We start from the raw sequence: 140,719 nt of genomic DNA, 5'->3' as shown, positions 1-140,719 counted from the left end.
AGGTAAAATTGTCATTATATGCAGATGATATGTTACTACATATAGAAAACCCTAAACAGTCCACACATAAACTACTAGAACAGATAAACGAATTTGGCAAGGTAGCAAGATACAACATTAATGTACAGAAATCAGTTGCATTTCTTTACACCAACAATGAAATATGAGAAGGGAATGTAAAAAAAAATATTTTAAAATTGCAACTCAAAACATAAATTACTTTGGAATAAACCTCACCAAGCAGATGAAACTTATACACTGAGAACTATAAAACACTGATGAAGGAAACTGAGATGATTCAAAGAAATGGAAAGATATCCCATGCTTTTGGATTGGAAGAATTAATGTTGTTAAAATGGTCATACTACCCAAAGCAATCTACAGATTTAATGTGATCCCTATCAAATTACCCATGACATTTTTCACAGAACTAGAAAAAATAATCCTAAAATTCATGTGGAACCATAAAAGACCCAGAATTGCCAAAGCAATCCTGAAGAAAAAGAACAAAGTAGAAGGCAAAACCCTCCCAGAGTTCAGACAATATTAGAAAGCTAGAGTAATCAAAACAGTGTGGTACTGGCAGTAAAACAGACATATGGATGAATGGAATGGAAGAGAGCCCAGAAATAAACCCACACACCTATGGTCAATTAATCTTTGTCAGAGGAGGCAAGAATATACAATGGGAAAAAGACATTCTCTTCAACAAGTGGTGTTGGGAAATCTGGACAGCTGCATGTAAATCAATGAACTTAGAACACACCCTCCCATCACACACAAAAATAAACTCAAAATGGCTTAAAGACTTAAACATAAGACATGACACCATAAAACTCTTAGAAGATAACACAGGCAAAACAATCGCTGACATAAATTGTACCAATGTTTTCTTAGGTCAGTGTCCCATGGCAATAGAAATAAAAACAAAAATAAACAAATGGGATCTAATCAAACCTACAGGCTTTTACACAGCAAAGGAAACCATAAAACGGAAAGACAACCTACAGGATAGGAGAAAATATTTGCAAATGATGTGAGCAACAAGGGCTTGATTTCCAAATTATACACACAGCTCATACAACCCCAAAAAACAAACAATCCAACAGAAGAATGGGCAGAAGACCTAGACATTTCTCCAAAGAAGAAATACAGATGGCTAGTAGGCACATGAAAAGATGCTTAACATCGCTAATTATTAGAGAAATGCAAATCAAAACTACAATGAGGTACCACCTCACACCAGTCAGGATAGCCATCATTAAAATGTCTACAAAACAAATGCTGGAGAGGGTGTGGAGAAAGGGGAACCTTCCTACACTGTTGGTGGGAAGGTAAGTTGGTGCAGCCACTATGGAGAACAGTATGGAGGTTCCTCAGAAAAATAAAAATAGAATTACCATATGATCCAGCAGTCCCACTACTGGGCATATATCTAGACAAAACTATTATTCAAAAAGATACATGCACCCCTGTGTTCACAGCAGCAGTATTCACAATAGCCAAGACATGGAATCAACCTAAATGTCCATCGACAGATGAATGGATAAAGATGTGGTACATATATACACTGAAATACTACTCAGCCATGAAAAAGAATGAAATAATGCCATTTGCAGCAACATGGATGCAAGCAGAGATTATCATACTAAGTAACTCAGAAAGAAAAAGACAGATACCATATGATATCACTTATATGTGAAATCTAAAATATGACACAAATGAACCTACCTATGAAATAGAAACAGAATCACAGACATAGAGAACAGACTGAGGGTTGCCAAGGGGGAGGAAGTTGGGGGAGGGATGAAGTGGGAGGTTGGGCTTAGCAGATCTAAGCTTTTATATATAGAATGGATAAACAACAAAGTCTTACTGTATAGCACAGAGAACTATATTCAATATCCTGTGATAAACCATAATGGAAAAGAAGATTAAAAAAAGAATGTATATATGTATAACTCATCACTCTGCTGTACAGCAGTAATTAACATTGTAAATCAATGTCAATAAAAATATGTCAATTTTTATGTCAATAAAAAGTAATAAATACAATTTATAAAATATGGTGATGGCTTAAGAGAACAAAAACAAAAAAGTCTGGTATTTCTACCCTCAGTGAATTTTTTTCCCTTTCTAAGGTAAAAAACTGGAAGTCCTCAACCCTCAGCACCTACCTACCATGGCACCCGACCTAGAAACAATCAAAATTTAGTTAGTATATATTTGTTCAAATGTTTCCTTATACAGACATGTCTATGATTATCTATACATATTCATTTTCTTATAACATCACTTGTTAGATAATATTACATGATGTAAATATGTGATATCTTATTTACTATCCCCTTGCTTATTTTCAGTTATATGAATCTTACTTTCTCACTATGATGCTATAAAGGTCTCTATTATTTTCTTAAAATATATTCCTAAAAGTTTTTCTCTCCATTGAGACTAGGATCTCCCAAAGTTACTTAACATCAGAAAACAGTTTACACTATTTTGACCCAGTCAGAATAGGACCTAATGAAAAAATAATTCAGGCTGGGAGTAAAGTGTTGACCGGTAGTCAAAGAAATATTAATAAAGGTTCTTCACATAGAAAGAAAATGGAAGGAAATGGAAATAAAAGGAAAATGGAAGCATCAAAACACAGGAAGAAACTAAGAGCCCCCAAACTAATTATAAACTCAATAAGGTAAGTCCCCCAAAATATTATATCTACTAATAATAGGGGACTTACCTTATTCAGAAAGTGGCAAGAATACTAATTATTTAGAAGGAAGATTACAGAAAGAAGAAAGAAGATCATTACGTAAGAAGCAATAGTACATATCCTAGAGTGGCCACTAAAAGAATAATAAAAGTAATGTATAATTAAGATAACTAGGGAAAAACCTGATTTATCCAAAAGAAGGCAAAAAAGGAGAAATAAAGGAAGAAAGAACAGATGGGATAAGTAGAAAATAAATTGCAGCATGGTATACTTAAACACAAATATATTAATAATACATTAAATGAAAATGTACTAAACGCTTATTTAAAAAGACCAAGATTATCAGACTGGATTTTTAAAAACCAGCCAACCTTTTTTGCGGGGAGGCACAAGGGATCATGAGAGGCATAGGGGATTGGGAGGCACACTGGGCCGAGTGCCTGGCTGTGAGCGCAGGGGAGAAAAAAAAAAAAAAGAAAGGCTATATACTGTTTATAAGAGGCATACTTTAAATATAATCTTTAGAGCACCACAAGAGACTGTGATTCAGGAGGTCTGGGGTGGCATCCCAGAAAGAGCATTTGGGCTGATGGGCTTTGTCTGTTCTACACATCATATCCTCTGCCTTCTCCTTCTTCCATTACCAATTCAGTGGCAGGAAAAAAGAGGTTGCCTGCTGGCTCTTGCTGCCCTGGTCTCACAAATTCATTCCTTTGTTGATTCATATATTAATTTGGCAAATATTTACTGAATGACTACTACCTATTTTGTTCTAAGAGTTGGGAATACAAAGGTGAACAGAATACAGCCCCTCCCTTTGTGGAGTTAATATTCTAACAGAGGAGAAAGACACTAAACATAAGGTCATACACATATATACACTAATATGTATAAAATAGATAACTAATGAGAACCTGCTGTATAGCACAGGGACCTCTACTCAGTGCTCTGTGGCTACCTAAATGGGAAGGAAATCCAAAAAAGAGGGGATATATGTATACGTATAGCTGATTCACTTCTCTGTATAGGAGAAACTAACACAACATTGTAAAGCAACTATACCCCAATTAAAAAAAAAAAACAAAAACCATATGGTCATACAGTGTCATGTACTATTAAATACTATGACAAAAAACAAGGTAAGGTAACTGAAAGTTACAGGAGCGTTTGTGTAAGATAAAGTAAGATAAAGTAATGTAGGGCTTCCCTGGTGGCGCAGTGGTTAAGAGTCCGCCTGCCAATGCAGGGGACATGGGTTCAAGCCCTGGTTCAGGAAGATCCCACATGCCGTGGAGCAACTCAGCCCGTGTGCCACAACTACTCAGCCTGCGTTCTAGAGCCCACAAGCCACAACTACTGAAGCCCACACACCTAGAGCCCATGCTCCCAACAAGAGAAGCCACCACAATGAGAAGCCCGTGCACTGCAACGAAGAGTAGCCCCCACTCGCCACAACTAGAGAAAGCCCGCACGCAGCAATGAAGACCCAACACAGCCAAAAATAAATAAATAAAAATAAATTTATTTTTTAAAAAAATAATGTAAAACTTAACAAAGAGGTGATTTTTGAACAAAAATCTGTCAATACATAAAGTGGGAGAGCCAGCCATGTCATCATCTAGGGGAGAATTACAGAAGAGGGAGGAGCAAACGCAAAGGTTCAGAAATAGAAGGTAGCTTGGAACATTTGAGGAACAGCAAGTTGACCAGTGTGACTGGAACAGAGAGCAGTAAAGACTTGTAGAAAATGAGGTGTGGGGTAGCCAGGAGCTGGATCATGTAGGGCCTTAGAGGCCCAGGTAAGGAAACTGGATTTCATTCCAAGTAAAATGGGAAGCGAACAAAGTTTCTGGGCCAAGGAGTGAAATGATGTGTTCCATCACACTGAGCACACTGCTCCCTAGAGTCCTTCATTATTTTCTACCACCCTCTTTAAATCTCTCACCATCATCTGTGTTACTGACCCTCAATATAGAGTACAACTTCCTACATCTGACAGTCACTAACTAGTGATGTGTATACATCACTTTCCTTCCTTGGCTTTTTCCTCATTTGTAAAACAAGTGTCTTAGACAAGATCACCCGTAATTTTCTTCCTGGCTTTATCATTTTATGAACCTACATCTTTGCTGTCTAATACACTAGTTACTAGCCACATGTGGTTATTTAAATCTAAATCAATGAACATTTAAAAATTCAGTTCTTCAGTCACACTAGTACATACAAGTGCTCCACAGCCACATGTGGCTAGTTGCTACTGTATTGGGCAGTGCAAACATAGAGCACTTTTATCATCAATCATCACAGTGCTTCTCTAGGTGATTTCTGCTTCTGAGTCATCTTAAGATGTAAGAAAATAAAAAGATGTAGTAGTTTGTATGGTTTTATTTTTTATGTTTAACCTACAAAATGTATTTAACCTCAAAGTATGAGGAAGAAAATTTTTTTCTAAATGAATACTCCAGCTCTTCTCCACTGATTTAAAATAACATCATTACGTTATTATGTAATAAACAAACTAGTAGACATTGAATTCCATGAAGACAGTATTTTTTTCACCACAGTACTGCCAGCAGTTAATATACAGTAAGTCTTTAATAACTATATGTTCAGTGAATGAATAAATATTTTCTATTCTTATTCATATTTGCATTTGTTTCTGGATATTATATGCTGATTTTTTTCATTTATTTCTTCTGGCTCTCATTCTATACTATTTTTGTTATTTACTATTTACGATTTGTTATTACAGATGTATTTAGCCATTTTTTTATGTAGATTCAATACTCCCTACTATTCTCCTTTTTCAAAAAATTCCCTGCTATTTTTCCATATTAACTCCTCTAATCTTTACTGCATGATCTAGAATATTTTAGCTGTAACCAGCTACTAAGTCAGGATATCCCTAGAACAGGACCTCATTACCCCCATGGAATCCTACTCTTCAGTGCCTGCAGAATGCCTGAAAAACACTCCTGCCCTAGCTGACCCACACTTTAATACTCAAGACACAACAAATCCCACTCCTCAAAATCACCTTGAGCAAGCAACCCTGTCATGTATCAATACTACAGCTAAGACTTCCCCAAGTAGTCCCTGTCTACTTTTCAAACCCAGGTCTGTGGAAAAGCTCTAAACTGTTGGTCACATCTGAACACCACCTTGACCTCAGTGAATCACTTCACTTCCCTACAGGGAAGACTTTCAGATTCCACCAAGGAGTGTATTTTTGCCTCTTGAGACCTCCCAACAGAACACCTAACCCGCAGGAAGTGCTAAACTGTTTCTTGAATGAAGATGAAAATTCTGGCTGAGAAAAAAAAAGGAGGCTCAGTGGGTTTTGGGGGACCTCCTTTTACTAGACTGGAGAACATGAGGACCAGGTCACTGAATGAATGGAATTTTAGAATGGGAAATTTCAGAAGAAAAGCAAAATGTTCATATAAAATCTGAAAAACAAGGCATTTCAGAGAAGAGAGTAGAAAAGCTTCCTTACCTCAGACATGGCTTTAAGAATTTAGGACAGCCCTTCTGTCCTCCACCTTCTGGCTTCTCTTTGGGAGAAGGGCAGTGTCCAGAGAAAACAGAGCTGGAGAGGGAGAAAGAAAACATGAAATGCTGGGCCTGCCCTCATCTCCCAGCATCACCAGCCTAGATACTCTCCTTTCCTTCTCTGTGCAGTTCTCCCCAACCACAGAAGTAGATACGAGGTGTCACTGCATTGGTCATTCCTATCTAAATTTATAATTCTTTCACCTATGTGCTTTATTTTTTGAAGTATAGTTGATTTATAGTGTTATATTAGTTTCAGGTGTTCAACATAGTGATTCAATATTTTTATAGATTATACTCCACTTAAATCTCCCACGTGCTTTAGATCTCAATATGCAACATAAACTTTCTGTGCTTAAGATACCTCGTTTATATTTATAAGAAGTAACAGTATTTATGCTTCAGAATGGCACTGCCAAATAAGGATAATTTCCCCCTTCACACATGCAGGCTATTCGTCAGTGATATCATCCAATGCCTCATGGTAATTAAGTAATTGAGCCCAACTGGAATCCAGGTCTGACTCGTTAGTCTTTCCACCAGATGATGACGTTGAAAGGAAATGTGTCCCCACCCTTTCTACAAAGATGAGAGATAAAACTACAAAGTGAATGCCTCAGAGAAAGCATCTTTACACAGAGTAGGCATCAGAGGGATCACGTGGTCTGGAAGACACTGGACCAAAAAGAACATCCTGCTTCTGGTCCTGGCTTATAATAAAATGCACCTGAAAACCAACCTCTCAACTTTTCTAAGAAATTTCCTCAGAAGGGTCTGGGGGGAGGGATATGCAGAAACAGTCACTGCAACCCCTTAATCATTAATTATTTTCCACTAAACTTCACTGCCTTGGAGAGTAAAGAAACGATCTCAGAAGCAGTATAACTTAGTGGTAAGAACAACTAGGTTCGTGGATCAGAATGCTCAAACATCTGATCCACCACTTAACTGGCTCTGCAGCCTCTATTCCAAACCTCAATTTCCTCATCAACAGAGTAGTACCTACTCTCTATCAACGGTTGGGAGGGTCATAAGATGATCCACATCAAGCATTTAGCACAGTACCTGGTCATCCTTTGTGTGCAATAAATATCATTCAATCATTTATTTTCATAAGTAGCACACAGTAGGTCTCCCCGTCCTTTTTTCTCTTCGATTCCTCACTAAGAGAGGGACGGAAAGACCTTCTGTGCCAGAGAGGACTAAGGTCCAGCAGCTCGGTCTTCTGCTCTCCAGGCCCGAGCCTTTCTCCTCCTCTCCAGCTCTCTTCCCCTCTCCCACTCTCCTCTCCGTAAACGCCCTCTCTTCCCCTTCATCTCAATCTCGGTCTTCCCGCTACAAGAGTCTCCCAAATCCTGGAGCACACTGGCCTCCCAAAGCATCCACACAGCCTCCCAGCCACCACACAAACCACACAATCCCTCATGCTGGCAGCTCCCCTGGCAGACTGTGGACATGCTCCCGAGCTGTAGCTTGCCCACCCCTCGCAGTGAGTCACACAGTCACTGACATGATGACACACGGTGCCATATACTGTCACACACTCCTAGGGTCACACAATCTCAAGCAGTCTCAGGTGAACACACAGCTGCACGTCCACTGTTACAGAAACTGTCACACACATTCTCAAATTCTGTTCACACACCGTCGCACAGAGCCCCATACACAAGGTCACACACACAGTGACACTGTAACACACGGTCCCGTACACGGTCACACTGTTCATACACAGTGACACGGTTTCCCTGTCACATTCTCAGACACTGTCACACATTCTCCCTCGGTCCCACACAGCCTCACACACTGTCACACGGTTTCACTCTGTTCAAACACGGTCACACACACCGGACCCAGGCTCCCACCGTCACAGGCCCCCTCACATGCCCGCTCCCGCCCGACAGGCCTGCCCAGGCGCGCGCACCCACCCCGGGCTCCTCACCGCCTTCTCCCCGAGAGTCCGCACTTCGTTCCGCACCGTTCGCGGAGGCTGGGAGCTGAGCGCTCTGCGGCCGGGGCGTGGACTCGATCTCGGGCCCGACGGGCGGACTCACAAAGGGGCCAAAGCGCTCGGGCAGGCTGTCGGCGCCAGCCGCAGTGGCTGCTGGGAAATGGAGTCCGGGGCCAGGCGCGGCGCGGCGCGGAGCATCCTGGGGCTGCTCGCCGCAGGGGGCCGGGCAGACAGCCGCTTCCTGCCTCGTCCGTTCGCGTCGTCTCTGCCACGCTCCTTAACACCCCGACCTTGCGACCCAGAACTCGCACTCGCCCCGCCCTCTCAGGCCGTCCAACCCACCGCTCCCGCCACCGAATCCAGCCCGGACCTGGATTGGCCGGCTCGAACTGCGCAGGTGCAGCTTGCTCGCGTCGCGGAGGCGTCCAGGCTCGGTGCACGCGTCGGCCGCGAGTAGCGGACGCGGCTGTGTTGCGCATGCGCGGTGGTCGGGCCCGCGCCCGGGCGCAGCAGGTGGGGCTCCTGGCCCGGTGCTGGAAAAACGCAGCTGGCGAGGCTGGGTGTGAGGGCTGGGGCCCGCCGGAGGGGGACATCCCGGGAGGATGCGGGCGTAGTTAAGAGATAAGGTGCTCTGGATTTCTTTCTTTGCTCTATTTTTCTGTTTCTTCTGTCCTCCCTATCCTTTCATTCTCCACTTATTGAGCGCCTACTGTGTGCCAAGCACTGTTGTAGATGCTGGGGACGCAACTGTGAACGTGCAAAAATCCCCACCCGTGGAGCTGACATTTTATTATGGGAGAAATTTAATAGGAAAAAAAAGGTACTAATATATACTGGGAATTGATACGCGTTATAAAGAAAAGCAAAACAGAGTATAAACATCATTCTTTCAGTTCTTAGTTCTTTGTTACACCCTCTGGTTCATATTCAACCTATGTCTGAAAATACTTCATAAACTTCTATCTCTAGTACTAACACACATTCATGCCTCACCTCTTTAGAAATTTTGTTATAAGACGCAGAGCTTCAATGTAACTTGTCTCACCAAAGTACCCAATGACAAAAAGCAAATAAGCTGGTAATTTTTATATTGAGGAAATGTAAAAATGCAAATGTTATATTCACAAAGTTATTGAAACACTGTACATAGTAATAAAATGTTGAATATAAACAATATGGCTAAAAATAGAGAAGTAAATAAATAACTACATCTGTTTGAAACTATACAACATAAAAATAATCGTGTGATGATGAAGCAACCTGTAGAAATATTTCTTAAGTTTTGTTCTGAGGAGGAACAGAGCTGTTACAATTACACTAAGATTGCAAAATTGGAAAACTGTTCCTGTGTATAAAAAAGTAAAAGGAGGGGCTTCCCCGGTGGCGCAGTGGTTGAGAGTCCGCATGCTGTTGCAGGGGACACGGGTTCGTGCCCTGGTCCGGGAAGATCCCACATGCCGCGGAGCGGCTGGGTCCGTGAGCCATGGCCGCTGAGCCTGCGCGTCCAGAGTCTGTGCTCCGCAACGGGAGAGGCCACAGCAGTGAGAGGCCCGCGTACCGCAAAAAAAAAAAAAAAAAAATTCAGTTCTGACAAGGACTTGTATCCAGAATACGTAAAGAATACTTAACAAGTAACTAATAAAAATACAATTAACACAATTTAAAAATGGGCAAAGGATTTGAATAGACATTTCTCCAAAGAAGATAAACAAAAGGTCCAAAAGCACATAAAAAGATGCTCAGCATCATCAGTCCTTGGGGAAATGCAAATCAAAACCAAAATGACTTACCACTTCACACCTATTAAGATGGCTAGAATCAAAAAGTCAGATAACAAGTGCTGGTGAGGATGTGGAGAAACTGAACCCCTCATACGTTGTTAATGGGAATTTAAAATGAAGCAGCCGCCTTGGAAAAACATTCCAGAAGTTCCTTAAAAAGATAAAGATATAGAGTTACTATATGAACCAGCAATTTCAGTCCTAGGTGTATACCTAAGAAAAATGAAAACATACATGCATGCAAAAACTAGTACACAAATTGTTCATAGCAGCACTATTCATAATAGCCAGAGTGGAAACAACCCAAATGCCCATATTATTCAGCCATCGAAAGTAATAAAAGTAATGAAGTACTGATACACACACTACATGGATGAACCTTGAACATCACACTATGTGAAAGAAGCCAGTCACAAAAGACTACATATTGTATGAGTCTATTTATCTGAAATATCCAGAATAGGCAAATTTCAGAAAGTAAATTGGTGGTTGCTTTGGGCTGACGGAGGAGATGAAGAATGAGCGCTAATAGATAGAGGGTTTCTTTTTTGTGGTGATGAAAATGTTTTAAATTTAATTGTGATAGTTACATAACCCTGTGAACATACTGAAATACCATTGAATTGTATACTTTGAATAGGTGAACTTCATGGTATGTGAATTATATTTTCAATGAAGTTGTTACAATAAGTTCAGCATACAGGGAGGGATTACTTCTGGTTTCTCTGTTCTGTTCCACTGACCTATGTGTGTATTGATTACTGTAGCAATACAATTAAGCACTGATATTGGGTTGAGTTCTCCCACTATTCTTTGTCAATATTGTTTAGCTATTTTAGAGCCTGTGCCTTTCCATGTAAGTTTTAGGAAAAGTTTATCTTATATCTACAAAAAAAAACCCCTTTCTTTTCTTTCTTTCTTTCTGCTTGGTTTGGGTTTATTTTTGCCCTTCTAGTTTCTTGATGTAGGAACTTGGAATATTAATTAAGACCTTTCCTTATTTCTAATGTAAGCATTTCGTGCTCTAAATTTCCCTCTTAGCCCTGCTTTAAATACATCTTATATGGTTTGTTAGGTTGTTGAAAAGAAAACCTACACTCCTGTGTGTCTCCTTTCTTCTTACAAAGAACACTTCACTTCTGACAACAGATGTGTGAGGGTGCCCCCCCCCACACACACACCAAGCAATTCTGCAACACCAGCTGGGTGTCCTAGAAACTTAATTCTGACACTATCTACCTGGAGATAGCATCAAATCCCAGAGATTAAGGGTTCAGTCCCATGAGACTGCCAATCACAAACCCCAGTTGTCACCTGTGTTTCTGACCAATCAGCTATAAATTGGAGGTTCCATGACTCTCCTCCTCAAGTTTGATTAATTTCCTACAGTGGCTCACAGAACTCAGGAAAACAGTTTACTTACCGTTTACCCATTTATTATAAAAGGGTAATGACAAAGGGTACAGATGAACATCCAGATGAAAGAGGCTCATTGGGTAGGTGGTAAGGGCCAGCTTCCTGGTTCACAGACGGCCATCTTCTCACAGTAACCTCACATGATGGAAGGGGTGGGGGAGCTTTAGGGGCCTCCTTTTTAAGGGTGCTAATCGCATTCATGAGGGTTCCACCCTCGTTACCTAATCACCTCCCAAAGGCCCCACCTCCAAATACCATAACATTGAGGACTGGCTTTCAACTTATGAATTTGGGAAAGGGTGAGGGAGCATTCAATCTATAAGACTGAGCAAATAAAATACTCACTAGGAAAAAAAAAAACCCACTATCTAGAAGGTAGACTCAGTAGGCTTTGGCATCTGATTGGATGAAGGGAGGGTAATGAGGTAAGAGTCAAGGATACCACCTAGGTTTCTAGTATAAGTGGACAGAGGTGCCAGGTGGTTTAGTTGCACAACTCCATAAGTCTGCTTAAACACAAACACAGTCCTCTGAAATAAGGTCATATCATCATAGACTGAATAGACATATGTGAAGATAACAACAGAAGCTATGAAGACAATAGCCAAAGGTGAAAAGAGATCTAGGTAAAATACTTGACAATTTGAGGGAAATTAAAGACCTTCTCAAATAATTAGAGGACACAAATTTGTATTACCTATAAAACTTTCTTTACAAATAAATATATATTTAAAATATTAAAATACTGAAATACTGAAACTATATTTGAATTTTCTACCAGCGAGAGAGATGCAATCTGAGAACCATATATAGTGTGTCAGTAATAACAGCAAAACACAGGGTTCTGAATAACTGCTATTAATGAAAAAGAAAAACACAACAAAAGTATACAAACCAAAAACCCACAGAGTTTCCTTTCCTTCTTTATAGAGATTGTATGTCAGAAAAGTTATGGGAGGTGTCCATGGTCATGGTCATACAGGGAGGGAGTAGCTAAGATAGGGTTAGAATCCACTCTGTTGTTTCTTCCATTCCTTGTTCCAGAAACATACCCTGGAAGATATGGCCTCCCCACAGCTGATTTCATTCATGTGATAATGGCAGGTCCCATCATGGAGAGAAAGAATATAGCAAAACCACGAATGTAGCTGAGGGTTTATAGAAGAGGAGAGCTAGAGTTACTATGTATGTATTTTGGCACAAGAGAGTGTACAGGGTAATCTCTTGGGAAGTGGTTGACAAGGCAGCTGTGGATCTGATAGAATGGAGAGGCATCAAGACATTCGTGTACTCTTGTGTGAACAAAAAAGGAACAAAGAGTATCACTCATCATCCAGTTATACAAGGGTTAAGTCTCAACCCATTGCAGTCACCCACCAACAGTGCACCCCGAGGAGAAATGAGGATGAAAAACCAGTATGAGACACTCAGTGCTTTGGCAAAACAGGCCCTTACGACAGTTAAGATGTGTATCTCAGGAAGCATTTCAATGACCCCAGACTCTTGCATCTTCCCATACACAGAAAAGCACTGAAATCATTTATGTGAGATATCTGTTCTTTGTGATCAGCAGTAATCTTTTACCAGGATGTATGCTTGATTGCATGTATATCCTAGCCCCTCAAAATCATACATATACCGGGGCTCCTCCTCTACACCTCTTGGGAGCTCTGAGTTCACTCAGAGCTACTGAATGTGTCTCTCGGGCTATCCAGTTAAGACTGAATAAAATTTAAACTCACAACTCTCATGTTGTACATTTTTAGGTGAACACTTGAAAGAAACTGTGGTAGTCAGCCTCCCAAATGGCCCTCAATGATACTTGCCTCCTGGTACTCATACCCTTGTGTAGTCTCTGCCCATACTGACTCAGTTAGAACTGGTCTACGTGACCAACAAAGTATGGTGGTGTATGACTTCTTTGCCCTTTCGGGCTTCCTCCCTCCCCTTTATTGTGAACTGTGCACCTGCATTAACCAGACCTCCCTAGGAGATAACCTTCCTTCTTATAAAGGGTCAAAACTCCTTAGGAGAGAGCCTTCCTTCTCAATCTTATAAGGGGCATGATGACTCATGACTGATGACTTGCTTGGTACGTGTAGATCTGGATTGTGTAAGCAGTCAATGTCATCTGATATAATGACACGTATAATACATACAACCTTTTGTCTCAAAAAAATTACATAACTGTGCTTTGACCTCTAACGGGTGGAACAGTCCTCAGAGCTTTCTGAAAGAGTGTCTCCCCAATTATAATCCTCAGGTTGGCTTGAATAAAAATTTCCATTTCTTTCTTAGATCAACCGTTAATTTTTTCATCAACACTTGGTCATAAAAGTCATTGCAGCTCCTGAATCACTCATTCTAGGGGTGATCTAGCCACCATGTCATAAAGACACTTAGTGCTATGGAGAGACCCACATGGAGTAGAACTGGGGCCTCTTTTTGACAAGGGATTGAACCTGAATCCTTGGCAGTGAAAGTGTACAGTCCTAACCACTGGACTGCCAGGCAATTCCCGGAACTAGGGCCTTTTGCCCAAAGCCAGCACCAACTTACCAGCCACATGAGTGAGACACCTGGAAGCAGATATTCTGGTCCCAGTTCAGCCTTTAGTTGTCTGAAGCCCTAAATGACATCTTGACTACAGCCAGCTAAGCTGCTCCCAAATTACTGACTCACAGACACTGTGGGAGATCATAAATGTTGACTGTTGTTTAAGCCATTAAGTTCTGGGGTAATTTGCTATACAACAATAGGTAACTAATGCAGAAATCAAATAAATTAAAACTATGAAAGACCACATCAGAGAATAAAAAACAAATCCAAATGACCCAAAATATAACAGGAGTATTAAAATTAAGAAAAAGAGATGAAGAACTATAGTCATCCTTTTAAAATAACCATGTAATATTTACATCATTGATAATTAGTCATGAAGAAAACTTTAATAAATCTTCAAAGTACAGATTTTACAGATAGTATTTGATTCATCACACTTTACAGCATAACAAATTCCAAACAGATGGAAATAAATGCATTGTAAATATTCCCATAAAGTTCTACAGAAAAATAAAGATAGACGTTTATAATTTAGGAGTAAGGAAACAACTTTTGAGCAAAATAACAGGTAGAAAGGGAAAAACTGATATGCTTCAGTATGTAAAAGAATACAAAACAGCTACCCGATAAAAATATTTCTCAATTTAAGATTTCAGTCCAGATATCTCCCCTGAAGTCATGGTTAATATTTCTACTTATATACCTAACAGACATTTCAAACTATCACATTCCAAACCAAACGCCCAATCTTACCTCCACAGAGGTTAAGACTCTGGTCTGTTATACTGGCCGGCCACAAACAACCTGTCCCCGCTTGGGTACCTGAGGCTCCTCACCTTCAGCCTTATGGCTTTGTGGTTCCATTCAAATTTGTTCCCAGTTGGGTCATCCAGCTGCCTGACACTCACAGCCTCAGGAATCCTAGCTGACCTACCCTACAGCCCTGACCAGAAACCTATCCTTTGTGGCTATTTCTTGGAATAACCAGCACAAGCCTGAATGGCCCAGTGACTTTCTCTTCTGGGCACCTTCACACTCTGTCTCCCTCAGGTCCCAGCCCAGAGTCCAGGGCTCCCGTCTCTTTGGTTCTGTTTCCGAGAGGCCTCATGGCTTCTGTGACATCATGAAGCAAATGTCTTCTGTCTCTGAAGATGCTTTCTCCAAGGTTCCACCACACTGGCTCACTCATCACTCAGAAGGCAGAGGCAGCATCTCCTCCACCCACAGGTACTAAGGTCTGGTTTGGTGGAAATACCAGCTCCTCCACTCCACCAGCTCTGTGTCCTTTAGCAAGTCATTTAACCTTTGTCCATCTCCATTTACTTCATAGTCAAAATGAGGAAAATAGTACCTGTTTTACACTGTCAGTGTATGTGAAGCAAAAAGCGCAGCTGTTAGAATGATTAGTTTGGGATTGTTGTAATCAGACAGCTTTTCAAAGGCCAAGGAGTTTTTCAAAGAGGTGAGAAGAAAACAACTTTTCTCGAAGAACAGAAGGGACAGGAACCTGAGAATAGGGTAGAGTTTAGATGCCGCAGCGCATCTGTTCTTCCATCCTTCCTTTCCTCAACCTCTCCCAAACATGCTTAAGCCAAGGCCACAACTAGAGTGAGGTGAGTGAAGCACTCCTTCAAGCACAACGTTTAATGGGGCACCAAAAAATAAAAAACCCAGAAATCACAAAACGTGATAGATCAATGAAATATTTTTTAAAATAAAGATCAATGTAAAAAGTTCGGGCTTCCCTGGTGGCGCAGTGGTTGAGAGTCTGCCTGCCGATGCAGGGGACACGGGTTTGTGCCCCGGTCCGGGAGGATCCCACATGCCGCGGAGCGGCTGGGCCCGTGAGCCATGGCCGCTGAGCCTGCGCGTCCGGAGCCTGTGCTCCGCAGCGGGAGAGGCCGCAACAGTGAGAGGCCCGCGTACCGCAAAAATAAATAAATAAATAAATAAAAGTTCATGATAGGGACTTCCCTGGTGGCGCAGTGGTTAAGAATCCGCCTGCCAATGCAGGGGACACGGGTTCAAGCCCTGGTCCGGGAGGATCCCACATGCGGCGGAGCAACTAAGCCCGTGCGCCACAACTACTGAGCCTGCACTCTAGAGCCCACAAGCCACAACAACTGAGCCCACATGCTGCAACTACTGAAGCCCGCACGCCTAGAGCCCATGCTCCGCGACAAGAGAAGCCCGCGCACCGTGACGAAGAGTAGCCCCTCTCTCTGAAACTAGAGAAAGCCTGCGCGCAGCAACGAAGACCCAACTCAGCCAAAAATAAATAAATAAATAAAATGTGGGGGCGGGGGGGAAAAGACCCATTGGTGGTCTCAATTAAAAAAAAAGTTCATGATAAACAAAACATGAACATCTTAGAGACAAGATCTGGTTACTATATTAAATCAAGAAGTGACTGAGCACAGCAAGTTTGAATTTCACACCTTGAGAACCTACAGTCCAGAAGACAGTTGCAAATTCAAATCATTTGATTAACTGTGATCACGCTAAAGTATTTTTGTTTTTGTAGCAAGTTATCTGTGGGGAGATAATTTGAGACTACAAAAATATCCTGTTCATCATCAATCTTTAGCAACAGATTTATAATCAATGAGATTTCTGCCTGAATCAATTACTACCATGATGGTTGAAAGATATTTTCTAACTCTATCATTCCTTCTACATTTACTAGTTGGAATTCTGTAAGTTCTTTCTCATCTCATTAATTCATCATTTATTTTAGTATGGACATATGAAATATCTTGAGTAATACTGCTACTCTAATTATATTGATGCTTCAATTGTCCTGGTTTTGCCCACAGAAGCCCCCTTCAAGCTGAATCCTGAAGAATATACATCAAAGAGCTTTGACAAACATATACATCCATGCAATCATCACCTCAATAAAGATATGGGAGGTTTCCATCATCCCCCAAATTCCCCTTCTATTCCTTTTCTGACTTTCCCTGGACCCCTGGACCAAAGCAACCAGTGATCTACTTTCTGTCCCTACAGTTTTGCATGTTCTAGAATTTCACTTTAAATAGATCTATGTACAGCTTAGCTTTCAGCCAAAACTCAGGGAGACTCATGCATATTTCTGGAGCTCTTTGTCAGAGTATCTCCCTCCTTCCTCTTCCTTGCTCTTCCACGCTCTGCTCGGCAAATTCCAGTTACTTCAGCTTCCCCAAGTTCTGTTGTCTCACTTTAGTAAATCTGTTGCGCCGTGCTTGCGCTCCTCCTTCCTGCATTGTCTGGAATATGTCTCCAGGGAGAAAGCCATTGCAGCTGTAGGGACTCATTTATTCTTCCCTCTCTTGGGGATCAAAGTCTTGCACTACCAGTTGTCCAATATCTGAAAAAACTTGTTTCCTACATGTTACCTAGTTTAGTACTATCACACCATCACAGTTGTGAGCAGGGAATCCTCTGTGATATTTTTTGAGCATCTCCCTACTTTTTGGCACAAGAAGATATTCCATACTCATCTTGTACTTTCCCTGCCATCGTCCTGGAATCAGACATTACCCCAAGAAGCTTTGGTTCCTTTTATTAGAGAATTGTATTTAAAGACCAAGATCTGGGCTTCCCTGGTGGCGCAGTGGTTGAGAGTCTGCCTGCCGATGCAGGGGACACATGTTCGTGCCCCGGTCTGGGAGGATCCCACGTGCCGCGGAGCGGCTGGGCCCGTGAGCCATGGCCGCTGAGCCTGTGCGTCCGGAGCCTGTGCTCCGCAACGGGGGGGGCCGCAAGAGTGAGAGGCCTGCGTACTGCAAAAAAAAAAAAAAAAAAAAAAAAAGACCAAGATCTGCTTATTGCTACTGAGGCATCATTGCTTCCAGGCCCATTCACCAAATAGAAACATAGAAAATACATAAGTACATAAATGCTTTTTTTTAAGTAATAGTAAGACTAATTAATTTAAATAAACTTTATTTTAGAAGTTTTTGATTTACAGAAAAACTTCAGAGATAGTACAGAAGATTCCCACATACTCTGCACCCAGTTTCCCCTATCATTAGTCTGTTTTTTGTTTAACAATGAGCCAACATCGATACATTATTATTAACTAAAGTCCACACTTTATTTTTTCTTAGTTTTTATCTAATGTCCTTTTTCTGTTTCAGGATACATTATTTTTAGTGTAGTTGTGTCCTCTTAGGCTTCTTTTAGTTGTGATGGTTTCTAAGACTTTCCTCATTTTCAATGACCTTCACAGTTTTGAGGAGTTTGAGTCAGATATTTTGTCTAATGTCCCTGAACTGGCATTTGTCTGATGTTCTCTCATCAAAGTGGGGTTATGCGTTTTGGGGAGGAAGACCATAGAGGTAAACTGTCATTTCCACCACATCTTAGCAAAAGTAAATGATATCAGCATGCCCTCACTATGGGTGTTAACACTGATCTGGGTGAGGTATACAGACACACTTTTAATCATGAGTTCACACCAACCCAACATCACAGCGTTCTTCCTTACCTTCCATTATCCTTTATTTATGTCTCTCTTTTCCCACAGTAAAACACTGGCTCCCAAAAAATCTATATATTTATTCATTTGCTCAATCCTATGATGCACACAAAACAGTTTCGAAACCACTACACTAAAGCTATTAGGAAAAGCAATCTACTAAGTTGAGTTCAGAGATTGCTTGCATTTTCTGGCTTTTTGTCTTTATATATTAGGAATATTAGCTCCTTATCTGAGATTTATAAAGTTGTAAAGATTTTGCCATCTGTCTTTTGCCTTTGTTCGTTTTGCCTTACATAAGTGCTTTAATTTTATGTTTTAAGTGCAGCAGTCTTTTAAGTCTGGATTTTTAAGTCGAAATTAGAAAGTCTTTCCACACATCCAGGTTATAGTAGAATTCACCTCTGTACATGTCTGCTATTTGCATGGTTTAGTTTAGAACTCTGATCAATTTGGAGTTTATTCTTTTGCATGATGTGAGGTATGTATAAAATTGTAGAGTAATTGTATAATAATTATACAATAATACAATAATAACTATATTTTACAAATATAATTATTATAATAGTTGTATAAAATACAATTCTACTTTTTTCCAACTGACTGTCCAATTATTCCACAAGGTTATTTATTAAAAAGTTCATTTTTATCCCAATGATTTGCCACCTTTACTACAGAGTAGATTTCCCTCTGTATCTGATATTTCTGGACTTTCTAGTCTCTTCCACCTGACAATTCATGAGCCAATACCACACAGCAGGTATAATTATAGAAGTTTTTAGAATGCTTTAATATCTGATCAGGTTAGCATACACCATAGCTTTCTTTTCTCAGAGTATTCTTAGCTATTTTTGTATGTTTAGTTTTTCATTTGAACTTTAGCATCAACTTGTCTATTTCCAATGAAGAAACAGTACTGGTATTCTTACTGGGTTTAAATTACATTTCTAAATTAATTTAGAGAAAAAGACATCCTCCAGATATGCAGCAACATGGATGTGCACAAACCTCAAAATATGTGTCAAGAAGTGAGACACAAGAGTACATGTTCGAAGAGAAATCAAGAGAAAAGGTCTCTGGACTGTGGGCCTGGGTCAAGGACAAATGTACCACCTTGGATAAGGATGCTTTCCTCATTCACAGACCAGGTATAACAGGGTCTGACCGGCAACCAGGACATTGGACTTCCGACCATACTGGAACACGCTGTCCCGGGATGGGTGAAGTTCAGAGCTTCTCATGCTTTCACAAACCAAAGTTGTAGCACTAGAGGCCTTAGCCGGAAAATGTCATCTCATAACAGGAAACTCCTTGACAACTCCTTTAAAACATTTTTGCTGATTCTGCATTCTCCTTCATAATCTACAAGTATTTCGACATAATGTTTTAAAATTAGTTACCAAATCAACTCTCGGGCTTTTTCCTCTCTCCAAATCTTTCAATAAAATGGCTGTTCCACGACAAAGATGATTTAACAATAGACGAGAAAAATTCTGTCATATACCACTTTTACACAGCCACACGCAAACGTGTACCTGGCGTTTAACGGTCCCAGTCACACACTGAACGACCGGGTGAGAACCGAACACGGCGCGCCCAGTCACAGTCACACACACTCACCTGCAATCAGCGAGCCACTCACCTGCAATCAGCGAGACAGTCACACGCAGACAACGGGCCCAACAGACCTACCCTCACCCTGCGACTCAGGGAACCCAACACGCTCTGCCGTAACCCCGACAGCCTCCCACGCACACAAGCACCCCGCCCACCCGAAGCATCGCGAGACGCGGCCTTGCGGTTTGGTTCAGCCTTTAGGCCTGGAGACTACGTTTCCCAGAAGAGACTGCGGCGCTGGCCCAATCGCGACACATCAGCCAAGGGGCTTTGTGCGTCTGCGCTGTCTTCCGGCTCCCGAGTCCGCCGGTACGGAGGGGGAAGCGCACCTGGGGCTGCGCGGGGCGCGACCACGGGGGCAACTGGACCCGAGGAGGCGGCAGGTGAGGGGCTTCGGAGCTTGCCAAGCGCTCCGGAGTCCACGCAGGACTGAGCGCCGCGGCCGGGCGGGTCGCGGGCCTGGGAAGAACCCGAACGTCTCGCTTCATCGTTGGTCAGCGGCTTTCCCGGCTCTGGACTACACTTCCCATCGTCCCCCGCGGCGCGCGCCCTGCTTGCGCCCCCTGTCGGCATCAGGGCTCATAGCCCGGGTCCATAGACCCCTTAGGTGGGTGTGTCTGTTGGGGGAGTCCCCACCTCCAGAAAATACTTACGGATGTTTTGCGTTTATTCTTACGCGTGCTTTTTAAAAGATCTGGGGCGAAGTCTTGTTTCATGAGACTGTCAACGAATTGCAAGACCCCAGAAGATTTGGAACCACTAGTTTAGAAGGAGCAACTTGGAGACAATTTAGAGGATCTTGTTGAAAATTTGTCCAACCGTGGGGAAGTGGTTGAGTAAATCACTAGCCACCGCTGTAATAGACTATTTATAGATAATACAAATAATGCTTAAAAAAAAGTGGTCTTAAGGAAAAAGTCCTACTACATGATATTAAGGAACACTTATCATTATTTCATTTACACATTACATTACTTAGAATTAAATATTTGTAACATGCCAGGCACTGTCCTAAGCTCTTTTATAAAATACTGCGGTTTTACTGATGAACTCAGGAAGTGGTTAAATGGCATCATTGTTAACACTGGGTTGTTTTCCATTCCAGTTGTGGGTGTTTTTTTTGTGGGGGGGTGGTTAACCTGTGTGTCAGTAGGTGGGTGGGTTTGACTTCTTTTGCTGAATGTTCTCTTGTTGTACAAAGGGTCCAGTTGTGAATATATTTGTCAGTTGATGTTGTTCTACATCATTTTTGATAGTTGCTTGGCATCCATAATACGGCTGTGCCAAAAATGATGCAACTACTTGTGAACTGTTAGGTACTAATCTTTGGTTCTGTTTTTTCAGCAAATATTGTGCACACAGTTTTGCTCACTGTTATATCTCTGTGCAGGGGCACGTTTATGTGATAATAATGGAGTACGGGACCTGCTCCATCTAATTTGCCCACTGCAAACATTTGTTGACTCAAGCAGGGTCCACAAAATGGTGTCTGCCAGGCCTTAGGTATGGCTGTAAGGTTCTTTGTGAGTTAGGAAGTTAGGGTAAGAGCCAGGGAGACTTCCAAAGGTGTTACATTGTGGGAATGAGACAGTTAAATGCTTTGGTTCTGGGAATGTTTCACTGTGGGCTGGGCTGATGCAGATCAGGCAGGCTTTGCTCCCTGGCCTAAGGATGGCCTTCCTTGTCCTTGGGACACCATCCTTAGTCACTGGACCAGGTCTGAGCATCCCCACCTCAGATTTGCATCAGTAACAGGGTGGAGCTGGGTAAAGGCCACAGTTTGTCCCAGCTCCCTCTAATTTGGGGGGATGGGGAGTAAAGGAGGTGGGCATTTGTCACCGTGGCATTCTGGGGGCTGTGAAGCAAGCCTAGCCTCTCATGTTTGCTCTTTCCTCCCTCAGCTCTGCCATCTCAGGACTCTGCCCTTCCCTAAGAGAGAAACCAGGAGGAGGACCCATCAACCCATGAAATTTTGACAGTCATGTCCCTTGTGAGTTTTAAAATCATATAAGTATTTGCTTTCCTTATCCTGAAGCTTCCCACCTGGGTTGCATCCAAGAATCTGGTTCTCAGAGGTTCCCATTTTAGGGAATAAAAAGACCAGGCAGGGCTTCCCTGGTGGCACAGTGGTTAAGAATCTGCCTGCCAATGCAGGGGAACGGGTTCGAGCCCTGGTCTCCAGAAAGATCCCACATGCTGCGGAGCAGCTAAGCCCGTGTGCCACAACTACTGAGCCTGCACTCTAGAGCCCGCTAGCCACAACTACTGAGCCCATGTGCCACAACTACTGAAGCCCACGCACCTAGAGCCTGTGCTCCTCAACCAGAGAAGCCACTGCAATGAGAAGCCCTCGCACCACAATGAAGAGTAGCCCCCACTTGCCACAACTAGAGAAAGCCCGCACGCAGCAACAAAGACCCAACACAGCCAAAAATTAAAAAAAAAAAAAAAAAGCCCAGGCAGCTAGTACCCTCTCCCATAGCCCCATCCACTCTGATCAGTGCCCGCCCGGATTCATTCTATATAGCATTCCACATCTTCTGTTTGCTTGGTATTTTGCTGGGAGGCCAGAGGGAGAAGAAATCCATTTCCTTACACAAAATGAAAGCATCCCTAATAGGAACTGAGGTTTGATGAAATGGTGATGGTTACTTATGAGGGATCACACACAAAAAAGCAGGGAAGCTGGTATTGGTTGGTCTCAATTTCAGTGTGGGGGGTGACATCTCCTGTATTGACAACTGGGTGTGTAACTGAAGTTTAGCTGGGAATCTAGGAGAGATTAAGATGCCAGAATTAAGGTCCAGTTTGGAGTTGAACAGAGCATTGGAATCTTGGTTATTCTCCATCAGCTTCTTGAGTTTAAAAGCAAGCAAAGTGCAGAGCTGAGGACTGAAAGATAGATAGATGGACAGATGTTCAGAATCTGGGTAGTCATAATTTTGGAACAGCCTTAAGAGATCTGACCTTGGAGACCTCTGCATCCAAAGGAAGAGAATGGTTGAGTCAGTTATTTCACTTGACAGAAAATTGTACAGCTAATAAAGTAATCTTCGTTGAAGATTTTCCTCATAAGGAAAAATGTTTGTGATACGCTTTCACACAATCATGAGCCTGCATCTTGAAGCAATTCCTGACTTAAATGAAAGTTCTGTTTGCTAAGATAGAAAATATTTTTTAATAAAACATTTTGGGGAAAGTCTACCAAAAATTGTTGGGTTTTGTTGTTGTCACTCCATAAAAGTACAAATGATAGGTTTCACATTGAGAATTTATCATATACCAGGGACAGAGCAGGCAGTGTTCTTGATTATATTGTCACAACTGAGAAACTCCATTTGGCTGGATTTTAATTTTCATCCCAGAACTGAGTACAAGAGCTTTGGTTTGTAGTAAAAAGGGAAGTTCAAGAATATTTGAACATCTCTTTTACCTGTGCTCATCTTTTCCTGTCACTTGTTCACATCTAAGGCCTCCAGCCCCAGCCTTCTTTTTCACCAGAACACCCCGTTCTTGCAGAGACCTCCTCCATCTCCTCTCACCCCAGTGAAAAACATTTCCTTGAAATACACACATAACATACCTGCCTGTTGTTCCAGGGTTCAGACTTGTTCAGGGATGTGGCCGTAGTCTTCTCCCAAGAAGAATGGGAACAGCTGGCGCCTGCTCAGAGGGATTTGTACAGAGATGTGATGTTGGAGATCTATAGCAACCTGGTCTCACTGGGTAAGGCAATGTGGTCAGTTTGGGGGTTACCCCTGGGCACATCTCTTCCTTCTTACCAATTTTGGGGTGTCTTTTGATTGGTTAAAGGGTAGCTCTATGGCCTGAAGCTACATCTTCCTCAGCTTTCAGGTGGCTCACATATTCCCCTGGCCCATCCTGCAACTGCCTCTCGTGCTCGATAACCAGGCCCTAGGTCTGAATTCTGGGGCCCCACACCGTAACTGCATGGCATGTTTTTTTCTCACATCCAGGTCTTGCCATTTCCAAACCTGATGTGATCTCCTTCCTGGAACAAGGCAGAGAGCCCTGGATGGTGGAGAAAGTAGCGACAGGAGGCCACTGCCCAGGTGAGTGAGGCATGTGTGGGGAGAGAGAACCCACTGCAGATAACTGTCTAGCTGGCTGGTGAGGAGGCAGTCCTTTTGAGTTAGAAAAATTTCCTTCCAAGTTGCCAAACTCAGAGGTCTGGTCTCAGTCATCATCTTCCTTAGCTTATCATCAGCATTTGACAAAAGTGGTTGTTCCTTCCTTCCTGAAACATTTATGTATATCTGGGTCATCACTACCTCTTGTTCTCACCTACCTCATTAACCATCCTCAACCTCCTTTGTTGGATCTTCTCATTTTCTGTAAAAGCTGGAGCACCCCAGGGCTCAGACTTGGGCCTCTTCTGTTTATTTCCATTCCCCAGGACCTTCTCCATGACCATGCTATACGTACCACTCACACCTGTGCTGTCTAATGTGAAGCCACTGGCCACATGTGGCCATCGAAATTTAAATTCATTACAATTAAATACTTTTGGGGTGCGGGGCATGACGCGTGGCTTGTGGGATCTTAGTTCCTGGACCAGGGATCAAACCTGGGCCCCTGGCAGTGAAAGCATGGAGTCCTAAGTACTGGACCGCCAGGGAATTCCCTACAATTAAATACACTTTAAAATTCAGTACCTCAGTTGCACTTGCCACATTTCAAATGTTCCCTAGCAATTTTGTGGCTTGTGGCTACAGTATTGGACAATGCAGATACAGAATATTTCCATCACTGGAGAAAGTTCTTTTGGACAACACAAATGATTACCTTCACGTTCAGCTTCTCCCTTAAAACTTCAGATACCTCTATCCTACAGCCTTCTTATCAACTCCACTTGGATGTTCACCAGACACTTTGAGCTTAAGTCCAAAAGGGAGTCCTTGATCCTTCCTAACAAATATACTCTTCCCCCTTTCTTCTGCACTTCAGTAACAGGGGACTGGACTCTATTCTAATTGCTCAAGTCAAAAACTGCTGAAGCACCCTTGACTTTTCTGTCTCACACATGTATTCAGTCTGTCAGGAAATCCTGTTCACTCTGCCTTGAAATATATCCAGAATTAAACCACTTCTTACCAACAAACAACACTGCTACCACCCATGTCCCCAGCACCACTTGGACTACTGCAGTAGCCTCCTCCCCGTGCCTCTGCCCGCACTGTTGTCCACTACAGTGCATTCTCCACACAGCAGCCGGACCGTCTCAAAACTTCAGTGAGGGTGTATCACATTTCTGCTCAAAACCTGCCCACAGGGCTTCCCCTGGTGGCACAGTGGTTGAGAGTCCGCCTGCTGATGCAGGGGACACGGGTTCGTGCCCTGGTCTGGGAAGATCCCACATGCCGCGGAGCGGCTGGGCCCGTGAGCCATGGCTGCTGAGCCTGCACGTCCGGAGCCTGTGCTCCGCAACAGGAGAGACCACAACAGTGATAAGCCCGCGTACCACAAAAAAATACACACAAAAAACAAAAAACAAACCTGCCCACAACTTCCCATCACTCAAGAGGAAACCTAAAACCCATACCATGGCCTAGAAGGCTCTGTGTCTGTACTGTAGCCATCAGCCACACATGCTGTTTAAACTTTAACTAAAATGAAACATAGAATTCCATTTCACAGTCGCCCTAGCCACAGTGCCAATGCTGAGTGGCCATGTGTAGCTAGTAGCTGCCGTACTGGAATAGAATAGAACATTTTCAGTATCACAGAAACTTGTGTTGGACTAAGTTGCTCTAGAAAATCTGCCCTGCAGCCTCCACTCTGATTTGATTTCCTACCACCCTCCATGTTGCTGACTCGGTTATAGCCACACAAGCCTCTTTGCTGTTATATTAACAGAGGTTGGCAAATGTCTTGTTTAAAGGTCTAGACAGTTAAGTGTTTCAGGCTTTGCCCGCTCTGTGGTCTCTGTCGCAAGTACTCAGCTCTGCCATGGGAGCACGAAAGCAGACAATACAAGTATATGCATCCTGGCTTTGAAACATCAAGCGTATTCCTGTTTCGAGGCTTCTTCCCTTGCTGTCCCTTCTGCCTGGGGTGCTCCTGTTCTGGATGGGGGATTTCTGAACCTCAGTGGTATTGACATTTTGAGTGGGATAATTCTTTGTTGGGGCCAGGGTGGAGGGGGTGTCATTCTATGCATTGCAGGATGTTTAGCAGCTTCCCTGGCCTCCCTTTACTTGTGAAGCCAAAAATGTCTCCAGACATTGCCAAGTGTCCCCTGGGGGGACAAAATCTTCCCTGATTAGACCCAAAGTTACAGTGTGACACGAGACCAAAATCATGTCCATAAACAGTTTCTGCAGCATTCAAGAGAATTTCAAATGGGAAGCTAAGAACTAAGCGTTACTGATGTGGTAGATTCATCCACGTTGAAGTGGTAGTTAACCCCTTGGAGTGAGTGAGATCAGGGGTGGAGTGAACATGGGGAGAGAAGCTGTGTGCTGCCGTGTAACCTAACATATTCGTGGTTCCGAGAATTAGGACATGGGCATCTCTGGGAGGCCATTATTCTGCCTACCACACCTGAAATGTCACAGAACAGATTTTTTTGCTTTTGTCGTTTGAGTTTTGACAGCATGTGTTTGTTTGAGGTGCTCAATTTGTTTACTCCTTAGATATGTGGGTATGTGTCATATTTAAAGAGAACTTCACCCTCTGAGGTTATGAGTCTCCTGTGATATTTTTCTAGGTTATTTATGATGAAATTTATGACCCATATGGAATTTTTCCCAGTGTAAGATGTGATTTCATGTTATTTTCCAGATTATTATCCACTTATTGAAACAGCATTTATCTCTTCACCACTAATGTATAAAGCCACCTTTGTTGTCTGCTTTATCACCTCTGTATTTGGATCTATTTTTGAACTTTCTGTTCTAGCCCCTCTCTAACCATGTGTCTATACCATTATGGTTTTAATTTATTAAGAGTTTAAATGTTTTAAATATCTGGTACAATTAGTACCTCTTCATTCTTATCTTTCAGAGTTTTCCTGGCTAGTCTCATTTACTTTTCTATCCAAACCCTAGAATCAGAATATTTGCTTTCAAAAAAAATAAAATCATGCAATTTTTCTTACTGCGATCACTGTAAATTTATAGATTAATTTAGGAGAAAACTGATTTTATTATGCGGAATCTTCTATTGAAGAACACGACAGGATTTTCCTTTCATTTATGTCCATCCCTGATTAAAGTTTTAACATTTTCTTCATATAGATCTTATATGTGTCTTATTACATTTATTCCTAGGTAGTTTATATTTATTGCTGTTACTGGCATAATCTATAATATAGACTAATATGGCATTCATTTTATACTCCAACTGGTTGTTTTTTTATATATGACAGAAGCCATTCACATCTTCAGATGAATTTTGTAGCTAACCCAACTTACTGAATTTTCTCATTGTTTATGACAGTTTTTTATGTAACTCTCCTGAGCTTTCCAAGTATTCAGTTATATCATCTGCAAATGGTGATAATGTTTTTACATTTTTATACCTTGCAGGTTGTTTTCTCTTGCCTGATTAGGATGCTGATTATGTAGTACCCGCAGAACACTGTTAAGAGGGGTTTTACGTACTAATCTTGTTCTTGGCCTTAATAGGAATATTTTTAGTGTCTTTCATTAAGCATAATATCAGCCATAGGAATGAGATAGGGGTATTTTCTTAGGTTAAAGGAGATCCACCTTTTCATATTTTATTGTTTTTTTCTTTCCATCTATAAAATCTGCATTATATGAATAGGTTTCCTAATACTGAACTCCTGATACTGAATACTGAATCTAACATTCAAATGTTGCATTTCTTGAGCCAGTTGTGGTCATTTATAGTTTTTATGGAAAATGTTTAAAAAATTTTTTTAACTTATGGTAAAACATACATAACAAAATTCGCCTTATTAAAGTGTATAGTTCATTGGCATTTAGTACATTCACCATTATCTAGTTTCAGAATATTTTTATCACCCTGTGATATTGTGATTTATAATAAGAAATATATATTTGTTCTTCATCCCTGTTTTTTGGCACACAAGTCTTAAAACCCTTGGAATCTCCAGAGTCATAAGTGTCTTCTTATATGCTAATTAGATGACTGGTGGCTGGGGTCTCCTGGATAGCTTCAGGATGGGGGCTGGTTGAGAGGGGAACCAAGTATGTGATTAAAGGGTTGGAACTCTCAGCTCCACGCCCAACCCCAGGAAAGGGGGTGCTGGAGGTTGAGTTAATCACTAATGGCCAATGATTTGATCAATCATGCCTACATAGTGAGGTTTCCATAAAAGTCCCTGAAGTATGGGGTTCAGAGAGCTTCCAGTTTGCCGAACACGTGGAGGTGCTGGGAGGGTGGTGTGCCCAGAGGTGGTATGGAAGCTCCACAGCCTTTCCCCACATCTTGCCCGATGCATCTCTTCTGTCTGGCTAGTCGTAAGTTACATCCTTTGTAATAAACTGGTAATACAGTAAGTAAACTGTTTTCCTAAATTCTGCAAGCCATTCTAGCAAATGATTAAAACCCATGGAGGGGGTTGTGGGAACTTCCATTTATGGGGGGTGGGGCGCTGGTAGGGGCAGTCTTGTGAGACTGAGCCCTTAATCTGTGAGATCTGCAGCAAGATAGTGTCAGAATTGAATTTGTAGGTTGCCCAATCAGTATCTACCAGAGAGATGGAGGGCTGCTTGGTGTAAGCGAAAAACCCACACACATTTGGTGACCAGAAGTGTCAGAAGTGAAGTATGGAGAGTAGAATGGTGTTGAGAAGTGTGTTTTTCCTAGACATACCCCAGAAGGAAACCCATACCCATTAAGCAGTCATTCCGCATTCCCCCTCCCCGCCAGGGCTTGGCAACCACTAATCTGCTTTCTGTCTCTATGGATTTGCTTATTGTGGATATTTCGCATAAATCATACAATATGTGGCATTTTGTGTCTGGTTTCTTTCACTTAGCGTGATGTCCTTAAGGGTGACCCATAATGTAGCATGTGACAGGATTTCCTTCCATTTTAAGGCTGTATGTATATGCCACAATTTTTTAATCCATTCATCTGTCAGTGGACATTTGGGTTGCTCCTACCTCTTGGCTATTGTGAATAAAGTTGCAGTGAACATGGGTGTGCAGGTATCTCTTTCAGATTCTGCTTTCAATTCTTTTGGATATATACCCAAAAGTAGAATTTCTGGATCATATGGTAATTCTGTTTTTAACTTTTTAAAGAGGCACTATACTATTTTCCATAGTGACGGCACCATTTTCCACTCCCACCAACAGTGCACAAGGGCTCCAATTTCTCCACACCCTATCAACACTTTTTTTTTTTAATAGTGGCCATCCTAATGGCTGTGAGGCAGTATCTCATTATAGTTTTGATTTGCATTTCTCAAATGATTAGTGATGTTGAGCATCTTTTCATACGCCTGTTGGCCACCTATATGTCTTCTTTGGAGAAATGTCTATTCAAGTCCTTTGCCCATTTTAAAACCAGGTTATTTGTGTTTTTTGTTGAGTTTTAGGAGTTCTTTATATTGTCTATTAACCTCTTACCAGTTATATGGTTTGCAGATATTTTCTCCCATTCTGTAGGTTGCCTTTTCACTGTGTTGATTTTTTTCCTTTGATGCACAGAGGTTTTTAAGTTTGATATAGTCCCATTTGTCTATTTTTGCTTTTGGTGCCTGTGCTTTTGTTACCATATCCAAGAAACCATTGCCAGATACAGTGTCATGAAGCTTTTCCCCTATGTTTTCTTCTAGTTTATAGTTTTAAGTCTTAGGTTTAGGTCTTTAATCCATTTTGAGTTATTTTTTTAAATGTGGTATAAAGTAAGGGTCCTGCTTCTTTCTTTTGCATGTGGATATCCAATTTCCTCAACCCCATTTGTTGAAGAGCCTGTCCTTTCCTCATTGTGTGGTCTTGGCATCCTTGTTGAAGATCATTTGACAATATGTATATGGGTTTACTTCTGTGCTCTCTATTCTGTTCCACTGGTCTTTATGTTTTCCTTTATGCCAGTACCACACTGTTTTGATTACTGTAGCTCTTTAATATGCTTTGAAATCAGGAAGTGAGAGGCCTCCAACTTTGTTCTTCCTTTTCAAGATTGTTTTGGCCATATGGGATCCTTTGAGTTTCCATATGAGGAAACCAAAACATTTTAATGCTAAGGCTATACATAAGATTTTTAGACATTATTTCATTTGTTGTTAAAAACAGTAACTACTAATGCTAAATAATCAGCTTCTAAAAAACTGCAGCAGATCCTATCAGGAAAATATAAAAAATAATACAGAGGACCTCATTATTATTGTTGCTATTTTGCAACTTTACAAGAAGTAGAACAGAAGCCAGAAATTAGAAAATTAGTACTATCTTTGTATAGTTATAGCACAATATATGATTAGAGATGGCTTAATCCAGATGAGTGCAAAGTGCTCATGGAATAAACACTGTACTCTGACCACCATAAATCAGCAAAACTCATCTGTGTCTGATGTCTGTGACAGAAAATATGGCATTTTGGAGAGAGGAGTGCTTTTAATGTCATGTCCTTAGAGGCAGCAGTTTTTTTCACATTGCCAAAAAGACCAAGTAATGTGTTATCACTTTAGTTCCTAAAACCAGATTTCCATTAGGGCATAGTTACATTCCCAAACTAATTTTCTTCTGTCCACCAGGCTGGCTTTAATATTCCCTGGTCCACTGCAATCTTTTGGTCCCTTCTTTATAGGATGGCAGCCAGATGTTGCTAACCATTGAGTAGATGGACCACCAGTTCACAGGTAGCCATTATAATGGATGTGTTTGGAATCTGTCTTAGCACAGTTGTTAGAGCACAATAAAGAGACCCGTAAAGAGAGTTTCCCTCTTCAACAACCAAACATGGTGTCTGAAAAAATACCTCTACTTTTTGCTCTTTTCACTCTTTTTGTTCTTACAGCTTCACGTGGTGCAAATTTTTGAGGTGACAGCAGCATCACTCCCAGAAAACTGATACTTCTTTCACAGACTTTTCATCATCTTGCATTGTCAAAGTAATCTTTTATTCCAGTAGTTTTTGCTTAATAATTTCACAAAAAAAGCAATAGTGGTCTCTGATATGCTACCACAGGAAGCAGACGTGCCCCTATAAAGTCCCCTTTGGCCTTCTGTCTATAACTTATGAATACATTCAAAAGCACCCATTCACTTTTCCCCATAGTTCCTTGCATGAAGCTGAAACCAATTCTTTATTAACCAAATGGGACTGATTTCTGTGACTGCAGTAAAACAGGCCACTGTACGGAAATCATGTACCAGGTAGAATCAAGATCAAATACACCATTCAGCCTTTCCTCGCAGTTTGAATAACCAGCAAAGAATATTGCTCTGGAAGAGGCCACCCCTATTAAATTTGGGCCTAATCTTCTAAACAAGGAACAAGGCCCTCCTTTTTCCAAGGACACTTTTAGGCAGTGGAAAAGTCCAGGAGAGACTGGTCCAGCTGACATTAGCTCTAGCTACGGTGTTCAGCTAAACTTCAGAGACAGAAAGCATTACAGCAGAAGGCCACAGCTGTGTTATTACACCTTCCAGTGGACATGTGAAATAGCCCTCCTATACCACCACATCCCCTGTCAAGCAGATGCACCGTCGTGTTCTTCTGGCCAGAGAAGTATCCAGTCACCCCTCTCCATCATTTTTAAAAATCTACTTTATTGAGGTATAATTTATATTAAATTAAATGCATGCATCTTAAGTACAATATTTTAATGGCTACTGACAAATGTATACACTTACATGACCACTGCCACAGACAAGATAGAGAACATATTTATCACCCTGGAAAGTTCCCTATGCTCTTTCCCACACAATTGCTCATACCCCCCAGCCCCTGGCAACAAATGATTTGCTTTCTGTTACTCATATGTGTCTTTTCTAGGGTTTCATAGAAACATTCATTTTTTAAAACCATGGTTCAGTGGTGATTCTGATCCACACTAATATTTTAGAACTACTCTTATAATCTCTCTGATTACCTCATTCATCTTTATTTATGGTATTTCCTCTTTCTCTGTTCTACTCCATTTTCTAATTTCTTAGTCACATTCAAGAGCTTACAGATATTATCCTGAACTTTCCAGTTTTTACTATAGAAGTTACTTTTTCTGGAAAAGGAAAAAACAAATACATACTTGTTTTGTTCTTTTTCAGTATTGGAGTCCAGGTATGATACTAAGGTATTATCTCCAAAGCAGCACAGTTATGAAGTACAGTCACCCCGGTGGCAGATAATGGAAAGCCTTACAAGTTATGGTTTTGAGTGCTCAAGTTTCCAAGATGATTGGGAATGCAGAAGTCAGTTTGACAGGCAAGAGGGAAATCCAGATGGACATTTGAGTCAAATGATAATCGATAATGAAGAAATGTCCACTTTTGACCAGCAAGCATCTCTTACTTTTTATCAGAAAATTCATATTGGAGAAAAACCCTATGGATATAATGAATGTAGAAAAGACTTCTGGCAAGAGGACTTCCTTATTAATCATCAAGGGATTCATACTAATGAGAAACCCTACAAATGTAAGGAATGTGGGAAGGCCTTTAAATATGGCTCACGACTAATTCAACACGAGAATATTCATTCTGGCAAGAAACCGTATGAATGTAAGGAATGTGGAAAGGCCTTCAATTCTGGTTCAAATTTCATACAACATCAGCGAGTTCATACTGGTGAGAAACCTTATGAATGTAAGGATTGTGCAAAGGCCTTTAGTCGAAGCTCACAGTTGATTGAACATCAACGAATTCATACTGGTGAGAAACCCTATCAGTGTAAGGAATGTGGCAAGGCCTTCAATCGGATCTCACATCTTAAAGTACATTATAGAATTCATACTGGTGAAAAACCCTATGCATGCAAGGAATGTGGGAAGACCTTTAGTCATCGTTCTCAGTTGATTCAACATCACACTATTCACACAGGCAAGAAACTCTATGAATGTAAAGAATGTGGGAAGGCCTTTAATCAAGGCTCAACTCTTATTCGACATCAGAGAATTCATACTGGTGAAAAACCCTATGAATGTAAGGCATGTGGGAAGGCCTTTAGGGTGAACTCACAACTTAAGCAACATCAGAGAATTCACACAGGAGAGAAACCCTACCAATGTAAGGTATGTGGTAGGGCTTTCAAACGGGTCTCACATCTTACTGTACATTATAGAATTCATACGGGTGAGAAACCATATGAATGTAAGGAATGTGGGAAAGCCTTCAGCCATTGCTCACAACTGATTCAACATCAGGTAATTCATACTGAGGAAAAGCCCTATGAATATAAGGAATGTGGGAGGACTTTAAATCATGACTCAACTACCATTCAACATCAGAGAATGCATAATAGAGAAACACAAGTGAATTTAATAAATGTAGAAAAACCTTCCATCAGCACTTATCCCTTATTAATCATCAGAGAATTTATGTTAGCAAGCAACCATATGAATGGAAATAATGGGAAGAGTCCATTAGCTTAGGCTAATCACAACTTACTCTTTTTATCTTGGAGAAAGACATGAAGAATGTAATGCAAGTGAGAATTCCTTTATTCAGAGTTGTCCTTTATCCTGAGTAATAAAATTCATATTGAAGAAAAATTATACAGATGCAAATTTTTTAGACCATGATTGTCAAAGATGAAAAGGTTGGAAAAAATTTTGTCTCTAACACACACCAGAATCACATTTTCTCACCACAGTGTAATAATTTTAACAATAGCCAAGTGTGAGTTTTATTGGAAATTAAAAAGAAAAAAAAAACAACAACAGCCTAATTACTCTTGGGTTAACAAGAAACTAAGTCACGCAGTTACCATCAGTGGTAATGAACAGAATGACAATGAGAGTTTTTACATGTCAAGAAATGTGTGATGTGGCTGAAGTTACTCAGAGGAACTTTTATGGCCTTTAAGTATACGCAAAACATGAAAACCTGAAAGATAGTACTCAAATATACTAAATGTACTATTTAAGAAGCCCGAAAAGAGAATACCAAACACCCTGATGATGAATAAATGAACAGAAAATGATGAAATAGAAAGTGTTATCCTACAATAATCTCATATTTTATTTCTTTCTGATCCAAGAGTAAACTAAATTTAGGAGACTGTTCCTTAGTTTCCAGGTTGTTGTAGATTATCTTTTATAATATCACAGACAGAAGGGGTTGGTTGCCTACCTAGCAGCCATACCCAATTCCCATTCCTGTTGGCAGCATCTGTGTCTTGTCTTAGAAGCTGCAGATGTCACATGCTAATTTTCAGCCCGCTTTGCAGCTCAAGATGGCCCAGATGTTCCAATGTATGGCCAGTATGTTCTAGGAATCTACAGGGCCTTCTGGGAAAGATCTTCCTCATTCAGAAGAGACAAATACATTAGGAAGACTCCCTCCTCTTTCATCTCTTTGCTTTTAAACATTTTCCTCTGAGAACTTGATGCCTGGAGCTGCTGCAGCCATCTTGGAACCAAGAGCAGAAAAGAGAGGACATCAAAGAAGCTGACCCAGCACCCTAACACTGAGCTACGAGGCCAATTTGGAACTGTCTCTTAGATGCCTTGTTATCTAAGAAAAATAAACCTTTATTGCTGAAGTTACTTTTAGTTGGACATTTTGTAAACTTGAGCTGAAAGCATCCTAAGTGATGTAACTTCAAATTTTATTTTATCATGATTGGTAAATGTGGCCTGAAAGTATCTACTTTTTTGTATTTAGCATTTTTCTTTGTGGCTAAGTACAGGATTGATTTTTGTATATGTTCCATAACACTGAAAGATAATGTATATTATTTTTTGGATACTAGATTCTATTTAAGCAGTAAATTATAATGATAAAATTCTCCACATTCTTATATAATTTGGTATACTGGATCAGAATTTCCTAAAATTGAATTTTTTAACCACAATCTTGAATATCCAGAGATTTTTTACTTTATGTTGTTTGACCTATAAAGACATATAACTTAACCCCTATTTAAGAATCATACTTTTATCACTAAACAATATCCTACTCTGCTGAGTGTAGGGGTCAACAAACCAAATCTGGCCTGCTGCCTGTTTTATAAATAAAGTTTTATTGGAACACAGTCATGTTCATTTATTTACATATTGTCTACAACAGTAGAGCTGAGTGGTTGCAACAAGGACTGTGGCCACAATGCCTATTTATTTCCTATCTGGTCCTCTAGATAAGAAGTTTGCCAACTTTGGCCTAGTATAATGCTTTTGGTATTTTATTTCCATACTGTGTAACACTAATAATAATGATTTATCCTTGTTTACTTGGCATGTTTTTGCCCATCCATTTATTTTCAACCTCTGTCATTTTAGTTATTTCTTATTAAAAAATATAGCTAATTTTTTAATAACTCAAAATACAAATTTCTTTTTCTGTAGGGAAATTCAATTTTTTTTTTTTTTTTTTGCGGTACGTGAGCCTCTCACTGTTGTGGCCTCTCACGTTGCGGAGCACAGGCTCTGGACGCGCAGGCTCAGCGGCCATGGCTCACGGGCCCAGCCGCTCCATGGCATGTGGGATCTTCCCAGACCAGGGCGCGAACCCGTGTCCCCTGCATCAGCAGGCAGACTCTCAACCACTGCGCCACCAGGGAAGCCCCACATTTTTATTTAGTGTAATAACTTCACCTTATTCCTTTCATTTTACTTTGTACTATTTATGTTTTCTTGGTCTTTTCCTTTCCTTTTCTCTTGCTAAATTGGAACTTCCCACTGTGCTTAGGGTAGTGGTTATCTCCCCATTCTTAATCATTATTGGGCAGAATGAGAGTACTATTATACTTTCTAGCCCATCATTAGTTTTCTTTGTTACTGTCCTCTGAGAAGAGACCATCCTTGCTTTCTCTTTCCCTTCCTTCACAGCCTGTTCTTTAACATTTCCTCCGTTTTACTAACCTAATGAAAACTCATAGTTTTACTAGTTTTACTCTTATTTACAGTAAGTCCCCTACATACGAACGAGTTCTGTTCCGAGAGCATGTTCGTAAGTCCAATTTGTTCATAAGTCCAACAAAGTTAGCCTAGGTACCCAACTAACACAATCGGCTATATAGTACCTACTGTAATAGATTTATAATACTTTTCACACAAATAATACATAAAAAACAAACACAAAAATAAAACAGTTTTAATCTTCCAGTTCAGTACCTTGAAAAGTATTGTAGTACAACAGCTGGCGCTTCTTACCAGTTTCATCACCACTGCTTTTACGCTTCCAGACATCCTGGGCTTAAAATAAAGATACTGTACTACTGTACTCTACACAGTACTGCATAGTAAAGTACACAAAAGCACAACCACTTGGAGAGGATGCATACACATGACAATGTACGCCAGACACATGAACTAACGTGATTGGATATGCAAATGCATGTTTGCATCTTTGAAAGTTTGCAACTTGAAGGTTCGTATGTAGGGGACTCACTGTATTTGATGCTTATATTACTTACTGCCAGACCCATTCATGATTTCCATTTAAACTTAAATATAGTATTCAGAGTAACATTCATTGCTGGCCACTGTTTTTTTTTACTGTTTTCCCGTCTTGAGGTAACAGATTTATTTCAAATGCAATTTGGTTAGACTATTTTACTGAGTATTTATATTTATCTCAATAAATGTTACATAGTTGGTATTCTCTGAATCCTTATATGTCCAAAAGAGTTTCTTGGACCTTCACAAGTTATATTTTTGGTTAGTGGAATGTTCTTGGATTACAGTTTTTTTCTCAGTAATCCAGAGATGTCACTTCACTGAATTCTGGCTTCTGATCTTCTAGAAGAGGAACCCAATGCTAGTCTGTTTCTCTTAGCTTATGGGGATGTATTCATTTCCTGTTGCTGCTGTAACAAATTATCAAAACTTAGCATCTTAAAACAACACACATTTATTATCTGGAGGTCAGAGTCTGAAACAGGTCTCAATGGGCCAAAATCAAGGTCTTGACAGGGCTGTGTTCTCTTCTAGAGGCTTTATGGGAGAATCTATTTCCTAGCCTTTTCAGCTTCTGGAGGCTACCCACCACCTTTCTTGGTGTGGCCCGTTTCCACCTTCAAAGCCAGCAGTAGCCAGCTGAGTCTTTCACACATTGCATCATTCTGACACTGACTCTTCTGCCTCCTCCTTTCTTTTCACCTTTAAGGACCCTTGTGATTATACTGGGCTCATCTGGACAACCCAGGATAATCTTGTCCTAAGGTCAGCTGATTAACAAGCTTAATTTTATTTGCAACTTAATTCCCTCCTGCCATGTAAAAACATACCCACAGGTTCCTGGGATTAGGACATAGACATCTTTGGAGGGCCATAATTCTGCCTACCACAGTAACTGCTTCCATCCCAGCATTTGGCAAGAGTTTCTTTCTATCCTTAGAATTCGGAAACTTAGCAGGATACGTTTAAATATCTCATGTCTTTTTTTTAGCCCAAGGTAATTTTCTTCTAAATATTGTTTATTACTTCCCAATTCTATTTCTGCTTAAAAATGTTTAGTATTTTGAATAAGCAGTATATCTTCATGATTCAAAAACTTGAAGATGTAAAAGGGATGCAGTAACAAAGTGTGAGATTCAACCTCTTTATGCTAACATCACTTTTAATATCAGTAATCGTAATTCCTCAAAATAACCTTGCAGTCAGATTTTCTTTGTAGGAGAAAAAATAAGACAGATGTAGAAAAGTGACTTGCTGAAAACCACAAACTACAAGTGACTTGTAGAATGTGAGTGGTTGAGTTGGTATTTACAGTCAGGTCTCTGTGACTCTAAAATTTCCTTCCATGAAATACAAGGCCTACAGGGAAATGTTCCTCTATTTATTCCAGCCCCATATGGGTGGAATCAAGGTGGTAAACTCTTTAGAGAAAGCAATATCAGAGATAGCAGACATTTGCTTCATGACATCACAGAAGCCATGAGGCCAGATGAAAACAAAACTATATTAAGGGATAGAAACTCTGAGTTCTGGGTCTGGCTCAGGGAGAAACTGCTGCCTTGGGCAAGCTTCGAGACCTTCTGAGGGAAAGCATCCTTCCTCAGAGAGTGGGCAGACCAGGCCATGCATATTGTAGATGAGCGCTTCAGGATGGGTAACGCTAATTCTGCAGTCCAAGGCTTCCTGAATTTCTGCAGGTACATTACAATCAGCAAAAGGAAATGAGTAACTGTGGTGTTTGGGGCAGAGCCAAGACAGGCCGTACCATACTATTGATAAGAAATTGTTTTGAACAAACCCATCTTCATGTGTTAACATTTTAGGCTGTTTTTGAATTTTTCTCTATAATAATTTTGAGTTTATTTAATGTAAAAGTCATGTTTTTATCATGTTTTATGTTGTTTGCGCTTTGCTGCAGAACTTAAGGGTAATAAGAAATTTGGAGTTATTACCCTATTTGTAAAGGGGGAAAACAAACCTGGAAGCAGATATCACAATCCCACAGGCAACCAAACAGAAACCCACATTCATGTTTTCTTAAACCTACAGTTTCTGAACAACTCCGGTCACACTGATAGACTGAAGGAAGGTTGAGAGTCACACCAACTTTTCACACATAACCAAGGCCACACATTCTAAGACCTGCGGTCACACACAAAGACACGTCACATACAAAGCCCTCCTCGCACGGTCACGCTCCACGTCGCAGAATCCCATCCGCCACCCACGCAGAGGCAGGTGTATCCACTCACCTGCCTCTCCCCACCCTCAGTCACAGGCACGGTCTTGGGCCAAACTCGACCTCTCACGTCACAGACCCACAGCCTCCCCTCTGTCACAATCAGGCTGCCCAACAGCTCATACCCGGAGAAGTACGCAGGACAGGTCATGGCCTACAGGCACAACTCACGGAGAAAGATTCGGTTCTGGGCGGTCATACGAGGCCAAGGTTGAGGAGATGGAAGACCGGGCTCCAGCTTGACCAGAGCGACACGCCGAACTACACTCCCAAAAGCCAACTGCGGCCAGGGCCCAATCACGGTCCGGGTTTGTCTTCCCAGCATTCTTCGGGCGACCGGCCCTCCGGCTTTGGACTACATTTCCCAGAAGGCACTGCGGCGGGGCCGCTCTCGGGTGCCTTCTTGTTGTCGAACTGAGGAGCCCAAGCTCCTTGGAAATTATAAGCGGGTTCATCCGCGGAGCCTTCGCGCGTTTTAATTCCGGGCGATTGTTTCCGCGTTAGAGCGGGTCGACGTTCGGCTCCGCCCGGGGCCGGGTCCGAGCTCTTTATGGGTGGCGGGGAAGGTACTTTGGGAGTTCGGGGTTGGTGATGGGATGACCAAGTTCTGGCTATCCTGCCTCTGGACTACGTTTCTCAGAGACCATGGCGGCAGGAAATGTGTCCAGCCACAAATGGATCCCAGCGTCTTTTCCTTAAAGATACTTAATCTGGGATTCGTAGACCCCACAAACCACTTAAGGTTTTGTGCAGTTTTGCTTTTTTTTTTTTGCGTTTTCTCTTAGGAATAGGACTATAGTTGTATGGATTCCCAAAGTTATGAGCCTTCCTCAGTATATTGTCAAAAAATACCAGAGCCGGACAGAATCGAAAGCTTCTCAAGGCAAACTTTATTCAGGAATTATTGCCATAGGGCGAGAGACCTTTGTCCATAACTGGGCTCCATTCCAAATACAAGAACAAGTGGGGATTTATAGTGAACGGGGGCGGTGTCACTGGATATACGGTTACTAAAAAACCATCAAGGGTAAGAGGGAGAATCTGGCTAAAAGGACTTAATAGGATTCTTGCTGAGGGCTGGCGAGAGTGATGAGATGTTAAGGATGAGGGCGGGTGGTGGTGTTCTTGATAAACTGACCTAGGGGAATTCTTCCTAAAACTGGACTAAATGGGTGAAGGACAGAGCCCAAGACTGGGGCCTAGAGGAGCCTGACTAGAGTTAGTTCAGGGAGAGAGAGTGTGTGTGTGTGTTTAGAGAAAGACAGAGACTGACTGACTGATACCCATTGATAAATATATCTGATACATGCCGATATAGATGTCACTCTATATATACAGATGGTCCCCAACTTAAGATAGTTCAGTTTAGGATTCTTTCACTTAGCAATGGCGTGAAAGCGATATGCATTCAGTAGAAACTCTACTTTGAATTTTTAATTTTGACCCTTTCCTGGGCTAGTGCTGTGCTCTATGATGCTCTCATGATGCTAGGCAGCAGCAAATTGCAGCTCCCAGGCAGCCAGGAGGTTATGAGGGTAAACAATGGATATACTTACAACCAGTCTATTTTTCATTTTCAGTACAGTGGTCAATAAGTTACCTGAGATGTTCAACCCTTTATTATAATATAGGCTTTGTGTTAGACGATTTTGCCCAACTGTAGGCTCATATAAGTGGTCTGAGCATGTTTAAGGTAGGCGAGGCTAAGCTATGATGTTCAGTAGGTGTATTAATTGCATTTTCGATTTAGAATATTTTCAACTTACCATGGGGTTATCAGGCCATAACCCCATAGTAAATTGAGGAAGATCTGTAGCTATAGATGTGTGTATATATACATACAGATTTATATATACATATATATATATATATTTGCTAATCACTATGTAGCAAGCACTATAATATAGTAAGCACATAAGTCAATCCTCACAGCAACACTTTGAGGTACATAATGTCACCTATCCCATTTAAAGATTAGAGAACTGAGGCATGGAGAAGTTAAGGATACTGGTGCAGCTGCCCTTCCAACCCCAGCAGTCTCACCCTGTTTAGACCCAATATATGTATACCACCTCTCAGAAATTTGGAACCACTAGTCTAGAAGCAGATTTTGGGAAAGACCTTAAGGTCTTATCTAAAAGGAGTGCCCTACAATCAAGAATGACTGGGCAAGTCATAGACTTACATGTGAATCTCATGTCCATTCATGTGGTGGATTACTCTACAGTTAATAAAAATTATGTTTGAAGAATTTTTCAGAACAAGGGAAAATGTCTGTGGTAATGTTAAACATTCACAGTGATGTATGTGTTCTCAAAAAATAATTGTATTTAAATTGCACTGTCAGAAAGAAATTTGCTGATTCCATTCAAATACTTTTTTAAATGAGTAAATCCATGGGTGTTAGGTAATTTATTTAACTAGTATTGGACTCAATACATTAAGGCTATCTGAGGAAATTTTTTTATAGTGCCCTCTTTCCCTTTCTGAGGCAAATTTGCCCCTCCCCTTAGGGTCATGTTGTCACTCAGCTCTCAAAGTCTAAAAATGTTGGTTTTTCTTATCAGGATAGCCACAAAGATGTGGCCATCAACTCCACTTAAGCAGAGTGTGTGTGGGTGGCTAATTCCCTCCCTCTCCTCCCACACATAGCCACCCAGAGGGATGTGTACAAATTGGAGAACGACAGGAGTCTCAGCTGTTGGTTAAGACCGTCCTCTCATAATTCACTATCACCTGAGCATCATGATTCCTCCATCTTGACCCTCCAGGGAAGTGCTAAAGTGTTTGACTGCATTTTGGAAGCAACAGTTTGAGATTTGTAAAGCTGGAAATAGGTCTGAGTTACTTCTGAAACTTCACCTTCCTGATTTTTCAAGCCATTCTCTTTACTTTGCTGTATCCATGTACCCTCAAGGGATTGGGCATTTGGATAGCAATAGCATGACCAGGTCCCACTCATTTTCCTACATGGAAAGTTTAGCAATTCTAAGCCAAGTGTGATCGATTGTTGGAACAAGGGAATAGCTGTTGGTGGTGAAGAGACAGCAGCCTAGTAGCTGAGTGAGGAAGGGGTAAGCCATTGTAGGGAAAAACAAACAAACAAACCTCACCTGTTTGGCTTTCAAAGGTTTTCCTTTTAAACTCTTTTCTCAAAGGTTTACAGAGAAAATGAGGCTCCTTTCACATGCGATCTTAAACTGACTTTACTTTTGTCTTAGGGCTCAAGCTAAGCTGCAAACTTAGCTTGACTCCAAAGTATGGTGGCTCAACATAAGAATTTATTTCCTAGACACTGAGTGCCAGCACCTTGAGCTCATTCTTCCCAGCTTCCAGAACTGTGAGAAAAAATTTTCTGTTGTTTATAACTTACCCAGTCTGTGCTATTTTGTTACAGCAGCCCAAATGGACTAAGACACCTGACATGGGTTTGGGCAAAAAAGACACACACACACACACACACACACACACACACACACACACACATGATCACCTGAACTAAAATTAGGATTGGTACTCAGGGCAAACCAACTTCAGTACTCTTTGAGCTGGTAGCTCAAGTTTCCTTAGATTTTTGCCTGGTAATTCTGGGCTATTTTTTTCAGATCTTTGATAAAGATTTTTTGGTGTAAGTTTTACTTTTTAAATGTGTTTTTATTGGAAGGGTTGCTCTGGCTTATCTTCTCCTGAAATCCTGTTTTTTTTTTCCTAATTTCTTAAAATCAGTATTAAGACTGTGTATGTGTGTGTCTTTTTTAAATTAGGAAGGTATTTAAAGATATAAAATATGGGAAATGGGTGCTTAAAAACTGTTAGAAGGGTAACAGGAGCTGGCTCTCCAGAAATGCCTTCCAGAACGTGGCAACACTGAATCTTTGGAAGATGTGCTACCTCTGCCACAGCCAAGATGTAGAGACATAGGAGCTGCCACTAGGACCACCACCTGCAAGTGCACACTGCCTTAGCTATGATCTGGGATCAGAAGGTAAGGCGATGAAGCCACCACCACTGCTGCCACACGTACTTTGAAACTGGAGTGAAGAGGCCAGCAACCACCTTTTGATAGCCAAAGCAGCAGAAAACGTTGCTTCTATCATCTGAATTTCACACAAGTGTGCCTAAAGGGTGGAAACTTAGTTCCCTTCAGAGTCTTCAGTGCCAGGAGCTGGAAAATTACTTTCCCAGCCTAAGTAGAGGAAGGCCAACTAGGAGGTGGGAATGGATACTGAATGCCAGTTGACAAAACTAACTACAGTCACTGTACTTTCAATTGTTAGAATTTCTATTTAGTTTTTTGTCAGTGTCCTTTGCTTGGTTTGTTTTCCTTTCAGCAGTTAAGATTTTTGTTTCTTCCTTGATCTCTTGATGCATTTTAAGCCATACTTATGTTCTCTCTCAATATATGCTGCTGTCTTGTTCTTGCTCCTGGTTTGGGCTTGTGCACTGCTCCTTGGCCAAGGGCACCCAACCTCATCCTGCGTGCTGCCCTGATGAGGTTGTGTCTGGTCCTTGCAGCCAGGGGGGCAGCTCTTCCAGGTCAGAGCCCACCTAGTATCCCGTCGATGTTTCAGGCATGCATTGCTGACTGGCTGGATCCTTCCGGCTAAAGCAGGAACTCTGGGGATTTTGGAGAACAGGAACTGCGTAGTCACATTTGGGAGCTGTATGGAACACTTACTTTTTCCATAAGCATTATTTTCAGTTTAAAACTATTTCTACTAAAGAAGTTCTAACTGACACCAGGCACTAAAGCATCTCTGCTTTTTCATTATTTTTCAGATCAGGTATCCCAGTGGGAGAAAATGGAAAAATTTATAAACAAAGATCCTGAGAACCCCAGTTTCCAAGATGACTGGGAATGTGAAGGTACATTTGAAACATATCACAGAAATGAGGAAGGAAGTTCCAGTCAAGTCATAATCACTCATGAAGAAATACCTGCTTTGACACAGCAAACATCCCATAACCTGCTTCATAACATTCCACCTGGAAGTAGACCCTATGTGTGTAATGAATGTAGAAAAGGCTTTTGGCAGAAGAAATGTCTTCTTAGTCATCAGAAAATTCATACTGGTGAGAAATCTTATGAATGTCAGCAATGTGGGAAGGCTTTCCATTGCCGTTCCTATCTTCCTCAACATCAGAGAACTCATAGTGGCGAAAGACCCTATGAATGTACAGAATGTGGAAAGGCCTTTGGTTCTGTCTCACTCTTTACCAGACATCAGAGAATTCATACTGGTGAGAAACCCTATGAATGTAAGGATTGTGGAAAAACCTTTGTTCGGCTCTCACAACTTAACGTACATCACAGAACTCATACTGGTGAAAAACCCTATCAATGTACTGAATGTGGAAAAGCTTTCAGTTACTTATCACTGATTATTAAACATCAGAGAATTCATACTGGAGAAAAGCCCTATGTCTGTAAGGAATGTGGAAAGGCCTTTAGAGGTATCACCCAACTTAATGAACATCAAAGAACCCATACTGGTGAGAAGCCATATAAATGTAATGAATGTGGAAAGGCCTTTGGTCATCGTTCATATCTTCCTCAACATCAGAGGATCCATACTGGTAAGAAACCTTACAAATGTAAGGTTTGTGGGAAAGCCTTTAGGCAGGGCTCACAGCTTAACCACCACCAAAGAATTCATACTGGTGAGAAACCCTATAAATGTAATGAATGTGGGAAGGCCTTTAGGCAGGGCTCACAGCTTAAACAACACCAGATAATTCACACCGGTGAGAAGCCTTATGAATGCAAGGAATGTGGGAAAGCCTTTAGTCAGTGCTCACAACTTACTCGACATAAGAAAATTCATTCCTAACGTATGTAAGAAATGTGGGAAGGCCTTCGGGCACTCTCCTCTTCCTCAACTTTAAGGAATTCATGCTATGGAAAATTCCCATAAATAAGTGAAGCAAAGACTTCACTGGTCTCATCCCTCAAGGAACATCAGGTAATTATGTACAACCTTGTGAAATGTGGAAACGCTTTTTGGTTCAACTCATGTTACATTCATTGGCAGATTCATCACCATCACATTCAACATTAAAGACCATACTAATATGATAATGTAGCAAAGCTTCCCAACACTACCTATCAATCATTAGTAATTGGAAAATTCATGCTGGCTAGCAACCATTAAAGTAGAGAAATTTTGGAAACCCTTTAGTTTAAGCTAATTCTAACTTACATAAAGAAAGCAAAAGAGAAAGTAATCCTGTGAATGTCAGGTATGTGGGAAGTTCTTTAGCCATAAGTCTCTTATGGCTAAAGAAAATTCATATTTGAAGAATGTAAGTTTAAAAAAAATCCCCATTCATCATTTACTGTGCATCAGAAAATACACAGTGAATAAAACACCACACATTTAAAAACAACAGTTAAACATTTAACTATCAAGTTGAGGAAGGTGTGAAGTTTGTAACCAATCATATAGGGCTATAGCTCAGGTAAAAATGTAATAAGTTAGACATTAACAAAATATTTATGTTACATACTACCTAATATTTTCTCCTTCAATGAAACAATGAGAGCAAGATGAAGTGAATGAGCAGTATAAAACAAAACCCGTGGGATGTGACCATATCTATACTCAAAGTTACTACTTTAAATGCATTTATAGATAAGAAAACTACAAACAATGTAAATAATAAGTGAACCAGAGACCTCGAGAAGGTAGAAAATGAACATAACTCACCAACAGACAGAATTAAGAAAAAAAATTAATTGAAATTTAAACAGAGAAGTAGGTTTTATTAACCTTGAAACCTTTTCTTTGAAAAGAAAATATAAGCACTTATAAATTTCGTAAAAGTATGCTACAGTATTGTTAAAAACGAGGATGTAAACAAGCGAACAAAAAAAAGAGGATGTAATAACACACATAAAGAGTATTCAAAAATAAGGTTGAATGCTTTACATTTTTGATACCAATAAATTTTAAATTTAGATATACTTCACTTCCTATAAAGACAAACCTAAGTTTTCCAGAGTTGCCTGAATATTAGAAAAGGACAGATTTTATAGGAAATTCACTTAAGTGTTTTTTTTTTTAAACTGTAGTATCATCAGTTATTAGGAGCAAAGATTTACCAAACTATAAGTGTATAGAAAATATCTATGATACAAATTTCCAAGTTTGAAAACATGCAGATTTCATCAATTCCTTTTCTGAATCTTGCATAATTTCAATATATAAACAGAAACCAAGAATTGCAGATGTCCTCAACCTCCCAATTACAAAAAAAATGTTGAGTACCTATGAGAGCCAGGTACTTTTCTACATGTTAATTGTGAATTTAAATTTAAAAAGTCATAAGAACTAGCATATTAATACATCTTAGTTTTTTCTCTTTAAAATGGAAATATTTTTAAACCAGTAATATATTCATTAGTAGTTTTTAAACTAGAAGATTATTTTTCAGGAATTTAGAAGAACGTATCTATTTCCAAGTTTGATTATCCTTCCACAGTTTACACAGCTTAACTAAAAGGAAAATATTTAAAAATTACTTGATCCTTGCATTGAAGAATGGTATGATGACATAGGTAGAATCAGAATGTGACACTTAAAAATAATTATTGACCACAAAAAATAAGAACAACTTAGATTCACCTGGACATATGCATTTTCTTTAGAAAATGTGGAATGTCTTCTTTTACCCAGCCTTCTTTAAAATGGAAATTTAAAAAAATGAGTAGAAAGTTACATTTCTCAATTTTTACATAACTTATACAAATGTTTGTAAAGGCTGTCCTTGGAAGAGAATTGAACAAAACTTTAGCTAAGCAAGTTTAACCTATGTCTCAAGAAGACCAGTTCTAACTATGTCTTCCTCTATATCCAAATGACAACATTACTTTTGAGGTTTCCTTCAGTCAAGTATAAAAAGGAAGATTTCATAATATCAGTGTTTTGCTTTATTTTTAAAGTTTGTATTTAAGCATCTCTGAAGTCTTTAAGCATGAATCTTGAAAGAACTGCTTGCAGTCCTAAAATGTATTATTTTGTTTTTGTTTTGTAGGAAATAATGTTAATAGTCCTTGAAATATATGCTTCTTAAATTCCTCTGTTACATCGTGAACGACATCAATATAATTTTTCTTCTTTTTGCTTTAGTCTTCCAACCATATATATTCTGTGAAAATTTCTAAACAGAGAGAAAGCAATATTCTCTATTTCCAACTTTTGTTACGTTTTAGGATAATTGACAAGATCAGAATGAAGTCATTACAGCAATCAGTTATTATGTTTCAGTTATTCTTGATTTGTGACAACTGTTCTTCTTCACTATACCAACAGAATGTTTAAGTGGCTATAATAAAATCAGTCAATTTCATATATAATCTTGTATAATTATGTGAAATACTTCTAATACACTGACATTATTCCTTCCAAGTATATTTTTATATTAACATATACCTTGACATACCTACAAACAATATCCTTTCCAACATTTATTCCGTATCATAATGTTGGTATGTGGACATTCCTTTTATTTTATGTATGCTAATATGCGTGGTGGTATCTCACTGTGGTTTTAATCTGCATTTCCCTAATGACTAACATTGAACATGTTTTCATGTACTTATTTGCCATCAGTTAATCTTTAATGAAATATCTGTTCAAATCTGTGGCCCATTTAAAGTTGATTTGTTTGCCTTCTTTTGAGCTTTGAGTGCTCTTTATATATTCCAGATCAAATCCCTTTTCACATTTGTGAAATGCAAATTTTCTCTAGGCTGTTATCTTCTCATCTTAGGAGTATGTTCTGAGGAGTAGAAATTCTTAATTTTTGATGAGGTCATTTATCATTTTTATCTTTTATGAATTGTGTTTTTGGTGTCATATCAAAAGAAACCTTTGCTTAACCTAAAGCCACAAATATTTTCTCCTAAAAGTTTTGTAGTTTTAGGTTTTACGTTTAGCTCTACATTTTTTTGAGTCAATTTTTGTATACGCTTCAAGAGATGGATCAAAGTTGGTTGTTTTTTGTTTGTTTGTTTTGCATATAGATATCCAGTTGTTCCAGCATCAATTGATAAAACACTTTCCATTCTCCACTGGATTGCCTTTGCTCTTTTTCAAAAAAAAATCAATTGACCATATATGTACAGGTTTATTTCTGGACTCTAGTTTGTTCCATTAACCTTTTTCTGTCTTTATGCCAATACTCTCTTGAGGACTGTAGCTTTATGAGTCCTGAAGTCAGGTAATGTAAGCCCTCCAACTTTACTCTTTTTCAAAATTGCTTTGGGACTTCCCTGGTGGTGCAGTGGTTAAGAATCCTCCTGCCGGGCTTCCCTGGTGGCGCAGTGGTTGAAAGTCCGCCTGCCGATGCAGGGGACACGGGTTTGTGCCCCGGTCCGGGAAGATCCCACATGCCGTGGAGTGGCTGGGCCCATGAGCCATGGCCGCTGAGCCTGCGCGTCCGGAGCGTGTGCTCCGCAACAGGAGAGGCCACAACAGTGAGAGGCCCGCGTACCGCAAAAAAAAAAAAAAAAAAAAATCCTCCTGCCAATGCAGGGGACACAGGTTTGATCCCTGATCTGGGAAGATCCCACATGCCGCAGAGCAACTAAGCCTGTGTGCCACAACTACTGAAGCCTGTGGACCCTAGAGCCCGCATGCCACAATTACTGAGACCACGCATCACAACTACTGAAGCCTGTGCGCCACAAGAAAAGCCACCACAATGAGAAGCCCACGCACTACAACAAAGAGTAGCCCCTGCTCGCTGCAACTAGAGAAAGCCCATGTGCAATGAAGACCCAACGCAGCCAAAAAATAAATTAAAAAAAAAAAAACTTAAAAACTGCTTTGACTATTCAACTTTTGCATTTTCATATGAATGGTCAAATCAGATTATTGATTTCTATTAAAAAGGCTACAGGGATTTTGATTGAGATGTTGTTAAATTTACAAATGAATTCTGGGAGAACTGATGTTTTAACAATAGTGGGATTTCCAATGCATAAACATATCTCTGTATTTCTTCAACATTTCTCTCAACTGTGTTTTGTAGTCTTTGTACAGGTCTTTTAAGTATTTCATTTTTTGGTGCTATTTTAATAAGTATTTTAATTTCAATTTCTGATTTTTAATGCTAGTATATAGAAATGTAATTGGTTTTTTTTTTTGCGGTACGCGGGCCTCTCACTGTTGGGGCCTCTCCCGTTGCGGAGCACAGGCTCCGGACGCGCAGGCTCAGCAGCCATGGCTCACGGGTCCAGCTGCTCCGCGGCATGTGGGATCTTCCCGGACCGGGGCACGAACCCGTGTCCCCTGCATCGGCAGGCAGACTCTCAACCACTGCGCCACCAGGGAAGCCCACTTTTCATATTTTGTTGAAAAACTTAGATACATTTTTACACCCACACCTCTCTTCACATTGTCTATATGTATGAACGTGTAATTTGCAAAACTGGCCATGGGATGGGGCCCAGATATTTGGTCAAATATTATTCTGGGTGTTTCTGTGAGGGTGTTTTTGGACGGGATTAACATTTTAGAAAATTTTTAAAATGTTTTCTTTGGCTGTGCTGCACAGCATTCAGGATCTTTGTTCCCCAACCAGGGATCAAACCCATGCCCCTGCAGTGGAAGTGTGGAATCCTAACCACTGGACTGCCAGGGAAGTCCCGTGGGATTAACATTAAAATTGGTGAAGGGACTTCCCTGGTGGCGCAGTGGTTAAGAATCAGCCTGCCAGTGCAGGGGACACGTGTTCAAGCCCTGGTCCGGGAAGATCCCACATGCCTCAGAGCAATTAAGCCTGTGTGCCACGACTACTGAACCTGTGCTCTAGAGACCACGAGCCACGACTACTGAGCCTGCATGCCACAATTACTGAAGCCCGCGTGCCGAGAGCCCGTGCTCCACAGCAAGAGAAGTCACTGGCATGAGAAGCCCGTGCACTGCAATGAAGAATAGACCCCACTCGCCGCAACTAGAGGAAGCCCGCGCGCAGCAACAAAGACCTGACGCAGCCAAAAATAAATAATAAATAAATAAATAAATAAATTTATGTTTTAAAAAAAAATCATGCTTTAAAATTGGTGGACTTTGAGTGAGCAGATGGTCCTCCATAATAAGGCCTGAATACAACAAAAAGACCAGCCTCCCCTGGGCAAGAGAGAATTCTCTCGCAGTGGCCTTTGGACTTCATCTGAAACATCAGCTCTTCCTGGCTCTACAGCAGATGGCCTTCAGGCTGGAGCTGAAACATCAATGTTCCTGGGTCTCAAGCCTGCCAGTCCACCCTGCAGATTTTGGGTTAGCCAACCTCTGTAATCAAATGAACCAATTCCTTACAACACATCTCTATGTCTATATACATCCTATTGACTCTGTTTCTCTGGAGAAAAACCTGACTAATACAAAGTGCCTGCCTATCTGTGTTTCTAGCTTGACCATGAACTCCTTATGGGCTGACACTCTATTTTATTGGTTTCTGAACTCTCAGGATCCAACATGTGCCTAGAGAATATTTGTTGACTAGAGTTAAACTGACAGTATTTTAAAACCATTAAGGACTTCCCTGGCAGTCCAGTGGTTAAGACTTTGCCTTCCAATGCAGGGGGTGCGGGTCTGATCCCTGGTTGGGGAGCTAAGATCCCACATGCCTCGTGGCCAAAAAACTAAAACAGAAGCAATATTATAACAAATTCAAAATAGACTTTAAAATGGTCCAAATCAAAATAGAATCTTTAAAAAAAATTTAAAAACCCATGAATAGCTTATCTTCCTGGAGCATTAAGTGGGACCCCCATCTGCACTGGACACAATCTCAGTAGAGATTTTATAGGAAGTATTGTTGGTTTTTTTAATAAATGATGATAATTTTTAAAAAAACGTTTATTTATTTATTAGGTTGCACCGGGTCTTAGTTGCGGCACGCGGGCTCCTTAGTTGCGTCATGTGAACTCCTAGTTGTAGCATGCGTGTGGGATCTAGTTCCCTGACCTGGGATCGAACCAGGGCCCCCTGTATTGGGAGCGTGGAGTCTTATCCACTGTGCCACCAGGGAGGTCCCCAGGAACTATGGTTTTATATGAAATATATTTTCTGGTTCTTAGGGAGGGGAAAGTCCTTATCTAAGATCCCAGGATTATTTTAACAGTCGTAAGCTTTGTTTTGCATCAATTTGCATATTGTATCTCTTAAAATGTGAGACAACTAGTATGACCTATTTCTCCCTGTCTTAGCCAACTGCTGTGATTTTTAAAGTATGTAAAAATTACAACAAGGTCCTACTGTATAGCACAGGGAACTATATTCAATATCCTGTAATAAACCATAATGTAAAAGAATATGAAAAAGAATACATGTATACATAATATATATATATATATCTGAATCACTTTGCTGTACACCAGAAACTAATACAACATTGTAAATCAACTATACTTCAAAAAAAAATTTAAAAAGTAAAGTATGTAACAATTACTAATAAAATCAGTTGCCCTTTCTTCTCTCTCCTGTTTGGGTAGAAAGTAGGCCGTTGCTCCTCTAGATTCTTAGTGTTTTGTGAGGCCTGGTCCTTAGAGTGTTGTCTAAGGCAGGCTGATGGCTTTTCATTTGGCCTGTTCTGCTACCTGACCTTTATTCTCCCTCTTTGAGGTTGTCATCGGTCTGGAGAGCTGCCACCATCAGCAGGTACCATCAGCCTTCTTCTTGGCCGAAATATCAACAAATCGGGCCCAGGAGTCTCAGAGGAACCTCTGTGAAAAAAGGCCCCTAGAGCTAGTGCATCTTTAGGAGGCAGAGATAGGGATAGAATTTCCCAGAAAGGGTGGCTGTCACCCCTTCGTGTAAAACTGAGATGACGCCAGGGCCGTGTCGGCTACACCCCTGAAAATACTATGTTCGTTTGGCCAGCGAAGCCAGTGGGTTCCTTTGCTTGCTAATCATTCGTCGACTTGCTCAGGCATGCGGATGTCAAGGGGAGACTCACAAGGCCTCCAAGAGAGAAATCTCAGCTTCCAGGACATAGAGCCGTTGCACCTGGGGCCTCTGTCCGGAAGGTGGCGCTGCCGTACTGCGAAACAGCATTTCCCACGGTGATTTTTTTTTTTTTTTTTTTTTTTTTTTTTTTTAACTGATGCGTTCTTTTTTTTTTCTTCTAGGATGTCATACCGTTTTCATTAGGAACCTCTGTCTCCCAACTGCCAAGGCTCACTTTGATGACGTCAACAACATGGATATTCTAAATTCTGAGTCCACCAAACGCAGTGTTGGGTGGAAAACTCCTACTCTCGCCTGTGTATCTCATCACCGGTTTCCTTCTCTAAGATAATCATAGTTCTACCAGAGTTCTCCTAAGGGCCCCACACCCAAAGTATTATATCAAAGAACTACAATGCCTTTTATGTTTCTGCCTGTTTTCCCAACAACCTGCCTAATCCTAGATCCAGGAGTCATGCATCTCTGATGACAGTGAATTCCAAACTTGGCTGTAAATCTGAATCACCTGACCAGAGGGTTAGTTTAATTTTGATATTTTCTTACTCAATAATTTAAATTTTCTAGTGATTCAAATAAAACAAGGACATATTACTTTATGAAAGAGCAAAATATATATAGAGAGATCACTGTCTTCTCAAACTGTTTTTCAGTATTGTCCTCCCAAGAAACCTTTTTCAGACTTTTCTTTTTCTAATCATTCCCACCTCCATGAAATTTTAATACCACAGAAGTACTGTATATGTTTATGTATATGTTTATGTATGTCTGTTTCTTTTAAAGAATAAAGGAATATTTTTCCCCCACCAAGAATTAATTTTTTAAAAAAATCATTTTTTGCCCCCTTGGGGATGATATCGCCCCAGTGGAGAACTATAATATGCTATATAATAATATACTAATATACAATAAATGGAGCAAGATTTCCTTTGGATAAGTCTTTACCGTTTGAAGATTCTTCCTAAGAAGTAACTAAAAATAACTTTGGTCTGAATGATTCCAGACACTTTTGTAAATATTATCACATACATACATAAATGTACCCATAAAAACCCGAGGGATGGCATCGAACAAGAAAACTATAGACCAATATTATTTATCAATATAGATGCAGAACTTCCAAATGCAGTATTAACAAATTTAATCTACCAACTTCATTGAAGAGTAACCCACCATAACTAAAAAAGGCACATCCCAGGAACAAATGATTGCTCACGTTATTAACACAGCTCAGAAAATGGATAATTTAAAGAGGAAATGATCATCTCCGTAGGTTCCAACAAATAAATTTCATCCAAACCAGAGAAAACTGTCTGCAATTTCAAAATGGAATAAAACCTCTTAGTTTGATTCAAAAGCCTAACAATATTATTATTATTTTTTTTTTTTTCGGTACGCGGGCCTCTCACTGCTGTGGTCTCTCCCATTGCGGAGCACAGGCTCTGGACGCGCAGGCCAGGCGGCCATGGCTCGCAGGCCCAGCGTCCATGGCTCACAGGCCCAGCCGCTCCGCAGCACGCGGGATCATCCCGGACCGGGGCACGAACCCACGCCCCCCGCACCGGCAGGCGGACTCCCAACCACTGCGCCACCAGGGAAGCCCAGGAAACCTGATTTTTAATGGTAAATATTGATAGTATTTGTGGTCAAGACAGGAGCAATACAAAGAGACCCATAATTACCATGACAAGTATTATATCAGAGAAACTTGCCAACACACTAAATCTAGAAATAAGAGGTAAATGTTGGATAGAAAAAGAAAAAAAAATTGTTATATGGTTGTACAGCTTAGACATTCAAGAGATTCAACAAACAAAATAATGGAACTGACAAGCGGATTAAAAACCCGGTCTGATCTAGAACAGAGGAAGAAGCAATCTTACCCAAGTAACCAGTTAAAAATGTAATCAGAATAAAACAAACAAACAAAAATCCTTCCCAATGGTGATGAAGCCAATATAACCCTTAGGAATAGATTTAGTATGAAAAAAATACTAGACTGGAATGAAATATATACCTATAAAATATTAATAAAGGAGAATGAAAACAACATGGTAAATGGAACGTTATATTCCTGAAAGGAAAAATTATTAATTTCAAAGATGTCTGTTCCCCCACCAATTAATCGATAAATTCACTAAAATTCCAATCCACGTACCAATAGTATTTATTAGGAGATTTTCCAAGACAATTTTAAAATCCATTCAAAGGAGGAATCCACAAGAATAAATACCACAACTTTGCAAATGGTGAACCCTTACGTAGGAAATGTGGTACCCACTATCAAACACAGAAGTATAAAGTTCCCACTATTAAAACAGTGTGATAGTTGTTCCGTAGAGGAAAGGGGGGTGTGAGGGTTGAAACAGACACTGAGTCCATAAATAGATGGATTGGATTCACGTATAGAGATTTACGATACAACAGAATTGGACATTTCAAATCAGCAGGAAAATAAGACTATTTATTCAGTAAATGGTCTTAGAATATTTTGGATATCCACGGCAGAATTGGTGGAGGGTAATATTTAAGGCGTCTCTGAGTTCAAATAGAAAAATGAGAAAATACAAACCGAAAGACTACATAAAAGTGTTACTACAAACAAAGTGAATACGAAATGGTAGAATATAACAGTAGATTCAACGTAAAGAATCTCCCGCCGCCCCCTTCCCCAAATGAGCCGATGTTGAAATTCAGGATGAAAGTTTGAATGGTGGTTAAGGGTTGCAATGCCCTGACTACTCATTTTTTGACAATAAATATTCTAATTTCCTCTACTCTCTATTCCTCTTCCCTGTTTTCTCCACAGCCTTTTCAACATTCGATATACTATTTATTTTACTCATTCTTTGGTGGTCTGTTTCCATTCACTTGAAAGTAAGATCTGAGAGGTCGGGGGATTTTGTGGGGTTTTTTTCCTCTGCTATATCCCTCTGAATGGCTTTTCCTTATTTACTTCAACTTCCAAGGCAGCTACTAATTTACCGTTTTCTTAGTCTCCCATACGACGGACCATTTACAGTCTGGTCAGGGGCAGAATGGGGTTCAATCCCAGTGATCTGGTCCAAAGACGTGCGTCTCATATTCACTACTTCTGAACAGTGATAATAACGACATTCCCGTCTTGCAGGTGAGAAGTGTAATAATTTGCTGTTATCACAGAGGTGATAGAGCCCATTCGGGGTTCCCTCGCTGATCTTGCTGCCATAAAACTTAGCACAGAAAGAAAATCACGTTCCCGCAGACAGGCTCAGAGGGCCGCACTCGGAGCGACACGGCGGTCACACGGACACAGACAGCGTCAAATCACAGGTACACACAGGAGCACACCAGGGGCTCCGCCGCACCTCGCTTAGACCACGTAACTAGGGCCACTTCTGGTCTCCAGGCGCGGGAGGGGCGAGTGCGCATTCTATGGGCCTGCGCACACTCGCACCCAGCCACGCCACGCCCCCCGAAACCCTGGGCCCCGACCCCCGATCGTAGTCTTTCTGCTGAAACCCTGGGCCAAGACCCTCGAGCGTAGTCACATACCTGCGCAGGCACCCCCGCTCTGACGCTAAGGTTCCGCCTCCCATTCTCTACAGCCTAAGAACACGCCCCTCTCCGTTAAACCACGCCCCGTTCCACGCCCCTCGAGTCTAACCCCTCCCCTTATTCCGCCCACCTGGGAGATTCGGCGCCTGCGCACTCTGTTCCCGGGCGTCGGCTCCGAAGTCTTTCGGGTGAGTGTGGCTGGCTTCCGGGGGGAGGCCTCTGGGTTGTTTTGGGTGGTCGGGTGTCCAAGCCCGAGGGCGGGGCGGGGCAGGGCAAGCGAGGCAAGCGGCTCGGACCCGGCCGTGAAGCCCTGGCCTGAGCGCCGCTGCGCCGTCTCTCCCGGACCGACTACATTTCCCAGAGGCCCGCGCGGGTGCGCCGAGGCCGCGGCTCGAACCGGGCTCTGGGCTGTGGGGCGGCTGGAGCGGCGTGTGTGTGAGAGACAAGACTGGACTGTGAAAAATACAGAGAGAGTGCGAGCGGGGTGTGTTGGTGTGGGTGTGAGAGAAACGGATGTGCCTGTGTGTAAGAGGTCAGCAGGTGTGGGGCCCCGGGAGAGACTGAGAGGGAGAGATCGTGTTGAGGGCGGGTGTGTGTGTGAGAGAGAGAGACCTGACTGTGAGTGTGAGAGACCGAGAGCATGTTGGTGTGTGTGAGGGAAACGGGTGTGCCCGAGTGTGAGAGGTCAGCAAGTGTGTGGGGCCCCAGGAGAGGCTGAGAGGGAGAGATCGTGGGGGCGGGTGTGTGTGTGAGAGAGACCGAAAGCATGTTGGTGTGAGCGTGTGAGGTTGTATGACAGTCCGTGTGTGTCCGAGTGTGAGGGAGACCCCAGTGTGTATTGTGTGTGTGTGAGAGAGATAGCAATTGCAGTGTTTGTGTATCTATGTGTGTGAGAAATCCGTGTGTCTCTGAAACAGAGGCCATTAAGGATGTGTGTGAGAGAGAGAGAGAGAGGAAAACTAGTGATGTGTGTGACACCAAAGTGAGTAGGAGAGAGACTGTGAACCATGGATTGTCACCACAAGGCTTGCAAATATAGCTTCTGTGAGGTTGCGGAGAGTGTGGGTGTGAGTGAGACAGAGATGAGGGGCAGTGAGCCATGATGAGGGGTGTGTGAGAGAATAAGATTGGGGGTATATGTGTGATGTTTGTGTATCACCATGTGTGTTTGTACCCATGGCCTCTCTGAGACTGTGATATATGTGACTGCATATGATGTGCCTTCCGTTGGGTGCTTGCGATTGTGTCCTCTGTGTAATCAGGAGGTGTGTGAGGTCTTGTGTCAGTGTCTGTGTGTTACCCTGTATGGTTGTAACTGGCCCTGTGTGACTGTGGTGTGTGTGGGGAGACTACTTGGAAGGTTGATAGCTTTGGCTTCTTTGTGTGTTGCTTTATGGAATTGTGTGTTGCCAGGATAAGGATCCTGGAGTAGAATTCCCTGCTCCCAGTCCGAGAGTTCCAGTGAGAAGCAAGAGGTGGGGTGACTGGAGCTCCTGACTGAAGCAGGAGACACCCTTAGTTCTGGGTGACAAAAAGGAGGGGAAACCGAGGGGTTGAAGACAGAGATGAGAGTGAAGGTGGCAGAATTGGGTGCTAAAGGATCCACTGCCCCAGGGTGAGAGGAAAGCAAAGCCCCTGGGGGTTTGGCAGGAGAAGGTGGATAACCCTGGCCTCTGGTGGCATTTAGGAGTCAGATTTTCAAACTGAAGACTGTATCAAAGCATGAAGTAGGGACACAGGAAGGGAAAGAGTCCACCTTTACCTACAAAATATAAAATAGAGGAAACAGCTATTTCATGGGATCATTTTAAAAATAAGGTGAGAGAAGATAATCTATGCAGAGTACCTAGCACATCTCATTATTTTTATTCATAATAAGACCAAAGAATGGGAAAGCAACTTTTAGAAAAAAGATTAAATTTAGGACCTTGAGCATAAGAGAAACAGAGTTATAAGTTATACATCTCAACTGCCATCGGTTGCCCATAATCTCCCAGTTATGTGGGCAGTGGAAGCAAAGAAGGCTGGGAGGAAGAAGGAGAAGATAGAGTTTTTAGGCTGGTGATTCTGGGAGTGCAAAGGCCTCATCTTTTCACTCTCCTTTTTCTCCCTTCAGCCTTACCCTTCCAGGACAGTGCTGTTCCCCAAGAGAAAAGCCAGGAAAAGGAGGCGAAAATGACAGTTGAACTAGTGAAAGCCATACCTCAGGTTAGTTATTGCATTTCTCCTTCTTGAAAAGCAGTCTTACTGTTTAGGACTTTGTAAAGCTGCTTTCCTTTTGAAAATTCCCTGATTAACGGTCTTATCTAAGGGCCTGGTTCCCACTTCTCCCAGAGAGCACTGTCCTTAACTCAGACTGCCTAATGGGTAAATAAAACTGAGTGTGATGAGGCATAGAGCCCCCTCTTCTTCCCACTTTATTTTATTTATTTATTTATTTTTGGCTGCATTGGGTCTTCGTTGCTGTGTGCAGGCTTTCTCTAGTTGGGGCGAGCAGGGGCTACTCTTTGTTGCAGTGCATGGGCTTCTCATTGCAGTGGCTTCTCTTTGTTGCGGAGCACGGGCTCTAGGCGCATGGGCTCAGTAGTTGTGGCTCACGGGCTCTAGAGCGCAGGCTCAGTAGTTGTGGTGCATGGGCTTAGTTACTTCACGGCGTGTGGGATCTTCCCAGATCAGAGCTTGAACCCATGTCCCCTGCATTGGCAGGCAGACTCTTAACCACTGCACCACCAGGGAAGTCCCTCTGTGAGTTTTTATTTTCTGATTTTTTTCCTCTTAATTTTGTCTTATGTGCCTCATTATTTTGAGTTAAGTGCTGGACTTTGTATATTTAAAAATCTTAGAGAAAATTTAAAGCTTTGATGTCTTCCTTTTGATAGGGTTTACTTTTTTTTTGGCTGCGCTGTGTGGCTTGCGGGATCTCAGTTCCTTGATCAGCAATTGAACCCAGGCCATGCAGTGAAAGCCTGGAATCCTAACCATTAGGCAAGCAGGGAACTCCCTATAGGATTTACTTTTTAAAATAGATTTTTAAAAATAAACTGTTTTTAATAATAGAAAATTTGCTGATAGCAGGGAGGATCCTTATGCATCACACTCAGCTTCCCCTGTTTCTAACATCTTACATTAGTATGGGACATTTGTTAAAATTAATGAACCAATATTGATACATTATTATTAAGTAAAGTCCATTCTTTGTTCAGATTTCCTTAGTTTTTACTTAATATCGTTTTTCTGTTCCAGGATCCTATCCAGGACACCACATTACATTTAGTAGTTCTATCTTCTAGGTAGTTTTGTCTCCTTGTCTGTGACAGTTTCTCATACCTTCCTTCTTTTTGATGACCTTGTCAGTTTTGAGAGGTTCTCTGGTATTTTTCAGAACATCTCTCAAACCTGATTTTTTTTTTTTTTCCTGGTTAGACTGGAGTAATGTGTTTTTAGAAGGAAGATCACAGAGTTCCATTTTCATCATATATCAGGGGTTCATACTATCAACATGAGTTATTACTATACCTTGATTACCTGGTTGAGGTAGTATTTGTCAGGTTTCTGCACTGTAAGGTTACTCTTTTTTGTTCCACTTTTCCATACTGTACTCCCCTCTTCTCTAGCAACTACCAGTTTGCTCTCTATATCTGTACAAAGTCTGTTTCTGTTTTGTTTTTTAGATTCCACATATAAGTGAGATCATACAGTATTTGTCTTTCTTTGACTTATTTCACTTAGCATAATACCCTCTAGTTCCATCCATGTTGCTGCAAATGACAACACAGCATTACAAAGATTTTTATTTTCAGTGGAAATAAATGTGAAGATGAAAATGCCCATAATACTTAAAAAAAATTGTCACAAGCCTCACAGATATAGAGAACAAACTAGTGGCTACTGGGGGGAGGGGCAAGATCGGGGTATGGAATTAAGAGATACAAACTATTATGTGTAAAATAAATAAGCCACAAGGATATACTGTACAACACAGGGAAATATAGCCACTATTTTATAATAACTACAAATGGAGTATAACCTTTAAAAATTGTGAATCACTATGTTGTACACCTGAAACTTATTGTAAATCAACTATACCTCAGTTTAAAAAAAAAAGAAAAAAATTTGTCTCAACCTGATGGTGATGGTAACTGGACATTAAGTCTTTATGAAACTAAAAATTATAATTATTTCATTTTGATATTGTCTAAGTATATATTGGTTTGTTATACTCAAATTCAGCACACAAGTTGGATGTGTTATAGTCTTTTTTTGTGTGTGTGTGGTACATGGGCCTCTCACTGTTGTGGCCTCTCCCGTTGCGGAGCACAGGCTCCGGACGTGCAGACTCAGCGGCCATGGCTCACGGGCCCAACCGCTCCGCGGCATGTGGGATCTTCCTGGACTGGGGCACGAACCCGTGTCCCCTGCATCGGCAGGCGGACTCTCAACCACTGCGCCACCAGGAAAGCCCGTGTTGTAGTCTTATGCTGGGTGATTTCTCATATTGCTATCCAGGTCACTGTGGTATGGCCTGGCATGCTAATTAATTCTTAATGGTACAGCACAAAAAAATTGCATTCTAGATATATATTTTTATTATGTAAGAAAAAAACCACAGCCATGTCAGTTCAATGCCTCTTTCCCCTGAAACACTAGGATCCCATAGAGTACAATTTACAAAATATCAACTTAGATATTCTTTTTTTGCTGTTTTGGAAGGTTCAACCACAGGTATACGTCCTTACTTGAAGCCCTTGTTTACTGCCCTGTGGCCACGTGTCCATATTTCCCCATGCTGAGAAATGGATTAGCACCATCATATACAATGCAGTTTAGCATTTTAGGTTAGCATTTTAGTTCAATAAGTACTATTTTAGGTTAGCGTTTAATATTATATGTTTAAGTTGTTTTTTTTTTTCTCTAAGGGCTATTTCTCACATAAAGTAGGGACAGCTTAACACTTCAACTCGAAGTCACGTGTGGACATGAGCATTGGTTGATCAAGAATGTCTTTGTGTCATTTCAGGACTCGGTGACATTCAAGGATGTAGCAATAGACTTTTCCCAGGAGGAATGGGAATGGCTGAACCCTGCTCAGAGGAGTTTATACAGGAGTATGATGTTGGAGAACTATCAGAGCCTGGTATCAGTGGGTGAGAATTTTTTCCCCTCTCATAGTTCAGAATTACCCTTAGGGACTCTTTAGGTTTTGGTTTTTGTTTAATTATTAAAACTTTTTTTTTTTTTTTTTTTACTGTGTGTAGGTCAGAATCGAATCTGGGAAATAAAGAGGGTATTCAGGAACTGATGAAAATTTCAGATTTAATAAGTGAATTTGGTGTGTATCAGATATTTCATGAGTGTGCCCTTTAGTCAGTTGGGAACAGGATGTGATGTGACTCTCACTGGTCTCCTGTGCTGCCTTGTTTCCTCTGTCCTATGGTATTGTTACCACCATAACAAAGTTCACAAAGAGTATAGCTGGATTGTTAAAAATTCAGAATATTGCTTTAAAATCTGTATATTTTTATTAGCTTGCAATAAATGAACTAGCGAGGCACAAACTATGAAAATTGCTTCAGATGTTCTTAGGGAAACTAAAATGGACCCTTCTCAACCCTGGGGCCCACCATTGGCTGGATTAGCTCTCTGTTGTCTAGAGGCCCCCCCCTTTTTTTTCCTCATTTTCCCCTAGGAGGGTGTTTTATCTTTATTTTTTATTATATTACTATTTTTTTGGCTGTGCTGCATGGCATGAGGGATTCTAGTTCCCCAACCGGGGATTGAACCCACACCCCCTGCATTGGGAGGGCGGAGTCTTAACCACTGGACCACCAGCAAAATTCCAGAGGCCCCCTCTTTTTTTTTACATTTATTTATTTATTGTTTATCTTTGGCGGCATTGGATCTTTGTTGATGTACTTGGGATTTCTCTAGCTGTGGCGAGCAGGGGCTACTCTTCGTTGCAGTGCCCGGTCTTCTCACTGTGGCAGTTTCTTTTGTTGCAGAGCACGGGCTCTAGGTGCGTGGGCTTCAGCCTAGAGGCCCCTTTTAACCTGCTTGTGGTTCACTGAACTTCTTGAAACTAAATATGTCTTTCACCAAATTTGAGAAATTTTTGGCCATTATTTCTTCAACTAATTTTTTCTATTGATTTATTAGATAATTTCTATTGTTGTGTCTTCAAGTTCACTGATTCCTTCCATGTCTTCTTCAATGTCTTGTTAAGCCCATCTAGAGAATTTTTGTATTTCAGATACTGTATTTTTCAATTCTAGACTTTTTACTGGTTCTTTTTTATAATTTCTATTTCGCTGCTGAGAAATTACAAGCATATTTTCCTTTACATTCTTGAATATAGATATTTTAACTGTTTTAAAAGCCTAGTCTACTGATTCTGTGTTATCAGTCCTGTGTTATCACAGGTTAGGTCTCCATTAATTGTTTTTCTGAGTCTGATTCACTTTTTCTTCCTTTTATATAGTAATTTTGGTTTTCATCCTGGCACTGTAAATAATGCATTGTGGAAACTCTGGATTCTGTTATATTCTTCTGAAGAATATTGATTTTTTTTTTTTTCAATCAGGCAGTTGACCTGACTCAAACTCCAAACTGTCTCTAGGGGCCCCCTCTTTTTTTTTTTAAGATTTATTATTTGTTTATTTATTTTATTTATTTTTGGCTGCATCAGGTCTTAGTCGTGGCACGTGGGATCTTCTTTGAGGCGTGTGGGCTCTTCATTGCGGCGCACAGGCTTCACTCTAGTTGTGGCTTGCGGGTTTTCTCTCTCTAGTTGTGGCATGCAGGCTCCAGGGTGTGTGGGCCCTGTAGTTGTGGCACATGGGTTCCAGAGTGCATGGGTATGCAGCCTCTCTAGTTGAGGTGCACAAGCTCAGTAGTTGTGGCGAGCAGGCTTAGTTGCCCTGCAGCATGTGGGATCTTAGTTCCCTGACCAGGGGTCGAACACCCTGTCCTCTAGGGGTCCTTTGTATTACCTCACTTACTGCTGTCTGATGATCCTCCGAAAATGCTGGGCTGAATTTCTGCCCCGGCCCCTTAGAAAATGGTTTAACTTTTATAGAATTGACTGTTGGCCGTCCCACTAAACTATGCCAAAAGCTTTATATAGTCTGTCACCCCTTGATCTATTCATTCCTGTAATGTCATTCCATCAGAATTAAGGAACCAGCTGAAATGCCCAAAACATGGCCAATTTTCATATCGATTTTTGTATGCAGGACTTTGTATCTCTAAGCCATATGTCATCTCCTTATTGGAGCAAGGGAAAGAGCCTTGGGAGATGAAGAGTGAGATGAGAAGAACCCCATTCCCAGGTGAGTGTGGAAGAACCAGATAAGGGAATTCTTTCTAGGTAATGGCTCAGCCATTTTTCAAGGTGATACTTCCTGCTTTCTTATGCTCTTAGAAACATCTCAAGCCTTGAGTCATGCCTTGACTCAAGCCTTGAGTCATGCCTTGACTCAAGCCTGGGAAAAAACTGAAACTTGACTACTTAGCATGGGCTCCCCAAATATCTTCTCTTCTACTTGACTCTCTTCTCTCTAATAACTCATTTTGCAAAAATCTTTATCCAGCTCCTTCCCATCCTCTTTTCTTGTACCATACAGACTTATATAAGTTTCTCTCCTTACATCTTTGCTTAACTCTAAAATTAGATGCTACCTAAAATCATAACATACCCTGCTGCTTAAATCTTTTTTTGCTTTCCTGCTGCAAATAGGAAAAATCCAAACCCTATCAGCCCCTATGTAACCAGCTCCTTCCTACTTCTCCAACCCTATCTTCTATCACTTTGTAGTTTTTTCACTATACTTTAGCCCAGAGTTTTCTAAACTATGCAAGGTATACAGGTATGTTCCAAGTTTGTTACAGGTATGCCAATATCCTGAGTCTCTAAGCCTTGGAAGACCACATGGGGCTAGCAGCAGTCTGAGTTCCAAGTCTGGTTGCCTCTGGATCATAAGCAGTGCCATGTGTCTTACAAATGTCATTATCAATGAGTGCCTGACATACAGTTGAAAAGCACTGCTCTAGCCCACTGGTCACCTTTTCTGAACTCACCAAGCTCTTTACTGACTCAGGCTTTTGAATTCCCTATTTTCTTTGCCTAGAAGACTCCTCTGTCAGCTCTCTGTCCATGCTTGGCTATCAGGCCAGAGCTCAAAAATCATCTCACTGGAGGCCGTCCCTAACCACATTGTATAGTGAACTTTTCCCTTTTCCAACCCAATTACTCTCTACTAAGCCACTGTTTATTTTCTTTGTAACACTTAGGAGAGCCTATAATTAACTTTTTTCTGGTGTACATGCTTATTTTCTGCCTCCCCCAATGAACCAAAAATTCACAAACACAAGGGAATATTGGGATCACACGTGATAATTATGCCTTTATGAAATTCTCCTTTCACTTCTATAACAGTATTTGATCTTTACATTTGGAGATGATTTGGACCCTAGACTTCTAGGATCCTCCAAATACCCAAATATTAGGAGGGAAATAAGCTGTGCTTAGACACACTTTATACTTTGGTTATGTAGGAAGCTACCATCTGCCTTAAATAGGAAAAGAGAAAGAGGAACTTTCCTGATAAGAGGTAATAGTTGGCCATGTGAAGAATAGATAGAGGATGAGGGAAAGGGGATAAAGAAGCCTGTAAATCTGCTGGGACGTTGAGTCACAGTATAGATGTAAGTATAATTCAGTGACTAAGATATTTCAGCATCTGTGTTGAGAAAAGCCCAAAAGATAAGGGACAACCATGACTCTTCATGGGAGGCTGGAGATGAAGGCAGCCTTCACAGACAAGAAAGAATTTGAAAAAAAAAAAAAAAGAAAGAAAGAATTTGAGGGAGGAGTAGATGATGCCATCAGGTTTCTGTTTTTCTCTTTCTAGTATTTCTCCCCTCAGCCCATCTATGTAAGAAAAACTGTAGGTGATTGGTTCACTGAACTCTTATGGCCTCAGTTCTAGAATTCTTGAAGCTTGGGTGTTTCTGATACCACAGATGACCTGGGGTAGGACGCTTGTTAACACCTCAGAGTCTTTCTTAACTTCTCTGGTAGATTTGATCCCTCCCATCTCTGAACTTTTATACCAATTTTACTTTTTTACCACATGGGTTCGCATTTGATATTCCATATTTTCTTCTTCTCAGATTACTTCCTTTGTTGGCCTTGTCTTCCTAATCACTTTCTGTACTTCTCAAGAACAACTGTCTAATTAGTGTTCTTAATGCTTGACATGTAATAGAAAACTATTTAGGGAGCATTGGATTAGTCCATAATTTGCTATGGACAAGATGGGAAAGGAAAGCACTTTCTCCTTTGCCCTTTCTTGATATCACCTCTCCCCTAAATTTTTCTCTTAGTGTCACCTCTTCAATACAAATTTCTTCTTTATAGATTTATCGAGAATTTCTTATATATGCCTGAGTTTCTGTGATGCATGTTAAGTGACTTAGTAGTAGTGTGTAAGGCTCATCTAGTCCTTCCCCAAAGCTTATATTCTAGCTCACAAGGCAAGACAGGTACTTATGTGGCAGGAAATAAGAACGTGATTAATAATAGTGATATCAACCCACATATCACTGTAAGACTTGTTTCTACAAAAAGACACATGGCAAAACCCTATTAAGATGTGACACTTTTCCTACTTTCCACTTTTCCTGGTGAAAGTGAGAAGGTGAATGGAAAAATCCCTTAATATGCAGCCTGAAGTTCAGGGATCTATGAGAAGTGAAGAGAGTTTACTGTATTAAGACACATGGAAATGGTTCATAGGGACACTATTTTCTGATTATGAAGAGATGACTCTTAAGATTTTACCTAAATCCCAAGGGAAGTCACAAAGCACAAAGTATTTGTGATTTCTGGGAATCTACAGAGATTTTTGAGTGGCAGTAGTTATGTGATGATATTGGTTTTTAAACAAAGTTAGCCTAGCTATATATGCAAGTCTCCCAGAAGTGGAAAAGAATAGAGGAAGTTTCATTTATAGTCTGTTATGTTAATATAGGCATAACATATTATTACCATTGCATTACTACTTCAGGACTTTGTTATCCTACATTTAATTTTCTAAATCACCTTTTCCATGTTCCTCTATGAGGTCTCATTCTCTAGGGTCTGCTTGCATATTTGTTCAGTTGACATGCCTGTGTATCATACATTTTGTGGGATTCATTATTTTCAATTCACCTTTTCCGTGTTAAATGTTTCCTTTGTTATAGCCCATGATAAAGGAAACATTTGCTTTTTTGAATCTTTCAGATTGGGAATCTGTATATGAGACACAAGAATTACCTCTGAAGCAATTTGTGTGTGATGATGTATTAATGGAGAGAATTATTAGCTATGGACTTGAGTGTCCCACTTTTGGAGAAGATTGGAAATGTGAAGATCTTTTTGAGAGGCAGTGGTTAAGCCAAGAGACATTTATCAGGCAAGAAACAATCACTCATAAAGAAACCCTTACAGTGGAAATAGACCACAAATATAACAAATCTGGGAAATTTGTCTCACTGGACAATATAGAAGAGAATATTTATAATCACAAGTCAGATAAAAAAAGCTTTTCTAAAAATTCCATGGTAATAAAACACAAGAAAGTCTATGTAGGAAAGAAACTTTTTAAATGTAATGAATGTGAGAAGACCTTCACCCAGAGCTCATCCCTTACTGTTCATCAGAGAATTCATACTGGAGAGAAACCGTATGAGTGTAAGGAATGTGGGAAAGCCTTCAACCAGAGTCAACACCTTGCCCAGCACCACAGAATACATACTGGAGAGAAACTGTTTGAATGTAAGGAATGTAGGAAAGCCTTCAGCCAAAATGTTCACCTTATTCAACATCAAAGAATTCATACTGGAGAAAAACCATATAAATGTAAGGAGTGTAGAAAAGCCTTCAGCCAGCCTGCACACCTTGCCCAGCATCAGAGAATTCATACTGGAGAGAAGCCCTATAAATGTAAGGAATGTGGAAAGGCCTTCAGTGATGGCTCATCCTTTGCACGACATCAGAGATGTCACACTGGCAAAAGACCCTATGTATGTATTGAATGTGGAAAAGCCTTTAGGCAGAACACATCCCTTATCCGTCACTGGAGGTATTATCACACTGGGGAGAAACCCTTTGACTGCATCGACTGTGGGAAAGCCTTCAGTGATCACATAGGACTTATTCAGCATAGGAGAATTCATACTGGAGAGAAACCCTACACATGTAATGTGTGTGGAAAAACCTTCAGCTATGGCTCATCCCTGACTGTCCATCAGAGAATTCACACAGGAGAGAAACCATACGAATGTGATATCTGTGGGAAAGCCTTTAGCCATCATGCCTCACTCACTCAGCACCAAAGAGTGCATTCTGGAGAGAAGCCTTACGAATGCAGGGAATGTGGGAAAGCCTTTAGGCAGAGCATACACCTTGCTAGTCACCTGAGGATTCATACTGGCGAAAAACCCTATAAATGTAAAGAATGTGGGAAAGCTTTTAGCATCAGTTCACAGCTGGCTACTCATCAGAGAATTCATACTGGAGAGAAACCTTATGAATGTAAGGAATGTGGCAAAGCTTTCAAACAGAGAGCACACCTTGCACAGCATCATAAAATTCATACCGGAGAGAAACCTTATGAATGTACTGAATGTGGAAAAGCCTTCAGCCAGACTACCCGCCTTATTCAACATCAGAGAGTTCACACAGGAGAGAAACCCTATAAATGTACTGAATGTGGGAAGGCCTTTAGTGATAGCTCATCCCGCTCTCAGCATCGGAGACTTCACACTGGCCAAAGGCCCTACGAATGTGTTAAGTGTGAGAAGGCATACAGAACAAAATCGTTGCTCATTTGTCATCAAAGATGTCATACGGGGGAGAAACCTTATGAATGTAGCATGTGCGGTAAAGCCTTTAGCTATCGGCAATCCCTTACCGTTCATCAGAGAATTCACTCTGGAGAAAAACCATATCAGTGTAAGGAATGTAGGAAAACCTTCAGCCAGATTGGACACCTTAATCTACATAGAAGAATCCACACTGGAGAGAGATCTTATGAATGTAAGGAATGCAGAAAGGTCTTCAGACAAAGTGCGCACCTTGCTCATCATCAGAAAATTCATGCTGTAGAGTCATCTCGGGCCCCCAGCTCTTCCTCACCTTCTCTGTCACCAAGTCCTGTTGATATGTCTGCTGAATATTTTTGGAATTCATCCACATCTTTCCATTCTCGTTGCCCTAGTCCAAAACACTGTCATTTCATCTGGACTATTCCAACTGTCTAATAACTGTCTCCTTGCATCCTCTTTTGTCCCGTTCAAGTTCATTTTTCACACTACTGCCACAGTGGTATTTTCAAAATGTAAGTGTAATTTTATGACTCCCTTAAAACCCTTGCTATGAAATTTTGAACTACTTGATGCATACAAAGTACTCAGCACAGTGCCTGACCCAGACTAAGTGCTCCATAATGTTAGCTCAGTATCCTTCAGAGTCTGCTTGAAAGTTATTTTTAAACAGTGAACTCTGGAAGGCAGTATATGTACTTGGAGATCATAACAATTTTGGAACTGAAACAATGTATATGATGAGGGTTAGCATGAGTAGTATGTTTAAAGCTTGAGATCACCACAAAATAAGGCTGTGTTCCTTTGTTGATGAGGAAATTCAGTGTGACCTGATACATAGAATATGTTTTAGGAAATGTCTAGACCTCTGGATAAGACTGGAACAAAAGAACTAGAATTTACTGGGAAGAATGTAAGACTATATTTATTCAAGGCAGAAAGTAAAAATTCCTAACATTTAAAATGGAAGAAACAGAACTTGAATAGTGTAGCCCTCTTCTAAGACACCTGGGTTAACAGATTAATTCTAAACCTTCAAGGAATCATAATTAAGCTGTTCTAGAGTGTAGAAAAAATAATGAAATGGATTATTTTGCAGTATTTGGAATACTTCTTTCATGAGGCTAATTCAACCCTAATATCAAACCCAGAAGAAAAAAAATTATAGATGAATTTACTCATGGTTTTATATATAGGAAGGAAATTATTAACCTCTGTTAAGGAGAATAGAGGTTCTGAATAAATGGAGATCTGTGTTTCCAGATGGAAGTTTCAATATTGTTAACATGTTTGTACAGTCAATTCCAGTCACAATCCCTATAGGATATCTTTACATTGACAGTTTTGTTCTGAAAATCATGTAGAATGGTAAGTAGGAAAGCATCACAAGGAAATTTTTGAAAAAGATCGTATACCCATGAATTTAGTTTATTGCAAAAGTAATTATTTTTGATGTGTCGGTGGGAGAGATGGATTACTTAAATGGTGCTTGACAGTTATCCAACTGGAAATAAGGTCAGATCCACATTTAACCCCTTACAGAGAAGTTCATTCAATATGATTAAAGATGTAATATGAAACAATATTAAGATTCTAGAAGAGAATGTAGAATATTTCTATCCCTTTGAGTTCAGGAAGGCTTTGGTAAGCAGGACACAGAGTCCAGAAGTCATGAAGAGAGACAGAGTGATAGGACCATGTAAAAAATTTAAACTTTTCCATGGTATAAGACACTGTATTCAAAGTTAAAAGGCACATGACAGACTGAGATTTTATATATATATATATATATATATATATTTTTTTTTTTTTTTTTTTTTTTTTTTTTTTTTGCGGTATGCGGGCCTCTCACTGTTGTGGTCTCTCCCATTGCGGAGCACAGGCTCCGGACGTGCAGGCTTAGTGGCCATGGCTCACGGGCCTAGCCGCTCCGTGGCATGTGGGATCTTCCCAGAACGGGGCACGAACCTGTGCCCCCTGCATCAGCAGGCGGACTGTCAACCACTGCGCCACCAGGGAAGCCCCCAGACTGAGATATATTTTAACCATATATTACGAAGCATATAGCCCTTAAAAAAGGGCTGTTGGAAAGCAGCAAGGATAAGGTAAGATACACAGTCTGACAAAGTCTGATAAGATGAGATACACAGTATAACAGCAAATCTTAAATGAAGATTGCAGATGTGAGAAACCATATTTTTATATTACATTGGGAGGGTAAATAGGTGGAAAGCCATTTTAGAAGGCAATATGGTGTAACCTGTCAGTATTTAAAATGTAATTAATCACTGCTGCAATTCTACATCTAGGAATTTATCTTCTCGAAAAGCACAGGTGCAGAAATATAGATGCATAAGCACATTCATTACAGAATTGTAAAAAACTTGGAACAGTTTAAATGTCCAGCAGTAGTAAATTTGTTACTTAATTGTGGAAAATCAGTTCAGTAGATTATTAAACAGTCACTGGAAGGAATGAGGTGGATGTCTATGCTCACAAAACAATGCTTTGTAGTTTATTGAGAATGTAATTTTCTTAACTATATAATATGGCATAGTTGTAAACACATAAACTTTTTAAAGTTAAAATTATGAAATGTGTTGTTTTTGTCTACAATACAAATAGAAACCATGCATACACAAATACAGACTCCTTCCCCCAGCTGTGTTGGTTGGGCTGTTCTGATGTCATTCGCTGAGGTTTTGTTTGCATTGCCAGCTGTACACAGTTCACTTTAATCCAGTCATATACTCTCTCCTTGGGACTCAGGAGGAAGCTGAATATGAGTCATCCTTTGGCCACAATTTTAAGATGGCTCCTGAGTTCCTGCTGCTCTGCTTGCTAGAGCTGACCTGTTTCATGTTCTGGTAGGTTGTTTCCCACAAGCATTTTGTTTTCATTTTATTTTATTTATTTACTTATTTAATTTATTTTTTGCTGTGCTGGGTCTTTGTTGCTGTGCACGGGCTTTCTCTAGTTGCAGCAAGCGGGGGCTACTCTTTGTTGCAGTGTGCGGACTTCTCATTGCGGTGGCTTCTCTTGTTGCAGAGCAAAGGCTCTAGGCACAAAGGCTTCAGTAGTGGCGGCACATGGGCTCAGTAGTTGTGGTGCATGGACTCTAGGGCATGCGGGCTTCAGTAATTGTGGTGTGTGGGCTCAGTAGTTGTGGCTCGCAGGCTTTAGAGCACAGGCTCAGTAGTTGTAGCACATGGGCTTAGTTGCTCCGTGGCATGTAGGATCTCCCCAGACCAGGGATCAAACCCATGTCCCCTGCATTGGCAGGCGGATTCTTAACTACTGTGCCACCAGGGAAGTCCCTTGTTTTCATTTTAAAATTAGATTAAGTTCTTTTGCTGTCAAACAAGGAAACCTACCAATATAGACATTGGTAACCTTGAGTGGGTTTTAGGCAAAAGATCCTTAGAAAATGTGGAATTATTATTAAAGTACGGTTTTTGGATGAAATGGAGCAAAGCAGTGTAAGGCTCCTAATCATATTTTGTGCCATGGAAGTAATATGCCTTCATAGCAACTGTAAAACAGCTGATCAGCTGCAGTCTAGATGGCTTTTGCTTTGGACGAATTCAAAGAGGACAAGAAGTGCCAGTCCAAGAAATATGTATGATGTTTGTTCATAGTGGAACTGAATAGTATAAAGCAAGAAGAAAAAAGGGCTTATTTCTTAAAATTTTTGCTTTAAGGCATGGAGTAGAACACAAGCCATTTTTGTAACATAGTTGAAAGACTTGCTTGTAGCTATCAGGCTGTGCTTGCTAACTATCAAAGAATGAGCTACAGTGCCAGGTTAATTCACAATTTTGGCAGGTCTCTTAAGTAGAATGTTTGATATTAATTAGGAACAGTTGGTATCCTGGTTATTGGAATGAGGACTTGTGGGAGAATTTTGAGATTTTGAAACTCTAAGCCGCTAAGAAACCTTAAAACAAAAAACATACCAACTAATTCACATTTATTTGCCTGAGATAGCCATGGATGAAGGTTAACCAATTTCCCTTTTAGCTTACCAATATTATGGCTTCACTGATTTAAAAACAAGAAAGGAAGAATGGGGGGATGAAGGAAGGGAAGAAAGAAAAGACAGAAAGAAAGGTCTGATTCTCAAGTGGTCTAGAGGTTGACATAAGAAAAGAGATTAGGAAATGGATGAAGGACTCCCCAAAGTATTTATCAACATTCATATCAGAATCTAGAAAATGGCCTCAGGAATGGGTTTTAATAGTGCTTGGCCTCAGAAGTTGGAATAAAATTTTGAGCTGGGTTGAATTTATTTATAGATTTACACATCAGGAATTACATATTCAATTTGCTAATTTGTGCAGCGTATTGCTTTTCCAATAGTTTTCTGGGTAGACAAATGCAATCTATTAAGTCCTAACTGATAACTAAATGACATTGAACGACCAGAAACGATCTTGCCTGATACACAGGAAGGACCTGGGAAAACTTGGGGATGCTGAATTTGCTTTCTTATTACTGAGTTTCTCTCTTACTCTATCATTAGGCTCCGTGAGACAGGGCCAAATGCCTTTCCTTGAATCCGTGCCACGGGGAAAGCATCACTATATTCAGAAAGTGCTTTATGGCCATTCCTTTTTTTATAAAGTATTTTTAAAATTTATTTATTTACTTTTGGCTGTGTTGGGTCTTCGTTGCTGCGCGTGGGCTTTCTCTAGTTGTGGTGAGCGGGGCCTACTCTTTGTTGTGGTGCACAGGCTCCTCATTGCAGTGGCTTCTCTTGTTGAGGAGCATAGGCTCTAGGCACACGGGCTTCAGTAGTTGTGGCTTGTGGGCTCTAGAGTGCAGGCTTAGTAGTTGTGGCGCACAGGCTTAGTTGCTCCGTGGCATGTGGTATCTTCCCGGACCAGGGCTTGAACCCATGTCCCCTGCATTGGCAGGTGGATTCTTAACCACTGCACCACCAGGGAAGCCCTATGGTCATTCTTAAGATGCTGGGCTTACTGGGGTGGGGGCTGCTTCTGAACTCCCGTAAATGCAGGAGCCAAGGAAAGCTGAGCTCCAGATAGCAGCAACTTGCCAGGTGCAAGAAGTTAATTCAGGGGCCATCATTTAAAAGTCTACAAATAACAAATGCTGGAGAGGGTGTGGACAGAAATGAACCCTCTGTACTGTTGGTGGGAATGTAAACTGGTGTAGCCACTAAGGAGAACAGTATGGAGGTTCCTCAAAAAACTAAAAATAGAGTTACCATATGATCCAGCAGCCCACTCCTGAGCACATATCCAGAAAAAATTATAATTCAAAAGGATACATGCACCCCAATGTTCATAGCAGCATTATTCACAATAGCCAAGACATGGAAGCAACCTAAATGTCCATTAACAGAGGAAAGAAAGAAGACGTGGTACTATATACAATGCAATATTACTCAACCATAAAAAAGAAATGAAATAATGCTATATGCAGCAACATGGATGGACCTAGAGATTGTCATAGTGAGTGAAGTAAGGTCAGAGAAAGACAAATATCATATGATATCACTTATATGTGGAATCTAAAAAAGGGGTACAAATGAAGTTATCTACAAAACAAATAGAGTTACAGATGTAGAAAACAAACTTATGGTTACCGGGGGTAAGAGGGGGATAAATTGGGAGACTTGGATTGACATATACACACTACTATATATAAAACAGATAATTAATAAGGACGTACTGTATAGCACAGGGAACCCTACTCGATACTCTGTAATGACCTATATGGGAAAATCTTAAAAAGAGGGGATATACGTAAATGTATAACTGACTCACTTTGCTGTATAGCAGAAATGAACACAACATTGTAGAGCAACTATACTACAATAAAAAAATTTTTTTTAAAGTTCATACAGTAAAACGTACTCATTTTGGGTGTAGAATTCTAACTTTGACAAACTCATACAGGCATGTAACCTCTACAACCAGGATGTAGAGGACCCAAGAATTCCCTTACGTCTTTTGTAGTCAGTCTCCTCCTCCTGCCCCCAGCCTCTGGCTACCACTGCTTTGTTTCCTGTCTTATATAACATTATAGGGTGTCACATAAGTGGAATCACACAGCATGTAGCCCTTAGAATTTTTGATGATGACTGTAATAATAGCATTATGCCTGGCTGTTGTTTGTGAGGTCATTCACTGAGCCAACAATGTTCTCAGCTCCTGGGATAAAGAAAGCTCTGGAGGCAGGTGAATCAAGATAGCAGAATAGAAGAGAACAGAAGGACGTGGAGCTCACCTCCTTCCACAAATACATCAAAAGTACATCTCCACGTGGAACAGTTCTCATAGCATAACTTACTGAATGCTGGCAGAAGAACTCAGACACCAGAAGTGCAGGAAATATCACCATGTAGCAGGGTAGGACGAAAGAAAGCAAAAACAAACCAACAAACCGGAGGAAGCAGGATAGGACCTGTGCCCCTAGGAGGGAGCTGTGAAAGAGGAAAGGTTCCTGCACCCTGGGAAGCCCCTTCAAAGCCCTTTCAGCTGGGACAGAAAGGGAGCCTCAGAAGCTTGGAGGAGAGCACAGCAGCTGGTTGGCAGCAGGCAGAACAGAGAGAGACTGACATAGAGGGTCTGTGCTACCAAGCTGCACTTCCCAGCCCAAGAGGCGTGCAACTGGGGGTGTATGGGGAAGAAACCCAAGCCCACCACAGGGGCGAAGCACCACTCTTAAGGGGCATGTGAAGGGGGGGCGCCATAGCACCCTCACTCTTGGTGTGCTCACAGCAGGTGCATGGCCATTGAAACCCCACTGTAACACATGAAGGGCTCAGTTATGCATCTGTGGTCAGCTGTGGGTTGGATGGGGGCTGGCTGGTACAGAAGGGCTCAGCTGACTCACATCTTGCCTGGGTGTGCTCTCATGGACAGAGCAGGGATTTATGAGAGTGGGGACACACAGGCACAACTTCAAGTTTGTTTCTAATCCCATCGGCCAAAGCAGGCCCCATGGCCAAGCCAGGAATAGCCTAGGAAGGGCCTACGCAATGGTGTGGCTACAGGGAAGAGTGAAACATGGTAATCACTAATGCAATCCATCTGCTGTTTCGGTGGAAGACAAGTGTCAATCACATGGCATGACCTCTACAAAATTATTTTATGGGACTTCCCTGGTGGTGCAGCGGTTAAGAATCCACCTGCCAATGCACAGGACATGGGTTCGAGCCCTGGTCTGGGAAGTTTCTACATGCCATGGAGCAACTAAGCCCGTGCGCCACAACTACTGAGCCTGCCCTCTAGAGCCCATGAGCCACAACTACTGAACCCATGTGCCACAACTACTGAAGCCTGCACACTTAGAGCCCGTGCTCCGAAACGAGAAGCCATGGGAGTGAGAACCCTGTGCACCACAATGAAGAGTAGCCCCCGCTCGATGCAACTAGAGAAAGTCCACACGCAGCAACAAAGGCCCAACGCAGCCAAAAATAAATTATTTTTAAAAATTATTTTATGTAATCCATATGTCCCCAATTTATAAAGTAAAAGAAAAATAAAAATCTTACCCCATCCTCCCCCTCCCCCACAGCCAGCAAGTTCCTCTCCCTGGAGGCAACCACCCCGAACAGTTTCCTGGTATATTTCCAGAACATTCTATGCATATATAAGCAAATATTTATGTGGATTTTTTATATACATAAATATTCCAAAAAGTTGTATAGTACACCTTTCTACACAAATGGTAACATGTGGAACAGTTTTCCGTCTTGCTTTTATCCATTGTCATCTGAGACCCCTTGTGTCCTTAGACAAGGGGGGTGGATGTTATCATTTCACAAAGTTTGGGCATAAGATTTATTAAAAGAATTCCTTATGATTATTTTGATCTCACTGTGATTTGTTTGGCTCCAGAAAAAGAGATCACTGAAAAATATTTTTCAGTTATGAATGAAGAATGCTTTTCGGCCGAGTGTGACCAATGAATTGTCCTGTGTTGTAATGCAGCATAGGACTCCTTTTAAAAAAAATTTTTGTTAGGAGATTTTCAATTACACAGAAAGGTATAAAATACAATAAATGCCCGTATTCAATACCTTTAAAAATAATTTTGGTAACATAAAAATATAATACCTAAATATTTTTAAATAACGAAATTTATCATTTTATAACATATATTTGCTTTTAAAAGGGGAAATCGACAGTAATACAGTAATAGTAGGGGACTTTAATACCCCACTTACACCAATGGACAGATCATCCAAACAGAAAATAAATAAGGAAACACAAGCTTTAAATGACACAATAGACTAGATAGATTTAATTGATATTTATAGAACATTCCAACTGAGAGTGGCAGAACACACTTTCTTCTCAAGTTCACATGGAACATTCTCCAGGATAGATCACATCTTGGGTCACAAATCAAGCCTCAGAAAATTTAAGAAAATTGAAATCATATCAAGCATCTTTTCTGACCACAATGCTATAAGACTGGAATTCAATTACAGGAAAAAGACTGTAAAAAACACAAATACATGGAGGCTAAACAGTACGCTACTAAATAACCAAGAGATCACTGAAGAAATAAAAGAAGAAATAAAAAAATACATAGAGGGCTTCCCTGGTGGCACAGTGGTTGAGAGTCCGCCTGCCGATGCAGGGGACACAGGTTCGTGCCCCGGTTTGGGAGGATCCCGCATGCCGTGGAGCGGCTGGGCCAGTGAGCCATGGCCGCTGGGCCTGCACATCCAGAGCCTGTGCTCCGCAGCAAGAGAGGCCGCGGCAGTGGGAGACCCACATACTGCAAAAAAAACAAAAAAACATAGAAACAAATGACAATGAAAACATGACGACCCAAAACCTATGGGATGCAGCAAAAGCAGTTCTAAGAAGGAAGTCTGTAGCAATTCAATCTCACTTCAAGAAACAAGAAAAATCTCAAATATACAATCTAACCCTACACCTAAACAACTAGAGAAAGAAGAACAAAGAAAACCCAAAGTCAGTAGTAGGAAAGAAATCATAAAGATCAGAGAAGAAATAAATAGAAATGAAGAAAACAACAGCAAAATCAATAAAACTAAAAGCTGGTTCTTTGAGAAGATAAACAAAATTGATAAATCCTTAGCCAGATTCATCAAGAAAAAAAGGCAGAGGATGCAAATCAATAAAATTAGAAATGAAAAGGGAGAAATCACAACTGACACTGCAGAAATACAAAGGATTATAAGACTACTACAAACAACTATATGCCAATAAAATGGACAATTACGAAGGAATGGACAAATTCTTGGAAAGGTACAATTTTCCAAGACTGAACCAGGAAGAATTAGAAAATATAAACAGGCCTATCACAAGTAATGAAATTGAAACTGTAATTAAAAACCTTCCAACAAACAAAAATCCAGGACCAGATGGCTTCACAGGCGAATTCTATCAAACATTTAGAGAACAGCTAACATCAATCCTTCTCAAACTCTTCCAAAAATTGCAGAGGGAGGAACACTCCCAAGTTCATTCTATGAAGCCAACATCACCCTGACACCAAAACCAAAAAAGATATCACAAAAAAGAAAATTATAGACCAATATTACTGATGAACATAGATGCAAAAATCCTGAACAAAATACTAGCAAACAGAATCCAACAACATATTAAAAGGATCATACACCATGATCAAGTAGAATTTATCCCAGGGATGCAAGGATTCTTCAATATATGCAAATCAATCAATGTGATACAGAACATAAAAAAATTAAGGAATAAAAACCATTATGATCATCTCAATAGATGCAGAAAAAGCTTTTGACAAAATTCAACACCGATTTATGATAAAAACTCTCCAGAAAATGGGTACAGAGTGAACCTACCTCAACATAATAAAGGCCATATATGACAAACCCACAGCAAGCATCATACTCAATGGTGAAAAACTGAAAGCATTTCCACTAAGATCAGGAATAAGACAAGGATGTCCATTCTCACCACTCTTATTCAACATAGTTTTAGAAGTCCTAGCCACAGCAATCAGAGAAGAAAAAGAAGTAAAATAACACAAATTGGAAAAGAAGAAGTAAAACTGTCACTGTTTGCAGATGACATGATACTATACATAGAAAATCCTAAAGATGCCACCAGAAAACTACAGGATACAAAATTAATGCACAGAAATCTCTGGTATTCCTATACCCCAACAACAAAAAATCAGAAAGTGAAATTAAGGAAACACTCCCATTTACCACTGCAACAAAAAGAATGAAATACCTAGGAATAAACCTGCCTAAGGAGGCAAAAGACTTGTACTCAGAAAACTATAAAACACTGATGAAAGAAATCAAAGATGACATAAATAGATGGAAAAATTTACCATGTTCTTGGATTGGAAGATCAGAGAAGCAATCTACAGATTCAATGCAATCCCTATCAAACTACCAATGGCATTCTTCACAGAATTAGAACAAAAAATTTTACAATTTGTATGGAAACACAAAAAACCCTGAATAGCCAAAGCAATCTTGAGAAAGAAAAACGGAGCTGGTGGAATCAGGTTCCCCAACTTCAAACTATACCACAAAGCTACAGTAATCAAGACAGTATGGTACTGGCACAAAAACAGAAATATAGATCAATGGTACAGGATAGAAAGCCCAGAGATAAACCCACACACATATAGTCACCTAATTTATGACAAAGGAGGCAAGAACATACAATGTAGAAAAGACAGCCTCTTCAATAAGTGGTGTTGGGTAAACTGGACAGCTACATGTAAAAGAATGAAATTAGAACACTACCTAACACTGTACACAAAAATAAACTCCAAATGGATTAAAGACCTAAATGTAAGAGCAAACACTATAAAACTCTTAGAGGAAAACATAGGAAAAACACTGACATAAACCACCGCAAGATCTTTTTTGACCCACCTCTGGGAGTAATGAAAATAAAAACAAAAATAAACAAATGGGACCTAATTAAACTTTAAAGCTCTTGTACAGCAAAGGAAACCATAAACAGGACAAAAAAAAACAACGCTCAGAATGGGAGAAAATATTTGTAAGTGAAACAATGGACAAAGGATTAATCTCCAAAATATAAAAACAGCTCATGGAGCTCAATATCAGGAAAAAAAAAACAATTAAAAAATGGGCAGAAGACCTGAATAGACATTCCACCAAAGAAGACATACAGATGGCCAAGAGGCTCATGAAAATATGCTCAACATCACTAATTATTAGAGAAATGCAAATCAAAACTACAATGAGGTATCACCTCACGCCAGTCAGAATGGCCATTATCAAAAAATCTAGAAACAGGGACTTCCCTGGTGGCACAGTGGTTAAGAATCCATCTGCCAATGCAGGGACACGGATTTGAGCCCTGGTCCGGGAAGAGCCCACATGCCGCGGAGCAACTAAGCCCGTGCGCCACAACTACTGAGTCTGCACTCTAGAGCCCGTGAGCCACAACCACTGGGCCTGTGTGCCACAGCTACTGAAGCCTGCGCGCCTAGAGCCCATGCTCTGCAACAAGACAAGCCACCGCAATAAGAAGCCTGCTCACCACAACGAAGAGTAGCCCCCCCAGCTCGCCGTAACTAGAGAAAGACCGCATACAGCAACGAGGACCCAACGCAGCCAATAAATAAATTTTTTAAAATCTAGAAACAATAAATGCTGGAAAGGATGTGGTGAAAAGGGAACCCTCCTTCCCTGTTGGTGGGAATGTAAATTGATACAACCACTATGGAAAACAGTATGGAGGTTCCTTTAAAAACTAAAAATAGAACTACCATATGACCCAGCAATCCCACTACTGGGCATATACCCTGAGAAAACCATAATTCAAAAAGTCATGTACCACAATGTTCATTGCAGCTCTATTTACAATAGCCAGGACATGGAAACAACTTACGTGTCCATCGACAGATGACTGGATAAGAAGATGTGGCACATATATACAATGGAATATTACTCAGCCATAAAAAGAAACGAAATTGAGTTATTTGTAATGAGGTGGATGGAGCTAGGGTCTGTCATACAGAGTGAAATCAGTCAGAAAGAGAATCAAATACCGTATGCTAACACATATATATGGAATCTAAAAAAAAAAATGGTACTGATGAACCTAGTGGCAGAGCAGGAATAAAGATGTAGACATAGAGAATGGACTTGAGGACACGGGGGAGGGGAGGGGGAAGCTGGGGAGAAGTGAGAGGAGCATCGACATATATACACTACCAAATGTAAAATAGTTGGCTGGTGGGAAACAGCAGCATAGCACAGGGAGATCAGCTCAGTGCTTTGTGACCACCTAGAGGGGTGGGATAGGGAGGGTGGGAGGGAGGCTCAAGAGGGAGGGGATATGGGGATATATTTATGCATATGGCTGATTCACTTTGTTGTACAACAGAAACTAACACAGTATTGTGAAGCAATTATACTCCAACAAAGATGTGTTTTAAAAAATAATATTGGGGGCTTCCCTGGTGGTGCAGTGGTTGAGAGTCCGCCTGCCGATGCAGGGGACACAGGTTCATGCCCCGGTCTGGGAAGATCCCACATGCTGCGGAGTGGCTGGGCCCGTGAGCCATGGCCATTGAGCCTGCGCATCCGGAGCCTGTGCTCCGCAAAGGGAGAGGCCACAACAGTGAGAGGCCCGTGCTGCACACACACACAAAAATAATAATCATAATCATAATTTTGGTAACATAAAAATATAATACCTACAATTTTTTAAATAATGAAATATACCGCATTTTATAACATATATTTGCTTTTAAAATAGGTCATGAAAATATGTCTATATGTATATTTTCCAGGTCTAGTTGTTTTTTTTTAACATCTTTATTGGAGTATAATTGCTTTACAATGGTGTGTTAGTTTCTGCTTTATGACAAAGTGAATCAGCTATACATATACATATATCCCCATATCTCTTCCCTCTTGCATCTCCCTCCCTCCCACCCTCCCTATTCCACCCCTCTAGGTGGTCACAAGGCACCAATCTGATCTCCCTGTGCTATGCGCCTGCTTCCCACTAGCTATCTATTCAGGTCTATTTTAAAGTAAATTACAGACATATCTCACTTCACTGGTAAATACCGAAGCCTGCATCTCTAAGAAATAAAGAAAATCTTTGCAACCACAATATTATTATCACATAATGAAATAAATAATTTCTTAATATCAGCCAGTGACCAGTCCATATTTAGATTTCCTTGGCCCCCCAAGAAAGGTTGAAAAATTGTTGTAATTTATCAGAAACTGATACGTCAAGCCTTGAAAACAACTCAAGCACAAGTGATCTTCAGCTAAGCCAGGAAGGGAGAGATGCAGACATATAACAAATGGGGACACATCTGCCTCCCAGTCCACCAGCTCCCTCAGCTCCCAGCCCTACAAAAGAAGCTAGTGAGGGGCCTGGGAGGAGAGAATCTGTCTGCCTTTTTTACTTCTGTCCTGGCATTTTCTTCACAGGCCTTAGCACACAGTAGGTCCTGAAGAAACATCAGGTGAATGAATAAATAAGAGAAAAACCCCTGACCTGGCCCTGGTATCCTGTAGGGTCAGGAACCACAGTGTCTGAGTCTTCCCTGTGTTCTAGGTATCACCCAGGCCACAGCACACAGTAGGTCCTGATGAAGTGCCAGGTGACTGAATGAACAGTTGTATAGCCCCAGCACCAGCACTTGGAGTCATTCAGAGTCAGGGACCACAGAGTTGGCACTCCCTGTGCCGCAGATATCATGCAACCCAGGCCTTAGCACACAGTAGGTCCTCAGTAGACATGAATGAATAGGTCAGGTAAATGAATGAGTAGGCGAACATCCTCAGCACCACCTCTGCAGCCTTTCACGGTCAGAGACCATGCAATTCTGGTCCATTCCTGTGATCCAAACTTTGCCCAGCCCAGACCTCAGCACATAGTAGGTCTCCAAGAAGTGCCAAGTGACTGAATGAGTAGTTTATACATCCCAGCGTCAGCCCTGGAGTCATTAAGAATCAGGGACAACAGAGTTGGTTCCTCTGTGTGCCCCAGACATCACTCAGACCATAGCACACAGTAGGTTCTCAAGAAATACTGAGTGACTGAATGGATAGTCGAAATGCCCAGCCCCCGCCCTAGAGCCATTCAGGGTCATGGACCACACACAGTCTGGCTCCTCCCTCTGACCTTTGCTCAGTTCAGGCCTATGCACACAGTAGGTGTTCAGTAAGTGCCAGGTGAAATGGGTGAATGAGTAAAATGGAACCTAGTTTACAGACATGGTGCTGAGTTCAATGACCCGAGAGAACAGAAGAAACAGGCCCTCTGCAGCTGAAGAGCTGCGGGTCAGCCCCGCCTTGTGTGGGGGTGGGGCCACAGGGCCGTGGGCGGGGCCACAGGACTGTCCACTGAGCCCTCCCACCAAGACTTCAGGGAGAGCCTACCTGGTTCGAGTGCGCAGGCGCAGAGGGCTCCGGCGCCCCTTGAGTCCACAGGCACCAGCCTGTATTCGCTGGGTGAAGGGCTCCCAAGCTGATTTTGACTTCGTGGGGGACTGTGCTGCTCCGGCCTCGCGTGTAGGCTGGTTGGCCGGCTGTGACCTCCTGTCCCTGCCCAGGAGCAGGGATGGGCTGTAGGGATGTGTGTGGCGAGTCTGCCCTGAGTCCCTCCTGCTGCAGTCAGCAGCCCCCAGAGGAAGCAGGAGTTTGTAGACCCTCCTGCTGCAGAAAGAATGGAGCCCCCGCGAGGTCAGAGTCTGAGTGTCTACAGCTGCAGAAGGAGCTGAGCCCCTGGAGCAGCAGTCATCGAAAATGTTTGTTTCGGAGCTTTTGAAATTTAGGGATATAGATAAGGTCAAGAGGAAGAGAAGTGGACAGTCCATGAACACCACGGTGCTGGATGCTGAAGCCGCTCCCTGGTGGCAGCTTGCAGCAAGCCCACCGACCCCAAAACCACTCTCACAACCGGAATTGCCCATCCTCGGAGTAGGCAGTCTCATGATGAGAATTACAAGCTATGGACCAGCGGCTGGGCATCCCAGCTATTTCCGTATGATTTTTAATTTGCCATATTTGCCAACTTATTTGACCTATTTCCCCCTCCATCACGTACCCCACATACTATATGCAGATACTACCCTGGGTCCAACATCTCCGTTCCAGGAGGGGACAGAGCAGCTTCAAGCATTTGGGGGAGAGGGTCCAAGAGGCTGGGGCCCCACAAGGTGGTGTGGGTGTAGGAAGGGTTCCTGGGAGACAGAGCCTGATCTCTGCAGCCCTCTCCAATTCAACCTTCCCAAGACCAAGTTTCTCTGGGGAAAGCCACCCGAGTAGGAGGACGCCAGAAAAGAGCCGCATTAATCCGTAATTGTCAGGTGGTGATACGGGCTATAAGGATGATCAGAGTGAACTGCGGAGGGGGTGGTCAAGGAAATCCTCTCTAAGGAGGCGAACGTTGGAGCAGAGACCTGTAGGACTGAGGGAGCCATGTGGGCTTCTGGGGGAAGAGCATTCCAGGCAGAGGTCCATTCCAGAGCTGGGGCAAAAGTCCTGAGGCTGGTGCACGATGCGCTTGTTGGAACAGCAAAGAGGCCAGTGCAGCTGGAGCAGCAGCTGGAGCAGCGGAGGGAGCAAAAAGCAGAGATGGGGGCGCAGGCGGGTTTGCGTGCGGCTGGCCCGGCTACTGTGAGGACTTCAGCTTTTACTTGCTGAGGTGTGCATTATACATGGTCTTAATTATGGTTTAATGGGATCTGCCTGGCTGTTGGGTGGAGAACAGAGCATCAGCGGTGCTGGTGGAGACTTTAATCATCCATGAAATGAGGTTCCTGGCATGTGGTAGAGCCCAAATAAATAACCACTGCTAATATGATTTATAATACTAGCGTGATTATTTTCAATATGTCACAAATGTGATTAAGAATACCGGCTCCGGGCTTCCCTGGTGGCGCAGTGGTTGAGGGTCCGCCTGCCGATGCAGCAGACACGGGTTCGTGCCCCGGTCCGGGAAGATCCCACATGCCGCGGAGCGGCTGGGCCCGTGAGCCATGGCCGCTGAGCCTGCGCGTCCGGAGCCTGTGCTCCGCAACGGGAGAGGCCACAACAGTGAGAGGCCCGCGTACCGCAAAGAAGATAAAATAAAAAATAATTATAAAAAAAAAAAAAAAAAAAAAAAAAAAAAAAAGAATACCGGCTCCGTCTGAGCTAATCACAGTCCCTTGGCCTGGACATCTATGATGGTCTCCACAGGCATCTCCATTCCACTCTTGCCCAGCTGCGCATCATTCTTCGCCTGCTCCTCCAACAGCTTGTTCCTGCCTCGGGCCTCTGCATCCTTTATTGCAAGACTCTGGTCCCTGCAGCCAAGCAGCGACGGGAGGTGGGGTGTGTGTGACGAGAATCTGCCCTGAAACCACCCCCGCCTCCCCGCCTTGCCAAGTAGGTAATGGGGGTGGTAGCTATTCTCCCAGGCACGTGGAGAAGGAGAAGGAGGTCACCCCCAAAAGGAAGGTAACTAGGAGGCCAGCAGAAAGTCCTCAGCAATATTTTTAGACCTGGAGAACCAGCTCTAAACTTTTTTCCTTATAAATCCATTCTTTACTTGGACAATCCTCCCCTTCCAACTCACTGCTTTTGTTCCAGGAATACTTAATACATTAAAAAAAAAAAAGATATACTACCTCCCCTGCATATTTCTAGTAATTATCTTCCAAGACCCAGGAATCTTTTCCCAGCATTTCCAAGAATACCATTCCTGAAAAGAGATATTTTATTTTAAATTATTTTCTGCATTGGTCAATGCCTTTTACAAGTAACTTCTTTAACACACCTTACATATCCTCATTTACATATTCAATCATCACAACAGTTCATTCCAGCTCTAAATGAAGCTGATTTCATCCTGAACTTTGGTGTAAGTGAATCTATAATGAATCTCTTTGCTTGAGTTCATTTGAATTGAGACTCTCCTATTTGCAACCAATAAAATACTAATGAATGAAACAGCTGAGGCTTGTGTTTCTTTCTTCTAAGGGCCAGTTGTTGGCTTGTTGGGTGCAATCATCCAGAGAGGGGAATGGAGAGAGAGAGAAGCCCATACTTCTCCTGCCCTGATTTCTCTAGCAAACTCGGGGAGGCCACTGAAAGTCCTATTAAAACAAAATGACTGGGCTTCCCTGGTGGCGCAGTGGTTGAGAGTCCGCCTGCCAATGCAGGGGACACGGGTTCGTGTCCCGGTCTGGGAGGATCCCACATGCTGCGGAGCGACTGGGCCCGTGAGCCATGGCCGCTGAGCCTGCGTGTCTGGTGCCTGTGCTTTGCAACAGGAGAGGCCACAACAGTGAGAGGCCCGCATACGGCAAAGATAAATAAATAAAAAATAAATAAATAAACCCAATACATGTTAAAGGAAAACAAATTATAAACTAGAGAAATAATGGACATAAATAAATCCTAATGATGGTTCTTCAGAAACTTAATAATAAACTAGATAAAACTTTGACAAATCTAATAACCACAAACCGAAGTTGAAAGGCAGAAAGGGAACAGAATAAAATAAAGAGAAGATTTTGTTTAATTATAAAATACTGTGCACAAATAAGCTAATCATCTTGGGGGGGAAGCTTAGTGGAATGAAGCATAGCCTAGGGGATAAGAGAACACTGTAAATCATAAAAATTAATGGAGTAAAAAGTATTCATAAGCTAATAACATGAGAAGAAATGGAGAAAGCCATCCAACAACTCACTGAAACGTCCCCTCCATAGCTCTAGGACCTGATTACTTTACTGGTGAATTCTTTCAAAATGTCAAGGAATTGATACTTCTCAAGCTACAGAAAGTATTCGAAAGCACAGAAAAAGGTTAAACTTTACTCAAGTCCTTCCATGATGCAAGCTTAGCCACGATACCAAAACTTAACAAAGATAGCACCAGTCTTACATAAGAAGATAGAGGCAAGAATCCTACAGAAAATATCAAGAAATAGAATTCAATATCTGAAAAGACTGCTGTACCACCATCCTAAGAATGCAAAGATGATTTGTAGTTAAGAAATCTACCAGATTTTATCGCTCCTAAGTTGCACGTGTTCACCTTCTCTGAAGTCAGGATGCATCTTCCACTTGGTGGCATCTTACATTTAAGTAGCATTTTTTTTCTTTCTCAGGGGTATACAAAATAATGCGTGTTTTACAATCGATGATGTCTTAAGGTCAGTGAAATACAGTAATTCAAAACCTCACACAAAAAGGTTAAATACAAAAGAAAAATCATCTCAATGGATGTTTAAAAGGCATTTGATAATATTCAAGACCTATTCCTGGTTTTTAATCAGGGCTCTTCCTTAACATGACACAGGGCATCTATTTCTAAACAATAGCCACTTTTATAGTTAAATGTGAAACATCATAGGCATCCCTGTTAAAACCAGGAACAAATAAAGCACACACACTACCAAGACTATGGTCATTTGTTGCGGAGCTTTTGACCACTCCACAAAGCCCTGAAACACACACACACAAAAAAAAAAAAAGAAGAAAGAAAAACTATAAATATCAGAGGGGGAGCCACCATTGTCACGTGCAGGAAAATGGGATTACAGGATTGGGAATGAGACAGTGTATCAGCTGTAAAGCTGTTTGAATTAAAAACTACAAACTATAGCACAGGGAACTATCCTCAATATCTCGTAATAACCTATAACGGAAAAGAATCTGAAAAAGAAAATTTATGTATATGTATAACTAATCACTTTGCTGTACACTTGAAACTAACACAACATTGTAAATTAACTATACCTCAATAAAAACAAATAAAAAAGTATACAACAAAGTGACCAGATATAAATATACAAAAGTAAGTACTATACCTATGTCCTAGCAGAGGAAATATCAGAATGATGATACATGTGGTGAAAATTTCAAAATGATATATAAATTCTCACAGTTGCAAATACCACCTGTACTCTAATGATCTTCACATGTACGTGTGTGTGTGTGTTTTTCTTGACCCAACCCCTCTCTTAAATTCCTGACATAAATCTCACTGTATACCTGCCATCTCCGCTTGAATATCTCATGGGCATCTTAAACTTTACATTTCCCAAATATCCTAATATCCCTCCCCACTGGCCAAAAAAAAGCTCCTCTTGCAGTTTCCCCCGAGTCTACCCCTCAGGTCCCTCCAGGCATCCAACTGTGGCACCCTTGACTCCTGTCTCTCAATACTCACCTCCAACCCACCAGCCAATGCTGTTGGCTTCACCTTCCAAATACATCCAGATGCTGACCACTTCTATCCACTCCCCCCAGTACCACCACACCGGTCAAAGTCACCATCACTCTTGTTTCTTTCTTTGTTTTAATTCAATTTCAGAGTTTATTTTATGGGAAACTGTACCACTATCTTACACCATACTGCCATATTAACTCGACATGGAATAAAGACTTGAATGTAAAACTTAAAACCACAAAACTCATGGAAGAAACATAAGGCAACGGTTCCTTCATATTGGTCTTGACAATGATTTTTTCTTTATACGACAACAGAAGCACAAGCAACAAAAACAAAAATAAACAAGTGGGACTACATCAAACAAAAATGCTTCTGCACAGCAAAGGAAACTATCAACAAAAGGGCAAACTATTGAATGGGAGAAAATATTTGTAAATCATACATCTGACAAAAAGTTAATATCCAAAACATATGAAGAACTCATGCAACTAAATATCAAAAAACAAAACAAAACAAAAAAACCTGCAAACAATTGGGTTAAAAACTGGGCACTCTTGTTTCTTATCCTGACACTCCCCTCACCCCCAATTTCTTTTGTATGCGTCAGCCAGAGCGATCCCTCCAAAGCTAAAGTCACTCTGCCCCAGCCACTCTCACCTCCAAGCTTTGCAGTTATGCTTTCTCCTGACTGGATATCTCCGCCACATCTTCCAGCTCCACATTTTCCACCACAACTTTAGAAACCCCCGCCCGCACCACTCTGTATAGAACAGCATCCCCCAATACCTCCCCACGGTAGACCACCCATCTGCCCTCCCCAGCTCTCTTTCTCCCGTGTCCAGAGAGGGCAGAGATTTTAGTTTGCTCGTGGCTGTATCTCCAGTGCCTGACCCAGAGTCCAAGTTTATAAATATTTCTCAAATGAATGAATGAATGGAAAGACAGGGACTTCCCTGGCGGTCCAGTGGTTAGGACTCTGTGCTTCCACTGCAGGGGGCACGGGTTTGATTCCTGGACTAAGATCCCGTATGCTGCGTGGCACGCCCCCCCCCCAAAAAGGACATACCACAACGAAGGATGGGAAGACAAAATGTTTAAAACGGTGACAATTCTTCTGCAAAATAACGATGAGTTAAATGCAATTGCTATTAAAATATCTGGGAAGTTTTGGGAATGGGCATGAATGAGTTATCTGGAGAGCTAGGCAGTGGTGAACATTAAAAAAATTCTGTTAAAGGAGAGAAATGAAGGGGACACGTACTATGAGATGTTAAAGCATGTTATAAACCATTAATGGGATTCTCATCTCTAATCTTTGGGAAAGGACCAATTCCTCCCTCTAGCTTGCTCTCCCCCACTGGATGCCACCTCATTTCAAACCTTCCTTTTACAACCTGGAGAGAATAACCCACGTCAGCTGTTCCCAAACCTGGCAGAGCATCAGAAACCTCTTGGGGGAGTTTTTCACATATTTTGGGCTCTACCGTGGGAATTTTGGATTCAGTGGATCTACATTCAGAGATCTTATGAAGTCCCTAATAATCCACACTACAGAAAATGAAGCCAACTGGATAAACATTCATTCTCCTGTGGCAACAAAAACAAGGATAACCTAACAATTCATCTGTTGAGGAAATGGGCATGACACAACTGCTGTATAGAATATTCGGCAGCTGTAAAACGTAATTTTTAAAAAGGATGAAAGTGATCAGGATGGAAAGTTATCCAGACGATATTGTTGTGAAAACACCAAATGGCAGAATAATAATCTTGCTATAATTTCCTTTTTCGGGGGTTAAGAAATATATGTCATTTACTGTAGGACTCTATTTATACGAAGGCAAAACGAATCTATGCAACCAGAAATCAGAACTGGGATGAGGGAGTGAGTCAGACTGGAAAGGAAGATGAAGGCATTTTCTAGGATGATGGCAGGTTGGTTACGCAAGCATATGTGTCGACACTTACTGACATGTGCATTTTATTGGAAATAATTATGCCTCCTTTTTTTTGTTTGTTTTTTTTTTGGCTGTGCTGCGCGGCATGCAGGATCTCAATTTCCCCGACCAGGGATCTAACCCGTGTCCCCTGCAGTGGAAGCAAAGAGTCTTAAACACTGGACCACAAAAGAAGTCCCAGGTATTCCTCCATTTTTAAAAAGCAGAGTATAAATTCAGGAAAATGTAAAAAAAAAAAAAGTTTTAAAAAAGAAGAAAATGTAGTTAATATGGCTCATCTGAAATCCAAAAATTTTACACATACACACACGCACACGACACCACACGTAATGGACCCGTCAGCGCCTCACTTAGTTCCTCTTTGTTTCTCCTCCAGCTGCTGTGAGTGTTGGCTGCTAACTTGATGGTTTATGGTTTATATTTATGGTTGCCCCCTTTCTCCTAAGAAATGCCCTTTGCTAAGAGGAGCCACCTCTCTAGAGAGTTACCTACAAGGTTACACTCACTGTCCACAACCAGCGATGGGAGATAAAAGCCTCCCCACTGGCTCAGAGAAGGACTGGTACTATTCACACTCCAGAGCTCCCTGTGGGATCAGACTGAAGCCGGACCTCAGTTAAACCCATATAATACTTGGCTCACTCCCTCTCCTCCTTCCCAGCCTCCCTCACCCCTTACGGGTTCTACCCGAGAACACACTTCCTCAATAAATCCCTTGCACAAGAATCCTAGTTCAGTCTCAACTTCCAGGAAAAAAAAATGCCTGCAAGGAAACGGGACAACCTTCTAAAAACATTCTGTTGAAGTATAATAAGCAAAGAGAAAATTGCATGTATCCTACAAGCGTGATGAATCTCCGGAAGGTGAATCGTGTAACTGGCACCCAGAAGAAGAAGCAGATCATTATCAGCACCCCAAAATGTCCCCCTCTCATGCTCCCTCATTTACCCCACCTCGAAGGGAACCAGTATCTGGATTTCTAATGTTGTAGATGAGTTTTGCTTTTATAGCAACTTTTACCAAGTCTATTTCTTTCCTTACCTCATACTCTGAGAAGGTTTGCATTTGTGATGCATGCTTGTATTTTATGGTATGGGAGTGATGGGACTATTTTTTCCTCCCTGCTTTCCTATGTCTGGGGCCATAGAGTGGGAATTTCTGCCTCTTAGAAATGTCAGGGGACTTCCCTGGCGGTCCAGTGGTTAGGACTTCACCTTCCAATGCAGGGGGTGTGGGTTCTATCCCTGGTCGGGGACCTGGGATACCACATGCTTTTTGGCCAGGAAGCCAAGGCATAGAACAGAGGCAGTATTGTAACAAATTCAATAAAGACTTTAAAAATGGTCCACATCAAAAATAAAAATCTTAAAAAACACGAAGAAATATCAGGGTGCTTCCCTGGGTGGTGCAGTGGTTGGGAATCTGTCTGCCAATGCAGGGGACATGGGTTTGAGCCCTGGTCCGGGAAGATCCCACATGCCGCAGAGCAACTAAGCCCATGCGCCACAACTACTGAGCCCGTGCACCACAACTACTGAACCTGCACTCTAGAGCCCATGTGCCACAACTACTGAAGCCTGCACGCCTAGAGCCCGTGCTCCGCAACAAGAGAAGCCACCACAATGAGAAGCCCGCGCACCACAACGAAGAGTAGTCCCCGCTCGCCGCAACTAGAGAAAGCCCACGCACAGCAATGAAGACCCAATGCAGCCAAAAATAAAATAAGTAAAATAAATTAAAAAAAAGAAATATTAGGAAAGTAACTCCTTTCCTCCCCTCCATTCCTTCACTCACTCCTCCCCACCTGAGGGGTGGAGGGACATAACTGAGTAGTGGGATGGGGAGAAGCCCTCACCCCTTATCCCCAGTCCTCTCTTGGGGGAGGATAAAGTCCCCAGACAGACAGGATACTTTAGTGGTTAAGAAAGGCACTGGATTCAAATCCCACCCCTACCACTTACAAGCTGGGTGCTCTGGGGAAAGTGTACTTGACCTCTCTGTGCCTTAGTTTCCCTGTCTGTAAAATACAATTGTAACAGATCCCACATCAAGAACTATTAAGAGAATCAAATAAATTGATTTAGCCCCATGGTGAGGGCTGTGGAGCCTGCCTCTTATTGATATTAAAGGTCTCTGGTCCCATATGGCCTGATCTTCTCTTTTTTATTTTTTGGAAGGGGGCCACCTATAGGAAGGAGGCTGTGTCCATGCAGAAAGGTCACCTGGGTCAGGACCCACCGCCCACCCCTGCCGGGTCCCAGCCTGTGCTCCATCAATGTTGGTTGAATGAGCCATGACGGAGTGAATAAGTGAATGAATGAATGATGTCACAGAGGTCTCTGGGCACCTCGCCCACCCTAGCTTCATCTTAAAGGGAGGGAAACCATACTACTTCACAGGGCTCATGAATTAATAATGAGAGCTAGTGAGCGTCGAGTTAATAACAAGAACCACCCAAGACATGGAAGCAACCTAAATGTCCATCAACAGAGGAATGGATAAAGAAGATGTGGTACATATACACAATGGAATATTACTCAACCATAAAAAAGAATGAAATAATGCCATTTGCAGCAATATGGATGGACCTGGAGATGATCATACGAAGTGAAGTAAGTCAGACAGAGAAAGACAAATATCATATGATATTGCTTTTATGTGGAATCTAAAAAAGTGATGAAAATAAACTTATTTGCAAAACAGAAATAGAGTCACAGATGTAGAAAACAAACTTATGGTTACCAAAGGGGAAAGGGGAGGGGAGGGATAAATTAGGAGTTGGGGATTAACATACACACTATACTGTATACAAAATAGATAACTAATAAAGACCTACTGTCTAGCACAGGGAACTCAATATTCTGTAATAACCTATATGGGGAAAGAATCTAAAAAAGAATGAAAATATGTACATGTATAACTGATTCACTCTGCTGTACACCTGAAACTAACACAACATTGTAAATCAACTCTACTCCAATAAAAATTTTTTTTTTAAAAATGTAAAATAAAATAACAAGAACCACTTAGAATCATGTCAGTCCCATAATACATGTGACATCAGTGCGTGTCTTACCTGGATCACTTCCAACCAGCTGGAGGTTCCTAACTGGTTTCTACACCTCTGCCTCTCCCTCTGCCTCATCCAATCTCCCTTCCTTCCTCAGAGGCCAACAGAGTGGTTTCTGTAGATCCCCAAATCCCCAGAGGCTCCTCACCGCCTACAAGATACACCTGGGGACTTACCTGGCAGTCCAGTGGTTAAGACTGCGCTTCCACCGCAGGGAGTGAGGGTTCCATCCTGGTTGGGGAACTAAGATCCCACATGCTGCGCGGCCAAATAAATAAATAAATAAAAATAAAAACACTTCTTTAAAATTAAAAAAAAAAAGATACACCCAACCTCCTTGGCGTGGAACTCAGCAGTGAGAGGGTCCTGTGAAACGTAAGCTGGAACCTTCTCTGCCTTACAGTATCCACCCAACTCAGAGTGAAAGCCAACATTTTAGCATGGTTGACAATACCCTACATCATACACCCCCATCACTACCATGACCTCATATCCTACTATTCCTTTCCACTCTTCTCCAGCCAACCAACACCCCCCAGCCCTGCTGTTCCTCACGCATTCCAGGCGCACTCCTACCTCAGGGCCTTTGCCCTTGCTGTACCCTCTCTGCCCAGAACCTCTCCCCACCAGATATATCTGCCAGTCTCACTCCCCACCTCCTTCAGGTCTGTACTCCAATAGCTCCCTCTCAGGGGTACTTCCTTGACAATCTTCTTAAAATAGCAACCTTTACCCTCGCCTCGTATGCCCATAACTCTGCTTAATTTTTCTCCATAGCACTTATTACCATCCAGCATGAAGTATGGGTTAGCTACTCATTTTGCCAATTGTCTGTCTACCTCGGTGACTGTGAACCCATGAAAAGAGGAGCCATCGCTCTCCCATTCACTGTTGCACCCTCATTGCCTTGAACAATGCCTGGCAAATAGTAGGTGCGCAACAAATAGTTATGGACTGAATGAATGATCCCACTCATCCCAGTCCCTGCTATGCCCCTAACTCCAGTGTTTCCCCAAATGTGCCTTATTACATCATGCCTCCGTCTTTGAACATGCTGTTTCCTCCCCTGCTCTGCCTAGGAAATTACTCATCCCTAAAATCTCAGGTATGGTGTCTCTTGGGTATTCAAGAATAAACCTCCTGTCCCACAGAGTTACTTTCTTCTTCCATTGAGCTATCTCACATGCAGCCAGCACTTATTTCTACACTATCATGGTTGGTTGTTCAGCTTGCCTCCCCCCACCTTGTGTCAATAAACCTTTTCCTGGCTTGAGCCAGTCCAAGTTGGATTTCTGATATACGATTGGCAGATGGGACCCTCATGTGTTGCCAAGAGTGGTTATGTGGTTTTTCCCTAATGTATAAGATAAATATGTAAATAAAAGAACCACTGTTATTATTTCACATGTTGATGTCTTATGCCCCCCACAGAAAACACTAGGTATTTCAGTGAAAGGAATGTGCTTGATAACTCTTTTTGGTTTTATTTGCAGTACTTGGATTAAAACCCAGTAGGTAGTTAGTGGTTGGATGGTTGGATGGTTGGATGGACGGTTGGATGGATGGATGAGTAGGCATATGGGTGGATGAATAGTAGCCACATCCTTCCAACAGCCAACAGGTAGTAGATAGATGAATGCGTGGGTAGATAGATGAGTGGATAGATGGATGGATGAGTGGGTGGGCTGAATGGATGGAGTGGTTGCATATGGATGAATGGGCAGATGATTGGGTATATAGATAACTGGATATATGGATGGATGGAATGGGTGTGTGGATGAGTAGGTAAATGAAAGGCTGGGTGGATGAATCAGAGGACAGATGAATGGATGGTGGATGTTCAATGGGTAGATGGATGAATGGATAGGTAGAAGGGTGAGTAGTTGGGAGGGTCGATGGATGGATGAATAAGTCAATAGACAGATGACCTCACATGGATGGATGGATGGATGGATGGGTATATGGGTGAGTAGACAGATGGATGCTTGGGTGAATAAATGAGAGGACAGATGAATGAATGGTTAATTTATGAAGGATTTATGAGTGAAGGGTTGGAGGGTACACATGAGTGGAGTTGCCCCCGCCACCTGAGACCCTCCACTCCATGTCTGACTACCATGGAATATGTCCTGTTTCCCATGGGAGACCTCTTGGGGCTCACATCCCCAAACAGACTTTTGTGGGGCAGGGAAATTCCAAGCTGAGGAAGGGAGTGTGACAACCCACTGAGATCTGCAGAGTGGGGCATCATCAAAAGAGGAAGGAATTGCCAGCTTACCTGGGAGTCCTCTGACTCTTCGTCTTCCTCCACCGAGCTCCACTCCTGGGGATGCCCAGTCTCGGGAGAAGGTAGGTCTGGGTGAGGGGAGGAATGGAGGAGAAAGGAGTCATGAGTGAGTGACCAGGCCAGCTGGATGGGTTCTGCTTTCTTCCTGTCTGCCAACTCTCTTCTGCTGATATCCTAAAACACACACACACACACACACACACACACACACACACACACACACACACACTCTGCCCATGTGGTTCAGGTGGGGTGGAGAGAAGGAGAGACCTGAATTCTGATCCCATTTCTGTCAGTAACTACCTGGGAGACTTAAAGTGAGTCACCTGATGTGATCCACCACCTGAGCCTCTATTCCCTCACCTGTCAAATGGGTACAATAGTTCCTTCTCTACAGGCCTCTGGCAAAAACTGAGTGAGAAAGCAGAAGAAAAAGCCACAGAGTTAAACCAGGAGGAACAAGGCTTCCCCAGGTTCCAGCCTCTGGTGAAGAAATCTCCCCATATTCGAACCTCAACATCCTTCTCACTCCTCAACTGGATAGAACTGGGGGTTGGACCAGAGACGGCCATTTTCCACTCTTTCTGCACCCAGGTCCTGCCGGGAGCCCCAAACCTCCTCCTCACTGCCAGAACTGACATTTCTATTTCCCACAACTTCTGTCCCAGATCTGCTCATCTCCTGTGGAAGGAAGGACCTTTCCTAGTAGAAGGTCCAGCCCCCATTCTCCTGTGGGGGTGCCTTTCAGGTGTCCCCATCTCAGCAAATGGCACCACTCTTCGCCAGATGTTTGGGCCAAAATCCCAGGGGTCACCCTTGATATCTCTTTGTTCCTCCCCTGTCCACTCCTGGACGGTTGCAGGAATCTCCCAACTGGCCTCCCAGCTTCTACTCTTGACCTCCTAATCCTACGGTTCATTCTCACACGCAGCTGGACGCAGAGTTTCTCAACATGGGCACTGCTGGCATTTCAGGCTGCGAAATCCCTGCGGTGGGGGGTCCTGTTCTGTGCAGCGTAGGACACTAAGCAGCATTGCTGGCCTCCACCCACTAGATGGCAGCAGCATTTCCCCAGTTCTGATAATTCAAGATCTCTTATGTTGCCTGGGGAGGACAGTGGGGTGTAACATTGTCCCCAGTTGAGAACTACTGATTTAGAAGAATCTTTTGAAATACAAATGAGATCCTGTCTTCTCCTCTTCAAAACTTTCCAGTGCTCTCTCAATACTCAAGTAACACGCAAACTCCTTGCCAAGGTCGACAAGATGCCCCATCACTGGTCCCAGATTATCTCTATCATTTTTCCCTCCCATCTCCCTGCTCTGTTCCCCGTGGTCTCCCTGAACACAGCAAACTTGCTGCCAATGTGGGGTCCTTGCACGTGCAGCTCTGGCTGCCCTTGAAGCTGTTCCCCCATCTTTGGAACAACTGATCCTTCTTGTGCTTCTCCCACCTTCCCCAATCACACTGTCACACCCCACCAATCATCCTGTTTTACTGTCTCCATAGGTCTCGTCAGACATGACCTTTCTCTTTATTTTGTAACTTCTTTCTTTAGTGCCTGTTTTCTCCTCTAGAATTGGAGCTTGGGACTTCTCTGGTGGTCCAGTGGTTAAGAATCCACCTTCCAATGCAGGGGACGCAGGTTCGATCTCCGGTCAGGGAACTAAGATCCCACATGCCGCAGGGCAACTAAGCCCATGTGCCGCAACTACTGAGCCCCCATGCCACAACTAGAGAGAAGCCCGCATGCCACAGGAGAACCTGTACCCCACAATGAAAGATTGCGCATGATGCAACTAGGACCCAATGCAGCCAGAAATAAATAAATAAATATTAAAAGAAAAAGAAGAATCGGAGCTCTACAAATCCATCTTGTTCACGGCAAGACCCTAACGCCTGGCACATAGTAGTTGCTTGTGATAGATTTTTGCCCCCAGTGGCCTCCAGCTTGTTCACTGCTCCCTGTGTCCACACCCTTGGGCTGCCCTCCCCACTCTGCCCCACTGATTCTGAGCTTTACCATATGGCTTATTTTGACCAATGGCCGGTGAAGAGCTGGGTTGCCAGTGGAGGCTAAAAAAGTGCTTGTGACCTGGGGTTTTCCCTTGCTTGCTGGTCCCAAGAACTCTGCAACCACCCCCGTGAGAATAAGCCTGGGCTAGCCTGCTGGAGGCACATGGCTTTAAGTCAGCACCATCAAACCAGCTAGACACACCAGTAAAGCCATCTTAGATGAACAAGCTGCCCTTCAGCTCACTGCAGCTGCACTGCGGGAGCCGACACAGGCAAGGGCAACAGAACTGTCCCCTGAGGCCACATACATTGCCAACCCACAGAATTGTTAGCAGCTAAATGACTGTTGCTTTAAGCCACTCAGTTTGGGGCTGACTTGTTACACAGCAAAAGCTGACTGACACAAGGCTCCATAAAACTGTGTTGAAAGGAGCAAAGGAATGAAGTCATGTCTTTCCCTAGGCTCTTCCATGACCTCCCCCCCCTCCACAGAACCCCTGCCCCTCACCTTTCTTGTCACTGTCACAGCCAGAGGCCCCAACCTCCACAGCCACGCAGTCCTTGGTGAGGGAAGCACGCTTCTCCCAGGCCCTGTCCTCCTGAGACAGCAGCCCCTGCATCTTCTCAGGCCTGAGACTGCATCTCTCCAGGAGGCTCAACTTTAAAGGCAGGCTTCTTCTCCTCTCCCCAGTCCAGGGTTCTGTTGGGTTTCCCAGGGAACAGGATTCAGAACCTGAGGACAGACAGACATTTAGTCACTCAACAAATACTTACAGAGTGCCAGCCCTGTGTCAGGCATTATTCCTAGGTGCCAGAGATACAGCAGTGAGGGAAGCAAAGCTCCTTTCCCTCTTGGGGCTTACATTCTAGTGGGGGGAGAGAGACAGACAGCATGCCAAATGACAGCATGCACACACACACATACACACATTCCACAATCCAAAGTATAGAGCTAGAAGTTTTTAGGAAAAGAGAGTTACCCCCATAATCCCTGTAGCTACAGAGAGAAGGATCCTACTCTTCCCTCCAGCCCCCTATAGCATGACTTTCTCCTCTGCTGTCATTAAGAAGAAGAAGGAGAAGGAGAAGGATTTGCCAAATAAGGGTTAAAAAATCCAATTTAAAATTAAATATTCTTTAGGGCTTCCCTGGTGGTGCAGTGGTTAAGAATCCGCCTGTCAATGCAGAGGATACGAGTTCGAGCCCTTGTCCAGGAAGATCCCACGTGCCGTAGAGAAACTAAGCCCATGTACCACAACTACTGAGCCTGTGCTCTAGAGCCTGCGAGCCACAACTACTGAGCCCGCGTGCCACAACTACCAAAGCCAGTGCGCCTAAAGCCTGTGCTCTGCATCGAGAAGCCACCACAATGAGAAGCCCGCGCACCGCAACGAAGAGTAGTCCCCACTCGCTGCAACCAGAGAAAGCCTGCATGCAGTAATGAAGACCCAACGCAGCCAAAAAATAAATAAATAGATAAATTTATTTTTAAAAAATTAAATATTCTTTAATATTCTCATTCTATATCTTGTCAACTTGAAATTCAGGAGGCTGTTTGCAGGAAGCTATCTGAACTAAAATAACTTGACATATAACCATTTACCTTGAGACTCTAAAGCTGGTTTCATGTTCTTGTTCTAGGACACTGTATGTATTACCCATGTTGCATGATATAACCCACTGACTGTCCTCGTGAATAGTATTTTTTTTTTAAGGAGTACGTTCTCCTGGTGTGAATGAAAAAGCTTTTTGTAAGTGTGGTCTTCCTTGCTTAGGTTTATGCAAACAGAAATTTTATCAGATTTTAAAACCACAGAGCACATACTCTAGATTTAAAGGGAAGTTAGTGACTCAACAATCAAATGTAGGTGGGGACCATGTTTGGGGTCAGACTCAAGGAAACCTGCTGTGAAGAAAAAAATTATTTTTTAGACACTCAAGGAAATTTGATTATGGACTGGGTGTTTGATAATATCAAGGATTTCTCAACGGTTTTGTTGAGTGTGTAAGTGGCCTTATGAATAGGTAAGAAAATGTCCATCTTATTATTTCTTAGAGATGTTTTTGTAGTATGCAGGGGTGTATTGACGGGATGGCTGAGATTTGCTTTAAAATTCTTCTGTAAAGAGATAAAGAGACAAAAGGGGATCAGAGCAAACATGCAAATGATGATTGTTGAGCCCAAGAATGGAGAGACAGTGGCAGGCAGTGCTGTCCTTGTACCCATGAGTAGATATGAAGCTTTTTCATAGTGGAACTTAACATATAAATTACAAATATGCAGAATATCTTCTTTTCTTCTGCCTCACCAATCATCATGTAGGTCTTCCTTACAGAGAGGGCTGGCTCACAGGCCCCTGAAACCCAAATTCAAACACATTCCCCAGACACCTCTGTCCGCTCCCCCCAGCACGCCCTGTCCCCTGGGACTCCCGCTCCACCATCTTCCTCATCAGTCTCTGCAGGCTTCATTGGCAACTTGACCCCTTCCTCACCCTTACATCCAATTGATCAATCCCTGAGCCCACCTGCTCTGTCCTTTCTCTGCTTCTGCCCCCTGTGGTCCACTCCACAGCTGAACCCCCACCCCGATCCTGTCCCCTAACCCCAATCTCCAGTCTATCCCCCCAGCTTCACCCTCCACAAGACATTCGCTGGTCAAGACGCTTTCAAGGCATCCCATGCGGGGCAGAGGCCAGCTTCCTTTCTTGGTCTCTAACCCTCCACCACCACAGTCCCTGCACTCGCCCATTATCAGGTCAGCCCAGGAGGCAGGTTTAACACACCCAGGACTACAGAACACTGAATCCCAGGGAGATAATTCCCCCTCTTCAGCACCCTTTAAAATTTCTTTTTTAAAAAGCTGAGTGAGTAGGGACTTCCCTGGTGGTCCAGTGGTTAAGACTTTGCCTTCCAATGCAGGGGTTGTGGGTTTGATCCCTGGTCAGGGAGCTAAGATCCCACATGCCTTGTGGCCAAAAAATCAAAACATAAAACAGAAGCAATATTGTAACAAATTCAATAAAGACTTTAAAAGTGGGCCATGTCAAAAAATCTTTAAAAAAAAAAATGAGTAGGGAATTCCCTGGCAGCCCAGTGGTTAAGATGCTGCACTTCCACTTCAGGGAGCACGGGTTCAATCCTTGGTCAGTGAACTAACATCCCACATGTCGCACGGCCAAAAAAAAAAAAAAGTAAAGTACATATAACAAGAAATGTTACCATCTTAACCATTTTAAAGTGTACATTCACACTGTTGTGCACTCATCACCACCATCCTTCTCTAGAACTCTGTGTATCACACTCTGTCCCCATTAAACGCAGGATCCCCCCCCCCACTCCTCCTCCCCCAACCCCTGGCCACTACCATACTTATGGGATCTTAGTTCCCCAACCAGGGATTGTACCCAGGCCCTCAGCAGGGAGAGCACAGAGCTCTAACCACCGGACTACCAGAGAACTCCCCAGACTACTTTCTGACTCTTTGAATTTGCCTACTGTAGGCACCTTGTATAACTAGAATCACACAGTATATTTGTGACCGATTTATTTCACTTAGCAGAGGGTCCTCAAGGACATTACTGCTAGAAAAGAAGGGAGGTAATTTAAAGGAAAAAGAGGGGTAAGTCCTAGTTGGGGAGCTAGAATGAGAGAGTAATCTCGAAGGTGGGGAAAGAAGGGCTGGTGTTAATAAGATGCTAATTGCCGCCATCACAGCAGAGTGGTTAAGAGCAAGGTGTGGGTGCGAGTGCGCGGCGTGAATTTCCGCTCTGCCATGCATTAGCTGTGTGACTTTGACAGGTCACTTTAACCTCTCTGAGCTTCAGTGTGCTCAGCTGTAAAATGAGAGTGCTGGGAATTCCCTGGCAGTCCAGTGGTTAGGACTCTGTGCTTTCACTGAAGGGGGCACATGTTCGATCCCTGGTTGGGGAACTGAGATTCGACAAGCTCAGCGGTGTGGCCAAAATAAATAAATAAATAAATAAAAAACATAAAATAAAATGAGGGTGGGACTTCCCTGGTGGCGCAGTGGTTAAGAATCCGCCTGCCAAGTGCAGCGGACACGGGTTCGAGCCCTGGCCGGGAAGATCCCACATGCCGCGGAGCAACTAAGCCCGTGCACCACAACTACTGAGCCCGTGTGCCACAACTACTGAAGCCCGCGCATGGCAACAGAGACCCAACGCAGACAAAATTAAATAAATAAATACATAAATTTATTAAAAAATAAAATAAAACGAGGGTGGTGATGATAACAGCAACTTCCTCCCAGAGTCGTTGTGAGCTTTCATACACAGTGAGTACCTAATGAATGAAGGAACGAAAAGGTTTTTCCTCTTCCTGGCTCGTCCTTGCCCTTCTGTGTGGGCTTCTAGACATCCTGCCCGTACTTCAAAGCTGAGCTGACACATCACCACCCCGGGAGACCCCGTGAATATTTGCCACCCATAAAGTGCTCGAATGGAAATGACTTTTTTCAAACTATTTCTCAGCCGGAACTTTGTGCCAGGCCTGTGCTGAGCATGGAGAATCTGAGGATCAGTTGAGCAAGGTCACAATCTCCTGGAGGAGAAAGACAACTGAGCAGAGAGGATTAAACAGAGCATCCAGTACTGCTTTGAAGGTAAAAAGTAAGTAACGCATATACACTGCTTAATAGCTATTACCTGTATTATTATTGTTTATTCATCTTTACAATGCAATGACCACCGCCTCTCCTGGAGGCTACATCAAAATTTTAAACTTTTTTTTTGGCTGTGTTGGGTCTTCGTTGCTACGCATGGGCTTTCTCTAGTTGTGGCAAGCGGGGGCTTCATTGCGGTGTGTGGGCTTCTCATTGTCGTGGCCTCTCTTGTTGCGGAGCACGGGCTCTAGGCACGTGGGCTCAGTAGTTGTGGCGCACGGGCTTAGCTGCTCCACGGCATGTGGGATCTTCCCGGACCAAGGCTCAAACCCATGTCCTCTGCATTAGCAGGCATCCGCTTAACCACTGTGCCACCAAGGAAGCCCCCAAATTTTAAACTTTTGACAAAGCCATAGATGGGGGGAAAATAGTCTCCCTTTAGAGTCTTATTTCATTTCCTAGGGAGACGGAGGAAATGTACATGTTTGTTGGCCAGATTTATCTTCCCTTCTGTGAATTGCCCATTTGTACCCTCCCTGCATTATTCTATTTGTTTCTTTTTTTAGCTTTTACTTATTGATTTACAGGAATTCTTTATTCTGGATATTGACCCTTTGCCTGTTACTCTGCCTGTGGCAGATATTTTCTCCTGGCCCGTCCCTTTTCTCCTCACTTTGCTTACACTGTGCCTGAAGTCTTGGATTTTGATAAAGTCCAAGAAGTCAATTTTTAAATGCTTTTCCTCACCTTACTCTCATAAACACACTTTCCTGTAAGATCTCATACTTTACAGTATTGTTTTAGATGTTTGGTTGCTTGAACCTTCTGAAATTTTTTTGAATGACGTGAGGTAAGGATTTAACTTTCTTTTCCCAATGGAGAGACAACTGAATAATCCTGGTTACTCAGAAAAACAGCCCAAATAACTAATTTATCCAACAGATAGGATGAGCAAATGCATCGTATGTAAATTATCTTATTAATCCCAGCAGCCCCAAGTGGTAGGTGTTATTAGCCTCGGTTTTTTTGTTTTGTTTTGTTTTGTTTTTTTCCAGAGAAGGGAACTAGGCGTAAAGGAATTAAATGATTTGTCCAGAGGATACATGACAAGACTGAAAGAATTGAGATTGGTTTTCTTACGAGTATCCATCTATGTCACATAATTGGGAGGGGAAACTTCCTTTGTTTAGCTGTTTAGGAGGTGGGTTTCCAGGCATTCCAAGGATAGGTCAGTATGAAGAGGGGAGAGATAGATTTTAGAGTAAGACTCTTAATTCACCCTCACTATTTCCTTGTTGTTTGTTTGTTTGCCGCACCGAGTGGCTTACAGGATTTTAGTTCCCAGACCAGGGGTCAAACACGTGGCAGTGAGAGAGCCAAGTCCTAACCACTGGACCATCATGGAATTCCCAACCCCTCACTACTTCTTATAATAACCAGTCGTTTAGTGCAGGAGACCAGGTCGGGGAGCCTTCAGGGGGTTGAGAGCTCGGCCTCCTGACCCAGATCTACCACAAACCAGCTGTGCAACTTTGGGAAGTGAATTAACTCGGTCTCAGTTTCCTTATCTGTAAAATGGGGACAATGAAGTTCCTACCTCACAGGCTATGGTGAACATCAAGTGAATAATACACATGCTTCACATATATTGACTGCTCAAGAAATGTCATCATGTTATCATTATTACTAAGCACCAGGGTCTCAACACGGGGAAAATTCCACAAGTGGTCCTGATAGTTCAGATAATTAAAGGTTGTTCTTAAAAGAGACTCAAGTTTGAGGAGCTCCCTCAAGGCCCTGGGGAGCTGGGGAAGGCTGCTGAATGACTTCTTGGGTGAAGATTTCTTCCCAAAAGAGAAGAAGGCAGTGAGGAGACAGTGTCTAGAATCTCATTCTATGTCTTACTCTCATTTTTCTCAAACTTCTGTCATTCATGTATCTCTTTATCAACGTTTGCCATGTCTCTGCATTAATGGATACCACCTTATGACTGTTTCCATTTCCACATGACATCTGAATATAAGTAAATAGTCATTTATCTAACATTTTTATTGTAAATGATCTCGTTTTGTAAAACCCTTTCAAAAGGACCTTTACAAAGGAAACTTTAGAGCAGCCTTATAAACCGAAAGCCAGTTTCATGTGCCATTACAAAAAAAAAAGGAAATAAAATCAGGATTAATAAATCATAGCTAGAAGCTGCTGCTTGGTGTGGTAAATTGAATTACTGGCCCACGTTTTTCATCTTCCTGCTGTAGCATAACACATTTTCCTCTTGCTGTAGCCTCATGGCAAGCCAGGGCGTGGAGAAGTAAACTCTGGTTACCGTGAGGCTGTGGTAAAGGGTAAAGATGTATTATTTCCATGAGCCTTGTCCCTTTGCTAATTGTGCTTTGTATCCTTTCACTGGAATAAACCACAGCCGTGATGAGTTCAGTGAGTTCTCCTAGTGAATCACCAAACTTGGGGGTCATCTTGGGGATTGGCAACACAGCTCTCAAACCTTGGGCCAGCACAGATGACCACCGTTCTACCAGAAGTTGAGTGCTGTTGACATCTCTTTGGGGCTCCATGAGTAGCTGACAATTTATTCATTCAACAAAGACTTATGAAACAGCTGTTACGTGGCAGATGCTGTCTTGGGTGACTAGGACAATCAAGATATATGACTTGATGAAGTTTACCTGCTAGTCGTGAAAACAGACAATGGACAAATAAACCCAAAAATATAAAATAAAATATAGTTTGTGCTAGTTCTATGAGGTACATGACATATGGTGAGGCCACTTTCGATGGGAGGTGGTCTTTTTGAAGAGGTGGCATTTTGAGCTAAATCCTGAAAGGTGGAAAGGAGCCAGTTATGCAAGAATCTGTGGCAGGGAGAACAGCATGTGCAAAGGTCCAGAGGGACAACAAGGAGGCCAGTGTGGCCAGAGCAGTCAGGCAAAGGAGGCAGTGATGGGGGATGGGGTCAGAGAGGCATCCAGGGTCTTGAAAGCCACAGTAAAATCTTTTTTTTTTTTTTTTTTGGCCGTGCTGTATGGCATGTGGGATCTTAGTTCCCCAACCAGGGACTGAACCCGTTGCCCCTGCAGTGGAAGCGTGGAGTCTTAACCACTGGACCACAAGGGAAGTCCCCCACAGTAACATCTTTTTTTTTTTTTTTTTTTTTTTTTTCGGTATGCGGGCCTCTCACTGTTGTGGCCTCTCCCGTTGCGGAGCACAGGCTTCGGACGCGCAGGCTCAGCGGCCATGGCTCACGGGCCCAGCCGCTCCGCGGCATGTGGGATCTTCCCGGACCGGGGCACGAACCTGTGTCCCCTGCATCAGCAGGCGGACTCTCAACCACTGCACCACCAGGGAAGCGCCACAGTAACATCTTTGAATGTTATTGTAGGTGTGTTGGGAAGTGATGGAAGGGTAGAGGAAAGGTGTGATATAATCTGATTTAGATTTTCAAGGCATCACTGAAACTATTATGTAAGGAATGATACAGAAGGGGCTATAGGTACAGAGGATCAGTTAGGAGGCTGTTGTACACCAGGTGAGAAACAATTGCATTTGGTGGTGGCAGTGTGTGTGGAAAGCAGTGGACAGATTCAGGGAATACTTCGGAGGTGGAGCTGAGAGCCCTCACAGATGGTCGGAATAGAAAGAGTGAAAGGGAGGAATCAAGGATGACTTTGGGGCTATGAAGCTGACCAGCTGAGTGTCCTGCAGTGCATTAAGTAGGGTCACGTTTGTGTGTGTGTGGAGAAAACCCAAAATTCCCTTTGGGGCATGTTAAGTGTTCGATACCCGAGTTTCTGAGGTCAGCACCAGGAGAGCCTGGATTACTCAGATATCAGGATTCGAAGACTCTGGGGGTGAGGGTTAGGAGTGGGCTCAGAAATCTGCTCAAAGAGCACAGGCATCTAGCAGGGGCAGTAACAAAAGTAGGCTCCCGGTACTGTCCGCGGTTCTGAAACCCTTCAGGCGGATCTGTCCTTGGTGCTGAACCGGCCGTTCCTGAGCTGTCCGTGGTACTGAACCTCTAGGAACAAGAGCTGGAGACTCTTTCTCCCTCTCTCTTCCTCCCTCCTTCCTTCCCTCCATCTCTCTCTGTCACTTTTTCAAAGTACCCACCCTCCTGGGAAAGGCCCCGCTGTTGCCTGGAAACAAAGCGCTCTAGAATGAAAGCAAATGAGGGGAAAAAAATCTGCAGTCATTTTTTTTTTTTTTTTTTTTTTTTTTTTGTGGTATGCGGGCCTCTCACTGTTGTGGCCTCTCCCGTTGCGGAGCACAGGCTCCGGATGCGTAGGCTCGGCGGCCATGGCTCACGGGCCCAGCCGCTCCGCGGCATGTGGGATCTTCCCGGACCAGGGCACGAACCCGTGTCCCCTGCATCGGCAGGCGGACTCTCAACCACTGCGCCACCAGGGAAGCCCTGCAGTCATTTTTAAGAGGCAGCTTTGGCTCTTAGGACTGCAGGACCTGGCTACATCTTACTATTAACACGAAGTTTCCAAAACATCTCTGAATATAGGAAAACAATCGAAAGATGTGCCAGAACTCAGGCTGTTGGTTACGTTGGATTGGGGGAGGCAGGGAAATGAGATGGGGAGTGACGAGCCCTTCGTTTCTATGTTGTGACGTGGGGGCTACAAGAGGGATATTATTGTAGATTTATATAAATACATCACTGCTATATTTCATGCCAACCTGAATTTCAAACATTTGAAATCATGAGCTTTGGGTGGCACTTTTTGAAATGACAAGAAGCCTTGTGATTTAAAAATGCCTCAGGACTTCCCTGATGGTGCAGTGGTTAAGACTCCATACCCCCAATGCAGGGGGCCCCGGGTTCGATCCCTGGGGAAACTAGATCCCACATGCATGCCGCAACTAAGAGTTCGCATGCTGCAACTAAGGAGCCTGCCTGCTGCAACTACGATCCAGCGCAACCAAATTATATATATATATTTTTTTAATTTAGAAAAAAACTAAAAAAATATTCCTCAAAAATCCACACTTGCGAATATGATCAATTGTGTAAACTGTGTTTGTTATTTTCGTATCATCTTAGCTGGTGAATAAACATGCCGGCCATCTTTTGTTAGGATTAGTCTTGAATTATGTAGGTTTTGAATTGTGTAAGATCTTAAAAAATGAGTCCCTGGGGTAAAATCCAACCATTCTTGGATTGATGAATGAATGAATGAATGAACACGTTTGTCATTCCCAAAGATCTGGTCACCAGGGAAGCCACAGCTTTTCCCACTACTATGAAGGACAGACATTCACAAAGCACCCACTATGTGATGGGTTTTGCAGGGGACACCCAGGAGACCTGAGGCATTTCCCCTTTTCCTAAGTGGATGATTTCCACACCTCTTCAAGGGGGAGGAAGGTTTGCGGCTTTGATTTGAGCTCGTTGATCAGGTAGAGCCACTGAAATCTGGCTCTTACATACTTTTCTGTCCTCTCATGGCATTGTCAGCCCAGTGGGTTTTGATATTCCAAATTCTCTAAAGAAGCTGTAGCTCATTACGTTATATATTTTTCTTGCCTACTGTCTGTCTCAACTTCTAGAATTTAGGCTCCATGATGGTAGGGACTATCTGTTTCTATTTCATCCCCAAGCCTCCAGCATCTAGGACACTTCTTCTAGATGGTCTATGAGTTTTTCGAAGGGTTAAATGAATGAAAGGTGATGTTTGTAAACACAAGATATCCCAATATTTTAAGTTGGTAACTCACTAAATTAAAAAGAAAATGAGTGAACTGAACTAAGCACATCAGTTGGCTGGATGCAGCCCAAGATTTGCCCGGTTAAGTCCTCCAAGGTCATGGAATCCCTACTGAGAAAGACTCTGCCATGGGACCACGTCATGGCCAGGAGAAGTGATGTTCCCTCCTCCAGTCCGTCAGTGGTGGCCCAGAAGGCAGGGTTGTATGCCACCAAGTGTGGAATCTGGTCAGTAAGGATCACCCCACAAGGATAAGAACTTACTTTATCCCTTTTAACAATTTCAGGGAAAATTAATCACATTGTGTGGTTGCATCTATTTACCGTGGCCCTTCCCCCAACTAGCAGACACTTAGGCTATTTCCAAACAGTAATCATTTGGAAGCCTCAGACCCCTTGAGAGAGACCCAAATTCAACTGTAAACCACACAGCCATGATTTAACCCAGGGCAATCTGTTGCCAAAGACCTTCTTGTTTCACAACTACTGAAGATTCTTCAGTTTACTCTGCAGGCAAAAAGTAAAATGACTGATGTGAGAAAAACTCACTTAGTTGCCAAAAACCTTAAAGCATCCAGTCACTTGGGGTGTCTAGGGTGAAATATAAAGTGACAGAGTTCCCACGTCTGCTTAGAGAAATACGTGCCCACAGAGCTTTTCTGTGGTCTGACTGATGGGGTTCACATTCTAAAGACAGAATCTTTATAAGTCAAGTAACATTTATTGATAGCTTATCGTGTCCTCAACAAGATACTATCCATAGGGGGATGTTATTATCCTCATTTGACAGAACAAAATAGATCTTTGTGGACTGATATGGAAAGGTCTCAAAGACACATCATTGTATGGGAAAAGAGCACGTTGCAAAGCCACAGATGGAGTCTGACATCCCTTATATGAAAAAACCAACAACACGTAAAACAATGTCAGATATTTTCTGTGGATGCATAGATGTGTATGTAAAGGCTTGCCAAATTTAAAACACAAAACGTATTTAAAAGAAAAAGCTCACAAGACATTACCGAGTTTATCAACGTTACATTTGTTTGTTCATGATGAAAACCCACTTTTTTTTTTTTTTTGCCACACTGCACATCTTGCGGAATCTTAGTTTCCCAACCAGGAATTGGATCCGGGCCCCCGGGAGTGAAAGCACTGAGTCCTTTCACTGAAGGACTCGAGTCGCTGAACTTCCAGTGAATTTCCCCCCAAAAACCACTAATTTTGTTAAACGATTATCACAGTCAGAAAGTTCATGACAGACCCTCAAATTTCAGCATGGCAAAACTCACGGATAAGGTTGATTTTGCTTAAATTCCAGGTTTACAGGAAGTTTTTTGTTTTGGGGGGATCAGGACTAAATAGGATGACCCTGTTATATTTGGTTAATCTCAGGGTGTAAATTAATTTTTCTTCCTGGATTATGGCACGCCGTGAATGTGACAGTTTTGCTTCCACGTGTACTGCTTACCAAATAAGAAGTTAAAAATCCTAAAATCCAAACATTGACCATTGTATTTCAATGTCACAGATGTTAGCAATAAAAAAAGTAAAAGTGCACCTTCACATCAATGAAATATGACATATCGATTTAATTATGACAACTTAGTCAATAACAACAGTGCGTATATCATAGTAAGAGGCTGATATGCATTTGACATTGTTATTATGGGATGGGTAATATTAGCCAAGATAAGGAAAGTCAGGCCAGTATCAATGTATTTGCAGATATGCACACACAAATTCCATTTCCTTCTGTAGGCACAGAGATGTATGTAAATGAAAAGTAAAAGCACACTCCCAGTGCACCCCAAATCCACAGCAGTCACTCACCTCTAGAGCAGAGACTGGGGTTGCTGAAGTGAGATCAGCAGGAAATCTTGATCTTTGACAGAGAAAATGTTTGTACTTGTTGACTGTCAAGAAAGAAAAATAAAATAATAAGTTTAAAAGAGAGATTTGGAGAAGGTAAGTCCCTCTCTGAGAGGTGAACTATGAATGGTCTTGCCCACCCTAATTCCCACTGTCTAGCACACAGCAGTCACCCTTCTGATCCCTATTAAACCAGATCACCTGGCTTATACAGCCAGTAAGTAGCAGAGTTGTGATTCAGACCTGAAACTCACAGGCTCTAAAACCTACTCCACCCCACAGACAGCCTACTTCAGAAGGCTTTTCAACACCACAAGAGACAGCCCTCCCCTTCCCAGCCTCACCCCAAAATAGGGTTTGTAAATTCCCCAGGGAGGGGGCTGGGGGATGGCGGTCAGTTCTCCACAAGAGTCCTCTCCTCCCAGAGAGGATCCTGGATCCATCCTTGGGCAGCCAACCTGTTTTTCTTTCCATCCCTGGGAGACAGTTGATTGCCATGGAAACCCACATCATCCTCCCAAAGATCCAGACCACCAGCGATGGGAAAGACAGTCCTACCTTTTGATTCCCTGGTTTGTTGGGCCTGATAGGATAAGATGAGGGCTGTGCGTGTGCATGTGTGTGTACAGTATCTCTTGAAGGTTTCTAAAGAAACTGATAATTGTGGTTACCAGAAGAGAATCCGGTGTTGGAAGATTAGGAGAACGTTGTTTTTTGTCTTATATTCTCTGTCCCTTTTGAGTGTTGTATCAAATAAGCTCTTAAATAAATAATAAAGGCATAAGGTGGAAAATATGTATGTTTTTAAAACATTAGGATAAAATGAATAAAGAATTGGGATACAATTTTGACATGAGGTGTACAGTGATTTGAAACTTCTTTATGGGACTTCCCTGGTGGTACAGTTGTTAAGAATCTGCCTGCCAATGCAGGGGACACGGGTTCAAGCCCTGGTCCGGGAAGATCCCACTTGTCGCAGAGCAACTAAGCCCGTGCGCCACAACTACCGAGCCTGCACTCTAGAGCCCATGAACCACAACTACTGAGCCCGCGAGCCAAAACTACTGAGCCTGCATGCCACAACTACTGAAGCCCGTGCGTCTAGAGCCCATGCTCCACAAGAGAAGCCAATGCAATGAGAAGCCCGCGCACCACAATGAAGAGTAGCCCCTGCTCGCTGCAACTAGAGAAAAGCTGATGCATAGCAACGAAGACCCAATACAGCCAAAAATAAATGAATAAATAAAATATTAAATTACTTTAAAAAAAACTTCTTTCTGAAATCAAAGTCATGTACCCACATACTTAAAAAAAAATCAAATAGTTCTGAGTGGCAGATGCATGGGAGGTAATGGGGGAGGGATGGAGTGGGGGTTTGGGATCCGCAGATTCAAAATATTATATAGAGAATGGATAGACAACAAGGTCCTCCTGTAGAGCACAGGGAACTATATTCAATATCCTGGGATACACCATAATGGAAAAGAACATAAAAAGAATGCATACATATGTATATCTGAATCACTTTGCCGTACAGCAGAAGCTAACAAAACACTGTAAATCAACTATATGTCAATAAAAAAAATACATGGGAGGTAAGTTGTCTTATTCTCTATACTGTCCCATAGGCTTGTAGGATTTCACCATTACTTTTTGAAGGGCAACAGGCGGGTCCCAGTTTCAGGTGAGGTACAGTAAGTACACTCTGCCCTGTCTCTCTCACTGAGGTGTTTCAATAAATTAGCAGCCTGTAAAGAAGTAGGAGTCAGTCTGAGAATTTTAATCACCAACATCTGGCACACTTTGGGTGATACGTAGGACAGGACAAGGCAGCAGGGTCAGAGGCCTTCAGTCAGCAGCTATTTACCAACTTTCAGAGAAGCATCTCAATAGATTAACAACCTGTACAGAAGTAGTAGTGTTTCTTCTATCGATACTTCTCTCTCTGTCTCTCTCTCTCTATATATATAAGGCCGTATAATTATATAGACATAAGTATATATACTTTATATATAGTTACATAGTTATATATGTACAGTATATATATGCACTATGTATATAATGTATATATATACTTTTTAAAAACATAAATGATAATACACAAGATATACTGTGGTCAATTGTTCATTTGTTTTCTCATTTAATACTGTAACCAGAGCTCCTTCCATATCAGTATATTCAAGTCTTCCTCACCATTTCTTACCCAGACGAACCCTAAGCTACTTAGCCAACTTTCTAAGGACAGATTCTTGGGTGCTGCCTATATTTCCTGTCTTCTGAGCAAGGTTCCAGTGAACCTTGGGTGAGAGGAGGCCACCCTTCCTCCAGATATGCATACAGTGGTCTTTGCTAACTGCGGCTCTGCTCAGATATCCCCTCCTCAGAGAGGCCTCCCCGACTGCCCAAGCTGAAGTAGGCTTCCCCTTCACCCTCCACCTAATTACCTCTGATCACGCTCAGAATTTAGTGCTCATGGCTCCATATGACAAAGGGCTTTGGTTTGCTCACTGCTGGATTCCCAGCCCCTAGAACAGTGCCTGGCACAGAGGAGCTGCTCAGATATTCGCTGAATGAATGACTCTCCACTCACCCTGAAGCCTATTGTCTCTTGAGATGCCTGATTATCAGAAGATGCAGAGGTACTCCATATTCACATACTTAAAACCGCCTCTCCTCCACCACTAAGGATGAAAGAAAGGAAAAAATCTCAGGCTCCTTGACCTAATTCTCTTCTCCCCCTTTCCACACACTTCTGCTCACACCAACCTCCCTGTGATACATTGAATTCAGCAGTGAAAAACGGCAACTTCACACCTGCCTCTCTCTGTAAAGCAGGTGGTCACATAAATAAACACCCACATTCCCTGCAGGCAGCTCTTTAAAGAAACTTCGGCAAAAGGAAAATTCCCTCTATGAATTTTCATGCATTGGAGAATATTGGTTGGGTAAATGAGTATCTATGATGAAGGAAATGGAAAATCTATGGAGCCTCCTAGGGTGATGATGCCGGTGAAGGTGAGTGGGTGGGGAGATGGATGGATTTAATTCCCTTCTAATATTTCTCCCTGGTCGTGGGAGACCAATAAACCCCAGGGAAATTTGTTCTGATAATAGGCATGGAACATGGTTGCACTTGAACCTCACATCAACCTTAGGAAGTGATAATGAGATTATTATAATGATAATTATGACACATAATAGAACACTTTTGTGCCAAGAACTGTTCTAATTGCTTCACTGTATTACTTCATTTGCTCTTCATTACAACACTATAAGGTAGATACTATCCTTATCCCCATTGTACAGATGAGGCAACAGAGGTGCAGAGAAATTAAGTCACTTTCCCAACATTCCTTAACAGGGGAACAACAAAGCCAGAATCTGAATGCAGCAGTCCACCCCGGAAGCTATAACCTGATGCTGTCATTTGCACCTCGTTGGTCAGAACCTAGCTACCTGGCCACATCCAGCTACAAGCGAGACTGGGAAATGCAGCTAAAACTTAGGGGTTCTGGCACAATAGAAGTAGAGACACGTTTTGCGGGACAGTGAGCAGTCGCTGCCAGCTCACCCCTAACCTTGGATTTCTTTCATGTAGTTAAGATCCAAAAACTAGGGAATGCACAGCCCAGCCACCCCACTTAATGGGCCAGGCAGTAATTAAGACAGACATTCTTATACATTGGCAGGGGGAGTGCCAGTAGGGAAATCATTCTGGGAAGGTGTATTGGTATCGCTAACTGATGCTATCTCCAGGTAGATAATGTCTCCGACTCCCAGCTGGTGTCAGAGAACTGCTTGGTGGTTTTGGGAAAAACACACACACACTGGAACTGGTGTCAGAATCAGAAGGTCTAACCTCCAAAATCCTACAGCATCACTTCTGCCATATCGTATTGGTCAAAGCAACCCACAAAGACAGCACATGTTCAGGGAATGGGAAAACAGAGTCCAGCTCCTGAGAGCAGAAGCTGCAAAAAATCACAGCCATTTTTAATATCGAAAATGAGAATATATTTATTCATTTATATATTTGTATGCTTGTTTTTTGGCTGCACCACCTGGCTTGTGGGAATCTTAGTTCCTGGTCTTAGTTCCCTGACCAGGAATAGAACCCAGGACCCTGGCAGTGGAAGTGCAGAATCCTAACCACTGGACCGCCAGGGGGTTCCCAGAGAAATTTTTTAATGGAAAAAGGATATGGGGGGAAAAGAGGAGCAATAAAAAGAAAAAATTTTTTTACGGCTTATGGGAAGAGGAGGCGTGAGGGCCCCAGTCCTAGGACCACACACATGCCCTGGGACGGTCGTCGCAGCTTCAGGGCAGGCAGATTCTGCTCCGCCTCCTCCATCTCTGCAAGCTTCAGGACCTTCCAGCGCAGATCCAAATAAAGACAAAACGCAACCACGTTCTACTCCCATCTTGCTGACCCTGTCCTGTGGACTTTCCCAAATATATTATACCTAAGCCTCTCCTCCTGCACTTAAATGACATGTGTGTCAAGAGTTTCAGGGAGAGCAGAGTACACACTCAAATGATAATAGTAGTAAGAGTTGTTATACCCAGTGAGAGGCAACGTCTCATGACTATGAGAAGATTCAAACGGTTAATCCACGTCAAGTCCTTAGGACAATCCCTGGCACTTAAAAAAGACCCCCAAAGTGCTGTTGCTATTGTGGTTGCTGTGGGTATTTTAAGAGGTCCCATCAAACTCTTCTCGTTATAAAACACGAGAAGCTTAGTATATGTCACGAAAACAGCTAAGGCTTTAGAACTGCAACGTCCAACGCAGTAGCCAGTAGCCATAGCAACTATGAAAACTTTAATTTATCCAATTATGTACAACTAAGAATTCAGTTCCATGGCCACATGCCAAGTGCTCAAGAGCCACACGTGGTCAAGTGGCCACCACACTGAACATCGCGGACACAGAACTTCCGCATCTGTGCATAAAGTTGGGTAGGACAGCGCTGTTTTGCGGGCCCCAGTTCCTTTTGAAAGGACTTTATGCTAATTAACTCACGTCATCCACACAACAACCCCATCTATAGTGCAGGTTTCGCGACTGCAACCTCTTTACAGACGAGGAAACCGAGGCTCAGAACATTAGGACACGGGTCCAAAGACACAGAGCTGGGATTTGAACCGGGCAGACCTGTCTCCCAACCAGTCCTAATCAATTCTTGTTGTTTTTTTCAGTATTGTTGAAGCAATACCTTTCTTCCCTTCTTCATTCCTGCATCTTCCTCCCCTCCCCGCTCTCCTTCCCAACCCCCTCCCTTCCTTCTTTTCTTCCCTCTCCTTCCTTTCCCCCCCTCCCCTCCCTCTCCTCTCAAGCCCCTCCCCTCCTGCCCCTCTTTTGGTCTTCCCTCCTCCCCATTTCTCCCTCCTGATCCTCCTCCCCTTCTCCCAGTAGGAGTACCACTCTCCTCCCCGCCCCTCTCCACCTCCCCCGCCACCCTCCACCCCTCCCCTAACTCCTCCTCCCTCCTTCCTTTTCCCCCCTCCCCTCCCACTCTCTCCAAGCCTCTCTCCATCTCCCCGCTCCCCACTAATCCCTCTTCTCCTCCCACCTCTCAGTCCCGGCCCACTCCGATGGGCGCGCGGAGGAGTCTGGGAACGCGGGGTGGGTGTGGCCTCACGCGGCGCGGGGGCGGGGCGGGAGCAGCCGAGCCGCGCAGGCGCAGACCGCGCTCTCGCTGGCCATATTGCGATCAGAACCCCACAGCGGCCCCGCCGGGTTTTTGTCGACGGGGAGGACCATGCACCCTGGATCGCGGGAGGGACCCCGGAGGGGGCTCTGAATCCCTGCCCCGCCCCTGCGTGCCTCAGTTTCCCCGCCTGGACAGTGGGTGCGAGGACCCCACCTGTAGCCGAGGTACTCCGCGGGGCTCCATCCGCCGGATCTGCTCCGTTCTCGCTACTGTTTAGGTAATAGTAACGGCCCCGCCGCCGCTGGCAGTCACGGAACGTTGATTTCCTCAGTGCCGGGCGTTGAGCTGAGTGCTCAGTGCTTAGTCAGCTAAGCTGAGTGCTTAGCTGAATACTCACTCCGCGCCCCGCAGAGGGTGCCCCGCTCCAGCAGTGCCAGCGTCGCCCGCCCGGAGGTCGTCAGAGATGCAGATTCTCGGGGCCCCTCTCCCGGGAAGACCGACCCAGATTCCCTGGGTGTGTCCCCCGGGGCCGTGGCCTCCTAAGCTTTCCCGGTGATGCTGATGCTGATGAAGTGAGAGAGACGCCCTTTCAGCTCGTTAAACCCTTGCAGTAGCTTGATCCGGTACGCACTGTGACTTCCCCATAACTGAGGCGCCGAAAAGACTCCCCACCCCACCCCCTCGCACCATCACCACCAGGGGGTTATTAAGTGCGACTTAATAACCACACTTAGGAAGCTCCGTGTCCGGCACCATTCTAGGGCTCTTTATCTGTATTGACTCACTTAATTCTCACAACCCTATAAAGTAGGGGTATTATGTCCCTCACCTTACACAGGAGGAAACAGAGGTTAAGTGACCTGGCCAGGAACACACAACTAGGATGTGGCAGAGCCGAGACTGGAAGCCAGGCAGTCTGGATCCAGAGTCTGGTCTCTGTCAGAACAGTGCTCTCCAGGGTGGGGCGTCTGCCAGGCCATGCAGTGGGGTGCAGCCAGAGAATGTTAGAGCTTGTGTTCCTGGGTCGTTTCAGTCCTAACATATAGTGATTCAACTTTACTCCTTAATTCAAAGATCCGTTTTTTTTCATAGTTTAATATCTCCGAAATTAGGATGTGTCTTACCACTGACGGTATATTGTGGTTTATTTGGCAGATTCTTTTTTTTCTTAGTGCGATAAAATCATGTTTTCTTTCAACCTATGGTCTCTTGGAGTAAATGAAATACGGTTTTTACTAGAGTACATGTATATACATATATACGGTATTTGGTGTAGTTACGTGTATTAATGTAATTATGGTATTTCATGTGAGCATGTACTAATAGACCTTATTATATACATGTATTCTGTGCTGGGGGAGGGGGATATTCCCTGGGAGGACCCACTGAGGCCAGGGCCTTGCCCCACCTCCCTGGCTCCTCCAGCCCTGCCGGCCTGGTTGAACCAGACATCTTTGCTGTCACAGGAGTTGGTGACATTCAAAGATGTGGCCGTGAACTTCACACAGGAGGAGTGGCAGCAGCTGGAGCCGGCTCAGAGGGGCCTGTACAAGGATGTGATGCTTGAGAACTTCCAGAACTTGAGCTCCCTGGGTAAAACGGGGGGTTCTGGGGAGGGCCCTATTCCTAGTTCATAGGTGGCCCCTTCTCGCTGTGTCCTCACAAGGAGGAAGGGGTGAGAGAGATCTCACTAATCCCATTTGTGAGTACTCTGCCTTTATGACCTAATCACCTCCCAACCACCTAATGCCATCACCTGGGGATTAGGATTTGCACATATGAATTTGCAGGGGGGGCACATATACTCTGTCCATCGCACACACACACTAGTCCTCATTCTAGAGCCCTTGGCAAGTACTTGAGGAGGCTTCTCTTTGCTTTCCCAGCCCCCAGCCCTCACCCCTTCCAGCTCTGGGAGTAGGTGACATGGCTGACATTCGTGTTTTCCGTTTCTTTCAGAAATGGAGACTGGAGAGGAATGGCCCAGTGGAAGCTGTCCCTGCAGGAGTATCCCCTGAGCTGGACCTGGAAGATCTGGGAGGTGGCTGCCCCTGGGGCTGTGCCTCAGGAGAGGCCGGGACAGCTTCAGGAAGGGCCCCTTCAGAGCATCAGCCAGGAGACCCCCAGCCAGGAATTCCAGGAGGGAGGGGACCCCACAAGTGCGGCCCGCGGAATCCCAACTGGGAGAGCCCCTGCTGTCACTGAGAAGCCCTGTGTGCCAGGAGTGCAGGGAGGCCTCTGCACACTGCACCGAGCTGGCGCAGCACCAGCGCGTGCACGCCCTGGACAAACCCTTCGCGTGGGGCGAGTGTGGGAGACGCTCCCTCAGGAAAGCCACGCTCACGGTGCACCGGCGCGTCCACACCGGCGAGAAGCCGTTCACGTGCGCCGAGGGCGGCAAGGCCTTCTGCCAGCTTGCCAACCTCGCAGTGCACCGGCGCATCCACATGGGCGAGCGGCCCTACCGGTGTGCCGAGTGCGGCTGCGCCTTCGCGCAGAACAAGCAGCTGCTCGGGCACCGGCGCACACACACCGGCGAGTGGCCCTACAAGTGCGGTGAGTGCGGCAAGGCCTTCACCCTCATCACCAACCCGGTGGACCATCAGCGCATCCACACCAGGGAGAAGCCCTTCGTGTGTGACCTGTGCGGTAAGCGCTTCACCAAGCGCTCCTCCCTCCTCGGGCACCAGTGGGCCGCCAGAGGCGACAGGCCCCACCCGTGCAGGGTGTGCGGGAAGGCCTTGTGCAAGAAATCCGAGCGGGTCAACAACCACCGCACGCACACGGGCGAGCGGCCCTTCAAGTGCTACGAGTGCGGCAAGGCCTTCAGCCAGAAGGCGCAGCTCGTGGTGTACCGGCGCAACCACACGGGCGAGAAGCCTTTGCACTGCAAAGCCTGCGGGAGATCCTACAGCCAGAAGGGCCACCTCACCGTGCACTGGCGGACCCACACCGGAGAGAGACCCTTTGAGTGCACGGAGTGTGGCAAGACCTGCAGCCAGAAGGCGCACCTCTCCATTCACCTGCAGATCCACACGGGCGAGAAGCCCTTACCGCTGCGGCGAATGCGGGAGAAGCTTCCGGAAGGTGTCCTTCCTGCTCTAGCATCAGGCCATCCACAGTGACGAGAGGCCCTTCCAGTGTGGCGTGTGCAGCAAGGCCTTCGTGCGGAAGTCCACCCTGGTCCAGCACGGCCGAATCCACACAGGGGAGAAGCCCTACCAGTGCGGGCAGTGTGGGAAAGACTTCCGGCACCAGCCCACGCTGACGGCGCACCGGAGGATCCCCACCGGGGAGTGGCCCTATGAGTGCAAGGTGTGTGGCAAGGCCTTCAGGCGCACTGGGAACCTCACCTGCCACCAGAAGACCCACGCTGCTGCGGGAGTGCCCGCCAGGGAGCCCAGCCTTCTGCCCACTCTCCCAGATAACCTGTCACAGGTCAGGCCTGAGATGGCGGCCAAGTTTCAGCCTCCTCCCGTCATCACTTTAGAATTAACTCAGGGACGTCAAGAGATGCCCTTGGGGCTTGTGACACATTCCTGAGAATTCCCTCAGGACAGGCAACAGCTGCCGTACTTCAGCAGTGTGCGACCTGTGCAACCACACAGGGCCTGGCCCACGCTCGGTCTCACGCTCTGCAGTCACCACTTTGAAATGCTTAATAACCTCTGGACAGAAGGCCCCATATTTTCATGTTGCACCAGACTCCAAAAATTATCCCCGTTACCAGGGGAGAGATTAGATCAGGCAGGGGTTGGCAAACCGCAGCCCGGGGGCCAGACCTGCTTTCACATGGCCCCCAAGGTAAGAATGGCTTTCACACTGTAAAATAAAGTGAAGGGTTGTAAAATAAAGCGAAAAGAATATGACACAGAGCGAGCTTTTGTGGCTTGCAAAGAATACATAGTCTCTGGCCTTTTGCAGAAAAGGTTGGCCAACCCCTGCCATCAACCAACAGTTATTTGTGGAATTCCACACCCTTCCTCAGCACAGGCTGGCAAAACCCGTTTGGTCTCATGGTCCCTCTTGGTGGTTCCCTCAGGTGGGCTCCTGGGACTAAGTGGAGGAGACTGGCCGGCTCTGTTCTTTCATTTCCCTCTAGGCCTTTTTAAATATTTATTTATTTATTTATTTATTTTTGGCTGCATTGGGTCTTTGTTGCTGCACGTGGGCTCTCTCTAGTTGCAGCGAGGGGTGGCTACTCTTCGTTGTGGTGCACGGGCTTCTCATTGTGGTGGCTTTTCTTGTTGCGAAGCACGGGCTCTGGGCGTGCGGGCTTCAGCAGTTGTGGCACGTGGGCTCAGTGGTTGTGGTTCGCGGGCTCTAGAGTGCAGGCTCAGTAGTTGTGGCGCACGGGCTTAGTTGCTCCGCGGCATGTGGGATCTTCCCGGACCAGGGCTCGAACCTGTGTCACCTGCATTGGCAGGCGAATTCTTAACCACTGAGCCGCCAGGGAAGCCTTTACTGTGGCTCAGACCAGCTGCTGTCCTTGGTGCTGAACATCACCTGCGTACCTGGCACTTTACCGGGAATAAACGTGATTCTCTGTTAAATGGCTGCTTATTCACTGCAGGATCTGGCGTCTCTGCCAGAAAGGTTTGTCCAGTGGGAGCTTGTTGTAGCTCACTCACTGTATTCGTTTGCTCCGGCTGCCATGGCAAAAGACCACAGACAGGGCAGTGGGCTTGAATGGCAGAAATCTATTTTCTCACCGTCTGGGATCTGGGTGTGAGCAGGGTTGATTTCTCCTAAGGCCTCTCTCCTTGGCTTGCAGATGGCGGCCCTCTTGTGGCCTCTTCACGTGGCTGTCCCTCTGCCCGTGTGCGGCCTGGCATCTCTCTCTCTCTTCTTAGGACACCAGTCATTGGATTAGGGCCCACTCATGTGACCTCACAGAACCCTAATTATCCCTTTAAAGGCCCTATCTCCAAATGCAGTCACATTTTGAAGTTACTGGGTGTTAGGATTTCAATATATGAATTTGGGCAGAACACATGCAATCTATAACATCCTTAAATGGCTAGAAACTTAGCCTTTTGCAACTGTAGCTGCTGTCTACATGTTACTGGAAAGCATGAGCACCCACCTTGCATTTTGGGTGGCAGGGGGAGACAGCAACCCCCGACACTCCTCACTTTCCTTCCTTCCTGGTGCAGAGTTAGTCCTGGGACGCAGCTGTCCTGCCAGAAACCGCATTTCCCACTTGCATCCAGGAAGGGGCATGGACCACTCCTCCCTGTGGAAGGTGAGGAGAGGGATGTGTCCAGAAAAGGCCGGGCCTTTGCCACCTGCCCTTTCCCCATCCGCCCCCTGGATGCCAACCCCAGAGTGTTTCCAGAAGCGGTGAGCTGAAGGTAGTAGAGGGAGTGTGGACCCCCGAGTCACCCTGTGGAGATCCTCCTAAGATTGGCTGCAAGGAATTAGGCCCCAGGTCTTTGGGGTTTGTTGCTGCATTTCGTCCATGCTGACCCAGCTCTGTGACCTCACCATCACCTCCACCCTGTGTGGGGGGTCAGGCATCACCTCCATTGAACAGACAAGGAGGCACTGAGCAAGCTCAGGTTGACCACTGGGTGAGTGGCAGTACCAGTGGTTGAGCCCAGGATCCCCTGACCCCAGAGCCCACTTGATCACTCCTCCACTCTGCAGGGGCTGCAGACCAGGGGTCCAATCTGTTTCTTGCCCCAGATGTCATTGGTGTGGCCTGCTTGGGCCTGGCCCAAGTAGCATTTCTGAAATATGGGAATTTGGTGCTGTTTAGGAAACGGAAACATTGCACATAAAAGCTTTCAGCTCCAAGATCTTGAGCAAAGCATTAGTACTCTGAGCTTCAGTTTCCTCAGCTGAAAAACCAGGATAATAATAGCATTCTAGATAGTACTTATTAATATTTTATTTGACTGTTGATAATAGAGCACTGTATTTATTATTTACTATTAATTAATGATAACAATAGAGCACTATTATCAATAGTAAAATAATAAGATATTATTAAGGTTATGGATGAGGCATACATTAGACAATAAGCCTGCTTGACTCAAAGCACTTTATGTTCACAAGAATCCCATCCAGTATGTCGGGGGCTCATAAATCTGTGATTTGAGAGAGGATGGTCTGCACCTCTCCTGAAATTCGAAAACTTCCAGGAGATTCCTGGCCATCACCAGCTTCTGGATCTGTGTCCAGGCCCTCAGTGAATAATACTGGACGGTGACCACGGGCCTCTGATAACTCTCCAGGGCTTGTCTCTGTCCAAGGTCTGTTACCTGCATCCCGTCCTGACCTACCAGGGACCGGGTGGCGCTGAGATAAGAGGGTGCTCCCACACCCCTCCTCCCCGTCCTTTCCCATTTGATGAGAGGACTGGGCCAGGTGTGGAAAGGTCTAGCAGGGAGAGGCTGAGTGTCCCATCTCATGAGTAGGAGGTGATGGGAGGGAAGCACAGGAGGAGGGTGGCGACATGGCTGCTAGGCCAAACCGTCAGAGACCCCGACTCTTAGCTCCTACTGGGAGGCCTAGCTCCATGTGCTCGTTTTATTGAAAGACCATGTCTCATGCTCCTGCCTGACTGCACGATCTGCCTGGACAGGTCCTCAGGGTGCAGCCTGAGGCATGGTTGTCTCCACTTCATCCTGGAAACACCCCTGGACGACACCTCCCAGCCTCCATGTAGGCCTGAGGGGAGGCAGCTGTCAAAGGCGTGGGAGACAGTGGGAGACACTGGGCCACTTCCGGTCCTGTGCTAAGGTGTTGGTCAGACTTACCTCCTCCAGGCTGCCTCCCCTGACCTGCCGCTGGAACGCTCATGGCGGCTGGCAGCCAGCTCTGACCAGCCCTGTGTCCTCAGGGGTGGATGGGATGTAGGTCCTAAGTGACCACAAGAAGTGCGACTGGGTGGAATTTTTGGTCTGAGACTGAGAGAGAAGCGAGGGAGCAGGAGAGAGGCAGAGAGGCTGGGGGTTCTGTTGTCTGAGGCTCTGTGTTGCCAGGACCTGCAGCTTAGCCTGCCCCTGACTATCCTATCAATCGACTTCGGAGATGCCCACAACCCCCTTTTTAAAGCAGAGGGAACCGAAGCACAGAGGGTTAGAAGGAACTCACTCGCTCACAGCTGGGGCTCACCTTCGATCCATCCAAGGCTCACACTTGCCCTGGGCGTCACAGTCACTCACCCGGCCACCCCTGCCCCGCCCCCCAAGCAGGAAACCTGATCACACGACATCTGTTCTTGCCGACGGGAATGGGGGCATGGCGACGAAAGCTGGTGCAAACAGATGTGACCCGGAGCCTCTCAGTCTCTCTGGGCCCTGCCCCCATCCCGTGGTCAAGAGAGCACAGAGGACAGCCAGGACCGGAGGCTCTCGTGGTGACCGAGGCAATGAGAAGGCTCCCCAAAGAAAATGTCATGTGCAGCAGGACCTCACTGTCACAACAAAAGCCAGAGAGGCCATCCGATGACGCTGGGGCCGGCTTCTCCGTGTCATCCCACTTCTCCCCGACTGTGACCTGGGCAGAATGGACCCCACGCCCACGTCAAGGGTGGACAGTGGTTTCAGGCCGATCTGGGCAGTCACTCTCATTCACTCCCCTTCCACAGCTCCTATTTCAAGGATGAGGGCAAGACCCATATCTAAGCCAATCAGCACATGGCACTTCTCTGATCAGAACAATCAGCCCTGGTGAGTCCAGCGGAATGAAGCCTAGGGCTTTTTTGCCAATGACTGGAGGAGGTCTGTCTCCATCTGCACGAGACTGAGGAAGAGTGTCAAGAGGAGCTGCTGGAAACCACCATGAAACCACAAGGGAAGCCAGCCTGAGGACGAGGCCAGTGCGTGAAGGGAGAGCCAGCAGACCACGGGGAGGCAGAGCTGTGGTTCTGACGCGCCGTGCATCTGGATCAAGCCCACCCTGATGCCTGCACCCTGACATTCAAAAACTGTCCATGTTTCTACATGGCTGTTTTTCCTACCTACAACACGAAGTGTGCTTACTGATATAAGTGGTTGCTTAAAATGAATTATTCTTTGTGCACCCCGGCGTCAGGAAGTGTGGGACATTCAGACACGCCAGGACATTTGCGACCAGTAGCACAGAACATTAAAATAAAAAGGTGGTGGAAAAGGTCCCAGAGAGGGGAGACTGGGGGAACTCTATGTGTACACAAAGCTTCAGGTCAGCCTTAGGAGACTCCAAGTTTAACTGCAAAAAATAACGATGTAAAGAGACTCAGATGCGCAGCTTATTGAATCCGGTTAAGTATTTTAACCTGAATATCAAGCCTGTCGTTACTCGCTCCCCTGCCCTCTCCCACAAGCACTGAAACCGACTTTGACAGCACACCTGTTACCTGTATCTTTCTCACCTGATGACTGTTTAAGATGACACTGGTCTCCCTTCATGAAAAGTTTTATTAAAAAAAAAATTTAACGGACCACTATGAGAAACTTTGGCAGCCAAACCCGTTACTGTTATTGCTAACTCTGAAAAAAAATTTTTTTCCTCTCACGAACTTGCCAACTTCTACCGCTTATTAGCCTGGGGGGAGGAGGCTTCCAGTACGGTTTAGGGAGACTGCAGGGGGGCTGGGATATGGAAGGACGACGAAGGGTCCCCCTCTAGCTCTTCCCCATAGAGGAAACTCACAGACAACCTATGTCTGGACTAGACCGAGGGTGTGTGTGACAAGGGGAAAAACGTCCCCACGCTCTTATCAAGTCCTGCACGCCTCTCCCCAACTTTACTATCGGAACGGAGACCGACCGGAGGCTCCATCTCAGCGCCTAAAATGTACTGAGCGCTTGGTCTGGAACCCTGACGCTCTCCGTTCCTGGCACTCCCCCGTGAGTTACCAGCCACAGCCAACCTTGCAACGTTCCCAAGTACACTGGGCACGGAGGAACTTGGCTTCCGGCTCGGTGGTGTGGACGCCCGGCCGGGAAGGAGCGCGTGGGAACCAAGACCCCCACAATTCCTAAGAGCCGCGGGGCTGCGCCACCCTGGGCCCCCACTTGAGAACTCCCAGAGAGCCGACGGCCCGTGCTAAGGACGCCGCCCACCTGGTGTAGACTGGGGCGCCCCAAGCTCCCTAGGTGTGGATCCTCAGGTGCCGCGTGAGGTTGGTGTTCCGGCTGAAGGTTTTCCCGCACTCGCCGCACCTGTAGGGCTTCTCCCCGGTGTGGATCCTCTGGTGAACCGTGAGCGAGGAGTTCTTGATGAAGGCCTTGCCGCACTGCGCGCACCGGTACGGCTTCTCGCCCGTGTGGATGCGCTGGTGTTCGATGAGGTAGGCGCTCTGGCTGAAGGCCTTCCCGCACTCGCCGCACGCGTAGGGCTTCTCGCCGCTGTGGCCCATCTGGTGTACCACCAGGGACGAGCGGCCCGTGAAGTGCTTCTTGCAGATGTAGCACGCGTACGGCTTCTCGCCGGTGTGGATGCGCTGGTGCTGGGTCAGAGCGGAGTTCTTGCTAAAGGCCTTGCCGCACTGGCCGCACTCGAAAGGCTTCACCCCGATGTGCAGCCTCTGGTGCTGGATCAGGTAGGCGCTCTGGCTGAAGGCCTTGCCGCACTCGCCGCACGCGTACGGCTTCTCGCCCGTGTGGTTGCGCCGGTGCAGCGTCAGCGACGAGCTCTTGTTGAAGGCGCGGCCGCAGTCCCCGCACGCGTACGGCTTCTCGCCCGTGTGCGTGCGCTGATGCTCCGTCAGGTGCATGTTCTGGCTGAAGGCGCGCCCGCACTCGCCGCACACGTACGGCCTCTCACCCGTGTGCGTGCGCTGGTGCACGATCAGGTGCATGTTCTGGCGGAAGGCCTTGCCGCACTCCCCGCACGCGTACGGCTTCTCGCCCGTGTGGACCCGCTCGTGCTGGGCGAGGGAGGAGGTCTTCCGGAAAGCTTTCCCGCACACGCCGCACGCGTACGGCTTCTCGCCGGTGTGCGTGCGCTGGTGCACGATGAGGTTCATGCTCTGGCTGAAGGCGCGGCCGCAGTCCCCGCACGCGTACGGCTTCTCGCCCGTGTGGACCCGCTGGTGGATGGTCAGCGACGACCGTTCCAGAAAGTGCTTCCCACACACGTCGCACTGGAAGGGCTTCTCCCCGGTGTGGATGCGCTGGTGTTTCACCAGCGACGAGCTGCGGCCAAAAGCCTTGCCACACTCGCTGCAGTCGTAGGATTTCTTCTCCACGTCCGGTCTGGAGGGTTTACCAAGGTCCGAGTTACCTGCGAGGTTCTTGCCCCGCATGGCAAACGGGTGGATCCCTGCTTCACTCGGACCCCCCGACCTGGGTGGCGCCGTGGTGGGGCTCTGGTTAACGAACGCCAGCAATTCACGACATTCGGGGTCCGACTCCCGGGAGATTTCCAGCCGCCCCGGGCAGGTCCTAGCGCTTCCCCGCCGCGACTCCACCCTGTCACCCTGCGTCCGCGCTCCGTCCACGGCTGAACCCCAGGCCCCGGATGGTTTGTCTTCCGAAATCTCTTCCTTCAGGTCCGGTTCTTTCATTTCAGGTCTCATTTCCAAGTCTGGCGGGGGAGGAGGAGAGGAGAAGAAATGTACGCGGTTAATGCTGGGTGGAAGTAATTTCCCAAGCGGGGGTGGGTAAACGACAGGGCACGGATGGAGAAGCTAAGAGCAAAGCAATGCGCTGACGACACACGTGGTTTCAGAAGGCAGAACCAACCTAGGAAGTGAGCGGAGAACTAGAAATGTCCCTTTCGGAGCTCGGAGGAGACACACAAGTTGGGCTGAGAGGGGGCGGGTCAGAAAGGCTCTCGCAAACCTGAGTGAGGAGTTTCTGCAATGGATTCCTCCCCTCCAGGGTCCATCCTGAATATCCCCAACCGGTCATGCTTCTCAGAGCATCGATTTTGTATTAGAAATGATACAAATACAGCTGACGTTTACGTCGCGTGCAGGTTACCCCGTCTTTCCGGGCCCCGGCCCAGCTCCATCCCGCCCTCCCCAGCCCCGTAGGCCTCACTCCCCTCCTCCACTGCCCAGTCGTGGAGCGCAGGTATCCCCGTGGGGCTGGCTCCAGACCTCTCCTGTTTGCACATCCATCCCTTCCTGGTCACCAAGCGAAGTCTCCAGTTCCCTCCCACGTGTATCCTGTTCATTTCTGTTTCCTGTCTGAGGTCCGGACTCTGTATCATGGACCTAATGGCTTCATTCCCAACATTTAAAAGTTGTGAGATCTTACACAAAAATGTCACGAAAAGTGTGACGATATGACCACACAAAGCCTTTATTCCTATGAGGCGATAAAAAGCAGGAGTGGAGCAGCAGCTGTTCCCGACCCCTCATTTAACCCCCACCTGGCCCCACCAACACTTGAGTTTGAGACCCCCCCCTCCCCTAAGTCATGTCATGCCTTCATGGCCCCGCCAAGGGAGTCTGGACTTCTATATAGTATCTTCTATATAGTGATGCCTCCCAAATGTATGCCCCCCACCCAGACCTGCTGAGTTCTGCTGAGGACTATTCAGAAGCCTCCTGTGTCCCCCTTGGGTATGGCAAACCCCTTTAACAGGAAACTTGTGATTTTGGAACCCTCACCCCCACCCCAAATGATAAAAAAAAGAAAGAAAGGCTCATCAAAGAGATGTAGCAACATAGTCAGACACAGAAGGACACTCATATGAGGTCCCCAGAGGAGTCAAATTTATAGAGACAGAAAGTAGACGGTGGGTCCCAGGGGCTGGGGGAGGAGGGAACGGGCAGTGTTTACTGGGGACCAGGTTGGGGAAGATGAAAAGGCCTCTGGAGATGGATGGTGGTGATAGTTGCACAACAATTTGAATGTACTCAATACCACTGAACTGTACACGTAAAAAAGGGCTAAAATGGTAAATTTTGTGTTATATGTATTTTACCATCATTTTAAAAAGTGTTTTAAAAATAAAGATGTAGCAGTCTTTTTTGTTTTTTTTTTTTTAGCAGTCATTTTTGATTCGCCTCTTCCCTCCCATCATCCAGGCTGTTGAGTGCCACTGGATGGGCAAAGCAGCTTGAGCCAGACCAAATCTCTCCACCAACACAGCCAACCATCGAGTCAGGCACCGCAGGTTTCCTGCCTACACCCTCTGCCCTCTACAAGGCACTGTCCACTCAGTGGTAGGGATCTTCTCAGGCAGGCCAAGCCCTCCAGCATCTCCCCAGCACACTGAGAATCAGGGCCAAGACCTTCCCTCCTGGGCCCTTGGGCAGACAGAGCCAGCCTGGATCCTGCCGACCACGCCGGACTGACGCACCTTCCTTTTCTTCAGGCACACTTGCCCTGCAGTTCCCTTTTTACCCCCGTGTCTGTGCTGAGCTCTTCCTGCCTTGGGCCTTTGCACCTGCTGGCTCCTTGATACTCCTTGCGTGCTCACCCTCAGGCCTCAGTTAGCATTTATCCTCCATCCTACGGTGGAAAGGAAGATCTCTCTTGCTATCCTCTTGCCTGCTTCCTAGTGATCGTTCGTTATGGCCCGTGGCGACTTGTCTTTGTCCCTTGATCTGTCTACTACCAGCCCCTGCCCCGCAGTGGAAAGTGAGCTCCAGGAGGGCAAGACCCTGGCCTGTGCCTGGTTAGTTACAGGATCTGGCACACAGAAGGTAAACATGCACTGCACACTTGCAATGTGCCCAGTACGGGGCTGAGCAATTGGCACAGATCATTCCGTGTGGTCCCCACGACCATGTAGTTATGTTTGAGATTATACATAGGAAACAAGCTCTGAGAATTAAGTCACTTACTCGAGGTCACACAGCATACTAGAGGCAGAGCTGAGATTGAAGCCTATGACCACAGAGCCACGGGCCCTGGTCAGTCACTGTTTCGCTGTGTTCTTATGCTTTCCCATGCCAGAGCAAAGGATTTGAGAAATACTTGAGAGTGATCCTGGCTTAGTGACCCTGGGGTGTAGCGTGACGCCCAGATGTTAGGGCAGATGGAGGCATGGGGCATGAAGGCCCCGTGGCATGGGTGGGGGTGACTTCTCAGTAGGAGGAGGAAAGGAAGGCTGATGGTGGATTTGGTTTGGGGTGCGTGGGGTCTGAGACGTGCTGGGGACATACACTGGCCTGAGCCTGCAGAGATGGGAGGCAGCAGAGTCTCGGTTGTGAATACAGTTGGAAGTCTTCTGGAATAAATATGAGAGCTGGAGGGAGCATGCCAGCAAAATCCCAGAGTTAAGGGGCAGTTAAAAGGAGGCGGCCTCCCTTTCAGGGATTAAAACCCTTCAGGAGATGTGGCAACATGGATGGACCTGGAGAATATCATATTTAGTGAAGTAAGACAGAGAAAGACAAATATTATATGAAATCACTTATATATGGAATCTAAAAAATAATACGAATGAATCTGTATAAAACACAGACACAGAAAACAAACATATGGTTACCAAAGGGGAAAGGAGGGGAGGGATAAATTAGGAGATCGGGATTAACAGATACACACTACTATACATAAGCTAGATAAGCAACAAGGATATATTATATAGCACAGGGAGCTACATTCAATACCTTGTAATAACCTATAATAGAAAAGAATCTAAAAATACATACGTGTGTATTACTGAATCACTTTGCTGTACACCTGAAACTAACACACTATTGTAAATCAACTCTACTTCAATTAAAAAAAAACACACACAAACACCCTTCATGAGAGATGATTTGCAAAAAAGCAAACATCAGCTCTTACTCGTGAAAAGGTATGCAAACACAGCTCAACGTCAGCCAAATTAAAAGGACCCTGCCATATGGCTTTTCACCAATCAGATCAGCAAGGAGCAAAGCATTTGATGATGTGTGGCTGGTGACAGTGTGTGGACATGGGCCTTCTTGCCCACGGTCAAGGGAAATGTTAACAGGACAACGTCTGCAGAGGCCATTTCGGCAACAAGCTACAAACATCCAAAATGTTATTCATTCCTTTTGGTCTAAATGCGGATTTTTTTTCATGGTACTAGATTTCTTGTCCTTTATAGTTTCTTTTCCCATATTATGTATTTCCACAATTGCTTCTGATCACAAAGTAATTCACACTTGTTATTAAAACATCAAACATCAAAAAATAACATAAAATGGAAGTCTCCTGCAATCTCACCATCTAACAGTTTGATGTATATTTTTAGAATTTTCTCCCAGTGCATACTTTAAAAAAATATGCACAACACACCCTGTATGCACACACACATATGAACACACACTGTTGTTGTTGTTTTTCTGAAATGTGGCCAAGATAGAGTAACAAAGATAAGATTTCCCTCCAGCCTACAGCCTAAAGCAATGGGAGGAAGAGAGGACAAAATATATAAAGCAAAGGTTTTCAAGACACTGGACATGAGTCAACAAAGTGCAGTGATTCCTGAGACATAGGACTCAACAGTGGCAGGCCCTACGACCACCCAACTTACTCGCAGGAAAGTTCGCAGGCCACAGCACAGGAGGGGGAACTGAGGTGAAGCCCCGCAGACTCCCTGAGTCGAGGAGATGGAATTGAGAGACGGAGGCAGGTGGAGTTCACAAAACAGAGTACTGGACAGGAAAGTGTGGAGAGTGGGCTCTGGAGACAGGCAAGGTCCTCCCTCCAGGACTTGGGTTACTGATCAGAACACTCATATACAGAAACTACCCAAGGCTGGAGAAAACCACCCGAAAGGAATTGCAAACAGTACCCAGAGCCGAAGCAGGGCTGGGAACACTGCCTCCTCACACCAGCCATGTAACTCGCACCATATAATTCATGGGGCGTTGGGCAGAACACTCAGAAGGGTCTTGTGGAGATTAAGTCGTCCTAGACTGAACACAAGCCACAAAGGCAAAAATGAAAGCAGGTCAAATGACGTGGTATTGGTGTCAAGACAGACAAATAGATGGATGAAACAGAACAGAGTCCAGAATTAGACCCACACATACATGAACAGCTGATTTTTGACAAAAGTGCAAAGGCAATTCAGTGGAAATTTTTCAGTGGAAATATTCAGTCTTTTCAACACATGGCGGAACAACAGGACATCTATTTGACAAAAAAAAGTGAACTTGAATTAACATTTTGCATCATTAGAAAAATTAACTCTAAGGGGATCATAGAACAAAATATGAAACCTAAAACTATACAACATACAGAAGAAAACCTTTGTGACTTTGAGATAGGCAAAGATTTCTAAAATCTGACACCAAAAGCATGATCCCTAAGGAAAATAATTTATCAATTGGACTTCAAATTAAAAACTTCTCTTCAAACAAATGATGCTGGGGAACCTGGATAGCCACATTCAAAGGAGTGACATTAGACCCCTTTTTAACATCATTCACAAAAATTAACTCAAAGTGAACCAAAGATGTACATGAAGAGCTACAACTGTTAAACTCTTAGAAGAAAACACAGGAGTAAATTTTCATGGCCTTGGTTGGTCAATGGTTTCTGAGATACGATACCAAAAGCACAAGCAACAACAACAAAATAAATAAATTGAACACATCAAAATTAAAAATGTTTGTGTTTCAAATGATGCCATCAAAAAAGAGAAAAGTCTACCCACAGAATGGGACAAAATATTTGCAAAGCATCTACCCGATAAAGGACTTATGTCAATAATAATAATTAATAAACATATAAAGAACTCTCAAAACTCAATAATAAGGAAACGAACAACCCAACTAAATAAAACAGGCAAAAGACTTGAACAGATATTTCACTGAAGAGAATATACATGTGGCAATTAAGCACATGGAAAGATTCTCAATATCAAATGAAAACTACGATATGATAAGACTACACACCAACGAGAAAGGCTGAAATGAAAAAGATTGAGCATACTGAGATTTGGCAAGCACATGGAGCAGCTGAAACTCCCACTCACTGCTGGTGGAAATGTCAAATGTTACAACTGCTTTGGAAAAAAGTTTGGAGTTTCTTTAAAAGTTAGATATACACCTCATATCTGAGCCAACCATTCTACTCACCGGTGTTTACTCAAGAGAAAGGAAAGCATATGCCTACAGAAAAACTTGTACACGCACGTTCACAGCAGCTTTATTTGTAATAGTCCAGAATTGGAAACAACCCAAATGTTCATCAACAAGTGAATGGATAAACAAATTGTGGTCTATCCATAGGCAGAATGGTATTCAGCAATAAAAAGATGTGAACTATTGATACATACAACAACATGGGTGAACCTCAAAATCATCATGCCAAGTGAAAGAAGTCAGACCAAAAAGAGACTACATGCTGTATGACTCCATGTATATAAAATTCTAGAATATGCAAATTAAACCACAGTGACATAAGGCAGACCAGTGGTTGCCTGGGGATGGAGGGTGGGTACGGGGAGGGAAGGGAGATATTACCCAGGGGCATGAGAAACTCTTCGGGGTAATGGATATGTTCATTATCTGGATCATGGTGATGGTTTCCTGGATGTGTACAGATGTTGAAATACACTGAATTATTCTTTAAATATGTGCAGTTAATTATAGGTCAATTATACTTCCACAAAAGCTGTTGAAGAAATGGGACCATACTCTAGCTCTGAAAGTTAGTGTTTCAACAACACATCAAGGGACATCATTCCATGTCAGTGCCTACAAAGAGTGCTCATCTTTGAAAAGCATGGTTTCCATCATATGGCTACACCTTGATATGTTAGTCAGTCTTGTACATGTGGGCATAGTCTTGTACATGTGGGCATTTAGGTCATTTCTATTTTTCTTCCTAAGGAAAACTTTGTACACATATAGAAAGATTTCTAAAGGGTAGATCCCTAAAAATGGAATTGTTCAAAATTTGGCTGATAATGCCAAACTGTCCTCCAAAAGAGTTGTCCCAACATTATACTCCTAAAAGGACAGAGTCCCTTTCCCGATACCTTCATAATGCAGGCTATTATTCTTTTTCATTTCTGTGTACCTCATGAGCAAAAACTGTATTTCTTTGACTATTAGTAAGATTTAAAAATCTTTTATAAAGCGTGATTCCATGTATTTCCACATTTATGAACTTCCAGCTATAAGTCTGGCCATCATTCAGTCTTTTTCTTATTTATTCCTAGGAGCTCTTTACATAATTATAATCCTTTGACTGTTATCCATGTGGTAAATATTATTCCCCATTTCATCATCTGTCAACTTTATTCTTAGCTTTGAGTGATTTAAACTTTCTACGTAGTCAAATCTGTCAGTGATTTAAGCTTTCTACGTAGTCAAATCTGTCAATCTTTTTTCTTATCTCTCTGTAGTCCTCACGTGACAGGCTGATGGTAAGTTACTCAGCGAAGCTGCCCCTTACCCAGTGAGACCAGGTTCTGGAGGTTCTCTAGCATCACATCTCTGTACAGGTCCTTCTGGGAAGGTTCCAGCTGCTGCCACTCCTCCTGGGTGAAGTCCACAGTCACATCCCTGAACGTCACTGACTCCTGTAAGAGGAAACCCACAACCACTCACCACAGGGCCCTCCTTACAGAGGTCTGGAAGAATGGCCAGAAAAGCCAAGAGGATTTCGGGAAGGCACACAGGATGTATCTGAAGTGATTTCAACAAGGACCAGCCACTCAGTTATCTTGGTGCCTCATTATTTGGGGATGGTCCTCTGACAGAGAAATAAAACAAATATGAGGCTGTTTAGAGCAGAAAGTCACAGATTTGAGAGACAGAGAAGGAATCAAACGCAAAATGATCATAACCCAGTGAATCAACACATTCATTAGAAGCCCAACAAAGGCAGAAACCTAGATGGAACCCAGTAGTTCACCAAAGATTCCTGAGCCCCTACAAAGCTGCAGGCACTGAGCAAGGTGCGGGATACAGACACAGAAGGTTTAAGAACTAGTTCCTCAAAGGAGGGGCAGACGAAAACACCTGTAACTGACCCACAATCTGGTCAATACTGTCATGAAGGTATGAACAAAATTCTCCAGGCTCCTGAGCAACAGCAGCTTTAGGGGGCGTCCGGGAAGACTTCAGAAAGGTGACACTGAGTTTAGGCTGGGGGAAGGATCAGTGGTCAGGTCCTTGGGGGGAGATTCCAGAGGGAGGAAGAGCTTGGGTCAAGACATGAGGCTTAAAAGGCAGATTAGACCATTGAGGAATCGTGAGAAGTTCATGTGGTGGAAGCATAAGAGACTTTCCAGCTGATGCTGTAAGCCCTGGGGATGAAATGAATGTGGCTTAGCAGGGAGAGATGATGATGATGATGGTGATGGTGGTGGTGGTGGTGGTGGTGGTGGTGATGGTGGTGATGATGATGGTGATGATGGTGATGATGGTGGTGATGATGATGGTGATGGTGGTGATGGTGGTGGTACTGACAATGGTTGTGGTGATGATGATGGTGATGACAATGATGTTGTCAATTGTAGGTCACAACACCTATCACTCCATAGGCAGTTGCTATGTACCAGGTATTATTCTAAGGATTTGTTATAGGTTGAATTATGCTTCCTCTCCTCCAAATCCATGTGTTGAAGTCCTACTCCCAGCACCTCAGAATGGGACCTTATTTGGAATTAGGGCCACTGGTTAAGATGAGGTCATATTGGAGTAGGTGGGCCCTAATCCAATATGACTGGTGTCCTTATAAATAGAGGAAATTTGAACACAGAGACACGCACACATGGAAAATACCATGTGAAAACAAGCCAAGAACTACTGGGAGCTGAGAGAGAGGCCTGAAATTGATTCTTCTCTAGACCGTTCAGAAAGAAGGGTGGTTTTCCACATATTTGGTTTTGACCCCCTACTCTAAACAATGTATTTGCAGAAGTTGTTTTCATTATTATTATTTAAAGTGCTCAAAGGAAAATTCCTGGAAATCATGTATGTTTACTTTTTATTTAGATTTGTCATTTACAGGGACGTGGGCAGGTTTTAATGTTTTCCTAACCACGTTGGTGATTTAGGTGGATTCTGGAAACTCTGAGTTTTTGTTCTGTAGTTAATTTTTTTTTTTTTGCGGTACGCGGGTCTCTCACTGCTGTGGCCTCTCCCGTCGTGGAGCACAGGCTCCGGACGCGCAGGCTCAGCGGCCATGGCTCACGGGCCCAGCCGCTCCGCGGCATGTGGGATCTTCCCGGACCGGGGCATGAACCCTTGTCCCCTGCATCAGCAGGCAGACTCTCAACCACTGCGCCACCAGGGAAGCCCTGTAGTTAATTTTTATTAAAAAATGTATTACTTGGAAAAAAAAAATCAAGGTGTTGGCCCAGCCAACACCTTGATTTTTGACTTCCAGCCTCCAGAACTGTGAGAAAATATATTTCTGTTGTTTAAGCCTCTCTGTGGTACTTTGTTATGGCAGCTCTAGCAAACCAATACATCCGTCTTGCTCTCTACTATTTCCCCAGTGTTTAGTACAATGCCTGGCATATAGTAGGCACTCAATGAATAGTTCTTGAATGAATAAATGGGTCAGTAAGGATGGTGTAAGGATTAAATGAGTTAATCCATGTTTGACACTCAGAACAGTGCACAGCATACAGCAGGTGCTTAATTACCATCAGCTACTATTATTGCCACCCACATCCACAGGTCCTTGGCTCTCCCCAGTGCTCTGAGCCCCCGACACGAGAACCGTGAACCCTGGCTCACCCTCCCTGAGAGGAGGCCTCACCTCCTGGCCAGTCCTATCATGGCCCCCATGTGCCTGCCCAGAGGCTTTGGGCTCATGCTGGCCTCCTCTGCCTCGTGGGTCACTACTGTTTGATGAGGAAGCAGTACAAGGCAGTGGTTGAGAGTGTGGGCTCAGGAGCCTGGAAGCCTGCAATGAAATCCTGGCTCTACCCTCAATGGCTGTCTTTTCCTTGAGCAAGTGCCTTAACCTCTCTGAACTTCATTTGTTCATAATAAAAATGTCCCCCTCTGTAGTTGTCATGGGGGTTGAATGCGGTAATGCATATATGGTTCCAGCACAGTGTCTGGTATGGCTGGAGTAAGTTCTCGATGAATGTCAACTATTACATTTGATTGATTTTGACATTTCACATATGCATCTTATATATATACTTATTAGTAGTAGTAGTTATTATTATTTAACATTTATTTATTTTGGCCAGGCTGGGTCCTAGTCATGGCATGCAGGATCTTCGTTGCAGCATGTTTAGTTGAGGCATGCAGGATCTTTAGTTGTGGCATGCGGACTCTTAGTTGCGGCATGTGTGTGGGATCTAGTTCCCCAGTAGTAATTATTATTATATGATATTATTATTTGATTCTTTGGCCCATACATCCTTTGGCCAGTCCTGCTAATAATTCCTTTTTTAAAAAAAGCCACTTTGGGCTTCCCTGGTGGCGCAGTGGTTGAGAGTCCACCCGCGGATGCAGGGGGTACAGGTTCGTGCCCCGGTCCGGGAGGATCCCACGTGCCGCAGAGCGGCTGGGCCCGTGAGCCATGGCTGCTGGGCCTGCGCGTCCGGAGCCTGTGCTCCACGGCGGGAGGGGCCGCAGCGGTGAGAGGCCTGCGTACCACAAAAAAAAAAAAGCCACTTTATTGAGGTATGATTGACATATAAAAGCTGTACATATTTAATTAATACAACTTGATTAAGTCTGGAAAGTATGCACCCATGAAACATTATCATAATCGAGGCCATAAGCTATCTATCACCTCCAAAAGTTTCCTGCTGCCCCCTCTATCTTTTTATTTATTTTAATTTTTAAAAATATTGTAGTTCCTTCAGAGAGTCTTCTCTAAGAATGCCCCACATCAGTGAACTCACTCAATAAATAACATATTTACTGAGTAGGCTCCATGCGCTGCTCTGGGGGCTGGGCTGGGAGGGGTGCACTAAAAACAAAATGGACAGTCCTGGAAGTGTCAGAGCTGACACCTTACAGCAAAGGATGCTGAAGGGCAGGCAGCAGGGGCCGCCCTCCTCTGGAGGGTTGGAAAGACTTCCCCAGAAGTATGGTTTAGCCCCAAATGCACCAAACCTGAGTGCTTTGTGTGTGCATGTCTGAGGCCACTCATTCTCGTGCTTCGTCTGTTTTGGTTTCCTGTCTACTGGCACAAACCAATTTGCCACAAGGAAAACCTCCCCAAATTCCAAAGAGCTGAAATCAGATAGGCTCTATTTCTTGAAAATCAGAATATATTTGCGCTAGATGTAATTAAGAAGAAAACACTTAAATAAAAAATCCCAACCATACCAAAATAAAAATAATCAACAAGTCCTTCTAAATTAAGTAGGAAAAAGAAGAAATCAAGATGATAATCACAGACAAGTTAAAAATGAAGACATCATGGTGCAGAGTTGCTTTGGAAAATAGTCCGACAGTTCCTTAGACAGTTACACAGAGTTATATTAGGACCCAGCAATTCCTAAGTATACGCCCAAGAGAATTGAGAACTCCTAAGTATACGCCCAAGAGAATTGAGAACACATGTCCAAACTAATGTCTGAACTGCAGCATTCCTAATAACCAAAAACTGGAAACAGCCCAAATGTCCATCAACCAATGAATGGATAAATAACATGTGGTCTAACCACACAGTGGAATATTATTCAGTCATGAAAATGAATGAAGCACTGACACATGCTAAAACATGGATGAATCTCAGAAAAATTATGCTAAAAGAACCAGACACAAAAGACCATATATCATATGATTTCATTTATATGAAATGTCCAGGATAGGCAAATCCAGAGACAAAAAGTAAATGAGTGGTTGCCAGCGGTTGGGGGTCAAGAGAGGAAATGGGAGTGAGTGCCATTGGGTACACACTTCCATTTGGGATGATGAAAATGTTCTAAAATTGACTGTGGTGATGGTTGCACAACTCTGAATATACCGTAAGCCAATTAATTGTACACTCTGTGGTATGTGGGGTATATCTTAATACAGGTGTTAAATAAATAAAGGCATGACAAACCAAAACTCACAGGTAAGTGAAATGACACATTTAGACATTAAAATAAATTCTAGGTGGATTCAGAAGTTCACTGTTAACATCCAAACGATAAATAGAAAAAAAGGAAGAAAAACAGATGATGTGTGACCTGTGGATGGAGAAACCCTTTTATAGTTTAAATGGAAGACACCAGAGGAGGAGAGACAGACTCGATTTTAAAAATATGAAATGCTTTTGGACTTAAATATAAAATAAGAAACGAAAAGTAAAGCTGGGAAGTATATTTGCCACAAATATTTCCATACACACACACTTCTTTAAAATCTTCAAGAATACTAAGATTCCTGGAGACTGGTAAAGCACAAGATAGATCATTTAACCCCCTGCAGAAAAGGCTAATAAACATTTTCTAAAAATGAAGCCTCACTAATATACATACAATGCTATTCGGAAAAGATTTTGTGACACCATTTGTCACCTATCATGCTCAAAGTTTATACCATTTGTCACATATCCATTTATCATTTATATCCAACTTGCACAATAAATACCCGACAGCCATAAATAACTAGGGACAAATAAATATCAAACAATAGGGGAACCATTAAGTAAGCCAGGTATGGCCCCAAGATAAAATTTCTATGGAGTCATTAAAATGGATGTTACCAAGGAGTTTTTAACAATGCAGAGAAATGCTCAGGATGAAATCTTCGATGAAGAAGGATATAAAAATTGCTCAGCTGGGGTGATTCTTATTTTTGCAAAAAACATGTATCCAGGGAGAGAAGGACACACAACATTTGAGGGTGGTTATTTCTAGGATGAGATCAAGGGTCATTCTGATCCTCTTCACTATGCTCTTCTGGATTTTCTAAGCTTTTTGTAATGATCATGGCATTTCCTTATTTATCAGGAATTTTCTTTTACTTTTACAATAGATTATTTACAGCATTGAAAAATGATTTTTTAAAAAGTCAAACTCACCAATACCAGATGGACATTTAGACACACTGATTATGCAGCAAAAACAAGTGATGTCTGTAGTTTTCAAAGGCTGGGGAAATCCTAATGATTAATGTGGGATGGAAAAAAAAAATCTTCCAAGATAAAAATGGCAGAGCCAATACTGGGTCAATTTTTAAAAATAATCATCAGAGAAGGAAGCCAATAAATGAATACACAAATAATCCACATGATTATCTCTGGGTAGAGGCACTACGGGTGAATTATTATTGTCTTACCTACAGGTTACTGGATTTTCCCTATTTTCTATAAAGAACATTTATATATTTATTATTATGAAATATTTCTGGCATAAAAGCAAGCTTAGAGAAAAATTCAATACACAGCTATATATGTACCACCCGTTAAAACATCATAACACATTACAGTGGGAGCCGGGGATGCCAGCCGTGTGCCCTCCCCATGGGCGCCCTCCCTCCCCCAATGTAACTGCTGTCTGAAATGTGTGGGCCTTGTTCCAGTGAGTCTTGTACACATTTAAACCACCACTTTCCGGGTGCCCTCCTGTGTCTCCTGAGGGCCCTCAGGGCAGAACCAGTCACTCCCCAGCTGCCCTGTCCTCCTTGGTTGACAAAAGTCAATGTCAGGGACAGGCAAGAGAGAGGCTCCTGGGCCTGGAGGGGGCAGAGTGGACAGGAGCATCACCCCTGAGCACTGCTGTCCTTCCTCAGAGTAGACAGAACCCCCAGGAGGTGGGGACATGGGCCCTGGATGGGGCTGGGGGTCAGAGGGACATCCCTCTGGAAAGGAGAGGGAGGCAACATGACTCACCAGGGCCTCATCAGTCAGCAGCTGGGCGGCCATCCCTCCACTGCCCACGGTGACCAGGAACGGTGGGCTCTGGTCAGGGGGGAAAGAGAGGGAGGCACGGTGAGAGGCCAGGCCTAGGCCCACCTCACAATGCACACAGGACAGACACACACATGCCCACAGAGGGGCAGGAGACAGGAACACGCACATACATTAACAGTGAACATTCAGGGTGCTTACCGCCTGCAAAGCACTAGACCAACGCCTCTCACTTAATCCTCCTAACACTCCTGCAAGGTGGGCACTATTTCCACCGACCCCATTTCACCATATAGTTTCACTTATATGTGGAATCTAAATTACGACACAAATGAGCTTATCTATGAAACAGAACCAGACTCACAGACATAGAGAACAGGCTTGTGGTTGCCAAGGGAGAGGGAAGGATTGGAAGTTTGGGGTTAGCAGATGCAAACTATTACATGTAGAATGGATAAACAACAAGGTCCTCCTGTATAGCCCAGGGAACTATATTCAATATCCTGTAATAAACCATCATGGAAAATAATATGAAAAAGAATACATACAACTAAATTGCTTCGCTGTACAGCAGAAATTAACACAACCTTGTAAATCAACTATACTTCAATAAAAAAAGAACACTGTCAAATTAAATGTTGGTCTCTATAAACAGTGAAATTTCAAATTAAAAAGCAATAAGATTATTTTAAAAAAGAAGCCCCGCTGTACATCACAAAGGATCACAAAGGTATGGGCTTGTGTCCCCACCACTTCACGTCTGCAAACCCCACAGCAGCGTGCCCGGCCCGCAGCAAGCCCTCCGCAAAAACATCCTCCAGCTTAAAACTCTCCGGTGGCTTCCCACAGCCTTAGAAATCATCCAGTCTTCACCGCTGCCCACATGGCCCTTATATTCTGCCCCGAGGGCCTTCCCCCTCCCACTCCACTCCCCTCTCAAACACTTGGCCCCAGGTACAGTGGCCTTCGAACCTGCCGCTTCCTCTGCCAGAAATGCTCTTCCCCTGGCTGGCTCCTTCTCACTGTCAGCTCAAATGTCACCTCCACGGAGAAGTCTCCCACTCCCAGGGCCCTGAGCTCAAGTAGCAACCAACGCCCACCCCTGCAATCTTCTTATAGCCCACATCATTGTTGACAACTGTCCCTTTAAAAAGTTTTCAAGTTCATCATCTGTCTTCCCTTCACAAGAATGCAAGCTCCCGGGGAGCAGAGATGATCGTGCTTGGATTGTGTTTCCAGCATCTAGGATAACAGCCAGAGGTACCCAAACATAGAGCTGAGTGAATGAATAAGCCAACTTCTATCACTGGCAAAGATGCAAAGAAATGGACCTCCCACACGCAGCTGAAGGAACGGGAGTCACTCAACATTAGTGGAGAGTGAGCTGGCAAGACACAAACCCCATAACTCAGCAGCCTTGTTCCCAGGACTCTGCTCATAGCAACAAAAACTCCATGTAAAAGGTTATATAGGGAAAAAAGATGTTTATTATAGCACTGTTCCTAGAATCCAACCAAACCAACAAACACACAAAAAAACAAGGGGGAGTTATTAATTTTTTTTCTTATATTCCTTTGATTGTTTCCCTGGGTGAGTGACTTCATAGTAATGTCATAATTTTTTAAACAGAATTTAAGTTTTTAAAGAGTATTCTTTCTGGACTGGCAATCTCCATCTGACTCCCATCCCTATACTGTGAGGTCAACAACACTGGCTTTGGCCGGACGTGGACACGACCAGAGCCGACTTACCCAGGAGGCACAGCGAGCCCAAGGCCCCTGATACCTGTAGGGGCCCACGAGAATGTCTTAATTTAAGATCATTAAAAAAAAAAAAAAAAGTGACTCTAATCCAGCCTGGATTATATTTGTCTTCATATCAATATAATCACAAACTATATATATATTTTCTTTTCATGAAAAAAGGAGTCCATGAAGGCGACGAAGGCACAGAGGCCCTGGAAGTGACATGCTCTGGGCTGGTGACTGTTGAACCCATGTGGCCTGAGATCTATGTGGCTACAAAGCTGGTGGCTACTTCCCTCCTCTCCTTCCTTGAGTCTTCTGGCATTTCCTTCCTTCCATTGTTTCTAAGGGTAAGATTCCCATGGGGGAAAAATCCTGCAACTGTGTGTCAGATGAGCCGAAAGGAAGAAAGGATTTCCCATTTGTCTGGTGGTTAAGTGTGGGGTCTCTGGAACCCAGATGCCTGGGTATAGAGTTGGGTCATTCACTTAAGTCTCTAAGCCTCGGTTTCCCCATGTATAAAATGGGGATGATGAGGTCCCTACCTTGGAGTTACTGGGAGGCTTATAAATGAAGTAGTCCCAGCAAAGTGCCCAGAACAGCACTTTGAGGGCCCAATACACATCCTCTGAACAAATCAACCCCACTCAGGAGTGGGTAGGGGACTCTGACCCCGCTTTAAGAAGGTCCTGTGGAAGGCAAGAGAAGAAGCCTTAGCCCCACATCCTGTCACTCCCACACCTCCTGCCCCCTCAACACTCCAGAGCCTTCTATGAGCCGGACAAGGCTCTGAGGGGCAGGAAGGAGCTGGGGAATCTGGGGGCCCCAGGCCAGGAGACATGCAGGACAAGAAGGGAGGTAGCTCTGCTAGGCCTGCCTGTCCAAGCGTTCAGTCTTTCACACATGCTTTTAGGAGGGTCGCACCCAGATGCACTCGCATACAAACACCCAGAAAGGCCCAAAGACAGAGACACACAGGTGAACACACACACACAGAGAGGTAGAGACACTGACGCGGCGGACTTCGGGAGAGACACACCCCATGCTCACAGACACACTCACACCCAGGGACACAGCTACAGAGTGAAAGACGAGACACAGGTGGACACCTGGATGACACCCTCACACAGAGACACCGTGGGCAGAAATAAAGGCGGACGCACACACAACCAAGGATGTGGGCATGGCGGTCCCCCAGAGATACACTGCCCTCACCCCAACAGGGAAGGCAAAGACTAGACAGAGAAGACACCCACAGAGACCGAGACCCGTAGGCGCACGAGCGCGTGCGCACCCCGCCCCTCCCCCTCCCAAGACTTACACTGATGCACACACACACAGATTCGCCTCCTTCCCCATCGCATCACATGGGGAAGGTCAGTACCAGCCTCCTCCCTCCACTCCTCTCCCCAGCCCTCTCTCTGAGCCGGCACTCCCCTCACCTAGACCCTCACACTTTCTCCCTTCAGGGCCCACCTTCCCCTCAGTCCACACGCCCTCTCCCGGCGCGCACACCCTCCCCTCAGCCCTCACGCCCCTCGCCTGGGCCCTCACACCCTCTCCCTTCAGTGCTCACACCTTCCCCTCAGTCCATCGCCCTCTCCCGGCGCGCACACCCTCCGCTCCTCCCTCACGCCCCTCGCCTGGGCCCGCACACCCTCTCCCTTCAGTCCTCACAGCTTCCCCTCAGGCCGTACACCTTCTTGCTGCCCGCACACCCTCCCCTCCGCCCTCAGGCCCCTTGCCTGTGGCCTC

General features: G+C 43.6%; 3 protein-coding genes and 1 pseudogene across 3 annotated transcripts; 2 read left to right on the top strand and 2 right to left on the bottom strand.

Annotated features, from left to right (window-relative positions):
• The first annotated feature begins 20,326 nt into the window (after positions 1-20,326).
• ZNF582 (zinc finger protein 582) lies at positions 20,327-33,729 on the top strand. The gene is made up of 5 exons (XM_065898873.1): positions 20,327-20,363; positions 21,956-22,044; positions 23,654-23,780; positions 24,032-24,127; positions 32,288-33,729. Exons 2-5 carry the CDS (start codon positions 22,036-22,038, stop codon positions 33,607-33,609), a joined length of 1,554 nt encoding a protein of 517 aa, XP_065754945.1. The 5' UTR covers positions 20,327-20,363; positions 21,956-22,035; the 3' UTR covers positions 33,610-33,729.
• Positions 30,843-32,121, bottom strand: LOC136140439 (solute carrier family 25 member 36 pseudogene; annotated as a pseudogene).
• A 4,470-nt stretch (positions 33,730-38,199) lies between the features above and the next one.
• Positions 38,200-117,117, top strand: LOC136140906 (zinc finger protein 585A-like). The gene is made up of 17 exons (XM_065899051.1): positions 38,200-38,273; positions 39,138-39,210; positions 39,320-39,381; positions 40,275-40,350; positions 43,331-43,478; positions 43,595-44,602; positions 55,007-55,101; positions 55,377-55,514; positions 57,457-57,534; positions 60,344-60,470; positions 62,556-62,651; positions 65,609-66,334; positions 66,500-67,435; positions 88,804-88,818; positions 116,005-116,168; positions 116,334-116,579; positions 116,749-117,117. Exons 1-17 carry the CDS (start codon positions 38,200-38,202, stop codon positions 117,115-117,117), a joined length of 4,431 nt encoding a protein of 1,476 aa, XP_065755123.1.
• A 5,542-nt stretch (positions 117,118-122,659) lies between these two features.
• On the bottom strand, positions 122,660-137,234 carry ZNF71 (zinc finger protein 71). Its single transcript, XM_065898870.1, has 3 exons — positions 137,202-137,234; positions 130,851-130,977; positions 122,660-124,095 (listed from the first exon to the last, which is right to left on the bottom strand). Exons 1-3 carry the CDS (start codon positions 137,232-137,234, stop codon positions 122,660-122,662), a joined length of 1,596 nt encoding a protein of 531 aa, XP_065754942.1.
• Positions 137,235-140,719: the final 3,485 nt, after the last annotated feature.

The sequence above is a fragment of the Phocoena phocoena genome, chromosome 20 (genome assembly GCF_963924675.1).
Source record: "Phocoena phocoena chromosome 20, mPhoPho1.1, whole genome shotgun sequence".
Taxonomy (NCBI): domain Eukaryota; kingdom Metazoa; phylum Chordata; class Mammalia; order Artiodactyla; family Phocoenidae; genus Phocoena; species Phocoena phocoena.
Note: the sequence above shows the minus strand (reverse complement) of the source record. Positions and strands in the feature narration are given on the sequence as shown.

Coding starts and splice junctions, on each gene's coding strand:
- ZNF71 (XM_065898870.1), bottom strand. CDS start 137,234: ATGGCCGCCCAGCTGCTGACTGATGAGGCCCTG. Junction 130,978..137,201: donor TGCTGACTGATGAGGCCCTG/GTGAGTCATGTT, acceptor TTCCTCTTACAG/GAGTCAGTGACGTTCAGGGA. Junction 124,096..130,850: donor CCAGAACCTGGTCTCACTGG/GTAAGGGGCAGC, acceptor CTCCCCCGCCAG/ACTTGGAAATGAGACCTGAA.
- LOC136140906 (XM_065899051.1), top strand. CDS start 38,200: ATGCATATTGTAGATGAGCGCTTCAGGATGGGTAACGCTAATTCTGCA. Junction 39,382..40,274: donor CTTTATGGGTGGCGGGGAAG/GTACTTTGGGAG, acceptor TTCCTGGGCTAG/TGCTGTGCTCTATGATGCTC. Junction 40,351..43,330: donor GCAGCCAGGAGGTTATGAGG/GTAAACAATGGA, acceptor TGGTCCTTGCAG/CCAGGGGGGCAGCTCTTCCA.
- ZNF582 (XM_065898873.1), top strand. Junction 23,781..24,031: donor TAGCAACCTGGTCTCACTGG/GTAAGGCAATGT, acceptor TCTCACATCCAG/GTCTTGCCATTTCCAAACCT. Junction 24,128..32,287: donor GACAGGAGGCCACTGCCCAG/GTGAGTGAGGCA, acceptor GTTCTTTTTCAG/TATTGGAGTCCAGGTATGAT.